Genomic DNA, 141216 nt, shown 5'->3' with positions numbered 1-141216 from the left:
CAGAAAATGTTTGAGACAAGATTAGAATTCAAATCTTCTTTCCTCCAGGTTCAATGCTCAAGCCACCTTTAGTGGAGGGCACTTTGAGGGTGGGAGGGCAGGAATCAGGGAAAACTTTACATAAATCAGACATTCTTAACCTTGGTTATGTCACAGACTCTTTGGAAGTCTAGAGAAGTCTATATTACAGCCCAGGGTTGGGAACCTGTGGCCTCCAGGTCCTCAAGTGTGACCCTTTGACTGACTTTTGACTAGATTCAATCAAAGGGCTGCACTTGAGGACCTAGAGGGCCACATGTGGCCTCAAGGCCACAAGTTCCCCACCCCTGCTATAGACCCTTCTCAAAATAATGCTTTTAAGTGCATGCAATAAATGCATGGGATTACAAAGGAAATCAATTGCACTCAAATACAATTATCCAGTATTTTTTTTTTAAAGTACCAAATTCACAGACCTCAGGATAAGAACCCCTAGTGCAGAGAGGAGAGGATTTTTGTAAGAAAACAAAAAGCAGTCTAAGAAGTGGAGATAGGAAGAGGATGTGTTCTGGGCATGGAGGAGAGCCCATGGAAAGTTAGAGATAGGAAATGGGGTGCTTTGGGAAGAGGAAAAAGAAGCCTGGTTTGAACAGAACTTGGGGCATGAGAAAGGAAGTAATACATACTGAGATTGGAAAGATAGGTTGAAACCAGGCTGTGAAAGGCTTTAAAAGGCAAACAGGTTTCACCTATTTGATCCTGAAGCAATAGGAAACCTCTGGAGTTTACTGAGTTGGGTCAGATGTGCACTGTTAGGTACTAGGAATACGGAATCAGAGGAGACATGGGCTTTGTTCTCAAAGAAGCTTAGAGCCTAGTAGGAGGAAAAGAGAAAATGTATGTGCACAAATAATTAAGATATAAAGAAGATTGAGATAAGTGCTAAGGACAGGTAGGAGACGAGGACAAAGAGAGATTTGAGGAAGAAGAGGTCATTTTCAGGGAAGGCTTCATAAAAAAGAGGACATAGGAGCTAGGGTCTGGAGAAAGGGAGGAGCTTCAAAAGAGGTAATCCATCCCAGACTTGGAGGATGGGGTAATCAAAGGCATAGATGGGATAGGATGAAAAGGTGTGGCAGAAAGTCCTCTGATCCAACTAGAGTGTAAAGTATAGGGCAGCTACATGGTACAGTGAACAGAGAACTAGACTTGGAGTCAGGAAGACAAGTTAAAAAGCTGCCTCAGATTTTCCTAGTTGTGTGACCTTGGGCAAGTTACTCTCTCAGCCTCAGTTTCCACTTTTGTAAAATGAAAATAAAAATCACACCTTTCTCCTAGGATTGTTGTGAAGATATAGTAATAAATGTAAAGTACTTTGCAAACTTTGCAAAGTGCTGTATAAACATTAGAGGTTATTGTTATGTGAAGGAAGAAAAGAAATACTAGGTGCTTACTATGTTCTAGAAACTGTGAAAAGGGCTTTACAAATATTTAAATACAAATAAAAATCTTATTTGATTCTCACAACAACCATGGGAGGTAGTTGTTATTATTATTCCATTTTACAGTTAAGGAAACTGTTGATAAATGACTTGCCCAGGGTCACACAGGTAGTAAGAATGTGAGTTGGGGTTTGAACCAGGTCTTTCTGACTCCAGAGCCAATGGATTCTATATCCGCTGTTCCACCTAGACATCCAGCAGGCAGCCAGAGCTTTCAAAGACAGGATAGGGATGGAAAAAGAGGACAAACTTATAGTTCAGTGTCATGAAAGAAGAAGAAGAAGAGGGTAGAGAGAAGGAGGGGTGGCTAACTGTCAGATGTGATAGAGAGATCAAAGAGTATAAAAATTTTTAAAAAAAAAGACCATTGCATTTGGCAATGAACCAGTTACTCTTAATCTCAGTGAAAGCTGCTTTAGCAATGTGGTATGGACTGAAGCCAGGTCGCAAGGGGGTGAGGAGCGAGTAATCCCAACTTGGTCCATGTTTACGACTGGGTATAAAGGGTTAGGAGGGAAGCTGCCTTAATGTGTTTCATGCAAAATCATGGTGTGTTTCCAGAAGGCACGCCTCAAGTTATCTTGGACATGATACAAAGAACACAGCTAGTAAATGTTTGACTAAGAATATTAGGTATTTCTGGTAACCTGGAATAGATTCTGATTTTGAAAAGATTTTAAGAAAATGTAGCATGTGCCAAGCAACTTGGCACCATCCACCAAAAACAATTGGTTTTTTTTTAAATGGCCAAGAGATCCACATTGATTTTAGCAGGATGCTCCCATGGGAGGAATTCTTTAATTGTAGAAGGCTTACAAATTCCTTGACAAACTTCTATGACAACAAGCATGGCTCAATTTCAGTTCTTGGCAATATTGCAAATTATAAGATGATAGCTTTCCTGATAATGAGTCTGTATTTATAAGTCGAGTTTAAGGCATTTGTGGATATCTTATCAGGAATAGTCACCATCCTACTTCATCATCATAGAGAAGGAAGCTATATATTTTCTCTGGACACTTAATAGCTGAAATAGAATCATCTAGCATTGTATTCCTACTCTCATGAATAAATCACAGAGATCAAAGGCCATAACATGATAGGAAGGGCTTTGAATGCCAAGCTAAGAAGTTTGGATCTGATTCTGCAGAAAATGGTGAGATACTTCCATCATCCTGTTCTTACTGGAAGCAATAAGCTCTAATATCTGTCAGAGGTAATATCTACTGAATCACTCAGGTGGAATTATCTTTGGCCCTGCCATCTTTTTTCTGCCCATTAAAACTATTACCAAGTTCTGAGTACAGTACGCATCAGTCAATAGGCATTTATTAAGCACCTACTATGTGTTAGGTACTGAGATAAACACTGGGGATACTAAGAAAAACAGAAGAAAGTTCCTGCTCTCCAAGAGCTGACAATTTAATGGGGGAGAGAACATGCAAACAACTATGTGCAAACAAGTTACATACAGGATAAACAGGAAATAATCAACAGAGAGAAAGCAAGAGCCCTTTTGTCAGTCTCTCTTGGAAGGATTTCTTACCTCTCAATCTCTTCAGTCACCCAAAGAAATCTGGGCAACCATCTATATGACACTACCCAGTAATGTGTCACCAACTCCCCTCACAAGCACATAATTCACAAAGCTCAAATAAGGCAAATTTTATTTGAAGAAAACAAACAGAAGTTATCAGACACTCAGCTTCTTAAAGCCAGGCACCAGGGAGGGTCCCTAGAAAACACAGGTTCTTAATATTCCTTACATATGACTTCTTCTGTAGATAGCTGTCAGTTTTCTTTGTTAGTCTTCCTTCAGTCCTCTGCAGATACCAGCAGATGATGCTAACGCTGCTCCCCATCATTGCTATCTCTCCTCATATTGCAAAGGGCAAATACTCAAGAATTTTCCTGTGTTTTTTAAAAGATATATAATTCTCCCCGTATTAAAACTGAAATGTAGTGCCAGACTATGGAACCTCCATTTCCTATAAAACCTGAGATCTCTCCCTTGCACCAACTATTGGCCACCAAAATTTGTCCAGGAGTTAGGAATAAGAATAATATTTGAGATTTATACAATGCTTTAATGTTTGCACTTCACATAGATTATTTTATTTAAAGGTCCTGATAACCCTGTGAGGAATACAGTAACACAGTAGCTTATACTCCTTATTATACCCATTTTAAAGACAGAAATTGTGGCCCATAGAGGGGAAATAACTTAACCCTGCCAAAAATGTCAGAGAGCGGCATTCTATCTACTACAATGAAAGGGGCTTTTAAACCCGCCCCTCTGAACTCCAAGTGAGTTTCTCTTACCAACACCATGTTGGTACATGGTTACTCCAATGCCTATTGTCCTTTTCCCCCAAAACAACCAAGAAGTGTGTGTTCTGACCAAATCTCTAAAACTTGATCAGCTACCTGCAAGGAGACCAGAGAGGTTTGTGCTAACTAGTACACATCATAAAAAATAACAATTATGTTGCTGGTAGGTAAAAGTATAATAAAGTATGTGTTCCCATTAGAGATAGATGGTCCTGAGTATTTTATCTAGTCTTTTGTTCTTTCCTCGGTGTTATTCGCATGCCAATCAGGAAAGATGTTGGCAAGGAAAGAAGGTTCATCAACTGTGCATGAGCTAGCCAATGAGTCTTCCTAAAACATTGTCTTCAATGTGTTTAGGCAAGCAAACACATGCTCGTGCAAGGTGAGCCCTCAAGTCCTGGTATTTTCCAAAGAATCAGATAATCAGCTAATGTTATAGCTAAGAAGGACCTAAAAGATGATCTAATCCAATATGGCCATTGATGGAGGGAAAGCTTAGAGTTTAGCAAGAATGGGAAAAATGCAAAGGTTAAAACTGGAAGTGAAGCTATGGCCATACATCTTTAATGAAGTAAAGGATGGAAACAGACTGAGGAAGACTCTAAACTTAGTCTACTCAGTCCCAGAATGAAGGAGGATGAGAAAGGATGCAGTGGGAGAATAGCCTTTCTCTTATTGTTGGCAACATTGCATAAGTGAAGTATATCTTTCTATTGCAAACCTAAGAAGATAAAGTCTTAAAAAGTTGCTTCCTTAGGTGAGGGAGCAAGGGAGACCTTGAATCACTGGCTAAAGAGAACTCAGGGCAGTGGACTGAGCTGGGAAGAAATAGGCTGAAAGGATAGATCATTGTAACTTCTCTGTTCTCTAGACCCAACAAATGAATTAAAAGCCAGAGGTTTCTCTCAGAACAAAAACAGGAATTTAGCAGGAGACTCAATGAATGGGCAGGAGCTTTGAACCTGGAAGTGAAAGAGGGTGCTTTTCTAATGAGGACAGTCTCCAGGAAAAATCACAGAACCAATTTAGATTTGAAAGGATCCTTAGAGACCATCAAGTCCAATGCCCTCATTTTACAAATGAAGAAACTGAGATTGAAAAGGTCTGGTCCAAGATCACACAGTTAGAATTCAAACTGAGGTCTTGCTGAATTCCAAATATGGAATCCATCAATCATGGGGACATTGAGAGTAGCCCCAAGGACTAGCTTAAAGGATATAGGGGAATGAAGGAAAAGATCAATTAAATCCAGAGTCTGAGAAGAAGATGATGTGAAGTAAGACTGGGGAGACAGAGTAGAGCTGGCATGTAAGAAGACCTTTTAGGGTCTAGCTAAGGAGTTTGTAGGATCATAAGGATGATTATTTAGACCAAATGCTTCACTTTACAATTTAAGAAACTGAGGCACAAAGAGATTAAAGGTTAAGTTACTTTGCTAAATGTCACAGATAATAAATGGCAGGGTCAGAATTTAAACCTAGGTCCTATGACTCCAAATCACATATGCAAGCCTTTTATTATATCTGACAGTATTTTATTCTGAAGAAAAGTTGGGTGGTACCATGGATAGAGTGCCAGGCTTGGAGTCAGGAAGACCCAAGTATAAATGTGTCCTCAGACACTTGCCAGCTCTATAAACCCGAGCAAATCACTTAACTCTGCTTGTCTCCATTTCCTCACATGTAAAATGAAATGGAGAAGGAAATGGCAAACCATTTTTTATTTTTAGGTCACCTACGTTTCATGATATAGCCTTCCCTCTCTCCCTCCCAGGGAATTATCTTTAATGATAGAATAACAGAGAGCAAAAAATGAAAAGCAAAACTAACCCAAAATATCCCCCACATCCAACGTTGTATATGGTGTTCCATACCCGTAACCCTGCTCCTTTGCCAAGAAGGCAGAGAGGCACATTCTCTTCTTTGGGGCCAAGCTTGCTCATTACACTCTAAGAACATTTAGTTTTATTCACTGTGTTGCTTTTTCCATTTACATTGTTGTAATCATTATTTATGTTGTTTTCCTGGTTCTGCTTACTTCACTTCCTCTGCTTCTCTGCATTCATCAATCATCATAACTTACAGTACAATACTATTCCATTATATTCATGTATCACAAATTGTCTAGCCATTTATCAGTTGATAGGCATTTGCTTTCTTTCCAGTTGTTTGCTACCATAAAAATGCTGCAATGAATATTCTGATGTATATGGGATGTTTCTTTCTGACTTTCACCTCCTTAGGGCATATGTCTATATACCCTAATATAATATAATATAATATAATACAATATAATATAATATAATATAATAGTGGGACCTGGAGTCAAAAGTTGTGAATATTTTATTTGCAAAATTTCAAATTGTATTCCAGAATGGTTGAGCCAATTTACAACTCTACCAACAGTGCCTTGGCATGCCTCTTTCCCCATTACCTCCTACACTGACTATTCCATATTTTGTCATCTTTGCTGGATATGAGGCAAAACCTGAGACTTGTTTTGACTTGTATTTCTCTTATTAGTAATATTTTTGAGTAATGGTTCATATTATTATTAATCTTCCATTAGTTCTTTAAGAACTATTTGTTTATATCAATTGATCAATTTGTTCATATGTTTTGAAGAATGACATATATTTGTGCTACTTCTTTATATATCTTTACATCAAAGATTTTTCACACAGAGATTTTTTCCCCCAACTGACTGCTTCCCTTCTCTTCCTAGTTGCATTAATTGTGTTTGTGTAGAAGTTTTCCAGTATCTTTATCTTTTGTGACTGCCTTTGTCTCTTTGGTTAAGAATTCTCCTCCTAGCCACAGACCTTGTTCTCTTCTAATGTGTTTATGGTATAACCTTTGATATTCAGGTGATCTATGTATTCTGAACTTACTGTAAGTATGTGGTATAAGATCTAACTTTCGTATTTCTGCTAATGGCGCCACTATCTTCTCAGTTACCAGAACTGAAACCTTAATCATCTTTGACTCTTCCTTTTCCCTTACTCCCTCCCCTAGATCCACTCAGTTGACAAATCCTATTAATTCTCTGCAATAATCTATTTACAATTAGTCTACTCTCACTGTCTTCTTCACTCTCATTGCTACCACTCTAATTCAGGCCCTCCTCATCTCTCCCTTGAACTATCGCAAATAGATTCTTAACTAGTTTCCTTGTTTCCAGTTTCTCCCCTTTCCTAACTCTTCTTCATATACTTTCTAATCTTCCTATATCTGCATATAATATAGAAAATGTCATATGTAGATATAGATAAAATTATATATGTAATTTACACATACTTGAATATCTTCTTAGTTCATAGGTCTGTTTATCCAGGATCTCTTCAATGACTCTCTATTGCTTCCAAGGTTAAAAATAAACTTATCTTCTCATTCAAGTTCCCCAGGGTCAGGATCTAACCACCTGCAGAATGAGGAGATTGAACTAGATAATTTCAAAGGTCATCTTTTAGCACTAAATATATGAATATATATACATATAATATTATATATTAGCTCTAAATCCTATGATCCTACATTTTCAACTGTGGCCCATGTTTCTTCCTTTTATGTATTCTATTGATCTGCAAATTTGTCTTGCCCTCTTTTTCATCCATTCATTTGCATAGGTCTTTACCACCTCCTCCCCCACCCCATCCCACCCCCACCCCTATTCTACTCCTATCTACCTGGAAAGCACTCACTCTACATCTCTATCTGATGAAATTCTCTTTTCTCAAGTCCCAACTCAAGGTTTCCATTCCTCTTAAAATCACCCCATATTTCTCCAGTTGAGAGAGATCTTAGCTCCTTCCAGTTTCTTAAAGCACTTCCCTTTTCCCCGATAATGATGATGATGATGATGATAGCTCTGCAGTTCATAGTCTTGGGAAGTTTGTCTGGTACCCTGAGAGATAAAGTGACAATTAGGACCACACGGCCAGCATTGTGTCAGAAAATAGATAGTACTGTATCAAAGATGGATTGAACCCAGGTCTTCATGAATCCAGCACCAGCTTTCTATCCACTCTGCCATGTTTGCTCAAATTTTGCACTAATTGGTGTCTGATAAAGGTTTATCGAATTGCTGAATGAATCAATAAACATTTATTAAGGCACCAAAAAGACAAAATAGATACAAAGCTGAATCTAAAGTCAGGAAGACCCAAGTTCAAATCTGCCCTCAGGTACTAGGACTAGCTGTGTGATCTTGGGCAAGTCATTTAACTTCAGCTTACTTCGGTTTTCTCAACTATAAAATGGGGATATTATGTGGATCAAATGAGATCATGTTTGTTAAGTGCTGAGGACAGTATCTGGCACATAATAGGTGCTATATAAATCTTTATTTTCTTCCTCCTTCCCCTTAATCACCTACTATGTGCCAGGTATTATGGTGCTAGTGATACACATATGAAAAAGAAAAAAAAAAGTGTGTATCTGTTCAGCTATCCAAAGTCTTCTATCCTTAAATGAAAGTTTTGTTAGTTCATGGCTCCACTCTCCAATCAAAGAAACAAAGGGTACTGATGAAGTATGACTAGAAAGTTGAATGAACTCAAGTCTAGCCACAAACTGGCTAAGGTAACATGGTTTACAGGCCAACCAGTCCCGAAGTTCTTTTTCTCTAGTTGACCTTAAACTAAATAAATGGAATACAGTCTGTGTTGGCATCTAAAACTAGTGGTTTCCATAATCTGTTTCTTGGTTTTGCAATATCTCCTAGAATGGGCCATTTCCTTGGACTCTGGAATGGGTCAAACTTCTCCCTAGGCCCTTTATATCTTACTCTGGTCCCTGTTTCCTGCTCCCTTCACTTCCTATCAAGCCCTAAAAATTTTCCCAGGATTTCAAGCCATCTTTACTTAATCTTAAAATTTCCTTTCTCACATCTTCTGAAGATCTCTATAGCTTTAGCCCCTTGAAATCTTACCTTCTCCCTCGATCTATTTCTTTCTTTCTATTTCTATCCCATTGCCACACTAACTAGTTGGTTCCTAAGACAGATTTAATCCTTGATGAAAACTCAATTTCAATCCTAGTTCATGGGATTTTAGGATTTAGAGCTGGAGGGGACCTTAGAGATCCTCTAGTGCAAACATCTCATTTTACAGATGAGGAAACTGAGGCCAAATGAGTTGAAGTGGATTCAGTGACTGAGTGAATCACACCAGTAATAAACAGCAGTCCTGGAACTTGAATCCAGTTTTTCTGACACTCAGTCCCCTTTTCCTTCCACCACAGTAGAGTGGTATTTCAGAATAAAATTTGTTGATCAGTCATTTCACCTGTTTCTGACTCTTCATGATTCCATTTGGTGTTTTATTGGCAAAGGTACTGGAGTGGTTTGCCATTTCCTTCTCCATTTCATTTTACATGTGAGGAAACTGAGACAAATAGGACTAAATGTCTTGCTCCAGGTGATACAGCTAGTAAGTATCTGAGCTCAGATTTGAACTGAAACTAGCAGACAGCAGAGAAAGCTTCACCAGAGGATCAGTGCAAACCTGGCAGTTTTACCAGCAGAAATGTACCAACAGTGGGACAGTGCAGATTTAAGGTGAAATGTAAAATGCCCAGTTAGAATTTTATATCTTCGCTATCCTCTGATGAGCTTTATGTATCAGCCTACCAATCCATTACAACAGCAGTCATAGATTAAGCTACTGAATCCTGTTTTAAATTAGTTTGAAGTTTTGCTTTGCTTTGTTTTTTAAGTCGAATAGTGCTTGCTCCCATGCTTTTTAGCATGATGTTGTCAGCCATGTTGACAAATGCTTTCAATGAGGATGAACACAGCATCAAGGTCAACTACCATATTGATGGTTAAGTTCTTCAGTTTGGAAAGGCTACAAGTCAAGACCAAAGTGGAGGGAGTGTTGGTGCATGATTTTCTGTTTGCAGATAATTGTACACTCAATGCAGCCTCTGAAGCTGAGATGCAGCAAAGTATGGATCAATTCTCTGCTGCCTGTGCTAATTTTGACCTAATCATTAACATCAAGAAAACACAGGTGCTCCATCGAGTCACTACCACACCATCCATACATGGAACTATGGATTACAACAAATGGAGAAGTTTTGAGTGCTGTGGATAAGTTCACTTACCTTGGTAGTGTATTTTCCAGGGATGTACGCATTGACAATGAGGTTGATGCACACATTGCCAGAGCTAGCTGAGTGTTTGGGAGGCTCCAAAGAAAAGTTTGGGGGAGAAGAGGTATTAGACTGACTACCAAACTGAACGTCTACGGAGCTGTTGTGCTGATCTCATTGTTACATGCTTGTGAAACATGGACAGTCTACCAGTGCCATGCCAGGAAACTGAATCGTTTCCATTTGAACTATCTTAGGAAGATTCTGAGAATCACCTGGCAGGATAAAATACCAGACACTGAAATCTTTGCTCGAGCTGAGCTGCCAAGTATTCAAACTATGCTTCAGAGAGCGCAACTCCAATGGGCTGGCCACATTATTCAAATGCCAAATGTACGCTTGCCAAAAGAACTATTTTATGGAGAACTTGCATGGGGCAGGCGATCACATGGTGGCCAGAAGAAATGATACAAGGACACTCTCAAGGTCTCTCTCAAGAACTTTGTATTTGACTGTGCAACATGGGAGACACTGGCACAGGACTGCTCAGCAGGGCGTGCCCACATAAGAAAAGGTGCTGTGCTTTTTGAGCAAAGCAGAATTGAGACAGCACAAAGTAAATGCACGATATGCAAATTTGGGATATCCACCCAAAATATTCAAAAGGACTATCTGTGCCCAACCTGTGGCAGAGCATTCCGAGCTCGCATTGGTCTGATCAGCCACAGTCGGACACACTGAAATTTCACTTTACAATGGTGATGTCATTTTGGTCCTCTTGGAAGACAAAGGACAATAACCAAGCATTTTCCCCAAGGAGATAAACCACAGAAAGAAAAGTCCCATAGTTAGCAAATATTCACAGCAGCACTGTTTGGGGTAAGAAAAAATTAAAAGTAAAGTAGAGGATATGTATTGGGGAATAGCTGAATAAATTGCAGTATCTGAATGTAATAAAATATGATTGTACCATAAATATTACAGATACAAATAATTCAGAGAAGCAAGTAAATCATCCCTCTACTATATATGGGAAGATTTATCTGAACTGATACAGAGCGGTGTAAACAGAACCAGTAAAATGATGAACACAATGACTGCAACAATGTAAATGGAAAGAACATGAAACAAAACTGAATGCCATGTGATTATAATAATCAAATTATGTTCCTGAGAAGAAATGAACAAAACATACCTCCCTCCTTTTTTGGAAGAAGTAAGGGACTGTGGGTGTAGAACATTGCCTAGTTAGACTGACATAGTTAATATGTTGGCTTTGTTAGACTGATTTTTTTTTTTTAATGTTTGTTACAAGAGATAGTTTACCAGATAGATGAGAGGGAGGGATATCTTTGGGGAAAAGGTGATGTAAAAACAATATATAAATAAAAATGAGATTTTTTTTTAAAGAAATTAAATGGGTGGACCTAGGTTGGATAGAGAAAGAAAGGCAAACCTCTACTTAACAGCATCTAGGTCTCAGCCTGGGATTAGGCCATCTCCCACAGGGTACGAGATAGATGTAAGGAGAAGACTGAGGCCAGAACTGGACAAGTTGGATAGTGCCCATATTTCCTATTGGTGAAGGAGAAATCAGAGGCTCAAGTGGGAGTCTTGACCCAGGAGGGATTTTATCTCATGCTTCTATATCAGTTTTCAGAATATCCAAAACCTATCCTGGCACTGCCTAGCAGATCCTAGTAGAAGGTAAATTCTTTGAAGAAGAACCTGCTTGGTTTTGTTTCTCTAGTGCCTTGTACAGTGCCTGGCACAAGGTATCACTCCCACAATGTCATCATCCTTCAATGTCGCAGCAGTAATTGGCATTCACACCTCAATAGCCTCAGTCTCTGGGACCCCTCTGATTGGAAGGCAGATCAAAGTGCGGTTCCCCAAACCTCCATTTAGGAGGATGCCCAGGCAGACCATCTCTTCATTTTTCACCTAGTTGCTTGCCCTCCTAGGACTTCATCATGCTCTTCCTTTCTCTAACCCCTTCCTGTTGTTTTTTGTGCATTGTGTTCCCGTATCACGTTGTAAGCTCCATGAGGGCAGGCACCGTCTTTCTTGGAGGCAAATTAAATGATTTGCCAAGGATCACATAATCAGCGAGTGCCATAAGCTGGACTTTATCCAAGTCTTTCCGACTCTGAGACCAGCCCTCTAATCTAAATCATCACCTTATTGCAGTACGTATGTACCTAATCACATATGTTTAGCCCTTCTTCCTATTTGGGATCAATCCTGTGGCACCCAGATCACAAGTCCCCTGGTTCTTCCAGAGAATTGGGAACCTTCCCATGCCCCATCCTCTTTCTGGGGATAGTATTCTGAAACCAAAGAGTGATGGAGAGAAAGAGTAGAGGGAGAGAATGAAGGAAGGCAGGTGATCCACACTGGGTTCCCTTCCCAGCCAGAAAGAAAAGGACCTGCGGGGTTAAACCTAAGAGGAAGTGAGAGGGATTAAAGAGAGCTAGAGCCTTCAGGTACTCTCCAACCCAGGAGAGTCCAAAGACCACAAGGTGTGGTCTCATTTATATCTTTCATCCCAGTTCCTGAAGCCAAGTTTTCAATCACTGCCATCTAAGCCTCCACTCTATCATATCCAGCTCATAAGATCTGCCTGACATACAGAGGACGGACTCCAACAAACTAGACTCCAGGTAACACAGCCACTGAGGGTCTGGAGTTGGGAGGGAATGAGGGGAAGGAGTGCAGATGACACCTAGATATTAGAAGAGAAGGAAGTTGATCACAGAACCAGACACTGAGCAAGGCTTTCAGTGTCCATCTTTCTGGTTTCACAGCCTGCCTCTTTTGAGTGACCCCTTGTAATTTTGCTCAGGATAGGGTAAAGTGTTAGATCATGGTCATCAAGGACCTGCATCAGATTTGGGTTATCCCTTATCCCAAGGACTGAGACAGAGTTTCTGGGTGAGGGAGAGGGAAACTCTGTATGCCTCAAAACAAATAACACTCCAAAACAACAAAGATCTAGCACTGTGCCCAGGCACCAGGGATCCACCAACCTTTAGCTGATGGACACAGCTCCACCAGGAAACCTTAAATCTAAGAGATAAACTTGAACTGGCCCCATAGGAGGCACTACCCATTTAGGCACAGGGGACATTTCCAATCTGCTAGGCTTTGGGGTGGTATGTCTGGGTTCAGATTGGCAAGAGATGGCAAGGACTGGCTCTAGGTCCCTCTGACTTTTTCTAGATAAGAGTCAAGGTATCGTCCTGAAGAAGGCCCTTGGTTTGTCAAGACTGAATGAGTTGAGTGGGTAAGGATTTTGGTTGGAAGACTCTTTAATGTTTCTGTGATAGATTGAGGGAGAGGGAAAGAGGACAGGAAGGAGGAGGAAAGGAAGGAGAGGAGGAGGAAAGGAAGAGAGAGAGAGGACAAGGAAGAAGACAGAGAGAGAAAATGGTGGAAAAGAAAAGGAAAGGGGGAAAAAGGAGTCTGACTCCTTCTCCATCTCCATAGACCAATCATTCCCCAGGATTACAAGTTGATTGTTGTCTTTTGTTCTTAAAGGGAACAAAAATGATATCACCACATTCAAGTTGAGATGCAACGTATCAGACTAGGGCTGATCAAAACAACATGAGATCAGAAGACTTAACTCAATTTCCTCATCTGTAAAATTATGGGATCGGACTCATTGGTCCCTAAGGTCCTTTCCAGCTCTAAATCTATAGTCCTATGACCATCATGTCCATACTCAAAGGCATACAACCTTCTACAGGCTCCTGAGAGATTATAACTTCATTTCCCTTTAATCTCCCAGGAGAAGGAATAATCTTGAAATTTAATTGCCTACTGGAGAAAGAATCTTAGGGTTCGGAGTCCAAGGCTTTGATCACTTTTTCTTTCTCTTGCCCAAGTATCAGAAGATCTGCTTAGCTCTCGAGGGTTGTTGGAATTCCTCCAGAATTCCCAGGTTCAAGTCCACTATGGCAATCTCAGCAATCTCTTAGCTAAACTATTCTTCCTCATTCTGTCTACAGAACCAACTTGTTTTCTCAGTCTCTGCTCACCCTGTTCCCAGCCCAATAACATTCCCTTATTAAATCTCTCACCTTTCAGAAGAGTCCCTATCAATTCAAGTCATCAGATCACAGAGCTGAAGCAGGAAGGGACCTCAGAGGACATCTAATTCAACCCCTTCATTTTATAAATCAGGAAACTCAACTGTAGGACTTGCCCAAGGTCATATATAATTAAATATCCGAGGTGGGATTTGAAGCCAGGGCATCTGACTTCTTCATGCCTCACTCTGGAACCCCTCTGGACTCAGACACACAATGCTGCTGGGACATGGGGTCCAGAGGATTTCTTTCCATGAAACAAGACCTCTGTGCCCCAAGAATCACAGGAAATAAAGTCCAAAGATTTCTCATTTTGTTTCTGCTTGCTCTCTCTCAATAATTCTAGGATCTGTCAGTGATCTGGTTGGGATCTATCCAGAATCTGTCACCTAGAACAGAACTTCCATACAACTTTGTAGATTGTTTTCGAGAATTTTTGAAGCCAAAAAGTCTTCCAGGTTTGATTGTCCTGATGATGAGTCTCAACTTAGCTAGACTGGGTCTTGGTCCATCATGGGACCTATCAATATACCAAGCACTTGGTAGGACCCAACCGAGCTTGTGCTCTGCTAGCAAGTCCTTTAAGAACTCAGGGCCACCTGTATGCCATGATGAAGCCACACACATACATACACACACCCATACTCACTCACACACACTCACATCCCCACAGGTTCTTTCCCTACAAGAAGTCCATCATTGAATCTCCATTATTCAGATTAAAAAATAAAGACCTAGAAGAAAGTTCGTGCCTTAGTCCCCAAGCCTGCTGTACTCCTTCCCAACACTTCTGAATTTCATGCTTAGTCACAATCAGTTCATTAGTCACTGATCCTTAGATTGTAAATCTGGGCTTTAGGCAGGGCTGTGCTTGGACCTGTCCAGAAGAACCTATTGTCAGATTTTTAAGGTGAGCATTTAGACCTCAGTAATGAGCAAACATTGCCATTCAGGGATTGATTTGTTATTTTGCTGACTGTCTCTAGACTTAGGAAAGTGAGGGAGAAAATATTCATCCAGATTAAATTTGCCGGTGTGTTGAGTAGGTGTGTGTAAATATGTGTGTATGTGTATATATGTGTGTGGGGTGTATATATATACATATATGCATGTGAATGCATGCATTGTCTTGTGCATCCATATACGTATGTGCATGTGTATATGCATGTGTGTATATATGTACACATGTATATATGTATACATATGTGTGTGTATGAGTGTGTGTATGTATCTATATTTCTTAAACTGTTGTTAAACAGCGTCAGCTGCACATTGTTGACTCTAAGCCACAGTTAGTGACTCAGGGCTTTGATCCTCTAGCGTATCCTTCCTGACTCCCTGTTTCCTGTTCCAAATGAACTCATCAAAGAGAGAGGGAGACTGCTTGAATGAATCTTGAAAACAAAAGGCTAAAAATTCTATCTCTTCATATTTTTGCCCTACCGGTGTTCTTGACCTCCTGGCCCCCAGCCCTTCACCCTTACTCTCCAGGCTAGGCCTTTAGCTCATCACTTTCTGCTCTCTGGTCCATGAGAGGAGAGCAGTCCTGTGGAAAGGACTCAAGGGGCAAGGGGCAGGGAGTTGAAAGGTCACAGGAACCTTAGGGATCACAGGGGCAGAATAGAAAAGCTAAAAGACATGACTTTTCTCTTGGTTCCAGATTCCCACAACCAGTACAGATGATGAATTATAACAATACACATCAGTAAGTCCCAGAGTGTGCCAGAGTCTCCAGGCCTGCCTTCCGCCTCCCCAAAATTCCATCCTCCTGTCCCCAGCCCTACTTCCCTTTTCCTCTTCCTAAGCCATCTTTTCTGATCCCCCTTTCTCCCTTGCACTCCTCTCCTCACAGGGTCCCCTCCACCCTTAGCCAGCACCAGCCTGTTCCTCCGTCCCCTTCTCCTCATGCTCTGGCTCCTCTCTCAGTCCCCCTTGTTTCTGATCATGTCTCCCTTTGTATTCATTTTGGGTGCCAGGTTCAGCAGGTCTAACAGCATGTCATTGAACTATAACAAAGAAGTCAAAGTAAATAATGTGAAGGTAATTATTCCCCCAAATCACAGAATCTTAGACTAGGTCAAGACCACAAAGGTCATCTCGTCCAACCTGTGCATGTCGACTATGGTTTATGCCTTATCCCATTGTCCCTAGCCAGGCTCTCAATTCAATTATTCAATTAATCAACTAGGATTCGGTGAAAACTAGATCGCAACCCTGGCCTAAGAGTACAAGAGAAGTCCATGTCTCCAAGGAGCTTACAATTTACCTGGGAAACCACATTGGCAGAGAAGAAGTGATTCAAGAACAAGACTAAAAAATCAAAGGGAAGTGCAATGGGGGAGAGAGAGAGAGAGAGAGAGAGAGAGAGAGAGAGAGAGAGAGAGAGAGAGAGAGAGAGAGAGAGAGAGAGAGAGAGAGAGAGAGGAAAAAGAAGGAAAGAGAGGGGGAGGAGAAGGGGAAGGAAAGGGGGGGAAGACTGAGAGAAAGAAGGGGGAGGAGAAGGGAGGGGTGAAGGAGAGAAGGGAGAGAGGAAAAGGAAGGGAGGAGAGTAAGAGAGAGAAGGGAGAGGGGAGGGGAGAGGAAAGAGTGAAGGGGGAGGAGAAAGGGAAGGAAAGGAAGAGAGGAAGAGAGAAATAGAGAGAAAAGGGGGGAGAGAGAGAGAGAGAGAGATCAGTGGGAGCTGCTGTGTTTGTCCTTCATTCTCAAAGAAGACCATGACATTAACTCTGTGTGAGCTAGAGTAGGAACAGAAGAGTTTTATGGAGGAGGCAGAATTTGGACTGTGCCTTAACAAATGGATTAGGCTTTAGGTCAGTGTAAGGAAGGAGAAAAAGGAGGAGGAACAGCATGAACAAAGGTGCAGAGGTGGGAAAGAACACTGAGATTTAAGAAACAGGGAGGTAACCTTCCTGGCTCGAATTGAGAGTGCATGTAGTTAAACATCTAGGGACCTAGGTGACCCAGTGGATCAGGTGCTAGGTCTAGAGTCAGGAAGACCTGAGTTCAAATCCAGCTTCAAACAGTTACTAGCTATGTGAACCTGGGGAAGTCACTTAATCTATGTTTGCCTCAGTTTCCTCCACTGTAAAATAGGAGTAATAATTGCACCTACATCCCAGGGTTGTTATGAGTTGTTATGAGAAGAAATTAGGAACAAAGGGGGTGATGAGGAGTCTGTTATGATAGTCTAGAGATGAGATCATGAGAGTCTGCATGCACTAGCATGATGGCAGTGGAAGGGAAAGAAAAGGGAATCAAACAGGCAAATACAGGAAAAAAAAAAAAGGACAGAATTTGGTCACTGATTGTATATAGAAGATGAAGGAGAGGGAATTGTCAAAGATGGCAGCAGAATTTCTACCCTGAAAACCTGGGAGAATGCCAATCACAGTAATAAAAGTAGACTTATTTGGGAGGTCAATTTAGGGGTAAATATCCTGATTATAGCTTGAACATCCAGGAGAATGATGGAATGACAGAATCTTAAGATGCCCAAAGAGATTTTCAAGATTATCTAATATGTCGTAGATGAGGAAATCAAGGGCCCAGGGGCTTAGTGACAAGGTCACACAGATAATTAGTGGCAGAGTTGGAACAAGAATCCAGGTCTTTCCTCATTTCTCAAGTATAGAGAGAACTGAGACAACTTTATAAGAATATAAGTCATTCCCTAGTTGATAAATGATCAAAGAATATGAACAGGAAGTTTTTAGATGAAGAAATCAAAGCTATCTATAGTCATGTGAAAAAAATGTTCTAAATCACTATTGATTAGAGAAATGTAAATTAAAGCAACTATGAGGTACCATCTTACACCTATCAAATTGACTAATATGACAGAAAAGGAAAATGATAAATGCTGGAGGGGATGTGGGGAAACTGGGACACTGATGCACTGTTGGTGGAGTTGTGAACTGAGCCAACCATTCTGGATAGCAATTTGGAATTATGCCCACAAGAATATAAAACCATGCATACTCTTTAAAACACCAGTAGTACTACTAAATCTACACCCCAAAGAGATTTTTTAAAAGGAGAGGTGGAGGTGAAAGGAAAGAAGGGGCTATAAATACAAAAATAGTTATAGCAACTCTTTTTGTGGTGGCATAGAACTGGAAATTGAAGGGATGCCCATCTCTTGAGGAATGGGTGAACAAGTTGTGATATATGATTGTGATGGAATACTACTGTGCTATAAGAAATGATGACCAAGATGGTTTCAGAAAATCCTAGGAAGACTTATGTGAACTCATGCAAAGTGAAATGAGCAGAACCAGGAGAACATTGTACACAATAACAGGAATATTGTACAATGATCAATTGTGAATAACTTAGCTGTTCTTAGCAATACAATATCTAAGAGAATTCCAAAGGACTCATTAAAAATGCCATCCACTTCCTGAGAAAGAACTGATGAAATCTCAAAGAATACTTTTTTAACTTTATTTTTGTTTTTTTGTCTGTGTTTTCTTTCACATCTTGATGAATATGGAAATATGTTTTGCACAACAGCACATGTATAACCTATATCAAATTGCTTGTCTTGTCAATGGGCATGGGGGGAATAGGGTAAGAAGAAGGGAGAGAATTTGAAACTCAAAATTTTTAAAAACAAATGTTAAATGTTTTTACATGTAGTTGTAAAAAAAGCAATTTTTTAAAAAATCCAAGCTTTTTAAACAAAATTACCTCTTCCTAGTTGAAAATGTAGTTGAGAGGTCAAAGATGGAGTTGCAGTTTTGCAAGTCATCATTGTAGAGCTGAGAGCAGCAGTTCTGGTAACGGGTACATTCCCAAAAGAAACATAGAAAACATTTCATCCTGTGACTAGGGACAGAAACTTAAGACATTCCCAGGCAGGGAGTTGAAGGAGAAGAGAGGTTGTTGGAAAGGAGACAGCTGGTAAAACTGAAGGAAAACTAAAAAAGTAAAATTTCAGAACCGATGAAGGAAGCATGCTGCCAAATTATAAATCTAATGCAAACTCCTTGAGAGCAGGCATTGGATTTTTCTTTTCCTTTTTCCCCAGGGCATATCATAGCGCTAGGTAGGAGCTTAATAAATATGTGTTGGATTAGTCTGGAAATGTCCCAGAGAGATTAAAAGGAACCAAAACTGAGAAAAGACTACTAGATTTAGTGTGGAATCTTCTGTTGCCTTTTGAGTGATGAAATCTGAGCCAGAGTGGGTCAGAAATCACAGGAAGAGCTGGGTGACACCACCCAGGCTGAATTGTGGGGAATGAGTGAAAATGAAGCCTTTAAGGGAGGTTTGGATAGGGAAAGAGCAGGGAAATTGGTACTGGCAATCCAGGAAGAACCTGATTTTATTTAGAACCAGATTATAGAGGGAAGAGACAGGCTATAACTTTGGGATAAGTAGGAGGAGGGCAGAAAGGGGATGGGATTCCATAGAGCACAGTACAAAAGGGGGTGTCATGAGAAAACAGAGAAAGGCTGAGATGAGTGGGCAAGAGTGGAGTGAATATGAGGTTCCAAGGGTGAGAGATTCATGCTTAGAATGGATGAAAGATAATGAAAGCATTGCGTGGGAATCCCAGGACTGGAAGAGATGGAAGAGGCCATCTAATCTAAAGAACTGAGGGATTTGGATTAGGTTGTCTTGACCTCTCAATAGCATTTTGTACTAGGAACAATCTTTTAGGATTATTGAAAATTTCACAAATGAGTATCTTGGTTTCCCAACCAACTTCTTCTTCTTCTTCTTCTTCTTCTTCTTCTTCTTCTTCTTCTTCTTCCTCTCTCTCTCTCTCTCTCTCTCTCTCTCTCTCTCTCTCTCTCTCTCTCTCTCTCTCTCTCTCTCTCTCTCTTGGCGAAGCAATCAAGATTAAGTGACTTGCCCAGGGTTCCACAACTAGTAAGTGTCAAGTATCTGAGGCCACATTTGAACTCAGGTCCTCCTCACTCCAGGACCAGTGTTCTATCCACTGTACCACTTAACTGCCTCCCAACCAACTTCTAATAGCTCTTTTCACTTCTCTGCCTCTTAAGTTCTAGGCTAGTCACTCTCCTTTTTCTTCTTTCTGCCCCATCTGTAACACATTCCCCTAATTTTGAAGGCACAAAGGAAATTGTGCAGGAGACCCTGGGTGTAATGCCCAGCCTCGTCACTTAACCAAGCTGTGCAACCTTGGGCAAGTGATTTAAGCTAGTCTCAGCTCAGATCACTCGAATGAAATGCTAAATAACAAGAGAAAACTACATGTGAGTAAGTCTCCTCCAGTTAACACTTCTGTGCCTGAGCCAACTAGGGGCAGCTAGGAAGCATAGTAAATAGTAAGTTAGGCTTGGAGTCAGGAAGACCTGGTATTCAAATCCTGCCTCAGACACTGTGTGACACTGAACAAGTCCTTTAGTCTCTGTTTGCCTCAGTTTCCTCATCTGTAAAATAAGGATAATAATAATATCTATCTCTCAGGGTGCTTGTGAGGATTAAATAAGGTAATATTTGTAAAAACACTCAGCATAGTGTGTGGCACTTAGCAAGTACTTAATAAACACAAGTTTCCTTCCTTATTTCCAACTGGCCAACATCAAGCTATTCCAGGGCCAGGATTGGGAAGAAGAAGCAAGGGTGATAGGAATTAAGGTGACATACCAGGTTTAGGGGAAAAGATCCCCAACTCCAGCTCATTAACCATATCTGCACCATTTCCTCCCCACTCTTCTTCCATGAACTAATCTACAGAAGAGTAGGAAGGAACAAGGCAGAGGTAGGGTTTTAAATCTTTCTGTGTTTCAGCACCCTACTTGGAACCAGGACCGTGCCAGTACTTTGGTGATCAACTCTATGGACTCTAAGCTTTTCAGGCACCAATCTTTGAACTTGAAAAAGTATCCTGAACAGCAGATGATTAAGATTCCTCATCAGAGACAGATCCAGTACCCAAAAAGAGATATGGTAACAACCCAAAAGAGGATTCTCCAAATTGGGGCAAACTAATTGTAAAGGGTGGGGTAAGGGAAGATAACAAAGAAAGGCCTCTAACTCACTAGGGACCTTTTCCTCCTTTCCTGGGAAGAGAACAAGGGTTGAGGCTGGGAAGGGATGGAAAGGCATTCATTGGCTGTAGGTTGAGCTAGGACTGGTTGGGGAACCAAACTAGAAGTTTCCAAAACTGGGAAGATCCTGAAGGCAGAGTGCAGGGCTGGGACTAACTATCTGTTCAAATTCAAGGGCTTACCTAGTGGGCTTGTCCCTGGGTACAGGAGATCCTGATTCATGTCAAGAATGATATCATTATGTTTGTGAAAAAAGTGAAAGAAAAAGTCAACAATGGAAAACAGCCAAAGGGTGAGTACTGAGGTCTTCAATGGTGGGGACCCTCAGGAAGGGTAATTATCACTGGAAATTATAAAACACTTTGCAATATAGAAAGCCCCTTGCATGCATTTTATTTGCTTCTCACAAGCCTTCAAGGGAGGCACAGAAGAATGGACTGGATATAAGGCTTTAGAGGTGAGAAATGTACACTCAGAAATGGGGAAAGGAGATCAGGAAACTTGCCTGGAAACTTGTCTGTGTAATTCATCACTTTCCCCCCTCACAGTATGGCTCCCAGCTCCCCAGTATATAGACTACTTCCAGAAGATCAAGTATGCCTTCAACCTCTTGGTAGGTCAGCCCATGGTGGGAAGAGTCCTAGAGCCTACCTCTTCTTTCAATCTCCTCCCTTCCAAATCCAAATCTAACTCCACCTCAACCTCTACCCCCATGATGAGTTCTAACCCTCCTCCTTCCAAATCCAATTCCACCTCAACCTCAACCTCCATTATGAGTACTAACCCTCTTTCCAAAATCAGCTTCTGTTAACCCTTTCCACTCCAAAGTCAACCAGAATACTCCTATGTTCCCCTCTCTAACCATTCACAAAAAGAGAATGGCACTGAAGCTCCTCCATTCTGTCTCTGGAGTATTTGTCTATAGGGTGGGGGTGGGGAGAAATACGCTTTTGTGTCCCCAGGGGAAGATAAGCAGCTACCTGGACCAATCAACTGTCAGAGAATTAGTCTTGGACTTCTTTGAGTCTCTGAAATACGTAAGTAGGAAGGTTGGGGGCAGGCAGTGGGCAGTGAGTGTGATAGAAGGAGGAGGTGGTGGGAGAAGGACCGAAGTCCAAAAAAGAGGAGGACAGAAGGCTAATTTGAATAAGTCAAAGCAGTTGAGGTTAGAAGATGATGAGCAAGGGCAGAGGGTGGAGGTCAAGGGCAGACAGGATACTATTCCCTCTCCCATGCTCCTTTGCTTCTTGCCTGGAAATCTTCAGCTTTCTAGAACAATGTTGATTTTGAGAAAAGAAATTGTCATTTTAAGGAATCTTTGCAAAGAGAGTATCCTTTGTCACACCAACTCTTGGTTTGGCAAAAAAAATGTGACCACACTGCTGGACAAAGCTACAGAACCAAGTCATTGTCTTTGATCCCAAGAACCCCTAGAAGTGAGAGAGGAATCTGATAAGGCCAACAGGATTCACAGGCAGACCCAGGAAGAAAGTGATCAAAGACTGGTCAAAAATGGGGAGCAAGAACCTCTCGACATGCTTACACCTTGCATTTATATAGTGCCTTACTTACAATGACCTTATGAGTTATGGAGAGAGTGACCCCCTCATCTTACAGAGGAGGAAACAGAATTAAGACTCATGGAAGGCAGACTTTCTCATGCTACTTTTGTACCCACTTGCTCCTCATAGCATGCTATCTCCCCACCTGTATACAGGCCCAGACCCTTAAAACAGGAACAAATTCAAGGAAATCTAATTTGGGGGGCAAAGATAATAATACTAATACTTTCTTCTACACTAATACTAAATACTAATACTAATACTCTCTCCTACACTTTCTACCATTCCCTAGGTTACTTATTATTGTCCTGACTACAAAACCCTACCAAGACTGGTAAACTGTCCCTTACTGACTGACAGGGCCATAAAGTTGCTGAACACAAACCTGAAACCAAACCACATTGACTACTGGAAAGACTTAGGAACTGCTTGGACCATAACACGGTGAGACTCAGACCCAGTCATTCCATTCTGACCACAACACTAGAATTTTCTACCTAGAACTTTAGGCATAATTTAGGCCACCTCCCCTGCCTTATTTTTCAGATTAAGAAGCACAGATCCATAGAAATGAAATTACACTCCTAATTAGTGGCAGCCAGTTCTCCTGACTCTTTTTCCCATAACATTGGGACTCCCAAATTCCTCCCCTGAGGAACTTAGGTAGGGACCTAAAGCTTATTTTGGTAAAAACATAGAATCTCAGAGCTGAAGAGAAAACCACATTGCCTCATCGTTTCCTCCCCCTTCCTCCCCAACCTCAAGGACAGAAATGTATCCAACTTGTTCCTAATGAATTAGGTACAAAGTGAGATAGACTTAGGATAACTTTCTGCCACATTTTTTTCTGCTGAGTATGTGGAGGAGGTGTCCATCTTCATGATGTCTGATTTCAGAAACAAGGACAAAAATGTTGCCATCAATCTCTTGCAGAAACTCTGAAATAATACATGATAGGACACAGTAAGGAGGGCATTTAGAAATGCATAGATTGAATAGAGTAGGACCTGAGTTCAAATCCACCCTCAGACACTTAAAAAGCTGTGTGACCCTGAACAAGTCACTTAATCCCAATTGCCTACAAAAATTAAAAAAGAAAAAGAAATACACAGATTATAGGCAAATATTGCCCCAGAAATGAACATTTTTGTTTATATGGAATCATAGATTTAGAACTGGAAGATTTAATCCTGCAATCTGTGAATTTGGCTTTGATTTTTTCATGTTTTGATCATTTTTCGTTATTACTGGTTTTCTTCATAATCCTATGTATTTTATTTTGTGTGTTTAAAACACTCTTCTGAGAAGAGGTCGATAATTTTACCAGACTGCCAACAGAGGCCAGGACACACAAAAAAGCAGAGAACTCTTGATCTAGACTGAGTCCCTCATTTTATAGAAGAAGAAACCAAAGCCCAGAGATTTTCAGCAACTAGCCTGTTGTCATACAGACAGTAAATGCAAAGGATGGGACTCAGACTTAGATCCCCTTGCTCCAAATCCAGAACTCTTTCAACTGTACCCCATTACCTCTCCCTATTTGTTGATTCTCCCCTGGTGCTTTGACATGCATCTTTAATGCATTTTTCTGTTCTGGGGGACTCTGGGGGGGTACATTCTGGGTCCCCTATTAAACAAGGAACTGACATCTTCCCAAAGACCCTCCAGTAGAAGGCCAGTTTGGTAGCATAAATACTAAGATCAGCCTTTTTCTGCAGGACTTCTTGGCCAAAACACGAACCTGTACCTCCGGCCTATATACCCACATTTTATGATGGCTGGCAACTCCCTGAAATCACCCATCTTGAGCCATTCCAGGTAAGTAAGAGTTCAGCACTGCAGGAGGTTAGGGGGTGGGGCAGGGAGGAAGCCCCTCAAGCCTGGAGAAAGGAATGGGAGCACAAGTACCAGACCTTACCTAAGGTCCCTCTTACCCAAGTCTCAGCCTAGGCTCTCCAGATTTCTATGACATACTAGTCGACCAGATTCCTACTTTCCTGGGTCAAACTCTCTGGCTGCTGCATATTAACCTGTGTGTTTACATGTGCTTATACATGTATACATCTGGATCTCTCTGCCTGTTTCTCTGTCTGCTTATTGGTGCAGAAAAAAGAGGTAGAATGACAGGGATGGAGGATATAGATGGCTGCTTTTTGTGAAGGGGTCTGTGCTTGGGTGACCCAGGATCCGTGGCCTGGCAGCAACCCAGGATTGCTCCCCTGATCCCATTCACATCCATTAAGACCCATGACTCTAACTCCCTCTAGGAAACTATCTCCTCAAGAATCAGGGATGGGGTGAGAGGGGGGAGAGGGGAACAGGTCTTTCACCATCCTGGAGAAAATGGTATTGGGTTAGTCACTTGGAGCCTGAATCCCTAAAGCACTGCGAGTCACTGTGGTTGAAGAGCAAAGCATTGGCTTTGGAGTCAGATAACCTGGGTTCAAAGTTCTTCCATTTCCTACTTACAATTTCTCTGTGCCTCAGTTTCCTTCATTTGTAAAATGATAGTGACCACTCAGGTGCTTTCTAGCTAGAATCTAGAATCCTATGACTTCTCTCTCTCTCCTTCTCCCCTACCTATCTTTCTTTCTCACTTTCTTCTTCTCTGGCCCTGACCCTCCCTTCCTATATCTCTCCTTCCTTGAATGGAGCATCATTGTATTCTAAGGACACTAAGTGCCGTCCTCCTGGGAGACAAGCAGATAGTGTTCTCAGAGCTGAAGCAAGCTGTCTTTTGCCCCATGCATCTTGAACCCTCCTCAGCTGGTTTCCCCTACCACCACAGTGTAGCAGCTGAGACATGAAGAGCCTCATCTATCTGCCTTGCTGAGTTGTTGGCAGGGGGGAAGAAGCCAGGTTTCCAGCTGCAGGACAGGCAGAAAGGTTTCTGAAATTTTAAAATTAGAGGGACTTTGGCAATCAAAAACTCAGGCCGTCCCATCAAGGGCCTCCATCCCTTATGTTTCTGTCTGCCCTTTTCTTGACCCCCATCATTATACATGGTGGGGGGAGAAGAAATGAGGCAGAAGATGCAGTTCCCCCGAGCCTCCCAGGTGCTGAGAAGACTGAATCAGGGGACCAGATCTCTAAGGCCCTATTCTCCTACCTTTACTGACCTTGGAGAGAGATGTTCCCAGCCTAGGGAGCCCCATGGCCATCAGACAGATTTGGAATTACCCATCTATTACCTTGGCCCTTATCCTGGAAGCCCAAGAACTCTGCTTGACTTTCTCCCACCTTCACCCTTCAGCCCCAGGCCCTCTAAATGTTCCCACAAACATGAGTCCTATATAAGTTTCATAGTAGGCATGAATTATACTGAAAATGGCACAAGGTAGGGAACTAGAGGTCAGTTGCTTATCTTGAGTAATTACTAATCCAGACCCCTGTATGAGATCCCAGTCCATCGCAATCCCCACCAACCCAGAAAGACAAGATCCTCAAGAAAAGAGTGACCCAGCCAGCCCTTGGGAGACAGGATCTAGATCTAGGTCTATTACTATAAGAGTGTGTGTACAGGGCGGGAGTGTGATTAGGTGCCCTCCCCACCTCCCAGCACAGTGTAAGATTGTCTGCTGTTGTTGTCAGGGCCCAGTCATAAACCCCTGAGGATCTTTGGGGATGGGGAGGGATTGGTGATACAGGCTCTGAGAGTAACACTGAATACAACTGTATAACATCAGATGCGCGCGCACACACATACACCATACCTATGTTACCACCCATAGAAGTACCACCATGAGGTCTCCTTCATATTCTCTTTCCTTTTCAGAATGATGCTAATGACCAAATACAGCAGCTGATTGGAGGAACTCAGTTATCCCTCTTCCCACGTCTGCACTCCCATTCTTCTCCTCCAGAGTCTACCTCCCCTACTTTTTACTTTGTCTCACAACCCCTAAAATCTCAGAGGCTGAAGAGACCTCAGGGGCTTTGTAATCCAGCCTATGCCTAAACAGGAATACCTTTGATAGTGCTCCTTGCCCAGTGGTCCTCCTGCTGGGAGGGGGATTCACTGCCTCTTGAGGCAGCTCACTGTGCTTTGAGACAGCTCAAATTTTGAGGAAGCCTTTCCTGACATCAGCTTAAATCTGCTTCTTTGCAATTTAGCCCCCTTGTTCCTCATTCTGCCCTCTAGGCCCAGACATAGCCAGAAGACCTCTTCCTACCCTCCTTCCCATCCCCTTTGACTCATCGCCATATGAAATCAAGTCAAGCACCTTCACCATTCTGGTTGAAGCCAGAGATGGCAGTCTTCATTCCTGGCTCTCACTAAAGTCCTGAGCCATCCCTCAATCCTATATTTATCTTCTCTCTTCACCTGTACCCAACTCCTAAATCCTAAGCATTCGTCCTGCTTCTTCCCTGATCTCACTTCTCCCAATAAACCAATATTTCTAATCACAGCCATTGGATCTGGACCTTTCTTCTCAGCAGCCTCAAAGACATCAAAGAAAAGAGACAAATTCCCTGCACCTTTTAGGCCACTGGCATCATACTATTAAGATTTGTATAAGTATTCCCCTTACACTCTGGATCTAAGAATGGTAGGTCAGAACTGGGAATTTGCAGTTCATACAGTTCTCACTCTGGCTTCTAAAATACTACCAGACCAAGAATCTGCCACCCAGAAGCCTGCAGAGATGCTCCTGATCCTGGTCCCATGGAACAGAGAGAGATTTTGGGATAAAGTACTCAACTCTCCTATTTGGTAGATGGGAGAAGTCAGGATTAAGGAGCATAAGTGACCCACTTAGCACCAGTTCTAAGGCAAAAGCAATGACCCGTTCAGTTTCTTAACAGGAGCTGATAAGTCTATTCAATCTGAAGTAGACTTTTTTTTTTTATTTACCCTTCTTTGAAAGTAGGTTGTCAACCTTCAGAGTTCGGTCTAAGACAAATAGAATTAGATTGTGTCAGGGTTTATTTCTCTCAAAGCGGGCAGCTTGCATGAGTCCATGCATGGGAGCCAGTTTGGAACTGAGCTCCTTTGTGGTTAGAGTACACAGTTTATGTACCCCTTCTGGAGGGGCTAGTATCACAGCATCATCATTTCACCTCTGGATGGAGGAAATACCTCTTTTATCAGACCCCTCCCCCAATTTGAGCTCTGTGGACTAAAGAATCTATCTCCACCCAAGCATGAGTTGAAGACAATGGGCTTCCCTACCTTACTCTAAATTACTTGTCAGCTTGGGTGAGGGCTGACCTGGATAAGGAGAGTCAATGCAATCTCATGATCAGTAATGTCCTTCTGAAGAAAAACTGAACTTAAAATGAGGACTTTGGATGAAGGGGCCTGGGGAAAGCTCTGAATCTCCAAGATATTGTTTATTAATAACCATTTTTCACAAGGTCAATGTTTTCCTCCACCTCCCTCAAAAAAATAAAGTAGGAGTATAGCCAGAAATGAATATGATATAAAATCAAAGAACATTTAAAGAGTTTTTAAAAAGCAAATTAACAACCTTGGTCCTAGACAACAGAGATGGGTCAGTCACATCTCCCTCCTGTTGGTAGAGGGGGCAAAAACCCCAGGTGCAGACTATTAGATACCCAGTCACACTCAGTCACTACTTTGCTAACTGATCTTTATTACAAGGGAGGGCTCTACACAGTAGAAATGAGGAACAATAATTAAAAAATGATTGAGATATAAAAACAGAAGGCATCCATAAAGTTTCTTTTTTTCTTTTTAAAGAAAGAAAGCCAACAAGATCATAGATTTAAAGCTGGAAAGGAAGGGGGAAAAGGGGGAGTCATCTAACCCAAGCATCTCTTTTGGGAGGAGGTCCTTGGGGCCCAGAGAGGGTAAACAATTTGCCCATGGTCACATGAGTAGTGAGTGGTAGATCCAGAATTCAAACCCAGCCCTCTGATTCCAAATCCCATGCACCCCACTGCCTCCCAAAAAACCTAAAGTGGGGCCTAACAATGTAGAGAAAATAGTGGAATTTGAGATGCAACATAGTCAAAGCTAAGGAAAGACCTAAGTAAAACCAGTCTTTCAAAAACATGGATCGCAATCAGATCACAGTTTACATAATAATGTGAAACATAAAGAACAACTAGAAACTTGTTGTCTTGTCTTAATCTAGGAAAAAGCCCTAACAGGTTAATGGTTACACATTGGAGATAAAAAGGATGTGGGAAAAGAACAGGGATGGAAAATGATGATACAGGGTTCTAGCTGCTTGATAAGTTTTAAAGGAGACACGAGTCATATGTGCAGCTGGAACTTGGACATTTAGCTCCTCAATATTTTCCCCACACTCTCTCCCCTCTCTGTTTTAAGTAAAATTAAAGTCTTCAGAATAAGACTCACCTGCTCCCAGTCCCCAAATCTCGGTGGGGCAGAAAGAGAGAAAACTACTTCTTGTTCCTCTCTTTTTCTGACTCTGAGGCAACTAAGGGGCCTATCTGATATACTGCCTGAATTGAAGTCAGAAAGCCTGATTTCCAGCCCAGCCTCAGCGACTTGATTAACTGTGTAACCCCTGAGCAAGTCACTTAGCCTCAGATTCGGTTTCCTCATGTATAAAAGGAGTTTAATAATATAGCGCCTATCTCACAGGATCCGCCTGAGCATCAAATGAAGGAAACATATAAAGTATTTTGCAAACCTTAAAATTATAATACATACACATGTGTATGTATATGTATATATAGATACACACACATATATAGGGTGGTATGTTGTGTGTGTGTGTATCTATATATACATACATATATGTTGGTAGGTATGTATTATATATACATATATACTGTTGGTGTTCAGTGGTTTTCAGTTGTGTCCAATTCTTCATGACCCCATTTGGGGTTTTCTTGGCAAAAGATACTGGAGTGGTTTGCCATTTCCTTTGCCAGCTCATTTTACAGATGAGGAAACTGAGGCAAATAGGATTAGTGATTTGTGTGTATATATATATGTGTGTGCATGTATATGTGTATGTATATATATATATATATACATTGATAATCCTTCAAGATCATTTGAGCCCCTATAAGGGCCAAAACCTGAACTAATCTACTAGAAGAAGCACCCTGGCCTTTGCTTTGCTCTCTAAGTGAACTCAAAATGCCCCTCCCTTCGTCAGCAACTAAAAGATCTAATGAAGCTAACTAGGTGCATTCTTCTGTTTGTGATTGTCAAGGACAAGACACATTGAACCGGACACTATCCTGAATAATGGGATTTTTTGTATCTTGCATACATGTTATGTTATGTTATGTTATGCTATGCTATGCTATGCTATGCTATGTTGTACTGTGTTATGTGGCGTGGTATGGCATGGCATGGCATGGTATGGTATGTCATGTTAATAATAGAAAAAACATAGATATACTGGATCTATAATTTCAGTAAACACTTGGACACTTATTATATTTATAATCTACCTTAAGAGATTCCTTTCTCATATTATGGTTAACACACATGGAGACTGTATTTTGGTTGACACAGGAGTAGAGATTGCTCTAAGAGTATAAAGGGGTCTCCTTCAGCTTTTTACCTCTGAGTTCCAAATTATTTTCTGACTGATTCTCTGGCTCAATGAAAATAAATAAGCTTGTACAAGCACATATAAGCCTGACTGTTTGTTCATTGATTAAACCCTTGTTTAACGTCAATTCCATGGTTTGTTTATTGAGCAAGCCTTTGGTAAAGGAGGAAACTTAATCTATCTGTTTATTTGGACAAAACCTTTGGTAAATGGTTGACAACAGATATATGCTAGTATTGTTATTCAGTCTTTCTGAACTATCTTGGGGGTTCTAACCCCACCAATGGTTTCCCGATTGCCATGTATTTTGGTCTGTCATCTTGCCTCTAACCTGAAGTTCTCATCCTTGCCTATGTCTTCTCCCACAACCACATCTCTAGGTAGGAGTCTGCTGGTAAATATTTAATACTCAATAACCAGTTTTCTGAAAAGCAGAAACATTGAAATTTAATATGCACTTATTAACATTTTCTCCATCACTTTATTAAGTCTAGACAATCAATAAAGCAGTAATTCAAGCCCTGCGTTTTAGCGTTTGCCAATTTCTGAAGTGCAAATGCCCACATTGAAAATTTAACAACTAGTCTCAGGAGCTTATACAACCTGATTCCAGTACACTCCTTCCAGGGTTCCAGTGTTTTTTACCTATTTCTAAAACAACTATAGCCAAGATCAGAAAGAAAGAAGTAAATTTTGGGGAAAAAATTTATAGTTTCTCGGATAAAGGTCTCATATCTCAAATATATAAAGAACTTTGTAAAATCTGTAAGAATACAAGTCATATCCCAATTGACAAATAGTCAAAGGATATGAACAGGCAATTTTTAGATAAAAAAATAAAATGAATTTGTAAACATATGAAAAATATTCTAAATCATTATTGATTAGAGAGATGAAAATTAAAACAACCTTGAGATATCATTTTACACCTATCAGATTGGCTAAAATGATTGAAGGAGAGAGCAACAAATTTTGAAAGGAACATGAAAAAATTGGGACACATTCGCTATTGGAGGAACTATGAACTGATCCAGCTATTTTGTAGAACAATCTGGAATTACGTCCCAAGAGTTATTAAGCTGCCTACACCCTATGACTCAGCAATACTTCTTCTAGGTCTGTTTCCCAAGATGATTAGGGGAAAAGGAAAAGAGTCTATATGTTCTAAAATATTTATAGCAGCTCTCTTTGTAGTGGCAAAGAACTGGAAACTGCAGGGATACTGATCAACTGGGGAATGGCTGAATAAGTTGTGGTATATGATTGTGATGGAATATTACTGTGTTATAAGAAATGATAAGTTCAATGATCTTAGAAAAGCGTGAATAGACTCGAATGAAATAATAAGGAGCAAAATGGGCAGAAAGAAGAGAATGTTATATGCAGTAACAGCAGTATTGTTTTAAGAACACCTTTGAGCAAATAAGTAATTTTGACAATTTTTAATACCCAAATTAACTACAAAGGACCTCTACAGGAAGATGCTACCTACATGCTATTTATCAGAAAGAACAAATAAATAGAAGTATGTACAGAATGATTTTTACATATATACATATTTGTGTGTCATGGTGACTATCTCTGGGGTTGGAGGGAACAAAAGGAAAAAATGAAATTTACACGATAGCTTTATTACATATTTAAAAGGAATAGCAAATTGTACATAACAGATCTGAGGTTTCATGTGCAATCCTCTTTTTTTACTTATACTGTGTTAAGGAAATGCTTGTCTTATTCCATCAATTAAAAATAAAAAATAAAACCCATATATTTATACTTCCCACCCTGAATCAACGTCTTCCTGATCAAAAAAATCCTGTTCCCGGGTTCTGGAAATACTTGTTCTCTCGGTCTTCGCCTCCTGGCTGCAAGACCCAGGTGCAGCCCCATCCGTGCAGGTTTCCATAGCTACTGCCCTCCCTGAGACTGCCTCCCATGGACACGGTCTATGCACCTTGGTAAGTCAATGTAGCAGTGGTTTACACGCTGTCTCCTCTACTGGAAGGTGAACTCGCCTTTTGTTTTTTGTACCGCCTGCCCCTCTGCACAGTGCCGGGCACAGACTATGTTCTCGTGCCCCAGCTCGGGACTCCAGGACTGAACTTGTGCCAAGGCGGGTACGATAGCCTAGACCGGGGAGCAGCTTTGTCCCAAGGAGGAGGGGCAGGAGGCTCGAGCTCAGGATGGGACAAACGTGCCCGCAGGCGCACAGGCAGCGCACGCACAGTCTGGGCACGGCCAAGGAAACTCGCGGCACCCGCAGGGTCTCAGCGGTGCCAGGGCTTGGGCAGCTGGGAGCCCGCACACAGGCCCGTTCCGAGCTCCGGGCTCGGCCTAGGCCTGGAGCTTGGGGCAGGAGGCGGGGGTGAAGAAAGGGAGGAGCCTAGATCTGCCCATTTCCTGCCCACTGGGCCTGCCCCCTTGGAGCTGGAGATAAATTCCCCCCGCGCCCAGCCTGAATTCAGAGTTACCTGATCCACCCTGTTGACGACATGGCTATGATCTTTGGCTACTGGGACATCCGCGGGGTGAGCGCTCTCCCGACCCTGGGGGAGGGACGCGGGGAGCGGGGAGGGGGACCCAACGATCCGTGCCCGCCGCTGAGCCCCGTGCCCCTTTGTCTGGGGGGGTGGGAGAGCTGGAGGAGGGTGCGCGGCGGCCTGCGGCTGCTCCCGCGCCACCGACCCCCAAACTGCTGCCCAACCTCCGGCCCTTCGAGGGACCTGCCCCTCTCCTGCAGCACGCAGTTTCGGGGTTCGGTGTAGGGGGCAAAATCAGATTGAGGAGGGTCTAGGGAGACCGGAGCGCAACAGATGGCCTCCTTTAGCGAGTGCATTTCTGCCTTTGATATCCGTGCGCTTTTCTTGGGGGGTCCTTCCTACCAAGGGCCACAATTCATTTCCACTTCTCCCCCTATTCTCTCCTGCTAACCACCAGCCCTTCCTAGCTCAGTTTGCCACCATTCCCCTTACGCAGACTGACCTCACTTTCGGTAGCTTAAAACTGCGCTGAAACTTTGGTGGCTCTCATTTCATACGATGGTCTTTGGCTCAGTTTGTGCCCCAGCAGAGGGAGGAAGAATGCAGATGCTGCAGCCTGGGGGCGTCGGCGCCCTTTGCTCTACCCCCAGAAGTTAGGGCCCCCAAAACTTATGCCTCAGCGCAGTGGTTGGGGGATGTGCCAAGAGAGAAACATGATCACTGAGAGGGCGTCTCCACTCCCTAACCCCACTGTCTTCCCCTTCCTCAGCTGGCCCATGCCATCCGCCTGCTTCTGGAATACACAGATTCAAACTATGAGGAGAAGCTGTACCGTTGTGGGGATGGTAAGTTAAGGGAGAAGGGAGCTCGACTGCCTGCAAAGAGCCCAAGACAGAACACAAGGGGGCCAGGAAAGAAGGCCAGCAGCAACTGCAAACTGGCAAAGGTGCCCAAGTTAAAAATGGCTCTTTGCAAGATGTTGCTGATCTATGATGTCTAGCCAGAGGGCAGGATTAGAAATCTAGGTCTGTGGAGTTAAAGCCTTAGACTTTGTCCTGGCTTCTTGGACCTACCGGAAGCTTCTCAGGCAGTCTTGGTGAGGATGGCTAACGCACAAGGGAGAGTCTATCAGGGGTGGGGAACCTGAGGCCTCCAGGCCACCTGTGGCCTTCTGAACCCTTGGGTGCGGCTTTTTGTCTGAGTCCCAAGTTTTACAGAACAGATCCTTTTATTAAGGAGATTCATTCTGTGGAATTTGAATTCTGTCAAAGGGCTGCACTTGAGGACCTAGAAGGCCACAGGTTCCCCACCCCTGCCCATCTTTCCCAGACTTTAGTCCCAAGATACCTTCTAAGCAGAGCAGACTGGTATCTGGGGCCCTGGGCTTCTCTGTCATTACTCTGCCTCTCTCAGGCCCGGAGAACCTTCCCATGTGGGGTCTTGGTGAGAAGGGGCCAGAATTTCCAGAAGGTCTAGGGTTACTGCTTTTCCTTTTCCACAGCTCCTGACTATGATCGCAGCCAGTGGCTGGACGTGAAGTTCAAACTGGGCCTGGACTTCCCTAATGTAAGTGTCTGCATCAGGGGAGGTGCTCCCAAATTCTTGTCTTTCTGGGCCTTGGCTTGTATGGGGCTTGGTGGGGCCCCATGGAGATTTGGGGCCCTGGAGCAGAAGTGCCAGGGACCATCAATGACTGTTTCACTGACCTTTCTCTACTCTTGCAGCTACCATACCTGATTGATGGGGAACATAAGCTCACCCAGAGCAATGCCATCTTGCGTTACATTGCCCGGAAGCACAACATGTGTAAGTTGTGGTAGAGGGGTAGTAAAGGAAGTCCCAAATTCTCAGAGGCTGGGGTGATAAGGGTAAGTCCTCTTTCCACCCACCTGCAGGTGGTGAGACTGAGGAAGAGAAGATTCGAGTAGACTTGCTGGAGAATCAGGTCATGGACTTCCGTATGCAGCTGGTTCGGGTCAGCTACAGCCCAGATTTCGTGAGTTTCTCCTACATAGGTTGGAATGGGAGAGAAACTAGGGGTAAAGATAGGAAGCAGGGTCTGTGGGTGCCAAAGGCTTCCTTCTTCCTGAATTTGTCTCCCTGATACCTGTGTTTCAGGGGCTTTCAGACCTGAAGGCCAACCTAGGAGTTGCAGCTCTTAGGTGTTCTGAGGTGACTCTGAGATAACTCTGAGATGTCCAGGCCCACACTCAAGCATCAGCTCCCTCATCTTTGTAAAGAGAGAACACCTTCTGGGGAGAAGTAACCCAGTAATGAGCTCACTTTCCCTGTCCCAGCTGTTTGTTCCTACAAGAAAATGCCATGATCCCCCTAGGATTTTTTCCTTAGCTCCACTGAGGAAGGGGCTACAAATTTTCCCCTATCTGGGAAACAAGCACACAATATTGGGGGAATAGATGAGATGAGATTTTTAGTGCTCTAAACTACAGGAAAGGCATGGGTTTAAAAGAAGAAACACGGGAAAGTCTTATAAAGTTGCAGTACTTCTTTAAAGTTTGGATGAAATTCAGGCTTTTTTACAGTAATGTAGCAGCAGATATTTCCTTTGACCTTCCAGCCTCTTGCCCTGGAGGCCCCAGTGGTTTTAGCCATGGGCATCCTTCCCTTTCCTGATCCTTCTTTTCCCTCCCCTATCCACTTTAGTTATTTGACTCATACCCACTAGCCAGGTCTTCCTTAGAGACCCAGCTTCTTGGAATCTCATCATCATCATCATCATTCCTGGAGGCTGTCTGCTTGGCATCAGCTGTCTTTTTTCCTTTAAAGCCAGCACCTTCTAGGTGGCCAGCCATTCTATTATAAGATCTTAGATTTAAAGGTGGAAGAAACCTTAGAGGTTGTTCATTTTATAAAAAAGGAACTGAAGTCCAGAAAGTGCATAATAATAGCTAGTATCATATAGCATTTTAAGGCCCCCTTTCTCCTAATGTGGGGTCCCCAAGTCAGCAAGCATTTATTAAGTGAGTATTATAAGCCAGGCACTGTATGAAGCACTCCCCATCCCACATGATCAGTCTTTGTGGATGGGGTAGATTAGTTACTCTGGAGATGGGGTACATTTTAAAATAGAATGGGTAAGAATGTGGGGTTGTCATTTCTGCACCATCATCATGGATTGGAACCTACATGTTATCTCATTTAATCTTGATAATAACCCTCTGAGGTAGGCACTGTTATTACCCCCATTTTATCTTTGAAGAAACAGTCTGAGAGTGCTTCAGTGATTCGGCCACACAGTGTGGTAAGTGCCTGAGATAGTTTCAAACCCAGATCTTTCTGTCTCCAAGTCCTGGACTCTTTGCTATACCACCTATGATAGCTACCTAAGTGACTTGCCCATGGTATATCTAAGGGATACTTTTTAAAGTTCCCAGCTCCTTTTGTATAATAGTAAGGCTGGGTACCTCATCCCCAACCAAGCTATTTCCTGATGCCAGTAATGAGCACCACCCACATCCCCAGATTCATTTTGCTAAGTCATCCTTCAGGTAACCCCAAGGCAATGTTCTTACTATAACCCTGTCATTGATTTCATAAAGAAAAAAAATGTAGACATGGTGATAGGAAAAGGCAGTTTGCTATCAAAGATAGGAGATTAGACTCTCATTCCTCCTTAGAGCAAAGAGAAGCAGTTTTAGGGGAGGCACAAGGGAAAGCTCATGGTCCTAGTCCCTGAGAGGAGATCCCGAGGAAAAAGCAATGTAGTGAGGATGGTGACTGTTTATTTCCCTCTGATTCAGGAGAATCTGAAACCTGGGTACCTGGAGCAGCTCCCAGGTCAGCTGAAGCTGTTCTCCCAGTATCTGGGAAAGCGGACATGGTTTGCAGGAGACAAGGTAGGAGCCGGGGGAAGGAAGGGAGGGACCTTGCTCCCTAGGAACTTTAGATCTTTTCAATCTATGACATTTTTCCACCTTAGATCACTTTTGTGGACTTCCTCATGTATGATGTCCTAGACCAGAACCGAATGTTTGAACCCAAGTGCCTGGATGAATTCCCAAATCTGAAGGATTTCCTTGCCCGCTTTGAGGTAAAGATCCAGCTTTTCCTGTCTGCTCATGCCAGACTCCCTCCTGTTATTCAGCCTGGGACCCTAGGAAGCCAGCCCCCTCTCCCTGATTGCCAGTACTTATCCTTGTCTCTGGAGGTAACCTGAACAAAAGGTTCCCTTTCTCTAAACCAGGTTTCTGTAGATTACCAGTAGTCTGCATGAGACAGGGGAGGCTAGTTACTCTAGGGGGATTTTGAAATTGAGTAGGTAAGGGCATGTGGTAGTCATTTTTTGGGGGGAGAGAAAGATGAGGTACAGTGAAAGACAAAATCTGACTAGAAGGCTTAACCTCTGAGCCTCTGTCTCATCTGTAAAATAAGAATAATACTCACACTACCTACTCTAGAGTGTTGTATGGCATGAAAAGTGCTGCATCAACAGGAGGTGTTCATTACTGTGTTGAGAGAGCATGCCCTCTGGGTGGAGGTCAGGGCCTTGACTTTATTTTCCCCTCTTGTTCCACCCAAGGCGCTGGAGAAGATCGCAGCCTATATGCGCTCGGACAAATTCTACAAGCTGCCCATCAATAACAAAATGGCCAAATGGGCCAACAAAAGAGCTTAGCTATGCCAAGGCCCAAGCAGGAGAGGGGCTTTCCACAGGCCCTTCTCTGCTCCAAGAGACCTGGTATGCTTGCCAGGCTCCCCAGGCCCTGCCCTTGCTGTTTCTGAAACACACTTGTGTCTCCCTCCAGCCTGCTCCCCATGTTTTGGCGTTGGTTTAGGGGGAGGTATGGTCACTGAGGCAGGGGAACGGCCCGAGGGCAGGGAAGACAGATAGATCGCAGTGGGGCTGGAAGAAGGGCCTCACTCCCTCCCCCCCACCTCCCTCATCTTTTCCTGCAACCTTGCAAACTTGCTCTGGAAATTAAAAATAAACATGAATCTGTGTGAGCTATGTGTCCATCTCAGTGATTGTGGGGAGAAGCACCCCAGGAGGAACAGGTGAAGAGGGAATGGGACTGGAGCAGTTAAACTGGATACTCAAGAGACTTCTTCCTCTGGGACCCTTATCCACCTTTCCTGCTGTCAGTCAGTAAACATTTATTAAACACCTGCTATGTACCAGGTATTGTGCACAGGGGAAAACATTAAAAAGTAAAAGGTGATCTCTGCTCTCAAGGACCTTACAGTCTAGTGGGGAACCCAAGCAAAATCTATACAAACAAGCTATATGCAGGAGAAATAGGAAACAAAAGAGAGAGGACAACTCTGTTCAAGTCTCACTGCCCCTGTCCTCCAGCTCTTCCTGTTCGGACCACTTAGGTACAACCCAGCGAGGAAAGATCTCACAGGAACCCAGCTAGGTCCGATATAATGGAGTGCCTGTCCTCCTGGCTGCCATCTGTAACGTCTGAAATCCCACCATTAATGACATTCCTTTAGGTCTTAAAGTCATACCTCCTATCAACTAACACTCAAAGGGATGAGGGGGATGGGGGAAGAGATTAGCTGGCAACCAGCTGACTTGGTAAGAGGATGTAGGATTTCAGTTAGACCTTAAAGAACAGATAGAATTTCAATAAGCAAAGAAAGGGAGAGGCAGGCACTCTAAGCAGGGGGAAAATGATGCAGCAGGGTGCAGAAAGTGTAAAGTGTATTCAGAGGACAGAGAACAGACCAGTTTGGCTAGAAGAGTGGGTTTATATGCATGATAAAACAGCAGGTGCTAGTATGCAGAACCTTGAGTGGGCTGAGAAATTTGAACTTTATGGTCAACATCATTAATTTCTGAGTTCTGATAGGCTTTCCTATGCTAAGTCACCCTGAAATCCTTCCATTTTTACTGAATTATTCAGGATAGCTCTGACCCTCAGGCCCCATTGTTTTCTCATGGCCTTCCCCTCTCTGTTTCTAGGGGCCTCACAGCCTGGCAACAGCAGCATTCAAAGAAGGGAGGAAAACTACAAAAGAAAGAAGGAACTAGGCTAGGGCTTTTAATTAGTGAGAGCAGGCTGAGGGCAAAGAGGATTCTGATGGAAGGGAGACTTTTTGTTTGAGGGGGGAGGGTTAGAAGAGCTGGCACCAAGGATGGTCTTTTGAGGCCTATGGTCTTCCTATCCCAGAACCTCCTGCCTCTGGCCTCCCTTGCTGGGGGAGAGGAACCATTCTTCCTATTCCCCATAGGAGCATGGGATTCCAAAGCCTGGAAGTTACCTTAAAGATATTCTTGCCTCATTCTCACCACTACTCCCACTCCCATTTTACAGGAGAGGAAACTAAGGTTCATAAGCCACTCAGCTAGGAAGTGACAGTCATTTGCAAACACATGCAACTCTAAATCCAGGGTTCATAACTGGAAATAGGCTAGGGTAGAAATTTTAGGGAGCACTGATAGCACCATCCCTGGGCTTCAAAGCACCCCTCATTTCTCATTCCCTCTTACTCCTTTATCCAATCTACTGCCAAGGCCTCTTGGAAAGATTTCATCTCTCGAATTTGCCCCCTTCTGTCCTCTAACCCTGCCTCCACTCTAGTTATCAAGTCAAATGGATTATTTCAATAGCTGCTGATCAGTCTGCCTGCCTCAAGTCTCTCCCCACTTCAATCCATCCTCCATTCACCACTATAGTGATTTTCCTAAAAGTCAGGTCACCTCCCCTACTCAATAAAATTCAGTGGCTCCCTATGGCCTCCAGGATCAAAGACAAAATCCTCTGTTTAGCATTCAAAACCCTTCATAATCTAGCCTCCTGCACACATCTTTCCACTCTTCTTACACTTTAACCCCCCCATCTCTCCCACCCACCCACACATGTACTCTTCCATCCCGTGACACTTTCCTCCCAGCTGTTCCATGAACTGACCCTCTATCTTTCAGCTCCAGGCATTTTTTCTGGCTGTGTCCATGCCCTCTCCCTCCTCATTTTCACCTCCTGGCTTCCCTGGATTCCTCAAGTCCCAAATTAAAATCCTTTTACAAGAAACCTTTCCCAATCCCTCTGAATTCCAGTGCCTTCCCCCTGTAAATTGTTTCCCATTTACCCTACAGGTAGATTATTTGTACATCACTGTTTGCATATTGTCTACCCCATTAGTTGTGAGTTGTTTGTGGTCTTTTGGCACCTCACTTAGCACAACAACTGGCATAGAGTAGGTACTTAATACTTGATGATTGACTGAACATATCTCCCCAGCAGTGACCATTCTATGGGCCTGGAACTTTTGCAAAGTCCCAGAATGAACTCCCTCCCCACTGATGGTTGCAACCCAGATGAGCCTCCTTCATCCTCCCCACCTCCCACCCACCCCTTCCCCCAGTTGCAAAAATTATTGGGCCTGGCTCTGACAACGTTGGATGAGATGTTCTCGCTGATACTCATCCTTTGATGCAGTTACTGCCTTCACCAATGCAGCTATAACTCATCCCTTCTTATCTTGGGTGCCTCCTACCCTTGTTCTCCTGTAAGACCTCTCCAGGGCCCCCACAATGTACCAGGGCCCTTCCTTCTACCTTCTTGCTCTGCGTGGATATCAATGGAGCCTACAGACTGTTTACAGTTTCCAGTCACACGCCACCCTTCTCATACCTGTGCAGTTCTGGGTTGGTAATGTGTTGAGCCCACTACCCAACACCCACCACGTGTGTCTCCATTGCCCTCTCCCTCCCACACTTGCTCCCTAAACAATATTCCTGGGACAGCTAGATATAGATGTTGAATTCAGAGTCCTGGTCTTCCATGTGTTTCTTTTTCAAGGGAGAGGGAAGGAAGAAAATATGCATTTATAAAACCCCTACTATATGCTAGGCATTGTGCTAAAGTGCTTTACAAATATTATCTCATCTGATCTTCACAACAACCCTGACAGGTAGGTGCTGTTATTCTCCTCATTTAATAGTAGAGGAAACAGATAAGCAGACTTTGAATAACTTGCTCAGGGTTGGAACAGCTACTAAGTGTCTGAGGCTGGATTCCAACTCATCTCCTGACTCCAAACCCAGCACTCCATCCTCTACACCCCTCACACAGGACAGGGGAGTGAAGAAGGACCTGGCAGAGATAAAGGTGAGGTCCCTGGAGAGAAGTAAAGGGGTAGCAGATGCATTAGATGGCTGAAGAGTGGGAATCCAAAATCAAAAGGAAAAGCAGAGGAATAGTTACAGCACTTTATTAGAAACCCTGTGCTCCAAGATGAGGGCCAGGAATCTTCTTAGCAGCCCTCCACTGCAGCTGGATCAGCCTGGCGGTGATGACTGTTCCTCCCAGGCCTTTGGTCCACGTGGGTCACTACTTATTACCCCAGCAGGCTATCTTTGGAAAGATTGGATACGGCTGGCAGCGTTCAGAGGCTAAGTAGGCAGCGATACTACTCAGACTCTGGTGGGAGGGAAGAAGGGAGAGGGGGGAGAGTGTCAGTCTCCCAGTCCTTCACCTCTCTCACCCTTCACCACCCTTGGATAAGAACCCAAGCCGTCACAGCATGGGTTCAGCACTCCCACTACCAGGTCCTGGGTATGTAGCCCAAGGTTTAGAGTGGGCTGAGGAGAAGACACAGGACTTTGATTAAACCAAGCATGAGACACTGGTCGGCTGCTGGAATAGGGAAGGAAGTCATCTACAATGTGGTTCTTGATTCTAACACCAGTCATTGACATTCGTGGTACTGCAGATCTGTATGCACTAGGAACTGATAGGCTTCTAGAAACAGACATTGATTGCCAACAAACCTAGCCTCCCTCTTCTTCCAATTTACGCTCACACAAGCAAGAGCAAGATGTGTAGACAAAAACCCTTCAATGCTTATCACAGAGAATTCTCTTCAGAATGGGAACCCTTCCTTTTCATAGCATGTGGGATTGGGAGCTGTAAGATGGAACCTTAAACAATCATCCAGGCCAACCCCTCCTCATTTTTTCAGATATGGAAAATAAGGCCCAGAAAAATCAAGTGAGTTGCCCAAGGTTACAGTTACTAAGTACCAAAGCTGGATTCAAACCCAGTGTCCATTCTACCTCATGTCATTCAGTATAGCCTATAATTCCAGCTCCTTCCAGCCCTAGTCAAGGTCTCTTTGGAGGTCCAAAAAACAAACTAGATTCTTAAGAGTTTTGCCCTGCGAGCTTCTATCTCCAGTCAAAGTCTGAACTCTTCCTTCTGGGAAGCCCTGAAATAAAATGAGGAAGCAGGATACCTTCTGCCAGGTTTCTTTTAATTCCCCTGCTCACAGAAGGTTTCCCTCAACCAGAAGATCTCATTGGCCAGATGCCCATATTAGCTCAAGTTCCTTGCCAGGTCTTGCCTTAAAGAAAGGATTAACATCTGAACTGTTTGTTCTTGCACCATCATCCTTCCATAGACATTTTATGTCTTTCCAGTCCCCAAGATTACATAGCAAGGACAAATTTCCTGCCATCTTGCAATAATCCAGCTCCAGCCCTTCACATATGAGCATCTACTACAAGCCTTTCCTTTGACTTTTAACAGGCAGAGATGATTTCACTCTGCATCAAAAGGGGTACAGATAGATGGCAGTCAACAAATATTTAAGTGTTTACTGTGTCCCTGAGCACCACAGATCCAAGAAAGGCAACAACAACAACAAAAAAAATCACCATGAGGCATTATGATATAATAGTTAAGGAGCTGGTCTACAAGCCAGGAAGACCTGGGTTCGAATATCACCTCAGACATATATCTGCCTCACGGTGCCACTAAACCTATAAGTTCAGAAGGAAGAAAGAAGTGCTAGTTTCTTCACCTGGGAGGAGTTCCCCATACCAGGGAAATCTCAAGTTCAGTCTCTATCCCTTAGTTAGGGATGATATGCTGTCCTGATGTCCTCATATTTGTAATAAGGTGAATGTGTCTCTTGCCTAAGTCTGCTGAGGATCACTTAAAACCTATCACAACTTAAAACCTATTACTCCATGGAAAACCTGAATTCTAGGCTAACTACTTCCCTAAATAACAATGGGTAAATCACTGACACATATGGACTTCAGGTTCCTTCTAGACCTAAAATAAAGTAAGCTCTAACATAGGAAATACCCAACCAGTTAAAAATTTGTTTGGTGAAAGAGAAAGCGTAAGCCGGCTATTCAGAACCCCATCAAAAATCTGAGGAGTTCAGCACCCTATGCATATGAATACGAGCATACTCAATCACAAACCCTAACTCCAACAAGTGCAATTCCTATAACTAGCAATTCTAGAGAAATAGAAACCAGGACTCAGCTACCCTCTATCCTCAAAGAGACTAGTTCAGTCTAACTCCCTCTTCTCTACTGAGCTCACCCACAAACCACCACCCCCCCTCCAGGAATAAGTAACCCTGACTCTAGGCCCCATACTGCTCCCTAAACCCTGCCTGCTCCCTATGTACATTAACCTCAATGACCCTCCCACCCAGAAAACAGAACTCAAGATCCCTCTGGCCCCAGGCAGTCAGTCACAGGGGAGCCCAAGTCAAGGAAATGAACCTGGACCTGGTGACCTCAAGGAATGAGCATACACTGAGCACTGATGGATTTGCCTAAGAGGCGCCTGGCCAGGAGTCCAGCAGAGCCTGTCCACTCCATCCCTCCAGGCCCCAGGGACACCTCAAAGGGGGAATATAGCCTCAGATGGTGAAAGCATGGAGGGATCACCTCAAATCGATCTAAGAAATCCTTGAGGTTTGTGAAGTCATCCAAGCAACAGGGGTCAAACTTTCGGTTCTGGTCAAGGACGTCGTACACAAGAAAATCCACATAAGTGATCTGGCAGAGGGAAGGGAGGGAAGAAAGAGTCAAATCAGTGAGATTTTTTTGCTGCCAATGAGAAAAAAATACCCAACTTTCCTTTCTTCCAACTTACCTTTTCCCCTGCAAACCATGTCCACTTCCCTAGAAACACGGAGAAGAGCCTCAGTTGCCCTGGAAGTTGCTCCAGATATTCAATTTTCAGAATTTCCTGGGAAAGAAAAAAGAGGTATTAGCCATAAGTAGAGAGAGATATAATAGAGAGCTTCCCTGAGGCCTGGTGCAGACTTTCCTCTAGATCTCTGCTTGGGCCTGGGGCCAAAGCATGCATACACTGGCCCCCAGGTAACTTTCTCCAAACAGGCTATATTCCTCTCCCTCATAGGAGGAAATTAGGGCCCTGATGACAAGTGGGAGAGACTCCGACTCCCTCATTCTAGATCTCACAGATTCAAAGCTAGAAGGGATCTCAGAGTTCATCCAATTCTGCCCCTTCATTTGTCAGAGAAAGAACTGAACCTCAGACAAATAACCTGCCCTAAATCACTCAAGGAATAAATATCAGAGGTGAGATCTGAACCCACAGATTCAATGGTCTTTTTCCTATGCCAATGGTACCAAACTCTAATGTATTGTTTATTTTTGTTAAATATTTCTCAGTTATACTTTATTCTGGTTTGGGCTGCACTGATACCTCTGGATTTATTACACAATGCTAAGTATTGAGTCCTGATATAAATCAAAGCCATGAGTTGAGGAATTGGGCATCTTTCATTAGGATAACAGGACAGCAAACCTGGCACCCTGGGGGATGTCCAGTGAATTTCCCAACCAGAGAGATCCATGCAAAAGTTTTTATAGTTTTAGCAAGAGGGAGATAGGTAAAGTAGCAAAGCTTGGTCATGAGACCCCAGTGGCCCTTGGCAAACTGGGCAAGGAAAGTCATTGTCATTCTGGCTGTTTTGCCCTTCATGCCATGAATCCCATCGGGCAAGGACATTCAGAAGCTGAGATCAAGCTAGAACTGGGCTTGCCTCAGGTCAATATATCCCTGGATTAGGGAACCGAGGGTGTGGCTCAGCTCAATCTAAACTCATTCTTTTAAGGGTAGAAATGTAAGGACAATATGGGGATTTTGACATTGTCAAGGTGACTAAAAGGTTTAGAAGGTCCACATTACAATCAGGATCAACAATTTTCTGTCATTACATTAACAATTTATATGAACAGTTTTGTCACTAGTATGACATAGGAGGAAAAATTGTGGAAGGCAAGGAGGAGGGAAGGAAGGAGGAAGAGAGGGAAGAGAGAGGAAAGAAGGAAGGGAAGGAAGAAGGAAAGCAGGAAGGAAGGAAGAAAAGGAGAGGAAAAAGGAAGGACTTATTAAGTGCCTACTATGTGCCAATTACTGGGTAAGCGCCTTACAAATATGATTCTCATTGGGTCATCCCAAAGATAACCTTAGTGAGAAGGCTGGAGCACCTGGGGAACATCTCCTGCAGGTGGTGTCTGAGCTGAGTCTCAAAGAATTTTAAAAGGTGGCGGTGAGGAGGCAGATCACCAGCAAAGCCAGCCCAAGGGTGGGGAATGAAGAAAGTGTTTTTTGAGAAGCAGCAAGTGGTCTTGTAGCTGGACTGTGGAATGTGTGGAGGGAAGAAGTTTAAGAAGTCTCAAAAGGTAGTTAGGAAGGGGCCAGCTTGTGAAAGAGGGCTTTGGTTGACTCATGACTCTGAAGATGGCAATGGAAGGGCAGACTGGTCAAAAGGCAAGGATTAGTTAAGAGATGGCTAGGTAGCTAATGCCTGGCACCATCCAGACTGGAAGGAATCCCAAAGCTGAGGGTAGAAGCAGAGTGGAGGCTTTCCTGGATCCTGTAGCTGCTAATGCCTTCTCCTCACAAATCACCTTCCAGCAACTCTGAGTCTCTTTGGTCTTCACCCAGTTATTTACATGTAACCTCTTCCACTAAAAAGAGAGCTACTTGAGTGAAAGACTTTTCTTTGCATTTCTAGAACTTAGCGTGCGATGTTTGACATAGAGTAAATATATGTTTCTTTACTGACTGGCTGACTGGAGAGAATGTGGAAGAAAGGAGGGAGAAAAGAAATGACGTAGCAGTTGTGATAGTCTACAAGCTGCCAAGTCAGCTGATATTATTATTATTGATAAGGGCAATGAATTTAATGATCAATTACTAATATAATAACCAGCATGCTTGAGGGAAGGAAACAAGCATTTATTAAGCACCTGACTACATATTGCCTGGAACATGTTACATGCTTTGCACATATCTCATTTGATCCTCACAACAACCCTGGGAGCTTGTAAGAGTACTGTTATTATCTTCATTTTACAGATGAGGTAGTAACTGAGGCAAAGAGAGGTGAAAATGCTTGCCCAGAGTCACAAAGCTTAGTATGTGTCTAAGGCTGCATTTGAGTTTGGGTCTCCCTGTCTCCCAGGTACAGTGCTCTATCCACTCTCCTACCCAGTTGCCTCTGCAGAAAGCACTGGAGCTTGAGGGTGAGAAGACAGAGTCCTACACTCAAATTCTACCTCCAGCCCTTATTAGCTGTGCAACCACAGGCAAATTACTTAACCTGAGCCTCAGTTTTCTTATCTGTAAAACAGGAGTGACATGGTGGTTCTGAGGTGCTAATCAAATAAGATAATTACTATGTTAGGCATTCTGGAAACCCTTAAGTACTGTGAAAATGTCAGTTACCATGGCTGACTTTATGAAGGATTTATGTCCTACAAAGCCCTTTGGCCAGGACATTGATCCTAGTCCAGCTCTCCTGTTATACTGACAAATAGGGTTAGAGGAAGATAGTACAGGAAGGTCCCAGCAGTCCCCCAATCCCCTACACACACACACACACACACACACACACACACACACACACACACACGTGCTCAGATCCTAGGGCTAGATATCTTAGCGCTGGCACATTCTCCTTTCCTGCTCCCCTTTCAGGCAAAGGGACCCCCAATCCTTGCAAAGGAAACTCACAAAGTCTGGGTTGTGGCAGACCCGAGACAGCTGCAAGCGAACATCCATGACATGGTTCTCAAGCATGTCCACTCGAATGCATTCTTCCTCAGTCTCCCCACCTATAGGTGGGGAGGATGAATAGATATATTCATTATCTTAGGAGGATTTAAGGATCCTCTGAACACCCAGAGTAGTCAGAAGATACCTTGGTTCTTCAGATCCTAGCTTCAACATTCCTACCTATGTGAACTTGGTTACATTGTTTAACCTTACTGGACCCTAAGATGTGTCATCTGTAAAATGGCACATGCTACTTGCCCCCTACTTGTACTACCTTCCCAAGGTTTTAGAAAGAAGGGGCTTTTTGTGTAGCCTTAAAACATGGGTGAGGTCAGCAACTCGGTTCCAGGATAGCAGCTCCTAAAAGTCAGGATCCTCCTCACTGTCTCTAAACACCCCCCATTCACTCACACAGGTTGTACTGTCGGGCAATGTAGCGCAAGATGGCATTGCTCTGGGTGATCTTGTGGTCCCCATCAATCAGGTAGGGTAGCTGGAATCACAATAGGGATAGGTCAGACAAACAACTGAGGAAGGTCTCTGGGCCCCCTTCTCCCCACATCCCCTTACTTCCATATGAGGCTGAGATGCTACTTATATACCCTGGGGAAAAGGTGACATTTAAGCCCCATTTAAGCCAGGGAAAAGGAAAAGAAACAGGGACAGAGGCATCTTTCCTGATGCAGACACCTACATTGGGGAAGTCCAGTCCCAGAGAGAACTTCACATCCAGCCATTGGCTTTTGTCAAAGTCAGGAGCTGTGGGTAAGAAGAGGCAGTTATCCCACCCAGACCTTCCCCTCCACCACAGTCCTATCTTTCTCACCAAGACCCCACATAGAGTGGCAACAAAGAAAGGCTCCCTCGCTTGGCAGAGATCTCAGAAAAGACAAAGAAGACCCTGGGGCCCCATATGCTTTCCTTGGGAGATATCTTAGAAATAAAAGGGGAATTATTAAATAATAATAACAGTGATAGCTAGCATTTATTTGGCACATAGTAGGCACCTTGCTCGTGCTTTTCAAATATTTCATTTGATCTTCCTAACAACCTAACCCTATTTTAGAAATTGAGGCCAACTGAGGTCCAATGATTTGTTCCAGTCAGACTGCTGATAAATTGTCCAAGATCAGCCCAGAGCTCTATCCACGCGGTCCCTCAGAAAGAGGTCTTGGGAATCTCCCTCACTCCAGTTCTCCCCAATCTTCTCCCTGTTGCCTTTGGAAGGAGGCAGCCCTGGGCTCCACCTGGATCAGAGGACCCAGATCACAGATTTAGAGCTGGAAGGGGCAGCAGGTCCTGCTGTGTGATGCCAGGGCTGGCCGAGGGCCGGGGGGCGCAGACATGATTTGGCACACCTGGACAGACACGGCCCCCCCTCCCTCAGCTCTCCATTACCATCCCCAAAATGGTACACTTTCTCTTCATAGTTTGCGCCGGTGTACTCCAGGAGCAGGCGGATGGCGTGGGCAAGCTGTAGGGGCAAAACCAGGGCAAAGGAGTGAGTCGAGGCAGGGGCGCTCTTGGGGGCAGCCTAGAAGCCCCTCCCCACAGTCCTCATTGCGCTCTGGGACCCCTGCCCGTGATGGGGGACTGCTGCGGAGGGGAAGGGGAGGAGAACGGAGCTGGGTCTGGGACTGGAGAGAGAGCCTAAGGAATCAACAGAGGAGGGGGTGTCCGCCCCCTCCCCAAGGGGCAACAGGACAGGTAGCCTAAGGGGGATGAGGCCAGGTCTGATCCACCAGGCTACCCAGTCCCAGCTGGGGGCCCGGGGCTGGACAGGGAGGGAAGGTGGGCTCTGCCTGGGAGGCTGTGGGGGGGATGGCTCACCCCGCGGACGTCCCAATAGCCAAGGACGATAGGCATGTTGGGTGTCGCTGTGATGGGCAAGGAGCCGGATCTCCGAGAGTGCCCGGGGGAGAGGCCTTTATGCCCCAGTCAGAGGGGCGTGGCGAGGCGGGGGTGGGGCGGGGCGGGGCGGGGCCCGGACTGAGCGATCTCTGTTCTATTCCGCGCCGAAGGGCGGAGCGCACGGACACACCCCCGGCTCCTCCCCACAGACACTCAAACGCACCCCTGCCCAGCTCCTATCCCCAAACGGACTCGCTCACACCCCCAACTCCTCCCGCTCACACTCACCGCCCAGGCCTACCTTTAGTGATACCTACACTGAAGCACCTCAGCTCTCTTCCCCCACCCCGAGATCACGCACACCCCCAGCCTCTCCCCGTCGTCCTCACACTCAGATCCCCAGCTTCTACCCCCAAAGTCACACCCATACCCTTCTTCTTTTCTCCACTCACCCCCCCACTTCCTCCCCCAGACACACTCGTAAACACACACACACACACACACTCACACGCCAGCCCCTGCTGCAGCTCAGCTCTCTAAGGGCCACTGCACCCTCCTCCTTCCCCCACCCCAAGAGCAGGAACATCTAGAAAGAAAGGGACGTTTGTTGCCTCCCTCAGCCCCGGGAGGGAACAAAAAGCTGGGTCCTTGAAGCATTACAGAGATAAAGGCCTGCTGCTGGGGCTGGTAGTTAGGTGGGGAGTGCCACGGCCAGGTCACGCCAGGCACCTGGGGAGGCTCTTACTGTGGGGTTCAGTGGGAGCTAGGGAGAAGGTACATGTAAAGGGCGATCAATGGACGCTAGCAATCGTCGGCCTTGTTTCCAAAGCTGCCGGTGCTTTTCTTTCTCTTAAGCCAGGCCACCTCGTATAGCCCCAGAATCCAGGCACAAGACCCCTGGAGCGTTCTTCAATGACCAGCAGCCCCGGGGGGTACTTTAAGACATTCTGCGGAGCCCTAGTGAGGTCAGCCCCATATTATATATTTTATCTTGGGAGAGAGACTAGAGAGAAGGAGAGAACGGGTGGAGATGCAGGAAGGTCCTGTGTTAGGGAGGCTCAGATAGACTCTGAATCTGTCTCTTAGCGGAATCTTCCCGGGGGGTGGTGTGGGGGGGGGTAGAACTGAGAACCCGGGGGGAGGGGGAAATATGAAACTATCTCTATGGGAAAGAAGCAATAAGAGAAATCCTAAGAGATAAATGACTAAATTGCTTAGTAGCACGGAAGTCAGAGCATATATGTCCTGTTTATAATAATGAAGCATATGAATGTCCATTGGTCATGTCTGACTCTTCGGGACCCCATTTGGAATTTTCTTGGCAAAGATAACAGAGTGGTTTGCTGTTTCCTTCTCCAGCTCATTTGATAAGGAAACCAAGGCAAACAGAGTTAGGTGACTTGGCCAGGGTCACACACTTAGTGTCTGAGGCCAGATTCGAATTCAGGCAGATGAGTCTTCCTAAATCCAAGCCCAGTGCTCTATCCATTTCACTTAAATTTAGAACTGGAAAGAGTACTAAAGGTTATCTGTTCCAATCTCCTTATTTTCCTGAGGAGGAAACTGATAGCCACAGAAAGGGAAATGAGTTGGTCAGGTCATACAGGTAATAAGTGGCTGAAGGGAGACTTGAATCTAGACCCTCCAGTTCCAAAGCTAGTGTTCTTTCCACTCCACCACTCTGACTCCGTGCTAACACCTATAAGCCTGTATGTGGGTATATCCGTGCATGTATATTTTCATATATTTGAAAGTTCTCTATGTACTCACATGCTTGCGTCCATAACAAACCCTTTGAGGTAATGGAGAGTACTTCAGACTGTAATCCTCACATCAGAGACTTTCAAGAAAGGAAGACTCCAAACGAGTACATTTAGGGGAATTTCCTGCCCTCCTCAGTCAGAAGACCTGGATCCAAATCCTGCCTGTAACTCTTACACTCAATATGACCTTGGTCAACTCACTTTAATCTCAGTTTCCTCATCTGTAAAATGACAGGGTAGGATTAGATGGCATCTGAAATCCCTCCCAGCCCTAAATCTGTGATCGTTTGCTATGATCTCACCAAAAAACCTTGTAACTATATATGTGTGTATGCATGTATATATACATACATGCATGTATATATGTAAATGTGTGTATACTACATGTATGCGTGTGTACATATATACATAATACCCTTTCTCACCACCTCATCTCACCCTACCCCACCCTTTCAGCAGGGCAAAAGTGTTGGTACAGCTAAACTGCACTAGAAGGCTAGTCACTCCTCAGAGGTGAGCACCTTCATGGTGAGTGAGTCACTACTTCCTAGTTCCTCTCCATTGCCAAGACTTCCTCTCCGGCGATTCCCTTAGCTTTGTCCCTCTGGAAGAATGGTTTTCCTTTCAAACAAAGCAATGGAGCAGGATAATGGCTAAGCCACCCAGGAACATTCAAACCAGCTCCAGCTTGTCACAGCCTTCCCTCCACCAAAACTGCTTACTTATTATCAAGAAGGATCTGGGTCTACATTTTTTTTTCTCTCCCTGCTCTGAAAAGTTACCCAAAAATGAATCAAAAACTCTTTTTATTCTGGTATTCCTAGCCAGGAAAATTGCCATGGTGAATATGAATATTGAAGTCATCAAATCTATTTATTTCTTTCTTGTTCCTCCCTCTACTGTTTTTCTCAACTTCATTTACACAAAGACACACTCAGGCCAGTAATACAATGATCAACCATATTTTTCTTAGAAAGCCAATTTTCAAACAAAAATGCAAACAGAAATTAAACAAACTCTTAGAAATGGAGATATAGGGGATAGGCGTTCTCTCCTGGGAACAAAGAGGCAAAGGGTGTGAGGAATCACTAATCTTGAGTTCAGCACTTGGAACAGTCTCCACAGACCCAGTGCCTGCTGTTACACTGCTGCATACCCAAGAATGTGCTGGTAAAAGTTTTAACAACTAGATCTCTGGAGAAAAAAAAACCCCACAACTGCAGGTGCAACACACTTTTAAGTCTAATCTGTTTTATTAGAACTTTCACTACCATTTTCTTAAGTCTAGACAAGTCACAAAACAAATCAAGTCCTGATTTATTGTAGCCTTTGCCAATTTCTAAGGTGAAAATGTCATACTAAAAATTTAACAATCAGCTCTACTTATTTAGACTGGCTTCAGTATACCCCCATTCTGAATATATAGTCCTGGTCCTATAATCTGGCATGTCTGGCAGCTATTGGTCATGGAGAAAGATTCAGAAAGATAATAAAATAGAAGAGATGGGGAGCAACATGGAGGAATCACTGGGTCTCAGTATTTGAGGAGTCCATGGTAGTCCTGTCCATGGTGGTATCTACTGTCATGTTTGACATGCTTGAATGCAATAACCAGTCTCCCACCCACTAGTTCATCAGGGTGTGCCTTTTTCTCTTCCTTTCCCTCTGATAGGAGGGTTACCTTGTCAGTCACAGTGTGGCTGCCTCTGTCTAGGTCACCACTAATTCCCTATGGATTGAGGAAAGGAATGCTCATAGATTCCCCATCCACCAATGGGCACTGACCTTTTGCTTCTTGCTATGGTCATCCTGATCTATATCTTGGCACTAGACTCAGAGGGCTCTAGAGGATAAAGTGAGGCTGGTGATTTTGCACAGCCCTGCCTCACTTAAATCCAATTCGTTTGCGTATCATGGCATCATCTCCCTGATGTCATGGTCCTCTTTGGGAATGAGGCCAAACAACTGAGAACAGCTCTCTATGTCCAAACATGCAATTTATAATGTCATGGAATAAAATAGGAGAGCTTTTCTTTGAAACCGTCCCCCACAACTACTGCATCCACATTCCCTCTTGGCCTCTAGGAGGGGGAAAAATGGTGGGGTGAGGTCCCTTCATTCTGCTCTCCTCTACCTCTGGCTATTCTAATGACTGAAGAGAGCTACCCAATGAGTACCCTAGTTTCTTAGGCCAGGGCAGCTGAGTGTCCCTAGCCCTCTCAGTTTTTGATTCCATCGCCTCACCTAAAACGAGAATAAAACTTCCAGTCCTTTTGTTCTCAGATTGCCATTCCCTCTACTCCCCCCTCAGGTCTTTTCTTTTTCCTAACTTCTTCAGTCTGTTCCAGTTCCCAACCCTAATCGTCCTCATGCATGCCTTTGGCAACATGTACTCTCTCCCCCAGTTATTCAGATGGGGAAGCAAAGGGAAGAGGTAGATATCCCTACATTTGCTACATTTCTCCCTCTAGTCAAAAAAAGTACAGTCCTTGAAAATTAGGTTAAATACTATGTATATTATTAATATGACACATAGTAGATAGAATAAAAGTCAATGTGTTATTGTGGCTAGAGGACTGACCTTGGATTCAGATAAACCTGGGTTCTTGTCCTGCCTTCTCAATTCTGAGACATACCAGCTGTGTGAGCGCTCAGTCCTAGTCAACTCTCCAAGACCATGAGCTGAGTATTGTCTCACATGAGTGATCATTATGTGTCTGGAGGGAGTTTCCTCATAGAGAATTCCAGTTACTCATGAAATCACAGTTTCAGATCTCTCTCTCTCTCTCTCTCTCTCTCTCTCTCTCTCTCTCTCTCTCTCTCTCTCTCTGTCTCACTATCTCTCTCTGTCTCTTTATCACTATTTCTGTTTCTGTCTCTATGTTTCTCTGTCTCTGTCTCTCTCTATCTCTGTTTCTCTATCTCTCTCTGTCTTTATGTCTGTCTCTCTGTTTCTGTCTGTCTGTCTGTCTGTCTCTGTCTCTGTCTCTGTGTGTGTGTGTGTGTCTCTCTCTCTTCCTCTCTCTCTCTCTCTCTTCCTCTCAATTTTCTCTGGACCCTTTTCACTGGTTATCCTCCATGCCGGGAATTCTCTCTTATCTTCTCCATTTCCTGGCCTCTCTCACTTCTTTCAAGTTCCAGCTAAAATCCTGTCTTCTACAAGAAGCCTTTCCCAATTCCCCTTAATGATAGTACTTTCCCTCAGTTGATTACTTCCATTTTATCCCGTATATAACTTGTTTGTACATAGTTGTTTGCATGAGGTCTCCTATGAATCTGTGAGCTTCTTAAGGGTAGGGACTCTTTCACCATTTTTGTATCCTCCAGGAGCTTAGCACAGTACCTGGTATGTAGTAAGTGCTTAATAAATATTTGTTGAAGGGCAAGTTAGATAGTGCAGTGGATAGAGTGGATGGTGCAGTGGATAGAGGAAGGAGGACCTGAATTCAAATCCCACCTCAGACACTAGCTGTGTGACTCTGGACAAGTCACTTAACCCTGATTGCCTCCAAAATAACTAAATGCTTGCTGATTGGTTGACTGACTGATAGATATCTGGCTGCAATCAGGCTTTTACTGGACTCTTCATTGGCTCTTGTTTTCCTGTGATTGTGTTAATAAGATCATAGATTTAGAGTGGGAGGGATGGTAAAAGCCATCACATCCAATTTCTTCATGTTTACAGATGAGTAAACTGAGGTTCAGAGAAGTTAAGTGACTTGCCCAGAGTTACAAAACCAGTAAGTGTCTGAATCAAGAATTGAGTTCCAGCTTTCCCAACTACAAACCCAGTACTCTATTTACCAGCCCACTTTCATTTGGTGGTCCAACCAGTTTCTACTGTCTATAGCTTGTTTGTACATAGTTTGAGGGTTTTTTGCACATTGTTCCCCCATCAGTGAACTCCTTGAGACTCCTTTGTCTTTCTTTGTATCCTCAGCACTTATCACAGTGTGGGGCGCATAGTAGGTGCTTAATAAATAATAGTTGACTGATTGACAATGCATTGAATTTTGGGGACCTAAGGCCACTGTCTGGTGCTATATTGTCATCTGGTAGACTAACTAGTCTCTCAATTACCTGTCATGGGGTTGCTTTCCATCAGTCCATTATCTCAAGTATTCTAGTCACTCTGAGATTCTATAACAGGATTCAGCTGGACTTCCTAACAATGAATTTGACTATCACATAACTTTCTTTCAATTTTTTTTATAAGCTGAAGCTGTAAGTAGGCAACAGGACCTTCTCAAGTACTCTATCAAACATATGGCATACTAGTTATGGGTCTCCAGGTCTCTGACATTGGAGTTAGGTAGTTAAAGGTAGTGGAAGTTCCTTCCCAGACATAAATAAATATGGAGTAAATGCTGCATCATCATTCCTGCTGCCATTATGAACACATACCAGAAATGGAGTGTGCTGGCTTTACTGAGGTTTCTGCTCTGGCCTGACTATTGCCAGGATATTTAACAAGGTGCGATTGAAGCATTCTGCCTGGGACTCTCCTTGGGTATGGCAAACATTTCTAAAGATTTCTCAGTTGTTGCCAGGTCAAGTACTTCTCCAAGTAACCTGCTTTCATCATCCTGACCCTGACTGGAAAAGATACTAGGAGGAAAGTTATAAATAAGTATTTCTACCCTAATACTGTCCATCATGCAAACTCTCTGGTTCTTGGTTCTGGGTTAAGTAATCAGTCACCACTAGGATGTTGAGCACACCCTTCTGGTCCCTTTCAAAGGCAAGAAGTCTATGTACCTCTGTCAAAGACTCAGATAACTGGGTAACTGGCTTCAGTTGGCAGTACTTTCTAAAGAATATACCTGGCAAAGGTCTCACATTATTATCTGTGTCAGTTCTGTAATCCACTAACCAAATAACCAGGAAAGGGGAAGGGCAGACTATATTGTATGTTGCACGTGGAGAGAAATGTGGCTCCTGATTGGTGGAGAGAACGCTATGCTCCAAGCTTGTGTGTATATATGGGACTTCTTGAAGTGGTTCCAGACATTCTTTGATGTGAGACACATGAACAGAGGATAGACAATCCAGGAGGAAAGAGAGAAAGACTTTGGAAGCTGCAGAGATGTAGGAGAAGCTGGTTTTTAGCCTGCCTCCCTGAAGACTCCTGGTTTGAGCTGAGATCTTATCTCATTCACAGCTGAAGAGCTCATTCATTATTGTGTCCTTTGGTATATTCTAATAGGAATAACTTCAATTTCTGTTCATTGTTTTGCTTGAATGGTTGGATTATTCACCATTTGTGATGGTCTTTTGTATAATCAGCATTTGGTGGGAAGTAGCTAAGCTGGTGAGTGTAAGCTCCCCCTTAAGAACAATTAGGGATAGCAAGTTTTTGGTTTTTTCTGTTCTTTTGTTTCCCCAGTTTCCTATCTCTAAACTAAACAGATGTATGAAGTGTGGCAGATAAATATAATTCTTCCCCAATACACCTCTTGGAAATTACAAAAAAATGCTCAGCCTCAGCGATTTGTTGAGGATTGCTTGTCCCTCCCTAGCAGTTACTGGGTGGATAATTATAGGCAATGGCTCTTGGCTCTTCTCTCCACAGAGGCCAGACTTCAGATCATATCTATCCATGCCACCTATGAGCTAGATATATACATTTAGACAACTCACACAGACATACATGTCTTTCAAAATATATCTTTATTTATTTTGTTAAATATTTCCCAATTACATATTAAAAAATTTAACATTCATTTTTTTTTTAATTTTGAGATCTAAATTCTTTCCCTCCCTCTCCCCTCCTTGAGAAGGATACATATGAAGTCATGCAAAACATTCATTTCCATATAGACATACATGTCTCATAGCTGCTTTTCAGGACCAACAGAATCTGTTTAGTGCCACATTTAGAATTTTCTCTTGACCTAGGTAACTAAAATAAGAGTAAATCTCATGTATGTAGTGCTTTATATCCATCACATTTGATCCTCACAGCGACTCTGCACTATCTCCATTCTACAGATGAGCAAACTAAGAATAAGAGAAATTCAATGGCTTGCCCAGTTTCATGCAGCTGATTACTATCTGAGGCAGTATTTGAACAGAGGGCATCCATATTCAGTGAACTATCCAGCTCAGAAAATGTAGTTGGCTATCAGGGGTGGGGAACTTGAGGCCTCAAGGCCACCATGTGACCACCTACCTCCTCAAGTGCAACCCTTTGACTCAATTCAAACTTCACAGAACAAATCCCCTTAATAAAAGGGTTTGTATTGTAAAACTTGGACTCAGTCAAAAGGCTGCACCTGAGGACCAATAAGGCCACATGAAGCCTCAAGGTGGCTGGTTCTCCATCCCTGGTAGCTCACTATTGCAAAGTTAACAAGTGTCAGAGACGAGGTTTGAACTCATCTTCCAGTCTCTACATCTATCAAAGTAACCGTCCCTATACCATGCTTCTTCTCTAAAACATGAAGGCTTTGATAGCGACTGACCAATAGGTTTTGGGTAGCACTCGCAGATTTTGTCTACCTTGCATGAATTTTCTTGATGTGATCAGTGTGCCAAGGATCAAGGATTTCAAAAGAGAAGGAATTCTCAGTAGAGCAGCTCCCTCCGCTGGTACAAACCAAAGTATACCTACAACTTATGGTTTCCTATTATTTGAAAACCATCCATTCATCTGGGCAAAAGCTTAATTAAGGACTCCCTTAAGGACTCCTAGGGCCTCCACACTGCCCACCCCCTTACTGTACATCCTATCCAACTGATCCAGGCCAGGAAGGGAATACATAGAATAGAGGCATGGCCCATCTGATCTGGCACAACCTACATGGGAAGCCAGCCCTTCACAACTTGACCCCAACCTATCTTTCTACTCTTCCCAGTCAAATTGGCCTTCTCTCTATTCCTGCATCTTCCTTCTCCCTGCCTCTATTCTTAACCATCTCCCCTCACCTAGAATGCCCATCCCCTCACTTCTGTCTCCAAAAAGTCCTCCTTACATCTTGCTCTTTTTTTAAATTAAATTTTATTGTATTTTCCAATGAACAATTCCTTCCCTCTCACTTCCCCTCTCCCCAGTACACACATGCACTAAAGAAAAACCCTTATAACAAACATGTATAGTCAAGAAAAGCAAATTCCCATAATGATCCCGGCCAAGCTCCAAATGCCACCTTCTACATGGAGACTTTTCTGATTCTTCCCCCTCTCCCAACTACTTTATATTTGCTTACCTTGTATTTATTCCAAATATAATTATGTTTGTATGTGCTATCTCACCTGTTGGAATGTAAGCTCCTTGAGGGCAGGACCATTTCACTTTTGTCTTTGTATCTCTAAAGTTTAGCACAGTGCCATGCACAGAGTAGGAGCTTATTAGATACTTGTTGATTGATTGATTGGCTAATTGATTGACTACTCCAGGAAATTAGGATACCTAACCAGTAGGCCTCCATATCAGGTCATGTGCCTTCCCTCCATGGTTCTCCACTGAGAGGATTGAGGTATGGGAAGACTAAATTCAAGAATTCCATTCGTCATTGATACTAGAGGTCAGCCAGTGGAGGAGTCATTGGCAGGACTTTGCAAGTGAAGGACCTGGGCAGAGTTAAGTGGAGAGGGGCAAGAAAGGGGAGTCAGAGCTTTAGAGAACCCAAAAACCTGGGAAACTGCTGAGGAGAGAGAGAAAGGAAGAAGGAAAGCGTGGTGGTCAATACACTTTACTGGGGAAGTCTGATTTGGGGAGCTGTCAGGAGAAAGTCCAGGGACCCTCTGATTTCTTGAGAGTCAGCAGAGTCAGGGTCATTCCTCCAGCCTCTGGACGTTACTGAGTCCTACTGAGCGCCCCACTTGGCCATCTTCAAAAATACTGGATTGGGGAGGTACCGAGGAGAGTTCATGTAGGTGGAAATCTTCCTTAGGCCCTGAGGAAAGGAAAGGAGAAAGAAGAGACCTGAGCCCAGGGTCCTGTTTACTCGTCTCTCCCCCCTAAATACAGGACACCAGCAGCCCTACTATGAGCTTGGTGGGCTCAGTGTTGGATCCTAGCTTTAGGGCTTGCCATCTCCTCTTACAGCAAAGTCCTCCATCTTTTTTGGCGTCATAGAGTCCCTTTGACAATCTGGTGAAGGCTGTGGACCCCTTCTCAGAATGCTTTTTTAAAAAAAATTTATAATTTTTAAAAATTATAATTTTAGTTAGTGGCTGGTGAAATACATGCATACAGTGTGTTTGTGTATGTGTGTATATATTATATATATATATACATATACATATATATATATATATATACATATATACACACACACACACTTTTTTTTCATCTAAGTACATATACTTCCTTAAATTTATCCCTGAGTCTGTGGACCTCAGGTTAAAAATTCTTGTCTTAGAGAGTCAATGGGGAAGGGATCCCCATGGGTTCAGACCTTAGCCACTCCCTTAAACATATTGTCTGTGAAGTCTTCTCCATTAGAATATAAACTCTTTTTGATTCCAAAAAATATTTGTATCTCTAGTACTAAGAATAATCCTTAGCACATAGTAAGTACCCAATAAATGCTTTTTCATTCACTTATCTTTTTAATTCTTATTTGTAATAATGTGAATAATAATAACTAATAATGACTTTAAACCTGATAAAGCTGTTCCCTCATAATAGCAGTGCAAAAGAAAGTTAGTGAGAGCGTTGTTATTTCCATTTTACAAATGGGGAAACTTGAGATCCATCTAGACCTTGCCCAGGGTCATCAGGCTAATGATCTGGGTTTGGAGCCAGGCCTGAGGCTGTCAACATCAAAGTACCTGCTTTTGATCTTGGTGGTTGATAGAAAACAGGACCCAGAACCAGCATCAGCTAATAGGTTCATGATGTGATCTGAGGAACACGGAGAAGTCTCACAACTAATCGCTCTCCCACATGGTCACCTGACATGCTACCATTAGCAATTCAACTCCTTTGTATTTACTTGGGGCTCCTTCCTCTTAAAAGGCAAAACAGAGGGAAGATGGATTCCTTTAATATGAATATGAATATTAGAGTGGCGGAAGGGGGTGCTGGAGCCAAAATCAGGAGATTTCCTGGATGCAGCTCCCACCTTTGGCATGTACTAACAGCGTACAAGTCACTTAACTTCTCTGAGACTCAGTCTTCTCATCTCTAAAATGGGGAGAGTAACACCTGTAGTAACCAAGTTTTCTTGAACCTCAAATGAGATAATGTATATAAAGCATTCTGTCACCTTAAAACCTCTAGATAAATTTTATTATGAATTAGTTTATTAGCTGTTTTAGGTTGGTACGAGGTTCTGTTTGGGCACTTAAAAGCAATGAACTGAACTCTTTAGAGCTGTTGACCTGGAATAAGTCACTCAATATAATAACAATTACATATTTATTAATATTATTATTAATACTCTATTATTAGTTAATAATTGCTATTATTACTTTACTGTTTGCAAAGCACTTAACAAATATTAATTTATCCTCACAAGAACCTTGATTATCTGCATTTTACAGATGAGGAAACTGAGGCAGATATCTGTTAAGTGACTTACACAGAGTCACACAGCTAGTAAATGTTTGAGGCCAGATCTGAACACCATGTCTTCCTGACTCCAGGTCCAGTGCTCTATCCATTTCCTTAACTGTCCAATGAGGGAATTGGGGTAGACAGCCTTGGGGGTCCCTTCTATGAAGCTACAACCACCTCTAGGTGTCTTCATCTATACGGTGTTTACTATGTGTCAGGTATTATTTTAAGTGCTTTACAATTATCATCTAATACAATCCTCACAACAACCCTGGGAAGTAAGTACTGTTATTATCCCCATTTTTGGATGAGGAAACTGCTGCAAACGGAAGTTCAGTGACTTACCCAGGGTCAATAAAACTGCTATGTGTCTGAAGTCATTTTTGAATTCAGGTCTTTCTGACAAGATTGAAACAATCCCTGCCCTCCGGAAGCTTTTATTCACTCTGAACCTCAGAGTTACCTTTGACTGTCTCCTCTGTTACCTGACATAACCAAACAGTTGCCAAACCCTGTGCCTCCCCAGTATTTCCGGCACTCACCCCACAACCACTCTAGTTTCACTCTAGTTTCACTCTAGTTTGGAGTGGATGGAAGCTAAAAAGAGACAGATTTCAATGCATTTTTAAAATTCCTTACAATTAGCATTACCCAAAAGTAGAATGGGAAACCTTAGGAATTAGTGAGTTCCCCATCCCTGAAGATCCTTAGGTGAAGATTGGAGAGAAGACCAGTCAATCAATAAATATGCGTGGTTCTGTTTAGTCATTTTTTCAGTTGTGTCTGACTCTTTGTGACCCCATTTGGGGTTTTCTTGGCAAAGATACTGAAGCGGTTTGCCATTTTCTCCTCCAGCTCATTTTACAGATGAGGAAACTGAGGCAAACAGGGTTAAGTGACTTGCCCAGGCTCACACAGCAAGGATTTAAACTTCAAGATGATGAATCTTCCTGGCTCTAGGTCCAGCACTCTATCCATTTCACCACTTAACTGCCCCCAAAACATGCATTAAATGCCTACTGTGTTCCTGGAATTGTGTTAAGTGCTGAAATATTGTAGAAGGGAGACCAGCTCTGCTAGATGACTGCAGAGGTTCCCTTCTAATGGTGAGATGATGGGATTCTGGGAGGCCCCCATTGCCTCTCATCTAGATTATGGTAACAGTCTCCTAGTTTGACTGCTTCTTCCATCCTCTCTCCACACAGCTGCCAAATTGATATCCTGAGGCACAGCTCTGATCTTGTCACTCAAGGCAGCAACTTATTGTTTACCGCTAAGATAAAATATACATTCCTTTCTTTGGCCTTTACAGCCCCCTCCAGCCTGGCTCCAGCCTCCCTTTCCAGGCTTACTGCCCATTCCTTTGCCTCTTGAACTTCACATTCCAGCCAAACCGGCTGCCTTGTTCTCCCTCACACATGACATTCCATCTCCTATCTCCCATCTTCATGGTGTTGCCCTGGCTCTCTCCTAGAACATGTGGAATGCACCCCCTTCCTCACTCTTCTGCTTCTTGGGATGTCTAGCTTCCTTCAAAGCTCAGTTCAAGGGCCACTTCTTACAGGAAATCTAACCTGATGTGCACATCTAGTTGTCATTGTCCTCACCCTAGAAAATTACTTTGATATATTTTGTGTTTAGTTTTTCTGTTTACATGTAGTTCACTCCTCCCCTCTCCCCCTTTCTCCAGAATATAAACTCAAAGTCAGGGACTGCTTAATTTTGGTATGTCTATCCTCAGCACCTAGCATATAGATGTTTGCTTGTTGGATAAAAGAAAGAATGAAAAACAACTTATTAAGCATCTACTATGAGCCAGGCCCTCTTTCTTCTACTTTTTGATCTGAGTTTAGATCTGAGAAATTATAGGGAGGGTAACAAAGGGTAACAAAGAGAGACAGGGTGGTATAAGGGAAAGGGAAGGGAATAAACATTTCTATAGTGCCTACAAGGTATCAAGTTCTGGGCTAAGGGCTTTTTACAAATATTATTTCACTGGATTTCCACAGCCATGCCAGGAGGTAAGTGTTCTTAACATCCCCATTTTATTGTTGAGCAAACTGAGGCAAACAGAGGCTGAGTGACTTGCCCAGGGTCACAGCTAATAAATTTCTGAGGCTGGATTTGAACTCATGTCTTTCTGACTCTAGGTCCAACACTGTATCAAGGGCTGAACTTGGTGTTAGCAAGACCTGAGTTCAAATTTTACCTCCCATACTTGCTGGTTGTGTAATCCTGGACTATAATCACTATGTAAGCTCTCTGAATCTCAGCTTTTTCATCTACAAAATGAGTTTTGGATTTAACGGTCTCCAAGGTCCCTTTCAACTCTAAATCCATGATCATATATCACAGCCTTTCAATTAGCAATGATAGTATTGATCTGATGAATGCTCTCGAGGGGGGAAGGGAAGGAGGGCTGCTGCTGGGCAGGTGGCAAGGTGCCCAGGCAAGCCTCAGTCTCTTTCTGGAAGGCTGGAAGGGACATGAAGGATGGTCTAAGGCCAGCTAGCTAGATCCAAGGAGCTGAGTTTGTCTTCACCCACCAGACCACACAGTGGTAGGCCCAATGGATCAACTCCGAAACTTCCTCTGAAAGCCTAGAGGAAAAGAAAGGATAAAGAGGGGAGGGGAGCAGAGGAGAGAAGAGGGGAGAAGGGAGGGGAGGGGAGGAGGGGCTGTAGGGGTGAGAGACAGACAGACAGACAGACACAGAGAGAGAGAGAGAGAAAGAGAGAGAGAGATGGAGAGACTCCCTATTTGAATACAAGTTCCTTGAGGGCAAGGATATCTTGCTTTCCACCTTTGTATCTGGGGCACTCAGCACAGTGCCTGGCATATAGTAAACAAACACTTCATGCATCTTTCCATCCCTGGGTCATCTCTGACTCATCTCTTTTCCTCAGTACCTTCATCTAACCAGTCAAGTCTACCTTGACATTCCACCTCCATACTTTCCACATCCACCTGGAGTTATAACTAGTGTAAGGCAGCTAGGGCTTTGCCCAAGGATGCCAGCTCCTAGTGGAAGAGGAGGGAGCACATTTCCTCTCCAGGAGCATTCATTTCCTCCATGAAGGAAACAAGCTTCCTTCCAAAAATAGTTACTGTGACCAAGTTTCATTTTCCAGTCCTCCGCAGACATGAGGCTACCACCACTCACATGCCATCACTCTGGTACCCTTCTCCCCTGTCCTGGGCCTCCTTCTCACCCCAACCCTTACAGGGGCAGACTTTTTGTAGGATGGACCAACCCCTCCCCTGGCAGGGTGAAACTACTGGTAAGACCAGAGCTGGGAAACTTACAGCTTTGAGGCCACATGTGGTCCTCTAGGTTGTCAAGGGCAGCCCTTTGACTCATGGCTTCAAGGTTGAAAGTTCCTTACTCTATGTTAGACTATCATTATCTTGGGCACTGCTACCCTTCCCCAAATGAATTTCACCCTGGCACAAGAATTCCTAGTTATAGTTCTGCATACAGACCTTGCCTTCCCCTTCCCCCATCCCCTTCCTGAGGGAAGACCCAATCAGGGGTTGTTTAGGTATTTATTACCTCAAATCGAGTGAGGAATTCCTGCAGGTTTGGGAAAGGGTCGATGCATGTTGGCACAAACTTGCGGTTCAGGTCAAGAATGTCATACATGGAGAAATCCACAAAAGTCATCTGAGGGTAGCAAAGGAAGAAGGTGAAAGGGGGCCAGGAGCTTTTACTTGGGCCAACACCTGTGGGGCTAGTACCACCCTTTCCACCCTTCCCTGCCCTCTTGCCTCTATGTCCTTTCCCTCTGTCCTGCATGATTTAGAAAGCTAGCTAGATGGCCCAATAACCAGACAGTTGGAGACCAGAAAACATGAGTTTCAGTCCTTCGCCCTTGGGAAGTCACATAACCTCACTCGGCTTCAGTTACTTTATCTGTAAAATGGGGATAATAAGAGCACCCACCTCCCAAGTTTGTTGGGGGGAAATTAAGTGGAATAACAAATGTTGAGAGCTTTGCAAATTGTGGAGTGTTGTATAAATGCTCACTAAGGTTGCTATTACTGATCCTGAACCACGAGAATGCTATTTATTGAGTAAACACTGTGTATGTGACATCCTATGCTACTGGCCAAGATCTTCTCCTGGAATGTCCTTCCCTTGCTTCCTTCCCATTCAAGGGACAGGTAAGGGGACCGTATGTGGTATTTCATTATGGAAGCAAGATGGCTCAAGGGGTAGAGTGCTGGACCTGGAGGCAGGAAGACCTGAATTCAAATCCAGCCTTAAACACTTGTGAGCTGTGTGACCTTGGGCACATTACTTGGCATCTGTTCAATGGAGATGATAATGGCACCTGTCTCTTGAGGTTGTTGTGAGGATAAAATGAGTATAAAAAGTTCTTTGCAAACCTATAAAAATGCTGGTTGCTATTTTTGGTATGGGGATTTTCAGAGGAAGAAACTAGCTCTACCAATATAGGCGAATATCCCCTATGCAGTGTATAGTCTTGGAGAGCTGCCTAGAGCACCAGGAAGTTGAATGACTTATCCAAGGTCACCTAGTTAGTATGTGGTAAAGGTGGGTTTAACTGTTTTTACTGGCTTGCAGTCTTTCCTATAATTCATTTTGTACTTGATTGCGTTCTGTTTTTCTTGTTCTTTACCTCTTTAGACTCTTTGCACTAGATTGCCCTCAAGGGCAGAGAAAAGACTTTGTATTTCTACTCCCCATTCCCATTCTTACCTACCCTTCTTATCCCCAACAAATGGTTAACACAGAGCAGACTTAATGCAACCTAGCGGGCATTTCCTGAGTCCTTATTAGCTGTCCAGCCAAACTGTGCTCCATCCTTCCCTCATGCACATCCTCCACACCTCTGCCTATCAGAATCCTTCTCTTCCTTTAAGGCTGAACTCAAGGGTCATTTCTTCCATAGGCCCTTTCCTGAACTCTCCCACTGATAGCGTTCTCTCTCCTCCAATTTCCCAATAGCTTTTTGTCTGCCTCTCTCTTACTGTCCTCTTTCCCAACACTCCCTGCTTATCCAGGAAGGGCAGGAACTATTGATTTCTGTCTTTGCATCCCCAGCACCTAGCATGGTTCCTTCCTTGCACAGAGTAGGTGCTTAATAAACCCTTAAATTGATTGATCTGTGTACAGTACAATGCAAGCTCTTTGAGGGCAGGGACTGTGTTTTTTTTTAAATGTGTTTCCCCAGTGCTTTTCAAGTAATAGATGCTTAATAAATATTTGGTGATTTTAATTGATTGCTTCATGACCCCACACTCTTCCCTTATTTCCCCCAACATACACACCAGAAAAAGGCTCATCACAAACCTTCTTTCCAGCAAACCACCTCCTTGTACCCAGGAAATGGGAGAAGAGCTGTAGAGTTTTAGGGAGGTGCTGTAGGTAGATGAGTCTCATATTTTCCTGTGGAGAAAGAGTGAGAGGCTGGGAGGAAGAAGAGAAGAATCACCAGGGAAAGTAGTGAGATGGAAGTAAGAGGAGAATCAGAAGAAGGTGACATCCCAGGAACCATGGGAAGAGAATTAAAAATGGCGAGTGGGGGTGGGAAAGGTGCTCAACAGCATCAGGTGAGAGATAATAAAGAAGAACGAAGGGCCGTTGGATGTGGCAGTCAGGCAGTCACTGGTGAACATCAAGAGCTCAGATTCAGTGGGCTGGAGGTGGCAGAAACCAAACTGGTAAGAGTTAGGAATGGGACGGAGAGGGCTGTGTGAGGATGTGGAGGTTGTTCAATGAGATGTGTGACAAGAAATAGAGCAATAAGATGACAGCAAAAAGATCCCAGATCTAGAGGAAACCTTAGAAACCATCAGGTATAATCCTTAGGCAGAGCCTGGGCAGGTGAGATGAACTTATCCAAGGTCCCAAAGGTAGTAGGAATGAGCAGTGAACATAGAATCCAGGGCCAGTGCTCCTTCCACCATACTGTGGAACAGTGGGATCATCTGAGGAACGTTTTTAAACATGGGATGGCTGTGCATTCTACAGGCAAGAATGGAGAAAGACAGAGACAGAGACAAAAAGAGAGACAGGTTGAAGATGGTGATGAGGAAGTAAACATAGGCCTTCAGAGATTAGGAATGGATAGAATCTAAGACAGTGGCAGAGCTATTGACTTCACAATAAAAAACAAAAACTATACATACCTTTTCTTTTGAGACTGGAATAAAGGGTGAGAAATTAGATGTAGAAACAGATTATTGAGGGGGAGAAGTGAGGGTGGATTTGAGACCTTGTGCTGGCTGGTCTTGAACTTCTGAGGTCCTTATTCTTCTGTTGCTCTCTCCCTGCCTTCCTCCCTGAGAGCACCTTCACTTTCTCAATGACCACCATCACTTACTTCTGGGATCTTTATCTCCAGTCCTGTGCTCTTATCTCCATCAGTTGACTTGTCATTTCCACTTGAATGGCCCATCGTCACTGTTAACTCAACGTCTAAAACCCAACTCATCATCCTTACCCTCTCCAAATTCAGTCCCTCTACTGGCTTCTCTTCAGGTTCCACATTTTCACAGAATCTCTGGAAGGGACCTCAGAGACAATCTTCTTGGTGCCCCTGTTTCTGCTGAGGCTACCATCATCCCTCTGGTCACCCAGATCAATAACCTTGGAGTCATCCTCGACTCATCCTCCCTCACCCCATGTATGGGAGTTGCCAAGACTTGACAGTTCCATTTTCACATCTTTTTGCATCTATCCTCCTCTCTCTGTTCACAGCCCCACCCTAATGTGGGCCCTCATCATCTCTTAGCTGAACTATGGCCTCCTAACTGATCTCCCTATGTCAAGGCTCTCTCCTCTCCAATCCATTATCCACATAAATTGATTTTCCTAAAGCATGGGTCTGACTGTGTCACTACAGTGCAACAGGCTTCAATGGATCATTATTGCCTCTAGAATTAAATACACAGTCCTCTCTTTGGCCTTAAAGCCCTTTACCACCTAACTCTGACCTGATTGCCAGGCTTATCATCCAGAAAACCAAGGCTGAGGAAAACAATGTTTTAATCCTATTCACAGTAGATATATTTATTGAATTTTCTGGGTGTTTGTTTTAAGCAATGATCAGGTTTCTGGACTATTCTGGTATCTCTGACTGATATCTGAAAGTCTTCCTATTCAACCCTTCTCTCAAACACTTAAAGCTATTTGTTTTATGCTGGCTTGATATGATTTTATACATATTAAAGGGCCATGTCCCATTTACGCAGCCCTATGGGCAGGGATGTGCTGGAAACATCTAATAACTGAGCATTCCAGAAAGAAAAAAACAGGCATGTCTCCTTTTTGAATTTAATCTGCAACATGAACACTCTCTTAAGTCAGAACAATAAATCAAGCCTTGACTTGTGGCAGTTGCTGAATCCTGAGGTATAAATACTCACATGAAAATTTAATAACCAGCCCTCGCCAAGCAGGTTAGAACTGTCTCCAGCACAGACAGACCTGCTACGCTGTCTAGTAGCTGTCCTTACCCGTCTCTCCTAGCTTTTGCGCAGCTGTCTCCCTTCTCATTTCTACCTTAGAACCCCTAGCTTTCTTCAAAGATCAGATCAATTTCTTCATTCCCCTACATGCAGCCTTCCCTCGATGCTAGAGATTCCCACCCACATTAATAATTTTTGTCTCTTTGTCCCTGATTCTTGGAGCAGAGTAAGCACTTAATATTTGTTGATTGATGCATTCATTTATTTCCCACTCTGCTCTTTCACTGCTCAAATCCAGTCAACCCCAAATCCTACTGATCATTCCTCAGAAAGGTTTCTCAAATCTACCACTTCCTTTCTAACCTTCACTACTATAGTCTTAGTTCAAGGCCCTCATCACATCCTGCCTAGGGTCGTGTAACATGCTCCTAAATTGTCTTTATTCCTCTATATTTTCTGCCCTCTTACTCACCCATCATGTCTCAGCCTGACTAATCCTCTCTAAACCTTTAATAGTTCCCGGTTACCTCTCCTCGCATTGAGTCTAAACGCTTCTCTCTGACTTTCTAAATCCTCCAGAATAATCTGTCCTTTGCCTCCCTATGGAGTCTCATTCTCCACTTCTCCGAGCCATTCCTCCTTTGCTAATGGCTAAACTGTTCTCTTACTGTGCAGACAAAGCAACCTCACCAGACTCATTTCAATTCTGTGCCTTTCATATGGTTTTCCACTCCTGGATTTTCTTTCCTTCCTGTCTTCTATCCAAATTCTGCCAGTCCTTGAAGGTTCAGTTAAAAGTCCTATTTCCTTTAATGAAAGCTTCACTACTGACTACAGTCTGCATTCATCTTCTATCTAGACTTCCGTAGTATTTGTACTAGAAGTCAGCAGCCCTAGGATTTTTAGTCCCAGGATTCCTTTACATTCTTTTTTGTTCTTTCTTTTTTTGGGGGAGGCAATCAGGGTTAAGTAAGTTACCCAGGGTCTCACAGGTAGCAAGTAGTGTCTGAGGTCAGATTTGAACTTAGGTCTTCCTGATTTCAGGGCTGGTGCTCTATCCACTGTACCACCTAGCTGCCCCTGATAGTTTTATATTCTTAAATGAAGACCTCCCCCTCCCCAAAGAGCTTTTGTTCATGTGGATTATATCTTTCAACATTTATCACATCAGAAATCAAAACATTTTAGTATTGTTATGAAAATTCTTTCAACTTTGAGGATCCCCTGAAAGGGTCTCTGAGACTCAGACCATGCTTTGAGAACAGCTGGTCTAGACCATAGTACCAAGCAGGCAATATATCATTACATCAAGGACCTGGACTTTCATTGGCTTGGTAAATCCCCACATCCCCATCAGTCTATTACTTATTATCAGTCTATAACTAAATACTCAGGACATTTAAGAGACTCCGCCATTGTCACCCAGCTATTACGTATCAGGAGGAGCATTTGAAGCCCACCTCACTCCCCACTCTATCTTCCCAACTCCACATCCCACATGTGGCTTCTTCTGTTTTTTGGTGTCCTGGACTCCATTGGCAGTTTGAAGAAGCCCCAGATCCTTTGTCAGAAATTCACGGAATGAAGAAAACACTAACTATTTTTTCCCCAATCAAGGTCATAGCTCCTTGAAATCTATCCATGAAACCCCAAATGGGTCCCAGGATAAGAACCCCTGCAAAAGCTTGTATTTCTGTAGTGCTCTACAATTTACAAAGCACAAGAACACTGGGAGGGGAGTAGTGCAGGTATGATGATACCCATTTTACAAATGAGAAGACTGGGGTTCAGAGGGGGTGTGAATTTCCAAGATCACACAACTAGCAAATGTTGGCATCAAAATTCAAACATGCATGGCTCCTCCCTCTAGGACTGTGCTTTGTCTACTACCCCATGGTATCTTCTTAGTCTGTGTCCCTCACAGTGCCTGACACAGTGTTAAAACTCAACACAGGTACTCAGTAACTATTTATGCAATGATTAATTGGGAATCCGGAGGTAAATGTTCCCTGGGAGGCCAGGAAGGGGGCCCTCATCTCTGCCCTGAAAGAAAGAGAGAGGCAATGCTTCTACAGCATTTGTGACAAGTGTATCCTGGTAATGTAACCTGCCCATGAGTGTGGGGACACACATGTACACATTGTCTTACACATCTAGCTTCCCAGTAAGAAGTGTAGGTTGTCCACTTGCCTGAGCGTACCTCCCCCCGCCCGACACATATGCTCCGCACTGATTGATGTAAGAGGAGACTTCTCTCTCCTCTCTCTCTCTCTCTCTCTCTCTCTTTCTCTCTCTCTCTCTCTCTCTCAGACCTTCCATTCCTTCCCTCTGTCCCTCCCTCCATCCTAGAGAACTCACTACTGGTTGCTTCCCCAAGAAGGTAGCATCCTACTCACAAAGTCTGGGTCATGGCAGACCCTCACCAGCTGCATTCGGAAATCCATGGCTTGACTCTCCAAAATGTCCACCCGCACTTTCTCCTCCTCAGTATCTCCACCTGCAGCCAGGCATAGTGCAGGCTCATCCTGCCCCACCCGGCCTCCTCCTTCCTTCCCCCATGAGGTCTTGGACCACTCTTCTACCCATCTCCCCACACCACATACACACACACACACACGCACGCACACACACACACACGCACACACACCACTCACACATCTTGTGCTTGCGTCCAATGTAGCGTAAGATGGCATTGCTCTGGGTGATCTTGGTGTTCCCATCAATCAGGTAGGGTAACTGGAAGATCAACAAGAAAATAACGGTGTTTCTCTCTGTTTACATCCTGGAGCCAGTCCCATGTGCCTTTCTTCTAGGTACACCAGAACTAGGAGACTTTTGGACCCTAGTTTGAGTAATACCCCCTGCTCCTGATCTACCTTGCTCTCTAGGAAATCATATTCGATATAATAAGGAGTGAGGTACAATAGAATGCTCCCATACACATTCTCCCTCCCTCTCTCCCCTTCTCTCTCTCTCTCTCTCTCTCTCTCTCTCTCTCTCTCTCTCTCTCTCTCTCTCTCTCTCACACACACACACACACACACACACACACACACACACACACACACACTAAACATACAAAATCACTGAGATACAGTGAGCAGTAAATGAAGTATAAGATCAACACTGTGCCCATAGAATTGTCTTAAATGTTTGGGTCCTTGGTTGGGTATCACCAAGTGAGGTAGGGGAAAGAGATGGATGTCGGGGTACTTAGCGAGAAAGTCTCTTGCAATGAGGTAAGTTCCTAGGAGAGAAAGAAGGCAAGAAAAGGAGAGAGGTAGCTCTCAATTAGTGGAAGGAGATGGGATTGGCAGATACTGGAGCATGAGGTCTATGCCCTGGGACTATCCATTGTGCTTTTATGTGCCTGATCAGTGTGTGCCAGGGGTTTGGAACATGGTTCCTAATGTAAACAGAAGAGCCAAGAAGACTGAAGAACTTTAGCATCCTGGCAAAGATGCCAAGGGTCCAGAGGGAGGAATCCAATGCTAGCCCCCTGAGGTCCCTACAGTTTGCATTCACAAACTCATAAACACACAAACACAATAATTCCTCACCCCCTTGAACAACATACATTGGGAAAGTCGAGGCCAAGAGTGTATCTTTCTTTAACCCATTCATTTTTCTCATAATCAGTACCTGCAGAGAGAAAAAGAAAATTGAGAAAGTCACTCTACTTTGTCATGGTTCTAACCTCAACAGCCTCCCCCCACCTCCTCTGCCAATAGTGTAAGTCAATGCCACCTACTTATAAGGTCACTCCCAAAATACCCATAGACACACTTGGGCCTTTACACTCACATTTCTCATAGTTATAGAGTAGCTCCTTATAGGGGGTCCCTGTATATTCCAGCAGCAAACGGATTGGATGGGCAAGCTGTGAAAGAGGAAGAGGAAGGTAGTGTCATCTCCTAGGAGGCCTCAGGACCTCCAGTGAGCCTCCAACAGCCCTTATTGGTTTACCACAGGAAAATAGCAAGCCTACTGAACCACCCCACCATGCACACTACTTTTAATCCCATCCTAGTGAGAGAAACTAAGCCTTCTCAAACCCACACAGAAAAAGTTGGCTATATTAGAAACGAAGATTTTGGGTTTGAGAGGCAATGGAAGGCCACCTTATATGTATATATTCCCTAACTATCCTCACATACACATTATTTAGCTTTAAAAGTCAATCATTGGCATTAGGACACTCCTTCGGGTTAATGACATTACATTTGGATAGGCACTATATGAGATCAGATATGATGCCTGGATAGGAGAGACAAGAGAGAAGGATTCTTTCTCTCTTTCCTATAAACACATCATCATCACCCATTAATACCTCACCGTATATTATTTTATCTGACTTGTTGATGGTCATTTGGGAAATGGGGTAGCGAACAGTCTTGTTTTTGTTAGAGGTGAGGATATCAGAAAAAACCTAGTGGGTGCAAATTGAGAAACAGGTAGAATAATGTAGAGAATGAGCCCTGGAAATGGAACAGAGGACAGGAAATGAAGATGGAGTTAAGCTTTCTCCAGGGTTTATCTCTTCATTCCAACCTCTTCCTAGTGTCCATGAATTCTTAACAGGGGTCTTTGCCATGACCTCTTAGGTCCCTTTCTAAATTGCATAATCCATAGGGTGGAGATTGGGTGGGTGAAATGTTAACTATAAAAAAAGACATGCGTCCCCACTTCCCCTTTCCCTTCCCCTCTCCTGGTTCCCACTCCATCTACCCTGGACTCACCCCCCGAATTTCCCAATATGCCAGGATCATCTGGTGATGGGAATACTTCAATGACTTGAACCTGTCCTGAGGAAGCTTCTAAAGGGACTACAGGAAAAGAAAAAGAGGAAAAGACAGAACCAAGTGCATCCCAATGAGGGGAGACACCTGCTGCTCTCATGTACCCACACGTGCTCACCCCCTGTGTCCTCACCCCACCCCACCCTACAGGCTGCTTTCAATCTCCTCTTGGGGCCTCCATATTTATATCAGGCTCTGCCTCAAAGCCCTCCACTGTTCCCCCCAGAACACCCTTTTGTCCATAGCTCCAGGAGATGGGAGGAGGAAGAGGAGACATTGTGTTGTCATGCTCTGAGGGCCAGCCCCACCTCACCAGCTCTTCATTCTCCTCCTGCCCATCCCAGGTGTCTACCCCACCTTACTCCAGAGCCCCAGCCCAGCTAGATAGGATTGGGTGGTCATGCCATCTCTGTCTGATTTCATACCTTCTGGCCTCATCTGCTTTCATTACACCAGGAAAATGTTCTAACATTGATGCAACATGAAGCTGGAGTGGTTAGCTTCAGGAGATAGTAAGTGAGCTTCCCTTCCTTGGAGGTCTTTGGGCAAAGACTGGGACATCATAGAGGGGATTTATATTCAGGTAAGAGTTAGGAAGCAGCTAGGTGGCACAGTGGATATAGTGTTAGGCCTGGAGTCAGAAAGACTTGAGTTCAAATCTGGCCTCTATGTGACTCTAGGCAAGTCACTTAATCTCTGTTTGACTTAATCCACTGGAGAAGAAAATGGTAAACTACTCCAGTACCTTTGCCAAGGAAACCCCATGGACAGTATTGGTCCAGGGAGTCACAAAGAGTCACAATTGAACAGGAAGAATTACACTAGATGGTCTTTCCAGTCCTTGCCAACTCTAAGATTCAAAACTGTTAGGAAAGTCCTTCGCCCAAACTCAGACACCCACATCTAGTAACTTTACAAAGTAGTCACCTGACAGAAGCCACAGAGCCAGACCAGGGAGTTGTCATGGTCTGACCCAGCTCTATTATGTTACCATTCCAAAGGTCTAAGATTCCATGTTCACATGCTATCCTCACATACAGACATTCTATCACATGGCTTTCTGCTCGCAAACACACTCCCACACTCCCATGCAGGGCAAGTCACATATTCACCTGCTCCCTCCTCTGTTTCTGCCTCGTTACTTCATTTGACATTACGGTAGTCACTGCAGGAAGTATTCTCTTGGTTCTGCTGACTTCACTCAGCATCAGTTCATATCCTTCTCTCCCAAGGTTTCTCTGAAACTATCAGATCTGCCATTTCCAATAGTGCAATCGTATTCCATTCCATTTCCTATAGTTTACCAGCATTTACGTTCTCATTCCCCGATCGATGGGTACTTTGCTTTGCTTCCCAGTTCTTTCCAGCTCAGTTTCTTCACATCTCCCTCATCCCTTATTATTACATTCAGGCAACCTCTTACTCCAGCTCTGGAATAATAACAATGATGATAATATGCTAGTCAACATTCATAAAGTGCTTGTTATGTACCAGACATTGTGCTAAATAAACACTTCACAGTTGTTATCTTATTTAATCTTCACAACAAGTCTTTGAGGGGCAGGTGCTATTTTAATCCCCATTTTACACATGAGGAAACTGAGGTGAACAAAGGTTCAGTAACTTGCCCAGGGTCACATAGCAATTCTCCCTAATGACTTACCCACACATACCCTTATTACTGTCCAGGGCACTGCCATCCTCCCAGTCCCCCAGGCTTGAAACAAGAGATCATTATCTACTCCTCATTCTCTATCACATCCACCCCCATATTCAATCTGTTGCCAAGGTCTGTCTATTTAACCTTTTCAACAGCTCTCAAATATTCTCATTCTCCCCTCTGACACTGGCATCTCTCAGTTGCAGGCCGCCATCACTCCTGCCTGGATTATTGCAGTAGTCTGCTGATGGGTCTACCTGCTTCAAGTCTCTACCCTTCCAATCCATCTCTGTGCAACCATCAAAGTAACTTTCCTAAAGCACAAGTCTGACAAGGCCATGTAGTCCAACACACATCGGGATGCCATATGCAACGTTGTCGACAAATGATTACCTCTTGAAGATCTCTAGTCATGAGAAACTCACTTCTTCTCAAAGTAGCCCATTCCCTTATTGGACAATTCCCACAGCTGGGAGACATGTCCTTACAAGAAGCTCATACCTTCTACACTGCAGCCTCCACTTCATGTGGTTCCCTAGCTCTTATCAAGCACATTGGTTGGAACTTCTGATCTGATGCTCCTCTTGGTAACTTTTTCCTGGATTGCTCTTCCCATAATGGTAGCTGAATCTGGAAAAACACCCTGGCTAGAACCTAGTAAGCAATGCTCTGACTCTTAGCCTGCTTAGTAGCTCTCACTAAGTGACACCCTGGAGGGTAAACTTCCCAGTGTCCCTAGGATACCTCACTTTTCCTACCAGCCAAGTGGAACCCTGATGAAATTAATCATAGTTCGATGTTTCAAGGCATGGTGATTCCATTCCTCAGCACGGGCACAAAGAACCCAATTCCTCCAGACTTCAGTGGCCTGTCTTTCAGTTGCCCAAAAATTCATCATCAGATAGTCAAGTTGACAATGAGGCCCTTAGCCGTGCTTGTCCTTTGATGTCAGATACACAATCTATCAGCCAGTGCAACACTGAAACCTTGTAGACTTGGTAGGACCTGACAGACCTGGTACCTGCTGGCATCGTCTTCAAGAATATCTCCTTTCTCTTGTTCTCTCTTACCTTTCCTTAGTTCTCTGATAAAATTCCTTTTGCAAACCTGAAACTTTGAAGTGGTTGAACTAAGGGGAGGAAAGGCTTATGTATATAACTAGACTTACAGATTTGGGGTTATACAAGAAAGCTGGAGGCCAGAGGAGTCCTAGTGGCACCAGGAGGGGGATGCTGTTTGCCTCTGAGTAAGAAGAATCTTCGGTGGCCTCACTGAGTCACATCTGTGAGTGAAGGTCAGACAGACCTGAAGTGTCCCTCTGCCAACCAATAAGCCTTAATTAAGCACCTACCACGTGCCAGACACTTAATATTAAGCATCTACTGTGTGTTAGATGAGCAGCAGGGTGGCACAGTGGATAGAGGGCTGGGCCTGGAGTCAGGAAGACCCATCTTCCCGAGTTCAGACCTGACCTTGGACACTTACTAGATGTGTGACCCTGAGCAAATCATTTAACCCTTTTTGCGTCCATTTCCTCATCTGTAAAAATAAACTGGAGAAGGAAATGGCAAACCACTGCAGGATCTTTGCAAAGAAAACCCCAAGTGGAGTCACAAAGAATTCGATGTGACTGAAACAACTCAACAGCAAACAACAATGTACCAGGCACTATTCTGGAAATAGAAAGGCAGGCAGTCCTTCTGCCCTGGAAGAACTCATGATGTAAAGGGGGAGTTAACATTTAAATAACTTACATACAAGTTATATACTATTTGTGTATAACTTTATAATATATATAAATATAATTAACTTATGTTTATATAAAATATTTACTATATTCATATCTTAAATTATTCTATATAATGCATTATAGAATATATGAAGTACATATAATATAAATTATATCTTATATATCTAATTATTATATTTACATATTAAATTACAATATTTATTGCTATATTTATTATAAATAAATTTATTATGAATAAATTAAACTTGGAGTTATAAATAACTTCAAGACAAGTTATGCGCAAGATAAGTAGGAAATAATCAACAAAGAGAAGGCGCTGGAATTAAGAGGGATTGGGAAAGGCTTCCTATAGAAGGAGGGATCTTAGCTGGGACTTGAAGGAAGCCAGGAAAACCAGCAAGCCGGGATAAGCAAGGAGATAATGCCCAGGAATGGAGGACAGCCTGTGGAAATGCCTAGAGAGGGAGGATCTTGTTCAAGGAACAGCCAGGAGGCCAGTATCGTAGGATTGAAAAGTGTGTGGGATATGGTATGAGGTATAAAAAGACTGGGACGTTTACATGGGGCTAGTTTATGTAGGTCTTTGAAAACCAAACAGATGCTTTTGTATTTGTATTTTGTGTTTTGTATTTTGTATTTGCAATAGGGAGCCACTGGATTTGTTGAGTTACCTGGGTGGTTCAATGGATACAGCACTGGATCTAGAGTCAAGTAAGACCCGAGTTCAAATCCAGCCTCAGATACTTACCAGCTGTGTGTCCCTGGGCAAGTCCTTTCAACTGCTGTCTGTCTCAGTTTCCTCAACTGTAAAATGGGGATAATAATAGAGACCTACTTTTTACGATTTCTATGAGGATCAAATGAGATAATATTTGTAACGTGGTTGGCATATAACAGGTGCTATGTAAACGCTGGATTCCTCCCAAGAGGCAGAGACAGACAGAGAGATTGATCTGGAGTCAGAAGACCAAGGTTTAAATGCTGACTTGCCTAGTTACTAGAGGGTAACCTTGGACAACTCACCTGGGTCTGTTTTCTCATTTGTAAACACCGGGGATTGGACCATCTGGCCTCCAAGGTCCTTCCCCCATCTAAGTCTTTAACCTTATCTTAACAGGGTCCAGTAGTGGGGCTGAGCTCCACATGAACTTTGGAACATGTGCAGATATTCTAGAACTGAGAGAGAGAGAGTTTTACCTGGCTGCTGAGCTAGAAGAGAGGCGCATCCAAAGGACACCAACCGGCCAAAGCAAGCCCCTTTCTCTTTTCTGCCTGGCTGTGTTTGGGTGAAAGAGGCATGTTGCAAGCTTATATGAAGGAGAAGCATTAAGCCCTCCCTCCATCCAACCTGGAAATACTTACCTCTCTGTTCTGTTCATCTTCACAATATCAAAATGGTAAGCCACCATAAGTGTGAGAGCCAGAGTCCAGAGTTTGCTATAATCTAGGCACCAGCTCAGTCCCAAGAAGTGAGAGCCAAGCCCTCACTCACGATGTTGCCCCCTGCTAGAGTCCCACTGGACCCTTTTACAATATCCCAATACTTTGCACATACACATAAGTATATGTGCTTTGCATATAATAAGCCCTTAATAGGTGCTTTTTCATTTATCAGTCAGTCAATAAGCATTTATTAAACGCTTGCTATGTGACTGCCCTGTATTAAATGCTAAGGATACAAAGGAAAGCAAAAAAATAATCCTAAAGGGAAAAGGACCTACATGTACAAAAATATTTATAGCAGCTCTTTTCCTGGGGGCAAAGAATTGGAAGTTGAAATAATGCCTATCAATTCGGGAATGGTTGAATAGGGGGAGTTTGTGAATGTAATGGAATACTACTGTGCTGTAAGAAATAATGAGCAGGAGGATTTCAGAAAAACATGGAAAGACTTACATGAACTGATCCTGAGTGAAGTGAGCAGAACCAGGAGAACACTGGGTACAGTAACAGCCACATTGTGCGATGACTGACTTTGATAGACTTAGCTCTTTTCAGCAGTGCAAGGATCTAAGACAATTCCAAAAGACTCATGATGGAAAATGCCATCCACATCCAGAGAAAGAACTGTGGAATCTGAATGGAAATTGAAGCATACTATTTTCTCTTTTTCTACTGCTTTTTCTTTCCTGTAGTTTTCCCTTTTTGTTCTGATTCTTCTTTTACAACGTGACTAATGTGGAAATTAAAAAATAATAGTAATCTCTCTCTTATTCACAGAATCAGTGAAGTTTGGATTCAGTCAAAGGGCCATACTTGAGGACCTAGAGAGCCACATGTGACCTCAAGGCCGAAGATTCCCCACCCTTGGCAAATAGTATCATTTAGCCAGGATTCTTCCACAGTGAGGCTGGCTACAGATGTAGCCTCAGTGTTCTAGGGGTACACCTGAGGGTTTGAGAGTGTCTCTTCTCTAACGCTATCATTTCAAAACCCTCATTCCAATATGTTCTTCTCACTATTAGCTGCTAATGAGTAGTACCCCAGTTCTACTTAACCAATTAACATCAATTAGCTTCAGTAGAAGGATATCTATTTCAATTAGCATTAATTATCTTCTACAAAAGTTTACCTACTTCAAATGCATAATAAGATCATAAGTTACAAACATTTCCTACCAACCTTTGGGGGTACACTCTCTGCTATCCCTCCTTGGTCCCTGGTGGGAGCGGGCTCAAGTAGTTTCTACATAGCATTTATTCCTTTAACTTTAATTCCAAATGTGACATGGCTAATTGGTGAATGACTCTGCATCTCTGCTACTCTTGAATGTCATTCCTCAGTGTCTGACTTTTGGAAAACTCCAGCATATACTTCTGGTATGTGGTTTCTAGGTTTCTGGTGGTTTTCTCTCTTGACCTTTCAAAAATCACAAGGTAATAGTCATCTCCAATCTTCACCTAAAAGTGGAGCAGGGATCTTGTACTCTTGACTTCATACTGGCCCCTGCCAAGAGAGGGTCCAAATCCCTCTCCTCCCTAATGTTTGAATTATTGAATTATTTGACTTTTTGAATGCATCTTGTTCAGACAATCAACAATCACCTTATCACATGATTAGCAGGCTCAGCAAGCTACAGAACATTTGTGCATGCCCCCAGACTGGGGAACAGAACACTTTCATCATCTGTACTCATGACTTTCAAGAAACAAGCTCCCCAGCCTCTCTCAAGTGAGATAATGCATTATCTATCCTGCCCCATTCCATTATACCATTCTATAAAACTTTTAATATCCATGGTCCTTGCTACTTGCAGCCTCTTTTGCTTATAGAGATTTCTTTCCTCCCAAGGAGCACCTATCTCATGTTGGGAATGAGAATGGAGAAGCCAGTGGGTTGGGACTGAAATAACTACTCAGGGTGCAATCTTAGCGAAAACCACCAGGTAGCACTACAAGCTTGAGCTATATGGGCTCTGGCTGGGCTGGGTTCCAGAGGCTCCCAGTTTCCTGGTGCCTTGCCTAGGAATTATCTCCCCTCATTTAAGAGTGTGAAATATGAAGAATTTCTTCATTTATTTGGTTAATTTTCTCATTCTCATTTAGTTCCTAATCTCCTTCCCACCTTTACCTGACTCCCAAGCATCAGAGGTTAGAGCCCATTTGCAGAATGGAATCAAAATTAAAAAAAATAATAATAATACAACACTGAAACTCCTAAGCAGCTGAACACAGCTGCACCCAGAAAGATCTGAAATCTCAACTTCCTACTGAGAATAGCTAGTCTTGCTATAAACCTAAATGCCCAATTTCATTTTCAGCCAGGGTACAGAGGAAGGACTTTCAAAGCATCCTTCCAAAAATGGTCACAAAGTGGGAAAGGGAACAGTCTTATGACTAGAAGAAGAGGGTAGCCATCCTTCCCCCAACTCCTGCTGGGGCAGCATTTGCTTCCTGATTCATTCTGGTGGTCATCAGAGGGTCTATCTGAAGTCTCCCACAAGACCTTTCTATGGCCCTAAGCCATTGCTCCATGATACAGTTTCAGTGCCCATGTTTCATTCCAGATATTTTTGTTCTGTTTTCTGCTCCTCTAGGTCTCTATAAGCATATTTCCCATAAAGCAAGTGGCTGTCTCTCCTTTAACTGTTCCGTTTCAGCGTATTATATAACTCATGAGCCACTTGGGCAGATATCAGGTCACATGACCAACAAGATGGCAGAGAAGTTGTTATTCCCCAGCCCTGAGCAGTCCCCTAAACCTCAGAACAGGGAATTATGTACCAGACATAGAGTAAATAAAGCTGAATCTACAAGATAAGACAAAAAGGTTAAAAAGCTTGTTATATAATACCAGAAAACCCACATTTCTAGAACCCACTTGGCACTCTGTCCTACACCTCTATATACACCAGACACAGAGAACACAAATAAACTCAAGGGCTTGTGATTCAGGGCCTAGCCATGAGGATCCCTGCTCACTCCCTTCATGACAGCTATTATTCCATAAGAGTCAGTAGACCCTGATTCTGCCCAGTGACAGGGAGGAAAGGGAGAGGGATCAGAGAAGAAGAAATGGAAAGCTAAGGCAATGCAGAAAGCAACATAGAACCATCTAGATGGGAAAAGAGCAACAGTGCCTTAAGGAAAGGGACTGTAAACCCAACCAGGTCAGTTATCTCTTCCCAGAGTTTTACTCTGGGCAAGGAACTAGGTCAATCTCATATCCACCAATATGAGGGGATGCTCAGCCTTAGGAGTCTGTACAGCAAGGAAAGATGGAGGAGTCAAACAATGAGGAGAGAAACCAGACAAGCGTTTGAGAACCTAAGACAAAAGTTGAAAGATCAAAAACAACACTTTGGTCTCTGTCCTACATCTCCACCACAGGGGCAAACAGCTTTGGCAAGTACAAACACACTGTTCTATGCCTCTTCTGATATTTGTGAACAGAGGGTGGTTGAACAGAGTTATTTCCGTTATTATATCTTGCAAGGAGTCTTATATGATTTTGATGTATGAGAAAAGAGATACTGTTGGAAAAGAGATTTTAAAGAAAATGTTTTGCTTTACCACATCAAAATTTCATAATTGACAAACAGTGATCTCAGTGGGATCTCATACAGTCTCCATGTTTTTTTAGTCAATTACAAATATTAAAGATTAAATCTATTTTTAAATGTTGCTTGTGATAGGCAATGCCTTCAATTCAACTACAGATGACTCTCACAAAGATTCTGCATAGATGAGAGAGTAGATGAAAACTACTTGGTTGGTAGTTACTATGTTTTGGGGGGGGGGTATTAATAAGGCATGAATTTTTTTCCTCATCTTTGGTATCTTTCCCTCTATTAATCTCTTAATGTTCCCATAATTGTATAATCTCCAGCACATATCTCTTCTAGATATACTTAATCCAATCCAGCTGATTTTCCATTTTTCTCCTTGTTTTTCTCTTTAGCACCATTTCTACCTCCCCTATTATAGCATATCTGGACATTAGGTTCCAAGTATGGTGGCTCCAGCCTCCTTGATGGTGAAATGTTCTTTATAGCAATATTTGCAGATCTTTTCCATTTTTCTTCTGTTTGCTGTCCTTCCATTTTGGGCCTTAAATGCCCTTGGATCGATTATGCTTAATTGACTCTCTTGCAAAGGTTACTTTAAACTGGTTATATCCTATACCAATTCTTCTTTCGTCTGCCATACTTCAATATAATATTTTACAAATGAATTTATATTCTAAACTGATGCTGCCTTTGGCCACCATCTGTCTTTATATGGCTAGTAAGTCAAATGCTTGTTGGCTAAGCCACTTTTGGGGTTTTTTGGTCAGTCTGTCAATAAATGACTAAATGCCTACTATGTGCCAGGCATAATGCTAAGGTCTGGGGATACAAAAAAAAGGGAAAAAAAACCAGTCCCTGCTCTCAAGCAGTTCACAGTCTAATGAAGGAGATAACATGAAAATAACTATGTACAAACAAAGCATATACAGGATAAATTTTAGGTAATCTAGATGAAAGGCAGTAGAATTAAGGGAGATTAGGACTTCCTGTAGAAGGTGAGATTTTAGCTGGCACTTGTTCAAGGAAGCTAGGGCAGTCAGAAGGTAGAGAAAAGGACAGATAATATTCCAGTCATTGGGGATACTCAGAAAAAATGCTCAGTCAGGAAGATGGAATGTCTTGTTTGAGGAATATGAAAGTATCACTGGATCACAGAGTACAAGGCGTTAGGGATATAAAGTACTAGAAGACTGGAAAGGTGGAAGATAGGTGTGGTAGTATATGAAGGGCTTTAGTTACTAAACGGGATTTTCTATTTAATTCTATAGTTGAAAGGAAGCCACTGGAGTTTATTGAATAAGGAGGTTAACATGGTCAGATAGATTTACATCAATTAAAGTTCTACATAAAAATTATCAAAATTAGCATCTATATACTTCTGTTGTCTATCTATCATTTTTCATTTTCAATTATTTGTTTAAATAGTTCTTGATTGAGTTACTTCAGTTTGTATGCCATATCGTTTTCTCATTGTCACTCTTTCTTCGTGCTTTTTACTAATTCTCATCTCCAATGAGTCAGTGGTCTGATTATATAGATGCTGAGATGGTGCAGTGGATAGAGTGTCAGGTCTGGAGTCAGGTATACTCCTCTTCCTGAATTCAGATCTGGCCTCAGACACTTACTAGATGTATGACTGTGAGCAAATGACTTAACTCAAATGAGCCAGAGAAGGAAATGGCAAACCACTCCAGTATCTTTGCCAAGAAAACCCCAAATGGGGTCACAAACAATCAGACACAACGGAAAATGATCTACCAATCCATAATAACAGCAAATCTTTTCCTGTCTTGAAATATAACCCATTTGATTTTTTGTGATGTTATTTTTTACTCACCACATTGAGTAATTAGTTACCAATTATTTTCTAAAAGAAAGTGTTCTTGATCTAAAGCAATGAGGCTTCTATGTGGCCTAATCATCTTTGACTTCTCACTCTCTACTCCTGCACCATGATTTTCCATATATTTCTCACCAATCTCACTTTTTTTCTCATCTTTGCATACATCACCAAGTATCACAGTATATATAGATTTAATTTAGAGGATTTGATAAGGTTCTTGGTAAAAATTTCTCTACTTCTGTCTTCAGCAACCAATTTTGGAACATAAACTGAAATTATTTTCATAGTGATCTTTTTGCAAATGCTTATCAGTATCATAATATGAAATGACCAAATTTCCCATGAAACAATGTTTGTTACCTTTGGACTGATAAAACCAGCTCCAATAACTTCTCTCTGGCTCTCCAAGGAATAGTCCTGAGGCATTTTTCCTTTTAGCTGCAATTTCCTTCTTGCTTCTGGTTTCATTTATAACCAGAATGTCAGAATTTTTATGATTCAGCTCCCCAGCAGAATGTTCCCTCACTGATTGTTGGACAAGGATTTCAAGCACCGGCAGTCAAATTAAAGTTTATAGATGGCAGTCTAGAAGCTGTGTGATTCTTAGTACTCTCTGCCCCTTTTCCCATCACTTTGCCACAATCACTGACTATTGCAATAGCCTGGAAAGGAGGTATTAAGGATTTGAACTAAAGTGCTGGTCACACAAATGGTTAGAAGTGAACATGTGCGAGGGATGTTGTGCAGACAGAAATTTACAAGATTTGGCATATATGTGTGTGTGTGTGTGTGTGTGTATGTATGTGTGTGTGTGTGTGTGTATAGGATATATAGGGTAAGATATATAGAGTAAGAATGGATATATAGGGTAAGAATAAGAAATTGAGGATGACATCAAGGTATCAGAAAAATGGTGGAAATCTCAACGGTAGTGGAGACATTTCGAAGAGGGGCAGATTTGTCTCTTTTAGACACAGCTGGTTCAAGATGCCTCTGGACATGTAGTTAGAAATGTCCAATGTGATCCACTTGGGAGAGATTTTGGGCTGGATATATAGGTCTGAAATTGATCTACTTAGACATGATAATTGAGCCCATAGGAATTTATGAAGTTGTCAAATCAGGGACTTGGAGAAAGAAAAAAGGGCCTTGTTCAGTCTTAGGGGACAATCCCAGTAAGTGAGCATGGCATGGACATACATACAACAAAAACCGAAAAGGAGTGATCAGACAGGTAGAAGAACCAAGAGAGAGCAGAGTTATGAAAACCCAGAGAAGAGAGAGTGCTCAGAAGGAAAAGATAGTCATCAGCATTGCCAAGTGTTTTATAAGTAAGTCAAAGGATGAGGACTGAGAAAAGGCCATTTGGCAATTAAGAGACAGCTAGTAACTTGACAAGAGTAATTTCACTTGCATAAAAAAGTTGGAATACAGATTGTAGAGAGTTTAGAAGACAGTGAAAGGAGAGGACAAGGATATCTCAAGCACAGATGGCTTTTGCTACAAAAGAAAAGAAGAATTGGCAAAAAGAAGTGGGGAGAATGGAGGTAAGAGCTACCAAGCTGGCAGTTAAGAGTGAGAATATTTCTGGAAAAGATAGCAGTGATGCACAAAAATGCATCGTCCAGGCAGGACCAGTGCCATGGGACAAAGCTGAAAGACAGGAGTGATACACAGGTGGAACAAGGACTGGGATCTGAGATAAAGGTAATTCACAATAGTCCCTAGAAGCAGCAACTTACAAAGCTCCTGGGACCTTATCTACTAGGGTTATGAGTCCATGGATCAGATAGCTAGAGCTGGAAAACTTTCATTTTACAGATAAGGAAACTGAGTCCCAGAGAGGCTGTGACTTGGCCAGGGTCGCATGGGTAGAGTTTCTCTAACTAGAGTCAGCGCTATTCCTGGCTATCTATAACTACTCCTTTTCCCATTTCTTCTATGCCTTATAATAAAGTTGATTTAAGCTTAAAATGTCTTGGCAGCCTGGGCTGTTTAGGGGAAGAAAGTCAGTACTCCTAGAGGACAGATTTTTTTTAAATGAGCCATATTCAGAGTTTCTCAGGGGAAACCAACCTTGAGTGGGGGCACAAACCACAGTATGATTAGTGAGAAGTTTCCAAGCCATGAGATTAGAAGTCTGTGCGATTCCAGACTGGCTTTCAGCTGGGGTTATAAATGCAATGCCACTTTATTATGCCATAAAAATGACAAAAAACAAATACAAAGAAATATGGAAAAATTTATAGGAAGCAATACAGAGGCAGGAAAGCAGAATTACTACGTACACATCAATAACAACATTTTATGAATACACAGAGAAAATAACTTACTGTTCTAAGACATATTCTAGTCTGAGGCTGTCCTAGAAGAAGAAAGTTATTTTGCTAAAGTTTACATCTTTTTTTTAATCGAAATATATTTTATCAAAGTGTAAATGGTTCAGATTTTGTGGTTTGATATTTTGGATCCTCTCTGCCCCTCTGCTTATTCCCCCCGATTTTGTTTATTTGATTGTACTCACTGAGATTGAGAGATAACATTACAGGCTGAATAGTGTCCAGAGGAGGGAGACCCAGATGGTACTGCCAAACTGAATATCAAAGGATCAAAGACTGTCAATCCTGGAGAAGAAAAGACTTTAGGGGATCCAGGGTTCTTGAAGGCTCTGCCAATAGGATTTAATCTCCGACAGGTCCTACTTTTGCCAAGATGGAAAAAGTTCCAAGTATGGGCCTGGTGACAAACTCTGTGTCCCTTGTTCAAGGACAAGCCCCGATAAATTTGGAGAAGTTGGTCACCAAGTTGGCTGTATGATTATGAAATTTTTGGTTCTACTGCCCTTCAAAGGCTACCTACTATGTCACAGAAGGTTATAAGAGACAGTGGGGTATAGTGGAAAGGGCACCAGATTTGGAGTCAGGAGAATTGTTTGGGAATTCCAGCCTTGGGCACTTCTTACCTGTGACCTGGGATGAGTCACTGACTCTTTCTGAGTCTTAGTTTCCTTATCTGTAAAATGAGGGGGTTGGACTGGAAAATAATATAGCATGTAAATACCATCTTAACATTTGTAAAGTAATTTGCAAATGTTATCTCATTTTATGAGAGCTAGATGACTTCTCTTTGTGACCCTATTTGGTGTTTTCTTGACAAAGACACTGGAGCAGTTTTCCCTTTCCTTGTCCAGATGAGGAAACTGAGGCAAACAGAGTTAAATGACTTGCCCAGGGTCACACAATTAGTCAGTGTCTGAGGTTGGATTTGAACTCAGGCCTTCCTAATTCGAGGCCCACTGTTCCATCTGGCTGCCTAGATGATATCTAGCATCTCTTTAAGTTTTATATCTATCATCCTTCTGAGTCTTTGAATATGAGAGCTTAAAATATCTGAAGGATTATCATATGGAAAGGGATTAAATATTTTTTTCTGTTTCCAGAACAGACCTAAAAACCTATAGGTCAAAATTTATAAGGAAGTAAGTTTCTCATTAATACATAGAAGAACTTAATGAAATGACTTTGTGACTGCTTCACTTAAATCCAATTCAGGCTCAACTCAAGACAACATCCCATGAGGTCATAACTCCTCTTCAGAAATGAAGGATGAACCACAGCAGCAAGAAGAGCCTAATAATTAGAGTCATCCAGGAATGGAATACGCTATTTTTTAAGGTAGTAAGCTCCCCATCACTCGAGGTGTGTGAGCAGAAACTAGGTGACTTACTTTCTGCCCAGGGGAGGGGGACGCTCTTACCCCAGGCAAGATTGTTTTCTCTGTGACCTCTAAAACCTCTTCTAGAACTAAAGATTCTCTAATTCTGCACTTCATAATCTTTTTAAATTTAGCATGCATTTTCTGATTTTTCTTATTTGTTTTATCTCCTGTCTGTTTCTCCTATCACTATTAGTGGTTTAAAATATTGTATGTTATATATTATAAATGTATATATGTATCTGTATATATATAATGTAAAAAAAAACCTTTCCCTACTGTCCCTTTTTTAAATTTGAATTTGAAAATTCTAGCACTATATCTGATTTTTCTCATTCAAGAAAGGGAAAGTAGGGAAGGTGGGTTATCAACCCCAGCTGTGTTCTAGATGAGGCACTGGGTCAAGGGAGACCAATTTCTGACTAATCTATCTAGTAGAAGTATATAATTTAGATTTACTTATAGTGAACGTTTAAATTTTACATTTTCATTTGGGAGCTGCTATGTGGCACCATAGTGTATAGAGTGCCAGGCCTGGAGTCAAGAAAGCTCCTTCCTGAGTTCAAATTTGGCCTCAGACACTAACTGGGTGACCCTGGGCAAGTCACTTAACCCAGTTTCACTCAGTTTCCTCGTCTGTACAATGATCTAGAGAAGGAAATGGCAAACTACTTCAGTAAATTTGCTAAAAAACAAAAAATAAAAAACCAAATGGGGTCATAGTTTGACACAACTGAAATGAGTGAACAACAAAACATTACAAAGTACTTTTAAGTTTTGCAAAGCAGTTGATGTGTGATCTTCATAACAACCTGATTCAGTGCTAGGTGTTGTCATTATTTCCACTTTGCAGTTGAGGAAACTGAGGTAAAACAGCAGTTAAGTGACTTGCTCAGGGTCACACAACTAGTACATGCCTGAAGGAGGATTTGAATTCAGGTCTTTCTGACTCCAAGTCTAGTGCGTTATCCACCCAGCTCCCTTAGTTTCCAAACCCTGATTTTACAGAAGAAACCAAAGTCTTGAGAGTCCTTTGTTATATTACCCTTATTGCCCAAGGCCACAAAAGTAATAGCAATTCAAACCCAGGTCACCTCACTCCCAATCCTGTATTCTTGCCACTGAAACCTCCTGGAAATCTGAGAACAAGTCATTATTCAATGCTGAAGTGACCATTTTCACTCTGAAAGCCCAGTGGAAAGTGACCTTGACACCTTGTGGTAAGAGTTTCTTACTCTCACCTTGTTATTTGTTCTTTGTTCTAGAAAAGGACTATGACATCAGGGAGGTAAGGCCATAATATGCAAGTGAATTGGATTTAAGTGAGGCAGGGCTGTGCAGTCACCAGCCTCACTTTATCCTCCAGAGCCATCTGGGTCCAGTGGCCAGATAGTTATTCAGGATGACTGAAGATAGTCCCAGATGCAGTGGGAGCCTTGGCCTTTTCCACCCTCAGGTAGAATGGCCCGATAGTATATTACTATCATAGGGACACAGAATGAACTGACTTCATTAAAATCACCCAGTTCACCCCATTCCCACAAGGAGATGAGACTTGATGGTCTCCAAACACCCTCTCTCCCACCTCATTCTAAATCTATGATCCTCTGATGCATGAGAGGCAGGGTGGCTTTGGGCATCTCACTCTATTAATTACTTTGGAGGCAGTAGACCTGCCTCTAAATGGTACTTCAAGCAACTAACTAGTTGTTTGGCTATGGGCAAGCTACTTAACTAACCTCTCAGAACCTTAGTTTCCTCATCTGTAAATTGGGGCAATGTTTCCCTTACCTGCCTTGAAGAGCTGTCATAAGGAAAGCACCTTGCAAACCTATACAAACGTCAGAACCATCATTACTCTTGGAAAAAAGCATGGTTGAAGCAACTGTGGACCAAAAGAATGTAATAACTTGCCCAAGCTCATACAGTGAGAGAGAGACAAAGTTAGAAGTCTTCTGACTCTTGAGGTAAGCCTGGTATTGCCTCATGTGGATAGATATGAGGGAAAGAAAAGGGTTGTCTTCATTCTATCATGGGCCATTGGGGTGAAATGGATCTTGGGGATGATGAAGATTATGGAGTACTAGAAGCTAGAAGAACCCTCAGAAGTCATTTAGCTTAACCCATGAGTTTTACAGAAAAGGGAGCTCAGGCTCATAGAAGGATTTCCCCAAAGTCAAAGGGCTAGAAGGTGGCACAGATGCCATAGTAATCCACTCCTAACCTGACTTCCAATCTAGTCACTTCCCACTGAAGCATGTTACACATTTCTAGTCCAACTCCTCACTTTATGGCTGAGTAAACTGAGGCCCAGAAAGGTATGGTCCGAAGTGAGGCCCAAACTCAGGAAGGAGCCCAGATTCCTTGGCCATGGAGCATGCAAAGGCACAAACATGGTTATCTTCCTATGTTTTTTGTTCAGTTGTTTTTCAGTTCTGTTTCAACTTTTCATGAGCCCAGCTGGGATTTTCTTGTCAGAGACACCATAGCGGCTTGCCATTTCCTTCTCCAGCTCGTTTGACAGATGAGGAAACTGAGACAAATGGGTTTAGTGACATGTCCAGGGTCACACCGCTAGTAAGTGTCTGAGGCCAGATTTGAACTTGGAAAGCCTTCCTGACTCCAGGCCTGGTACTCTGGTGCCACCTAGCTGCTCACATCTCCCTCTGAGTGCTAAATTCTGATTCCCTGTGCCTGTGGAGCCCAGGAGGAATGAGGAAAGCATGTGAACTCTGTACCTGAACTTCTAAGAACACCTCACATGGGGGATTCCTGGAGGAGGGGGATAGAGAGAAGGAAGGATGGTACGAAGGAACCAAGCTATACTAGAAGCAGAGAACTATGAATGGACATCCTAGGTAGCCATGTTCCTGCAGGGACTGGAAAAAGAGGTCTCTAAGGAACGCAGGTGCCTGCAGAAAGGGTTTGGAAAAGCGTCTTCCACATTCTTCCACACTCCTCTGTCAGAGCCCTCCAGGGTCTTCTAGACACTCTAGTTTGAGACTGGGAATTAGGATTCCTGCATTCTGATTTCTCCTATTTAAATCCAAGTTCTCCATTTCATTATCCTTGTGCATAAAACATACTCTCTAAAGGAGAGAAACCGAGGGCTGATAGAGAAAGGGGGAACAGTTCCTAAGCAGCACCTGTGAGAGGCATTCTGCTTTGGGCACTTTGAGATTAAGGACTACCCCCTCCCTCCCTCGAAAATCTAATGTGGTAGATTGGTATAGAGGAAAGAACTTAAGAGGATTGGGGTTCAAATTCCAGTCTTGGCTCCCATCATCTAGGTGATTTCGGTCACATCATTGAACCCCTTCCTCGTCAGTAAAATGAGAATGACAAACTCTGAGGTCCCTTCCTGCTCTAAAGCTAGGCTAAGTGATTTAACCTGAACATCAGTTTCCACATCTGTAAACTGGAAAAGAAAAAATAATAATACACAACATCTCTGACAGGGCTGAGAGAGTTCTGTAAACCCTAGTGCCAGGATGGAATGCAATTTTTTCCAAGGCAGGGGGCATTTCATTTTTATCTTTCCAGTGCCCAACACTGTTTAGTATCTATTAGATGGTTAGTTAGTACTTGTTAAGTGATTAACAGCATCCTTATCTGGAGATAGCCTTGTGGTAGATGAAGCTCTCCGGAGACACAAGAAACTCCCAGCAGTCCCATCAATGGGAGCCTTTCTCTTGAGGTGATAGGATTGTGCCTGGACCCTTCCCTCAGGCCCCAGATTCCCCTTTGAGGATTTCTCCTGCATATGAAGTCCTTGGTCAGTCTCATGTTGGAGTCCAAGGGTCCGGATGGAAATCCAAAGCTCTTAGAGCTGTTTCAAGGTGGGGCTCTGCATGTCTTCCCTCTAAGATTTTCTTCCTACTGTTCTCTCCCCCAAGGATGTCAAGGAACTAGAAGGAAACTGTCAACCTAAGGGTACAGATGGAGCAGAAAATGTGGGGAGGAGATTGTGATTGGCAGATGAGTTCCAAGGTCTGGGTGGAGCTCGGGAAAAGGGCTAAGGGGGCAGGAAGCATCTTCAGTATCAATTCTGACAGTTAAGAAGCTGTTTATGGACTAAATGGGGGTGGAGAGGCACAATAAGACTTTACTTCTTCCTTTAGAGTGATGGGAAGGAGGACAAGATGGCAGTGGTAGGGAGATGGGGCCACCAGACCCGACAAATCTTCCCCAGTTGTTGGTTTATTGCAGTTGAGTCCAGGGACCAGTAGGCCAGTTGTTTGGAGGCCAGTAGTTACTGAACATCTGGCGGCAACTGAGGGAAGAATACTGTGAAGTCAGCAGACAGAAGCTAGAATGCAGCTGGTGGTGGGATGGAATCTTGGGAGTCAGAAATACTTATTAAGTGGATAACTAGGTAAGTCATCTTTGGAGAGAGGACTCATAGCACAGGTAAGAGTTGAAATAGATGACCTTGGGAGATCCCTCTACAGGCTCCAAGATCGAAGGCTGAAAGGGATCTCAGAGGCCATCTGCTGTCATCCAACCTCTTCATTCAACAGACAGGAAATGGAAGTCTCAAGGGGGTTGTTTTGTTCAAGGTTACATAACCAAGTAGCCGAATCAGAGTCTGAACCCAGGTCCTCTGACTTCAAAGCTAGTGCTCTCTACACGCTGTTTCCAACTTAATGCTCCTGTCCCTGCTTACCGCATAGCTTTGTTGTGAGGCTCAAATATCATAAAATTGCGGCCCTTATTTCTACTCACCTCACAAGCCTATGTGCTAAAATAATTACATACAACTACTGTTATCACCAAAGCAGGAAGGGGAAGGACAATGTTGCAACCAGTTTATCATAGCCCTCCCCACTAAGCAAACCTACCAGCTCCCCCATCTCTATCTTCCCCTTATTGCCTTCTTCATCCTGAAATCTCCCCACCAGCTATAATCCAAAGTGGTCATGTCCCCAACAATCCAACCCCAAGTCCACTCTGACCCCATGGCAGGACAGGAAGCAGGGGAAGGGACAGGCCTTGGTGTAACAGACAGGGGAGACCTGGCATCAGGAAAACATGAGTCCAAATCCTGCCTCAGACACAAACTAATTGTGGGATCCCTAAGCAAGTCATTGAACCTGCTTCCCCATCTGTAAAACAAGGGGGTTGGAGTGAGTGGCATCTAAAGTTTCTTCCAATTCTAAATCTCTGATCCTGGGCCCCTACTCCCCACATACACAGAGCCCATCTCCTCCTCCCCAAAGACCATGTTAACTTAAATAATCTTTATTTTTTTTCATGCTTTGGAGAGGGACTGGTTTGAAATCTCACATTTCACAGCAATGAAAAACACAGTTCCAGCTTGGCCAGTGACAAAGACACCAACGGGAGTAGACAGCAGAGAAGCCAGAATGGGGGCCTACACAGGGATGCTTCCTCTGCTGCCCAGGGCTCAGGATGAGGCAGGGTCCCTCCTCTCCCCTTCCTTACAGAGGCACAAGAAGTTACAGCTTGAGCTTGTCTGAGTAGGCAGTGAGGATGGAAGCAGCTGTAGTACTGACTTGGGGTGCCAACCTGTTCCTAGAACCTGAGTCAGGTCCTCAGCCTTCCCTTCCTCCCACCCCAGTGCACCCCAATCAGGGATGGGGACAGGAAGGAAGGGACAAGAGCAATCTGAGGAGAAAGCAGCCTGCCCAGCTTAATAACTGGGGAGGCTCCAGCCCTCCTCCACAGCAGCCGCCTGGTCTTTTGACAAGACATCATCACACTTGCCAGGATGTTTAAGCAAGACCATGCTGGTATCCAGGTCCTGGCCAACCTAGGCACCCCTCCAGGCAGTGTCTATGGACACAGGACCAGCAGCATCTGTCCCATATGGCCAAGAAGCTCTAGAAAACCTAGCTGCCCAGCCATGAGATAGACACAGTGCCCCAGAGACAGGGTCCTCCAGAAACATCCATTCTCCCAACAGAATGAGGCGTGGCTGACAGGCTTCTGACACCTTGAAGTGATGGGCAGAAGGAAGGAGCCACCACAAAGGCAGTGCCAGGGCCCAGCCCTGTTGCATTATGACACACATAATTTAGAGTCAAAAAGAAGTCAGGGGCAAGGTCTCTGGGCCCAACGATCAGCAGCACATGGGCCAACAATCCCCTCCTACTACTTGAGGCAGCACAGAGAGAGCGACAAGCAGAGACATGCGGGGACAGTCAAACAGAGAGGGTAGAGAGACAGAGCAGAGAGAGAGGGCAGAGAAAGACGACAGGACAGGGAAAGGCATGTGCAGAAGGTACAGTGAGGCCCCAGGTTGTGTGCCCGGGCTCAGTGAGGCCCCGGGCTCATGGTGAGGCCAGCCTCCTCGGGGATGGGCTCCAGCATCTCACTCTGCACCGCCTGTGTGATGAGGGCCAGCTCCTGGCACAGCGTCTCATGGCGGTAGCCCACACGGATGTCTGGCACGTTGGTGCGGCGGATATCATTGCCCTCAGGCCCCTCTTTGGTGTAATTGGGCCCTAGCCAGTGGCTCTTCACCTGAGGAGGAGAGGCAGAGATGAAGCAGGCAGGGAGGGCTACCAGGCCACTGATTACAGATACAGCCCATGGGAAGGGGAAGGGAGACAAAACAGACCCAAACTCCCCAGGTGCAAGGTCTTCTGAGAGCATCTAATCCTTTTCTCTTGGGGTTAGGCTCTCCCCCCCACCATGTTCCTGGGTCCTTGGGGTCACAAGAGTTGAGGCAGGGACTCCCCAGGCTGGCTCTATTACCTTGTGGGAGAAGCCACTCATGAGGACGCTGTTTCGGGCCAGCTCACACATGTCACAAGAGCTCAACTTCCACACCTGAGTGGCGATGCTGTACTCCTCCATCAGAGGCTCCTGGAAATGCGAAGCCGGGTTAAGAGTCACCCCAGACGCCAGCAGCATAGGAAGGGGCCGGCAGAGGAGCGGGCAGAAGCCAGGACTCCTGGTCTGCATCACCTTCAGGAGGAACCCGCAGGTGCAGGAGGGTGAGGGGGAAGTTCTGCTCTCTCCCAGCAGGGGGCAGCACCAGCCCTCACAACCCAGCTGGTCCATGGGACAGGACAGGGCTCTGACCTTGGTGAAATGAAACTGCAGGGGGTCATCCGTGGAGAGCGAGACCATGAGCCCCCGTGACAGGTACTCGGGCAGTGGGTTTCGGTGGTAGCTGAGGAACAGGCTGTTGTTGCTGAGTGGGGACATGGCAATGCCAATCTGAGCCAAGTAATACAGATACTGCAAGACTGGTGCCTGAGAGAAGAGGGGAGAAGACATCAGGAGCCTCTACCTGCCCCACTACTGCTGGAGTAGAGGGGACAGGAAGCTGAGGTCACTGGCTTAGAAGCAGGACTATAGCACAGGTTGTAGCATCGGGGCTATAGCATAGTCTTGGGTTCAGATTCCACTTCTGAACCCTGTGACTGGGGACGTTACTTCACTGGGCCTCAGTTTCCTCATTTATAAAAATGAAGGAGTTAAACTAGTCTGCAGTACCTTCGAGTTCTGTATCAGTCCAGTCTGTGAGGGCTATAGCTCCTTAAGATATAGTTTTAGAGGATGAGCTGGGGGAAGGTCCAACAGTACTTGCTGGGGGTGTTAGTTGAGGGGTGGTCAGATAAAGGGAAAGACTGAGACAACTAGTAGGGGGAGGAAACTGAGGCTGGTAGGGAATGGATTATGGGAGTGGATCACAATGGGGCAGTCTGAGCCAAGTGTTGGTGGAGGATTTGGCGGGGAGAGGATGGGAATGGGGCACTCACTGTAAGGTATTTGTTGAAAGACGGGAAGCAATGCCGAAGAGGGGTACTGGTTGGGAAGAGTTCAAGGTACTGTTACTGGGAGTTTTGTTGGTTGAGAAAGGTAGGCTAGCGTATTACTGGCTTGTCAGGGGGGTGCTGATGAAGTACAGTGTTTCGGTGATAATAAGGGTGTTGGTCAGAGCAGGGCAGTTCATGCCAAGACTGTTCATTGAAGATGGAGCAAGAGATATTGATTTGTGGTTAGGAGTACTGACTGAGAAAAAAGGTGAGTGGGGGTGATATTGGTTATTATTAGGAATAGGGTAATGGAAGTTGTTGGGTATACTGGTCGAAAAGGATGAGAAAGGGTATTAGAGGCTGGTTGTCTTGTCTGCAATCAGTAAGAACATGGGTTGTTGAGGATTCTTAGAAAAGTTGGGGATGGGGTAGGTAGTAGTTGGGGGTCTTAGTTGTTGCATTTATTGATTGAGAAGGGCGGAGGGGTACCGGTTGGACAAAACGGGATGTAGGCTTCAAATCTGACTGACCTTCCGAAGCAACAGCCCATGAGAGATGTTCTCGGCCAGCATGAAGGCAGACACCAGATGGTGGATGGGACCTGCCTCCCCACAGTGGGGCCGGAGCACAAAGGTATGAAAACCCCGTTGTCTGTGTTGGGTGACAGGATAATATCAGTGTTACAGTCACCTCCCTACCTGGGATCCAGAGCTCCTCGCACCTAAAAAGCCCAGGAACATCCCTCCCTCCCCCCGCCACCATGGGAAAACAGCTTCAAGATTAAACCATGGGCCTTTGGAGTATAAGGGGCAGGGGTACCAGGGACAAAGAAGGGGAAGGCCACAGAAGGATTCCATGGGTGAAGCCTATGAGGAAGCAGAGAAGGTGGAGCTTAAGGGGAGAAGAGAACCCAGTTTAGGATAAAAACACACAAGTCCTGGCCATGGAACAAAATATGAGTTGGTGGTCTCCAGTTATGGGATTTGTAAAAAGTATCTTAGAGCAGTAGAAAAAGTACAGTGATTGAAGACCTGAGCTCTTCATCACTAACTGGTCTTGTGACCTGGAAGAAATCAAAGCTTCACCTTCCTAAAAACACCTCAGAATCAAGGAAGACATGCTTGTAAACTATAAAGCATCATCTATCTATCTATACACATGGGAAACAGAATTATGAGGTTGGAGAGGACCCGCACTCCCACCTCACCACCACCACCACTTCCACCTCACCTTCGCAGGTGGTTGAGCACCGCCATGTTGGCATAAGTATAGTACAGGTAGTAGGAGTAGGGAGGGTTGTCCTCCTCCACCCAGGCCTCAGGAAGGGGGCTTTCCAGATTGAACACGTGGTTCTCAGGCTTGGATTCGTCATCCACACTGTCAAAGCCATCCACCTGGGGATAGAGAAGGAGAAGGAGAGTCAGACTTCCCCCCAGGACCCCAATGGCCTCTCCCACAGATGTGCAAACACTCACATGCTCCAAAAAGAGATGCAGCTCTGGATGGCTGGCGGGGTGCACCGTGGCCTCAAACAGCGGCAGGAAAATGTTCTCCAACATCTCCTGGAAGTTGGCCAGCTGGCCTTTGGTGCGGTAGACATCACTGCATGGAATGGAGGGGAGGGGAACATGTCAGAGAGGAGGGCAACTTACTGAAGGGAGATTTAGGACTTTTAAGCCACGAGGTAGTACAGGCCAAAAGCCCAACACAGCTGTGGATGGCAGATCCGTGAACCAGGTGCTTGCAGCTGGCCAGGGAACATCCCTCCCCTGGAAGAAGGACAAGCAGCTCATATCCCAAGCAGTGGCCACAGGGCTGCCCCAGAACAGTCATTCGTGTTCCCTGGAGGAGAAGCTGGGGCCTGGGAATGGACAGAGGCTTCTCGGAGGAATGGAACCCAGCCACCTTGAAGCATCTCCTTCCTCCTCATTCAGGGGGGTCACTCACAAAAGCCGGGGCACCTGCACCAGCCAGCGCACATTGGGTGAATGCACACGATGTCCCACGGCCCAGCGTGCCAGCTTGTCCCATTCGTCCCGAGAGCGCCCGTACACGGAGAGACGCAGCTCTGCATTCTGGTACTTACTCTCCTCCAAGTCTGACATCACCTCCTGGGGGAGACACAGAGACACTGCCCAGTAACATCTGGATAAACTACCGAACTTGGACTCAAGAAGATTCGAGTTCAAATCCTGCCTCAGACACTCACTAGCTGGGTAAACCTGGGCAAATATAGTAACAAAAACAACAATAATAAATGACAATGATAACACAGTTAGCATTATGCGGCCCTTTAAGACTGGCAAAACTTTGTACTTTTAAGTATTATTTGATCCTCACAGCACCTTGGGAGGTAGATGCTATTTCTTATCCCCACTGTACAGATGAGAAAACTAGGTCCAGGGTCACACAGCTCGTATGAGCCGACTCCAGGCCTGGCGTTCTATCCACTGTGCCACCTAGCTGCCTCAGCCTCTCTCAGCCTCAGTTTCCTCATCTGTAAAATAGGCACCATGATAATGAAAGCATCTCCCTCCCAAGGTCGATCGATGCCCGATAAGACTTGTGAAGCACTCTGCGCCCCTCGCCGTCGGCTGTTCTGATCACAAATGACACCCCTACCTTGATGATGTGGGCAAAGTACTTCCCCGACACCCTGTTGTCTGTTTTGATGAAGATCTCACGAAGGACGGACTCCCCAATGGGGTTATACTTGGCGTTGAACTTGTCAAACCGATGGAAGGTGTTCCGGTCCTAGGAGCCAGGCCAGGCCAAGAGAGATCTCAGAGAGCCTCTCTGCCCAGACGCCCCACCCCTTCTCACCCCAGGCCACAGATGCCAGGGCCTCAGCCAGGCCCAGACCCCACTCCCTCTGCCCCGGGACCTACAGCATGCACATCAAGCGTGTCCACACTCAGGTCATAGGCTGTAAGGTTCATGCTCTGGAAGACCTCCCGAAGTGTCTGCTCCCGGCCCTGCTCCACGTGCACAATCTCCTCCAAGTGTCGCTTCATTGCCCTCTTGATAAAGCGAAGGAGATGCTTCTGGTTCATACAGGACGAGGCGTGGATGTGTGTGTCCACCTGGCAGCACCAGAGGGGGCACAGAGGGGTCACTGAGTGATAAGGGGGGGTGGAACTGGGGCTCAAAGGGAAGGATCTGTCCTGGTGGACCCCAGGAGGACAAAATCCTCCTCAGGATGGGACAGGACAGTGTCAGGGAGGAGAAGTGGAGAAGTGGAGAAAGATCTCCCTGTGCTACACATGCACTTTGTGGAGAAGGATCTGTGGGAGGTGCGCCAGACAGGGATGGATTTGGGAAAAAGGGAGAGGAGAGAGCAGAGGAGAGGGGAGAAGAGGAGAGAGACAAGTAAGGGACAGAGAGGAAAAGATAGAAGGAGAGACAGAGAGAGGAAAAAAAGGAGAGGAGAGATAGGAGAGAAAGGGAGGGAGGGAAAGAGAGGAGGGAAAGGTAAAGAGACAAGAAGGGAAGAGGAGAAACAGAAAAGAGGAAGAAAGATGGATAAAAAATGGGAGGGAAGGGAGAGACAAAAAGGAAGAAAGGGAAAGGAGGAAAGAGAGAGAAAGGGAGAGCAGAGAAAGAGTGAGACAGTAAAAGAGGAAGAAAGGAGAGAGAAAGAGAAGGGGCCTTGTCAGGCACGGTCAATGAGTTCATCAGATTGGTTGAGCTACTTTTTGCTCCTTCTTTTAATTCTTTTAACAAGGGAAGGATTGTTGGGAGGTAAGAGGAGAGAGAGATATTTAGAAATCAAGGTGCTATGAAAACGAAAATCAATAAAAATAAGGAAATGTGGTTTTTTTTTTAAGAAAGGAGAGGGCAGGACGGTGGGGGAACTGACCTTCCGAATGTTGTAGAAGTCTCGATGTGGGACCTTCTTCTGGGCGGCCAGCTCCTTCATCTCATTGAGCAGCACGTGCATCTGGAACTTGGAGCTCAGGTACTGCAGTCGACGGTAGCAGAAGGATTTTCTGGGAAATGGTAAGGGAGACAAGGTCGGCCAGGAGGAGGGCATGGGTGATGAGGCGACTGATGCGCCGGCAGGCAGCCTGGGCAGCAGGAGCCAGGGCAGAGTGGCATGCCTCAGGGCTCCAGCCTGGGCCCCAAGGGAGAGTGGCAGGAGTTCTGGGGGCTTACATGGGACCGTTGATGATGAGTGCCATTAGCACGTTGACATCAGCTACAAACTCCTGGAGGTCGGGGTATGGCAGCTCCAGCTCTGTGTTCCTGCAGGGAGCCTGGGCTGAGGAGAGGGAGCCAACTCCAATGGCCTCCCTCTCTCTGTCTCAGCTCAGCCCACCTGCCCCTCATGGGAACCCTTCTCCTTGGAGCCCCCACCCTATGCATTTCTCCTAGGCCCCTCTCCCCTAGCACAATTTGCCACAGATTATCCCCTCCTCTTCCTCCCTCCCTCCTTCCTTCCCACTTACTGTCCCTCAGGACCCCTTTTCAGGTAGACATGGACGACTCCTCGAACCATGCAGAGGCCAAAGCCCAAGTCTCCTGGCATGGCAGCAGGCTCACAGTGATCATAAGGGTGCTGCTCCAGCACCGGGGGATGGACTGGGGCATCTGGTATGTGAATGAGTGGGGAAGGACACAGGGTCAGGACCATGGATATTTTACCAGCTTTGCCTCCTTCTTCTCCCAAAGAAGGGTCCAAAGAAGGAGTCACAGAGTTTTCTCTCAACCCCAGACCTGGAGCAGCTAAAGGAGCCTGGGGCCACCACAACAAGACCACTGAAGAATGGCAGCCTCCACCCCTGCCCACCCCTATCTTTCAAAGGCTAGCTTTGCACATGGTTCTGCCCAACCCTAAGGCATTCCCCATCTGGAGGCCCCAGAAACCCGTGCAGATGTGAACAGGGCTTGAACAGGTAAAAGGAACAGAAGTGAGGGGGGTCTGGAGGCAGAATGGACACAAGGCTTGTGATAATGCAGGTGGGGGGGAGGAGGAAGAGGGGAAGAGGGATGCACAGAATGCATTCCCAGGATTGGGATGGGGAGTCCTGGGGGCCCCTCTTCCGGAAACAGGAACAAAAGGGAAACAAAAGAGGATGTCACACCAGCAGACACAGGGGTCTCTGGGCCCTGATCAAAGGCCCTGGTCTCCAGGGGTTTCTCAGCTAGCTGCTGCAGGAACCGTCTCGTGGTGGGGCAGAAACTCTGAAGGCCCAGGGCCATGTACTTCTCCCGGATGAACAGCGCCCGTACCACACTCTTAGCTGCATCTAGCAGGTCAGTGAATGGTACCTGGGGACAAGGGACAGAGGCAGTGAAGAAGGGCTCATTCTTGCACATCCCATCTACATAACCTCTGTGGATGCTCTGCCCCCTCCCTCCCCTCACTCTAGGACTTGCTCCTGCTTATGCCATGAAGAGGCAGCTTCAGAGTTCCCAGATGACTGAGCTCAGAGTGATCCTGGAACCCTGGAGACATAATCCCCTGGCCCTGAATGCGGCCTCCCCAGGCCCAGGCCCTATGGCTCCTCCACCAGTCCAGGTCACACTCACCCCACACTTCTCCTCCCCAGAGATGGAGACCCTCTGAAACTCCCGTTCCAGATACCCATCTCGCTCCCTGGGTCCACGGTCACCCTGAGCTTCACTCTGCTCCTTGAACAACCTGGAGAGAGAAAGAGCCCTAGGACATGAAGGGAGGAGAAGGGAGGAGGTCCCAGGGGGCAAGAATAGGGGCTTATCCCACTCTCACTCCTTGTCAAACCTTTGTGTTTGCAAAGCAGGAAAGAGGTGGCAGGGGACAGGCTTGTAATGATGCATCCTCCAGGGGAGGTTGAGCCTGGTGTTTTCCTGAGCTGAACTAGGACTAAAGCTGATCAGAAGTCTGTATTAAATCTAGCAATACACTGAGTCCCTGGGAGAAGAGGGGCCACCAGGCAGCCCCAGGATGGGCAAACTAGCCCAGGTCAGAGAATGAATGAGTCCAAGCTCCCAGGTCAATCAGAGATGGCAGCAGACCTAGCCATGGCACTTTTAGTCTATGTGAGATAGGGAAACTCAGTCTCCAAAACAAAAATGGTGACTGGATTGGGGGGATGGTGGGGAGCAGGTTATCTTCTTCCTTCTCCCTCTCCCCCCATCATCACTCACTGTAGATCTGCATCACTGTCTGTCTTCAGAAAGTCTTGCTTGGCCCTAAGCAGAATGTCCGGTTCTAACCTGGAGGGAGAAGAGGTCAGGTGGCTGACAATGGCCTGAAGGCTTGGAGGCAGGAAGAAATAGCATGAATTGGGGAAAGGAAGGCCTAGGAGCACCTACTGGGCCCCACATAATAATACTCTGTTTGGGGAGCAAGAGGCTCACAAGAGTAGCGGGGCCGACAGAGATGAGAGTGGAGGGGAATAGAATAAGCCTCATCCCTCCTCCTGCATTATTAGCCAAACAGGGAAGGGAGGATAAGACAAAAGGAAGAAATCCCATAACTTTGAAGGCACAATTAAGGCTTCACTTAAAAGAAAAAGGTCAGCTAAGGCCTGTAGCACAGGTTTCTCTATACTCGGAGTCTCTCCTCCTGGGTCAGCGAGCTGATCACAGGCTTGGCTCTAGGAGGGTTGTGCCTAGGGGTGTGGCAGAGAGTGGGGAAGGGGCTCACTTGACATCCTGGCTGATCTGCCGCTCCAGCCGCTGGCGCCGCTCCTCCAGCTGCTCGATGGGGCTCTCCTCTGGGAATTCATATGGGGCACTCCGAAGCTCACTCTCTGCCAAGGAGCGGCTAAACAGTTCCTGGTGAGAGACAGAAGATGTGGCAGAAGCATCCTCTGAAGATATGATACCATGGGCACACTCTGCCCATCCCCAGCAGCAGGGAAGCCCCCAGCACACTCCTCCCTGCCCGGGCTATGTTTGGAAGGTATGGGTGAGGACCAAGATGGAAAGGGCTGGGAAGCAATACGCAGGCAGTCATGTGTCAGGACAAGAAGAAGGGGGGCAGCCAAGGGAGGTGGACCAAAGGGCATGGGGAGGGTACCTCAGCAATCTCCTTGCATTTGCCATCCATGGAGGTGCGCAGGTCGAGTGGGAAGTGCTTGAGGCAGGGGGGAGGGCCCGGCAGGGAGCGGGCGGATTGCAGAGGGGGTCCCCCCAGCCCGCCCCGAGCCTCTGCAGAGACAGAGACAGTGACTGGGATCAGCAACAAATAGGAATGGAGTAGGGTGGGAGCCCCCAGGTACTCATTCCTCCCCCACTTCCCAATTTCTGGCTGATTCCCCCTGTTGTGAGCCTGGGACTCACACCTGTGGAGGATCAGTGGGGTGGCTGCAGGTGGGACTGGAAGCTGAAGGAAGGGTGGGAGCCAAGTGCCTGAGATCAAAGGAGAAGGCATGTTCTAGAGTGACCTAGACTTGGAGCAAAGACCCCCAGCCCCTGACCCAATGCAAAGGAAGATGGGCTCTGGCTGCCGAGCAAAGAACTTCAAGAACGATGAAGTCTTCTCTTGACCCCTTACCCTATCCCAGGCTTTCCACCACTGATAACTAAATGGTGAAATCACACAGCAGGGACTCAAACACCACCAGTTTTGATGCGGGAGGCCAAGCTGCTGCAGTTTGGGAGGGCTTTAGCATCCTCCTCTCCCCACAACCCTAGTTTTCAGAAAGCCTCAGGGGGGCCCAAGGCTCCATTCTGGACCCACAGCCCAGATCCCTAACATTTAAGAGATCCTGACTGTGGCGGGGGAGGGGAGCAGAGAAGCCAATATCACTGGCTGGCAGACTAGAAGGGGAAACCACAGTTTGGCTCCCCATGCAGGGCACAGCCCACAAGGGGCAGGGCCAGGGAGGAGCGGGAACTTCACTGTGTCCCCCGAGGCTCGTCCTTTCCCCCAGGACCCTGGAGCTGCCAAGAGACTGCTTGGCCCCACCCCACAGTTGGCTGCCCCTCAAGCAGCAGCCACCAAGATCAGGCTACGCCATGCTGAGGCCCAGGTTGGAGGGCTCGTCAAAAGACCTGGGGAAGGGGCAAGAAGCTGCTCTCAGGTTAAACACTGCCAAGGAGGGACTGGCACCCAGGAGGTTTGGCAATCTGGGGCAGACATCTGGCTCCCCACCCTAAGCTGCCAGGAGCCCCTAACCTACCTCATCTCCAGGGCCCACCATCTCCCTCCCTCCCAACATCCAGATGTCCAAGAACAAGTATAAATCAGGCCCAAACTCTGGCTCAGTGCTTCTCTGCCCCCCCCCCCCAACACACACACACACACACACACACACACACACACACACACACACACACACTAGTCCTGAGAAAGGCTAGGGGGCACTGCCCAGAGGAGTTCTGCAGAGGCCAGCGTCCCAGCCTAGCCCCAGGTGAGACCCAGACCAGGGAGCTCAGGGCCCTCTCCCCAGGGTCCTCAGAGTTCTAATGCCTGGCCCCTCTCTAACCAGGAGAAGCCCCCCAGCCTGCCTCAGTCCCCTCAGGACCAGGACAGAGCAATGCCTGCCCCAAGTCTACTGCCTGGCCAGGGCTCTTCCCCAGGCACACCACCCTCCCAATCCACTCCCCTACCTGCAGAGATCTGGCAGCCCCAAGCCAGGCCTCTGCCAGTAGCTGTGCCCCTCACTGGAGCCGCTGCCCGCCCGCCCGCCCGTGTAAGGCTGCAGTCAGTCCCCGAGGACAGCTCTGGAGCCGGCACGGACCATACCAAGTGCAGCTGCAGACGGGGGTGAGGTGGGGGTGGGGGGGTGGGAGGGAAGAAAGCTGGGGTGTCTGGGCAGGGGCAGCTGTGGGGGGGCCAGGAGTTCATCAAAAGACTTCTGGCTCCACTTACAGGGAGAGTTGGGGCACTGGGAAGAGAGGCGGGGGAGGTGGGCAGGCAAGGGACATCCCAAAGCTGGACCTGGGCCTTAACCCCTGGACTACCAAAGCAGAGGCCAGAACAGGACATCCAAAAGAAGAGTGGGACCATTTGGTTATAAGTGAGAAGGGGCTATGAAAACTGGCTGCCCCTCTGGGGTTGGTGGGTCGGCACACCCTCCTGAATGGGTGAGCAAGGCCCTGGCACGCCAGGGGCCAACCTCCCTCAGGAATCTGGTTGGGGAGATGAGACAGAGGAGACCGTCACCTGCCCGAGCACAACAGCCCACCCCACCACTCCTTCTATTGTTAGAAGCCCAAAGCTTACACAGCTGCTTCTCTGGCTCCCTGCAGGGAAGGCCCCAGCTAGAGTATCCATGAGAGTCACAGACAGAGACAGAGAGACATAGAGAGGAAGAGAAAGAAAAAGAGAAAAAGAAGGAAAATAGAAAGTAGAGAGGGAGAAAAAAAGAGAGAAGAGAAAGGAAAGGAGAGAGGGGATAGAGAAGGGAGAAAAAAGTGAGAGAAAAAGAGCAAGAAAGAAAGGGAAAATAGAAAGAGGGAAAATAAAGAGAAAGGAAGGGGGGAGAAAAGAATAAAAAGTGAGGAGAGGGCAAAGAAGGAAAGGAGAGAGAGAAAAAGAGGAGACAGGAGGGAGAAAGAGAAACAGACAGAGAAAAGAGGAGGGGGAGAGAGAAAGGAGAGAAAGAAAAAGAGAAGAGAAGAGGGAAAGGGAGGGAAGAGGAATGGAAAGGAGAAAGAAGATAGAGAAGGGAGGGAGACAGAAAGAAAGGAGAGAGAGAAGAAAGGAGGGACAGAAAAAAAAGAGGGGAGAGAGACAGACAGACCTACCTAGAATTGAAGACGGAGCAGGTAACGGTGACAAGGAATCTCCAGGACTCCCAACTCTTCTCCTCTAAAGGCAGCTCCCTGCTGCCCATTCTGCCATCCATCCCATACACCCCCTAGACCACCTCCCACCCCCACCCCAGCACTGAGAGCCAAGAGACCTGGCTTCCAGTTCAGGCTCGATGCTTACTTAACAGGCGGGTCAGATCATTTAACCTCTCTGGGCCTCACATTCATTTGCTCTCCCTAACTCACCGAGCTACAGGGAGGAAGCCTTGAAACCTTCTCAAAACACAAGCTATTAGCATTCTCCATCCACAGGAGGAGGTTCACAACAATGGGTGAAAATTGCAAAGCACCAACTCAGGTTCCACTGAGGAGTAAAGTCCCAGCGATTAGCTTTGTGCTGTGGGCCTTTAAGCAAAGTCTACATGGCCACCTGTCGAACATATTATGTTGAAAAAAGGAGCTGGCCCTCGGAAGGAGGTTCCTCTGCCCAGCGTTACATGAGTCTACCTCCCCCCCAGAACCCTGAGATGAAAGGGGGTCATTCTGAGGCCACCTCTCCAGGGACACCAGGACCATAGTCTTGCTGAAGACAGAGGAAGAAGCTGCGGGATTCCTGATGCCTTCTGGCCTGTGCCTCGAGCCCAGAGAGGGACCAGGGCAGACATCAAGGCTGCCTGGAAATTCATGGAGGCACCATTCATGCAGGGAACCTGGTTCCCTGCTTCTACTAAGATGCATCAGAAAAGTACTGCCTTCACTATCCTTTTGAACTAGAAAAGGGAGGTTGGCAGTGAAGAGGATGGAAGAGAGGCCACTTGGTCTAGTGCAAAGAATGCTAGTCTTGGGGATTAAGGGAAAGTGGATTCAAATCCTACCTCACACTACAAACGTGTGACCCAAAGCAAATCAATTTATCTCTCAGACTAGGTTTTCTCATTGTACCTATTGCAGTGTTCTTGTGAGACAAGTGCTTTGGAATTCTCAAAGCATCACAAAAGTTGTTGCTGTCCTCTGAATGATGTGGGGTACCCTTGGACCCCAAGTCTACAGGATCTTCTCTTGCCCAGGGCAGCTCTGGAGCAAGAAAGGTCAGCTCCAGGCTATGGGGTCAGAGGCCCACCTTGACCATCACCTTTATTCGCATCTTGGGATGTCTGTGGGATTCCCAGCACCCCAGGGCAGGCTGGATAACCTCCCCAAAATATGGTGCGCTACCAGGTCACAGGACAGTCCCTAGGGGTCCAAACAGTCCACTGTCCCATACAGAAGCCGGACGAGTCAGGCTGGCTGAATGTGATCGTTAGACAAGGTAACTGCTTCTCTTCTCTCAAAGTAAAATAATTTTGTTTTGGAAGATGCTGGAGGAAAGAATAGCTTGCCTCACCCATCAGCCCAGTAGATGGTAACCAGCTTGGTAGCCCAGAAAGTTACTCGTACCTCAGAGTACCTTCTTCAGAGTTAGTGAGGTGAGTCAGTGGATAGAACACAGGACCCGGAGTCAGAAGAACCGAGTTCAATTCTAGCCTCAGAGACTCACTAGCTAGTGTGACCTTGGGCAAGTCATGAGCCTTTGCCTGCTTCAGTTTTCCTGGACAACAGGAGGATTAAATAACACCATCTCTGTAAAGCACTTAGCCGTGGTTGGTTTCTCTCCTGCTGATCTGGGACGGCGGCAGGGACTTCAAGGGCCTCATCTTACAGACTTACTTGGGCACCCACAGCTAATCTGTCCTGAAGCCAGATTTCCATTCAGGCCCTTCCGTCTCCAAGCCCTACACTCCATCCAGGACTCCATGAAGTCGCTCTATGACTCACAGAATCACGTAATCTCAAGAGTGGGAAGACTAAATGTCATCCAGCCTAACCTGTCTTTGAACAAGAATTACCTCTGAAGCCATCTGAACAAGTGTCTGCCAGAACCTCAAGGCGGTCAGGTGGCACAGTAGGTAGGGAGCTGGGCCTGGAGGCGGGAACGCTCCAGTTCAAATCCGACCTCTGAGACTTACTAGCTATGTGACCCTGGGCAAATCACTTAGCCTGCCTCCATTTCCCCATCCGTAAAGTGGGGGTGATAATAGCAACTGTTGTGGGTATAAAACAGCTTATTTGTAAAGCACTATAAATGGTAACTACTAATGAATGCAAATTGGCAATCTGAGAGTCTACGTGAGCTATTGAAGTTTCTTCCCCAGGGTGAAAAAAAAAAATAAGGAGAAGAGATTGTATAGAATACAAGCTGTACCACAGGCAAACAGCAACCCTGGCCTTCTGGGACACCCAGCTGTCTCCAGAAATCCTGGCCCCTATCCTGAGAGTTTGCTATTAATTAGGCAACCCTGCCTATTTAAACCTCACAGGCAGCCTCTTCTCTCCACTGAGAAATTAAGTCAGATAAAATCTGGTTGGATCTGAAACCAAGCCACTGCAAAAGACTTCCTTGGACACACCTCTTGACCCAGCAAGATGGAGCCCCCAACAGCCGTCTGCCCTTCAGGTCGGTTTCCTGACCAGGCCTCTTCCCAAGGCTTTGTACTTCTTACCAACTCAGCAAGCTGACAGGTCTATACCTGAGTTTCCCAAAGATATCAGGGTGGGGAAAAAGCTGTACCCTACTACCACACAGAGTTGGCACAAACCTAGTGACCTGTGGGGGCTCAAACATAGGCAGCATCCCCTCCTGGCTGAGCAGATGTAAGCCCCCCACCCCAGGGAGCCAGATAACCCCAATGGTGGTGCAGTCCTGAGCATCCCTAGAGGTAGGTCATTCCTGGCAGAGGATCCCTGAGGGTCAGCGCATCCACGGCAAGGACATCAATCTGAGCATTCCTGCTGGGCCTCAACACCTCAAAGCACCCTTTGGGGTGCAGGGCCCTCAGTCAACACCATGATGACCATCAATTATATGGACCAGGACATTCCTGAAGATAGTACATTCAACCATGGGATAAGAGCAAGCAGCTCTTTGTTGGGGACAGGGGGATCCTCAGCAAACTTGTGAATATAAGTAAACGTATCCACTATATGCAGCAATGTGGGCACCAAAGTGGGAGGCCAGCCAGGAACCTCTCGGCAATGCCACAGACACAGGAATCCCTTGGTCACCTTCCCTGAATGGTGCAATGTGCCTGCCGGGGCAGGAACAGGAACAAGAGAAGATAGAAAAAGGCTGTCTGCTGAAAGCCAGCATGCTCACATGTACACACATGTATGTTCACACATGTATGTTCACAGACTCAGGGGAACCCTCAGGGGTGACTGATCCCACCCTCACATACAGGAACATTCTTCCAGGGTCACAGGCAGATGTTCCAAGGGTCATCAAGCCCATGAGCACAGAGACATCGTTACAGGCACGCCCCGAGACAGAACAGTTAAAAACAGATGGACATGCAACCAACACATCCTCCTCCAGTCCCCTTGGAATCCAGAATGGAAGCTGGGGGACACAGGGGTTCACGGAAAGGTAGGCTATGAGGAAGAAAAAGCACAAGGGCCTCACCACCTCCCAGTGTGGCAAGCCCTTGCAGCTCAAATACACGGGCACATCCCATTCATTCACACACTCCACGCTGTTTGGGACACTTCCACAACCAGACAGATGCACGTGTGTACACGCACAAATCCCAGGATGTTCTTCCTACACGTAAATACCGGTGCAAAGAAAGGTTCCTCGGCAGGACAGGGTTCAGAACCAAACACAGCACCAGCAAACAAAAAAGTCCCTCTCCCTTCTCCAGGGATAGCTCTCTAAAGGCCTCCCACTGTCCCGGAACCACCTTGGCCCCCACCCTCATCACCCCCTCGCCACTGGGCACTGGGAATGCCCCCTGTGGGGTGGGCCAGCCGCGTATCTGGCCAGGAGCCGGGGGCTGGCCTGGGGGCCCCAGACTCACCTGGGGCATTGGCTACCTGCAGACTGGCCCGCTTCTTAAAGGGGTATTTGGCCTTGGGCTTCCCTGGTGACGCCGGGGAGGATGCCATGGCTGTGGCCTCGGCTGGCAGACGGGACCCGGCTCCGCCACATCCAAGCCCTTCCTCCGCCCCGCCTCTCCTCTCCTCCGCCCGCCCCCGACGGGGAGTGACTGAGGCAGGAAGCTAAGCCCAGCCCGGCCCGGCGGCGGAAGAGGCCCAGGCCAGGATTTCTACGGTTGCCAAGGCAACCCGAGAGCGCCCTGCCAGCGCGCCCCCCTCCCTCCCAGACCCAAGCCCCTGGGATGGCGCAACTGACGTCTAGCCGGGGGAGGAAAAGGAGAGGAGGGAGGCTGGGGGGGGAGCTGGGGAAGCCAGGGCCATCCGGAGCCCCCCGACCTCGGCCACGTGCTTAGAACTCGGTCCCTTCGCCGCAGTCGGGTCGGATCCGCGGATCTTCCCCGGCGAGGCTGGGCCGGTTCTCACTGCGGGTAACCAGAGGGCCGATGCCTGGCCACGTGGGCACAAGTCCGTCCGGAGCTGGGCCCTTCCTTGGGTGGGTGGGTTTCACTTTCATTTTGTTTTCCTTGGGGGTGGGGGAGGAGGATTCTGGGACATCTGCCCCGTCGGGGAAGGACCGGGGGCGGGGGGCACCTCATGCAGCTCGGTTTCCCGGAGGAGGGGAGGCGGCCTGGGCTGAGTGCCCCTCGGTGCTTCGGGCCCGGAGCCCCCCACCACCGCCTCCTTCACTAGTCCGGCTCCTCCCCGCCCGGACCTGGAGCTCACCACGTGGGGGAAGGGGACGCCCCCTCCCCCGGCCCTGGGAACCGAGCCAGCCCCCTCCTCCCGAGGCTGCGGCTGCACGAACCTCACAACCCGGTGTCGGGGAACTCTGGGTTCTTAAAAAATGTTGGTAACGATATTTCAAAAATTAAATTTAATAAAAATTACCCCCAAAATTATTTCCTTTGAGATGCTTTGTGTTTGTTAGTCCCGTAAGACCGCGAGCTTCCTGGGTCGCCCTTCCACGATGGAGGGGGGCCCGGGGTCCCACCTAAGCGCGGAGGCGGGATGCGAGCGCGGCGGCCCCAAGCTCACCCCCGCCCCCTCCCCCCCGGAGGGCAGAGGCAGGAGGCAGGGGCGGCGGGAGGCAGGGGCAGGACCCAACCGGGCTAACCCCGGGCCCACGCGCCGGCCCCGCCGTTACCACACTCACCTGCTGCCATGCCGGCGGGGAAGGCGGGAGGAGGAGCTGCCCGGGGGTCGGGGCCCACAGCGGGGGATCGCGGGGGCGGGCGGAGCACGTGCTGCCCGCGGAGCTGGGGACCTGGGCCTACCCCGGAACTGGCCGAGAACCGGACTTTTCCCTCCGCCGCCCGCGGACTCCGACCCGGGCTGGGGGCGGGGCAGAAGCGGAGAACCGCCAAAAACAAAAACGAAAAAGCCCCAAAGCTGCCCCGGCTCCGGCCCCCGCCCCAGCCCGCCTCCCTCTGGACTAGGGTCACGTGGGCTGCTCTCGGACCCGGAGCGGGCGGGGCCGGCTCTCGGGGGATACTCTCGGGAGTCCGTCCCCAGCCTCAGTGAAAGGAGGGGGAGGACCGATGATGTGCCGAGCCACGTCCGGCTGCAAGCGCGGGCCGGGCACCCCCCGCCAGAGGCCCGGAGGCCCGGAGGCCCGCGCTCCCGAGCCGGGCCTTCCCTAGACACGCCCAGGTCCGGCCGCCCGCGAGGATGAGCGGAGCCGCCCCCCGGGGAGCAGAAGCCCCCAGCACGCCCCCTTTGCGGCTGGGGAAGGGTCCGGGGCAGAGGCTGGTGCCAGTTTTGCCAGTCCTGCCGCCACCCCAGCCGTCTTGTCAGCGCAGACTTCCGGGCCCTGGGCGGGGTCAGGTAGAAGTCCCACGGTCTTCCAGGGAAAGGACTCGGGTGTGAGTGCGGGTGGGAGCGGACTGTTCTCTTCTTTCTCCTCTTTGTGGAGAATACGGCAGTATGTCTGATAGGGTGGTACACATGTACAGCCTACACCAGGTTGCTTGCCATCTTGGGGAAGGGAGGGGGGGAGAGGGAGAAAAAACTTGCCACTCAAAATCTTGTAAAGTGAATTGTTTTTTGGGAGGGGGAAGTCAAGGCAGTCGGAGTTAAGGGACTTGCCCAAGGTCACACAGCTATGAAAACTATCTTTACATGTAAGGAAAAAATAAAATACTATTGGGGGAAAATAAATAAAGGGTTTTTTTTAAGTAAAAAGGTCATTTGTCCAAGATGCTGCAGGGAGGATTCAGATGAAGTGATTATCAGACTTCTAAATAAACCACACAGATGAGCGCATAGTGGCTGTTTGTCCTTCTGTTTTGGAGAGGTGATACCTTGACCTGTGTGTGAACTGGATAGAGAGCAGGCAGAGTTAAACCAAGTCCTCAGCCTTACTCCAGTGGTAGGACAAAAGTCAAGAAGACTGGTAACGTGGCTGACCCTGGAGTCTTTGAGGGCTGACCACGTTCTAACTGCTCCACAGGAGCTGCTTCAGCCACCTTCCTAGCTGTTGAAACATTGTCCTCATTCTGCAGGGGGATCTTCACCATCCCGCTAACTCCAGTACCTTTGAGGTCTGTCAGTTAGCTTCAACCTTGTTTAGCCCTTCTGCCAAGTCAGTGTACCAGGGTATGACTACTGTGCAAGCTACAGCTTCTTGGAGCAACTGGTGAGAAGTGTATGAACCAGGTAGACCCAAAAGGTAGATAAGCACCCCTGAAAAGGACTCAGCAAATCCTCACCCCAGAGATGCTGTCAGGCCTCCTGGAATACCCCATACATCCCCCAAACATGCATAGTAGGCATTCATTGAATTTTTCACCGAATAACTGAATCCAAGAGTTGGAACGGACCTCAGAATCCACAGTCAGATCCATAATGCAACAAGAATCCTTTCTACAACATTCTAAATGATTACCCACTTCTGTTTGAAGGAGGCAGGCTTCTACTTGAAACTCTCCATGAAAGGAAACCCATTATACCTCCATAAGTACCCATTCCAGTATTTTATATCTGTAATTGTTAGAAGATCTCACTTGGCCCCTCATTCTGTGTATTAGTGCCAAGCCAGCCTTTCAAATACTTGAAGATTGACATCATGTCTATTAGCTGTCTACCTAATACTAAGGTCTTGTCTCCAAGTTAAACATTCCCGGTTCCTTAGATTGATCCTTCATGAACTGAAGGTCCCTCATCATCCTAGTGGGATGTTCAGTTCCTACAGTACTCTGAATATGGCCTGATCAGGAAAGGCATAAGATAGGGTCTAGACTTACTTTATTGGTTATAGGAAACTTCCAGATGAGGAAACACCTTCTACAATGCAAGGTCAGCACTTTCTGGACAACTTACATACAGTCTTAGAGAGTGCACTGAAAGGTTGTTGACTCCTCTAGGGTCACACATTCTGCAAAACAACCATTACCTCTTGTTCTGTTCACAGCCTAGGTGATTGAGAACATCCTTGGAGCTAAAAGCATTAGTTTTTTGGGTTTCCATGTCACACTATTAATTTCCTTTGTGGAATGAACAAATGGACTCAGTGACCCTGTAATTTTAGACGCACTTATCACTGGCAGTAATGATAACTGCTACTAACAAAAACCACTCTTTTTCAGTTTCTGTAGCAACCATAGACCTTTGCAATACCCTCCCCCCACCCCCAAACACAGTTGGGTTACTAATTTGTTTCCAGATCGATTTTAACTCCACCCTCTTCTCACCTGCCCCTACTGACAGTTGTTCAGGTTCTGGCCAACTGTGTGTTGTTACTTTCAACAAACATCCATTCCCTCAAATTCTGTCCCTAATCCTACCCTTAGCTCAATTTCTCTTTAGGACAAATTTTTATAGCCATGGGCTCCAGGGTCCCCACATCTGCCTTAAAGTAAGCAGTGCTTAATTTGGGAACTCATCAGGGCAGGGTGGCACTGGGGCAAGAGCACTGGGTAGTGAATCAGGAGGGTTGGGTTCAAGTCCTCATTATTATATTAACTTGTTTTTTAAATTTAATTTTATTTTATTCTGAACCAAGAAGTAAAACAAGCATAGTAGAATATGAAAAGAAGGTTGTACATGAAACAGCAAACCTATCACATACAACTTACTATTTCTTTTAAATAGTTAATAAAGTTGTCATGTAACTCTTTTTCTTTTTTTTCCATTTTCTTCCCTTCCCCTTAGCTACCATCAGTCATTCTATACATATTCTATTTACCAGTTGTTTCTCTAGAGGTAGACAGCATCCTTTTTAAAAATTTCACATATATATATATTAATCAGCACCTAACCCAACTTAATAACTAAAGAAAAATGAGCCCCATTACAAACACATAGAGTCAATCAAAATAAATGTCCATATTAGCCATATCCAAAAACAAAATTTATCTCATTCTGCACCTTGAGTCCTTCACCTGGTCTATCCAACCTTTTTTGTATAAATGTTTACTTGTGCACCTTAACTATATGAGATAACTTTCCTTTCCCTTCTCCCTCCCAGTGTATTCCTGTTCCCCTTCCATTTCTCATAGTTCTCATGTCTTTTCTAATTTTTTCCTCAAGCACTCTCATTTCATTTATAAAAACATTTTTTCATTTTTCTTTTTAAATTCCTTTCATTCCTTCTAAGAATTCTGGTTTAAGTTTGTGCCCAAGCTGAGTTTTCCCTTGGCCTTGCTTGTAGATGTGGCCACTTTCCTATGGATATACTCCTGTATGTAAATACCCTGAGATTAGATTTTTTTCCCCTCCCTCCCTCTATTTCCCCCCTCCCTCCCCACTCCCTCCCTGAGACTTCTGGAGGGAAGGTCTTGGCTGGTCTTGTTGCTTCTTTTTTGTGGTATTGAGTGTTATTATTCCAGGATCTCAGGAACAGACCGGGGACCTGCAAACTTTCAGAGTTTCCAAAGTGGTCTAGTCCAGGGCAAAGTTCTGGACTGTCCACCTCATCTGGGTTCTACAAGCTCCCAAGCCTGGGTTTCAGGCTGAATAGTAGAATGGAGATGGCCAGCTGGGTAGTTCTGCTGATTCAGAGTGACAGAACTGCAGGATCCCCTTTGGTCCAGATGTCCTGCCCTGGTTATCCTTCTGCAGTGATGGATGGGAGCTCAATGACATTGCTTCCTGTCACTCCACCACCGTGGCCCCATCCCTCCCTTTATTCACTTTTATTAACCTGGACTAAGCCAACGTCACTTCCCTGGGCCTCAGTGTTTCTTTATCTGTAAACTGAAGTGTTTAGACTAGATCATTTCCAGGGCAGTTTCTAGCTTTAATGTTCTAGGAGGATACAAAACTGACCTGAGACATTTAGGGGTTAGATCTTTATGCTTCCCAAAGTCATAGATTCACAGACTCTTACAATGAGAAAGTGATAGAATTTAACCTGTGTCTGGGCAGAAATACCCTCTAGACCAAGGGTTCTTAGCCTTTTTTAGGTCATGGACCCCTTTGTCAGTCTGGTGAAGTTCTACGGACCCCTTCTCAGAATAATGTTTTTAAATGCATAAAATAAAATACATAGAATTACAAAGAAAACCAATTATATTGAAATGAACTTAACAATTTTTTTAAATTCATAGGCCCCAGGTTAAGAATTCCTGCTCTAGAACATACCAGATTAAGTGATTATCTCAGGCGTAGGGCACCTACAGCCTCAAGGTCACATGTGCCCCTCTAGGTCCTCAAGTACAGCCCAGAGCCACATGTAACCTCAAGGTTGCTGGTTCCCCACCTCTGATTCTAGATTCAACTGAAAGACCATCAATAGTGGGAACTTACTTGTTTCTAAGGTAACTGTTCTGTGAGGAAGTTTATCTTAATATGGACCCCAAATCTGCTTCTCTGAAGCATCCAAGGCTCCTGCTTTCCTTTCAGGGGCCTAATAAAACAAATTTTCCCTCCTTTGCATAAAACAGCTATCCTGTCCCTCTCTCCCACCCCACCCCCATCTAATTTTATCTTCTTCAGGCTAAACATCTTAGTCCCTCAACTGATGAGACACCCTCCAGTTCGGTCACCATATTGGCCACTTTCCTATGGATATACTCCTGTAGGTAAATGCCCTGAGATATATAGTTTATCAAAGGTTAATAGTTGGGATTCACTGAGAACAAGTGATACTCTCCTACCATCTTCTCATTTCTCTGGTTTTAGTTTCCTCTTAACCATTTTTTGTTCCATACCTCCCAGTCTGTTGATCATCCTCCTTGGCAGAGAAGTCATGATTTTTCCTTCTATTTGTCATTCATCATCATTTTTCCATCCACTCCAAAGAGGGACCACCTATCCATTTTTTAACCTTCCCTTGCCTTTTTTTGATGTCCTTATTATTTACAATAACTCCTATTTATATAATGCTTTAAGGCTTAAAATAATTTCCTTACAACAATACTGGAAAGTGTGTAGCAAAATAATAATAATAATTATAATGTCATACCTTCATTTTACTTATGAGGAAACAGTGGCCCAAAGAAATCAAGCAATGTACCCCATGGTCATGCAGCTAGCATCAGAATCAGAATTCAGGTCTGTCTCCTGGATCTCATTCCAATGTTCTTGTCATACACTATCCAGCTCATTCCGCATGTTAGTTGTTTCCAACATTCTTGGAACATATGCTGCTCTTTTAGGTCTATGTGGGACATATGTACTGTTTTTCCTCAAAAAGATATAAACCCCTTGAGGGTAGGAACTGGTTTGCTTTTGTACTGATAACCCCAGTGCTCAGCATAGTGCCTGACAGGTAGTGGGCATCTAGATCCTTGTTGAATTGAATTCAGTCCTCCATTATCTATTCTTGCTTCCACCTTCTATAAATCTATTTTAAAAATCTAAGGAAATGAATAAATTGCCTGTACACCTACTTCATATGTGTTTAAATAATCAGCATCTAAGTTGAATCACATGGAATCATGGAGTTCACAGATAACTTAGAAGATGGTCTACCCACTATAATATCCTTAACAAGTAAGTGGTCATCTACCTTGATGAAAGGGTATGGATTTTATCTCCTCAAATGAAGGTCTCCAGTTTACTGTATCATTTATACATTGCACCTTTGCACACAAACAAGTAAGACCATTGTTATCATTACTGTTCCTAGGACTTCCTGGCTCTTGTTTCTTCTGTATTACTGGCAATCTCCACTGATATTTTTCTTTAGTCACACCCACACCTCTCTGTGGTATTCTGTTTAGCAGATGTATGTGGGAAGTGTTATTTTATCTTGGAGGCCATAAAAGGCCATCGAAGGTTTTCCAGCGGGGGTGGGGGGGGGGGGGAGTGACAAATTTGTAAGTCATGGAAGATTACTTTGGTTGAATGCTCTTTTGATCAGAGGCCCCAGGCCTCTTCCCTGACCTTATCAGAAGCACAACATTCCTGCGGAGCGTCCATCATTACTAAAAAGTTACAATTTGATTGAAATAGTACTCAAATGGATCTGTGATCGCATCATTTTGGGAGTTCCTTCCTACGATGCAGATTACAACCTATCCCATGCGACTCTTGTCCATGTTCTCCCAAAAGTTAGCCAGGAAGGTTACACTCAACATGCTGGAGGCCTTCCATACTTCCTCCTAAAAAGCATTCCAAGGAAGCATTTCTGGCTGTCCATTTGTCGTCCCTGCTCTTCTCATGTAACCACCTATCTTTTCTCCTATCATACAGTCCCATGATGGCATCTTTTACTTCTTCTTTGGAGTTATATCTTGCAGCCTACTTGCCCCCCTTTCCATCTCACTCTCCCACTCCCACTCTTTCCATCTTCTGGCTCTCCTCACCGAGATCTGGCTCCCTCCTAATAACATAGCCTCCCTGTCCTCCCTTTCTGGGACTGGCTGCACTTTCCATCATCTTCCCCTTCTCCCTAGTGGAGGTGGGAGAATTGGAATCCTTCTTGTTCCCCATTGCCCTTTCCAGCCTCTCCCTCTACCATTATTGCCCAGCAACCTCTTCTTCTTTGAGGTTCACTCAATCGTCTTGATTTTGTCTTGCCTCTGGATTCTGATGACCCTAGAGGAGAGAGTGGGGTTGATGACTTTGTACAACTCTGCTTCACTTAAATCCAATTCAAGGGCAAGTCAAGACACTACCCTTGTGATGTCATTGGTCCTCTTTGAAAACAAGTTCCCCCCCATTCCAGTCCATTCTTGGCTCAGCTGTCAAAGTGGCCTTCCAAAAGAGCAGGTCTGACTAGGTTATGTCCCTATTCGAGAAACTCCAGTTGCTCTCTGTCATCTCCAAGATCAAATATAAAATCCTTTGTTTGTGGTTTAAAGCCCTTCATAAAATGTCACCCCTACCAGTCTTCTTATATGTGACATTGCACCCCCTCCTTAATCTGGGATCCAGTAACATTGGTCTCCTTGTTGCTCTTCAGATAAGATGCTCTATCTCCTAACTGTGTCTTCACTGACTGCGCCCCCCATCTGGAATTCTCTCCTTCCTCATTTTACGCCTCCTGACTTCCCCAGCTTTCTTCAAGCCCAAACTAAAATCTCACCTTCTACAGGAAGTTTTTCCTTATCCTCTGTAATTCAAGTGCCTTCCCTCTGTTGATTATCTCCAATTTATCCTGAGTATAGCTTGTTCGTACATAGTTATTTTCATATTGTCTCCTGAATTAGACTGTTAGTTCCTTGAAAGTAGGGACTATCTTTGGTCTTTCTTGTATCCCCAAGTTCTCAGCACAGTGTCTAGAATACAGCAGGTGCTTAATAAACGTTTATTGGCTGACTGACCCATCACATACCTCTCTGCTGCTCTTTGTGTGAAATTAGTGTGTTAATTCCTCAGAGGCAGATGGTGTTCCAAGTCTCACTGCCACACAGCAACATGGACAAATTATTAGACTTGGAAAGATGGGCCTTTACTTTTATGGGAAACTTTTCAATTTCCTGAAAGTAAAGCCAGCTCTCTCCTCGCCCTTTTCAACTCTGGGCTTAGCTCATTGTCCATCTATCCTAGGTATACAAAACCAGTGTTTAAATTCTATACGGTATCCTTCCAATTGCCTGTTGAAATTGGGACAAGATGCATTCTTTATCTGCTTGGTCTTTTCTGTGCAGATGGACAACTCAAATTCCTTTGGATGGTTATAGATTTCTTCCAGGGTGTTTAACCTTGCTCAAAAAAGCACAATTTCATCCATGAACAGGAATCTCTGAGGCACTTCACCATCCACCAGGAATCCCTCCTCAATCTGTCCTCTGCATTGGATCTCCTCCATTATCATGCAAGCAAATAACTTGCTTTATGACTGACCTGATATTTATTATCAGTAAAAAAATAAATAAAAATAAAAACAAAATAACCATTTGTGGTTTTTCAGCTCTAGGGAATCCTGTATGATTTTGATGTATGAATGACAAGAGACAACTTGCTGCCAAAGAGTCTGTTAGATGGCATTTTGATCCAATTACAATAATTATGGGAAGCAGGGGTATCATAGTGAGAGAAAGCCTGGGATCAAGTTTTCCCTTTGACACAGACTAGCTAGGTGATTCTGAGTAAGTCACTTCACCTCTCAATGCCTCATGAACTTCTCTGAGACTGCAGTTTTCAGATAACATGCTCATCTTCATCAGCAGAGAGAATTTTGTTATCTGAAAACTCCTGGTACCAGTGAAATGATAGGGTTCAGTTTCTATCCCTAAAATAACCTGCCAATCATATGTAATACTGCCATGAGGGTCTAACATACTTTAAACAAAAAGGATCTTGGTTTAGGTGAGAGAGGGGAAGCAAAGGACATGCTTGATTAGGATCTGAAACCTCTCAGGTAGCCCCTACAATCTCAAACTTCATGGTAGCCTGTTTCCTTGACTCTGCTCAGGGAAACTTGTGCACTATCCCTTCCTTGATCCAGTCCAGTGTAAGGAAATGCTGCACTGGTTAAACTTTTCCTGCTTCTCACCTCCAACGTGCCTATCACCCATACAATTGTCCTCTTTTTTTCTATCCAGCCAAAATGGTATCACATCTAAGAAATATGCCCCTATTACTGAAAGTCTTGCCAGAAGCAGCTCTCCCCTCCTCTATACACACACACACACACACACACACACACACACACACACACACACACACACACACACACACACGCACATACACACTCAGTCATAGCACACATTTTGAGATGAGGCAGCTAGATGGCATAGTGAATAAAGCTCTGGATTTAGCATTATGGTAGACCTAAGACTGAATTCTGCCTCAGACGCTGGGCAAATCATTTGACCTCCCCCAGCCTCACAGTCTCCTTATCTGAAAAAAATGAAAATAATAGCAGTATCCACTTCATAGGGTTGTGGTGAAGATGAAATGAGATAGTATATGTAAAGTACCTTATAAAACTTAAATATATGGAAAGCATTTTACAAAACCTTAAATATGTTAGTTATGACTGTGATCTTGATAGGAATTTCATTCTCTTAATGTGATAAATGGGTTTATCAGTTTTTTTCCTTCCTTGATCTATTGATCCCCCATAGCCATCATCATGTCTGTCTGTCTGTCTCTCTCTTTTCTTTCCTCTCATGAGTAAACTCCTTGGAAAAGCCATTTACAATCGGCGTTTCCACTTCCTTTCCTCCTGTTCTTCTAAACTCTCTGTAGTCTGACTTCTCACCTCATAGTTCAACTACAATTGCTCTCTCCAAAGTTACCAATGATCTCACAATTGCCAAATTTAATGGCCTTTTTTCAGTTCTCATCCTGCTTGACCTCTCCGCACCTTTAACACAGTCCATCATGCTCCTATCCTTGATGCTCTCTAGGTTTCCATGACACTGATCTCACCTGGTTCTCCTATCTATATGACTGCTCCTTCTCAGTCTCCTTTGGTGGATCTTTATCCAGATCATACCCACTAACCATGGATATCCCCCAAGGCTCTATCCAGATCCTTCTCCCCTTATTCTGTCTCACTTGGTGATCTCATCAGCTTCCATGGATTCAATTACCATCTCTTTGCAGACCCATTTATCCAGTTCTAACCTTTCTCTTTTGCATTTCAAACTTAAAAAGATGTCCTGGAGAAGTTTTGTTCAAAACAGAACTCATTATCTCCACTCCCCACCCCATCCCAGTCTCCCCAAAACAATAACAACAACAACAAAACGCCATCCCTTCTTTAAAACTCCCAGTTATTGTCAAGGGTACCACCATCCTCCCCATCCCCCAGGCTTATGACCTTCCTTCTGCAGGAGGATTCTCCTGGTTTTCTTCAGTGCTTCCCCTGAATGCTTCCTCCAATTTATCCTTTTTATATCTTGTGAGTACATAGTTGTTTGCATGTGGTCTCCTCTATTAGAATGTGAGCTCCTACAGAGAAGGGACTGTTTCTGCCTTTCTTTGTATCCTCAGTGCTCAGCAATGCTAACTCTTAATAAATAAATGCTCATACACCCTGCTCCAGTCAACCATGTGTTTTCCATTGTCCTTTGGGTGAATATCAACCACAATTATTCAGAAACAACAGTATTCCATGACTCAGAGTCCTATGACATCACCAGAAGAATTTTGGTGCTTAAAAGAACTATTCCATTTCCTAAAGGTATCACAGTCTGTTCTTTTCTTTTTCAATTCTAGGCCCAACTCAATATCTGCCTAAGATATATTTGCTAATGGATATATGTGTATACAAAATGTATGTACACACACACGCACGCATGCACACACACACATATATATAAAATGATGGGCATATTTCACATATACCTGTGTGTGTATATACGTTTGTATATGTACACACAGTTTGGAGGCCTATATAAGTCATGTTTCCATTCTCTTGTTTTCATCTATGTAGAGCATTATTGTTTAAAGTGAGTATGGATTTCATTTAAGAGGCTCTGAAAGGATATGGGACTTGATAAAACATATATATATATGTATGGAATGCTTGATAAAGCATTCCACAATGTGGAAAAAGCACTGACCTTGGAGTCAGAAAGCCTTGTTTCCTACTACCTGTGTGATCTTGAACAGGTCACAACCTCCTTGGCTCTCAATTTCCTCTTCTGCAAAATGAGAGGAGGTAGGTTGAACTAGATGACCTCTGAGGTTCTTTTAAGCTCTATGTTGTAAACAGAAACATGTAGAGCAGGGGTGGGGAATCGGTGGCCTCGAGGTCACACATGACCTCCAGATCCTCATGTGGCCATTTGACTGAATTGAACTTTTACAGAACAAATTATTTTATTGGGAATTTGTTTTTAGACGACGTTATCATGTACAGGTAATCTCTCTTTTATGTTATTCTATATTATTTATTTTATGTGTATTTTTACGTCTACAGAAATTGTTTTTTCTTTGTCTTCGCAGGCACAGTGTCTTACATAGTGCTTGTTGATTTATCCATTGTTTGACTAAATATCCTCCAAGATAGTGGCAAACACCTTTGGTGAATAAATGTCTCTCTGTTTCATGAAAAAAAAAATGCTCATTGACTTAACTTGGTTGGACTTCATGGGAGGATGTTTACTCTAAGCCTCCAGGATCTTCTATAATCACAATCCTTTAACCTCTGGGCCTACTACTGTCACACTAGTCCCAAGTCTCCTCCCTTGACCTGGAGGATTGGATTTGGTTTTCAATCTAGTGCAGTTATTTACTGAGTGAACTTAACCACTACAAGCCTGTTTCCTCATATACCAAATGGATTAGATGCTCTCGGGGGTCAATTCCAAGGGTTCTAAATATTTGATCGTATGGAAAAGCAATCTCTCCTTTCTCTCCCCTCTCACTATCAATAGGGCCTCCTTTGTCAGCTAGGCTCTCCTCTGCAGATGCTGAATCCAACAGGGAGAGCATCTGTATAACTGTTGAGAAAGATAATTGGCTGGGAGCAATTTCTCAGGCCTTACCCAGTGCCTAGAATATTTCCTTGCCTCAGCTTGCTGAACTCTACCTCTACTCCCTCCCACTTCTAAGTACACAGGTCATTCCTCCCTCCAGAAACCCTCCCACCCATCCACTCGCAGAAGTCCCATTGCCTATACAACATGACCTGCTCCTCCCCAGTCTGATAAGGCTTCTTCAAAGAAATTATAGTGACAAATATCACTCTCTGGTATAGACCAATGTACTTGTTAATAATATACCTCTTTCCTGCATGTTTATTACAATTCCCCCATGAGTCCTAAAACATAGAAACTGTCTCCTTATTTCTTTGTATCTTCTTGACCTGTCTAATACAGGCCCTTGCCCCCAATCCACGGTGTTGACTTGTCAGTCAACATGCATTTATTTAGCATTTAGCCAAGCACTTGTGTAACTGACTAAATTTCATCATTAAAACGTTTAAAAAGCTCATGAGAGACCCCAGCTCCCAAGAAGCCTTCTCTAAGTCACTGGGAAACAGGGGTGTCTGCCCCCAGCATTCAGTTCCAGTGAATCCCTTAGCACTTTAGTTCTTTCCTCACCTGCTAAATATAATCAGTGCAGGACTATAAGACCACTAAGAGTCAGGTCACCTAGGTTCCAGTCATACCAACTCTGCTGCTTACTATGTGATCATATGCCAATCTCTACTTCTCTGTGTCTCAGTTTCCTCATTGTAAAATAGAGGCAACAATGCCTTCCCTTCCCTAATTCATAGTCATGTTATGAGTTGGCACATGTAAAAGAGCTTTGAAAAAAAGTCAGGGGTGGGGGGAGGAGTAAGGAGAGAGAGGACTGCACAAATGTAAACCATCCTTAAAAACCAGGATTCCAAAGTGATATTCCTAAAACCTAAGTTTTACCATGGCACAACCCTGCTCAACAAACCTCAGTGGCTTTAGGATCATTTAAGCCCTCCGCAATCTGCCTGCAGCCTGGCTTTTCAGGCTGGTTTCCTATTATTCCTTATCATGGATACTATAGTCTAACCCAGCTGGTCTACTTTTTATTCCCACCACATTGACGTTCCATCTCTTGCCTCCTATGCCTTAGCAAAGGTTCTTTCCCATCCCTGGAATGCATTCCCTTCCTCACATCTACCTCTTAGAAGACCTAGCACCTGTCAAGGATCAGCTCAAGTGTTGCTTCTTTTAAGGGGCTTTTTTTTTTATTCTGCCAGGAGGGAAGATCTGGGTTCAAGTCCTAATTCTGAAAGATATGCATGGACAAGACACAATGGAGTGCCTCGGGTATCTTTCTAATGCTTTAAGTCACAGAAGAGTTGCTGATCTGCATTGGTAGAGGGAATTTTAATACAAGGAGATTCTCACACTGATATAATTAAAAGTTCAGACCAAGAAAATCCCCCAAATCTTCCCCAATCCACCTTCCCTCCCTATTGGTGCCCCTCCCCAGCCTTCTAGTCTTTGCCATTTGTCATCTCAAGCTCCTTAATTGGCTTTCCCTATCACATGGGTGGACATAAAGCTTCCAATCCCTGGGATAAAAAAAGAGGTTCCTGGGAGGGAAATAGAGAAGAAATTCCCTGTCCAGAGCCTGTAGTCTACTCTCTCGTCTATACCCAACCCTAGCTCCCACTTCCCACAGTGGGGTGAAAACTATCCTTCTATCCCCTTCTTACTTCTCCTCTTTCCCACCCCACTTGAGGAAATCCCAAAGAAGAACACTATTGGAGAGCAAGCCGGTGGCTGCGGAAAGAAGATCAAGATGGGGAGTGGAGCCAGTGCTGAGGACAAAGAATTGGCCAAGAGGTCCAAGGAGCTGGAAAAGAAGCTTCAGGAGGATGCAGACAAAGAGGCAAAGACTGTCAAGCTATTATTGTTGGGTGAGGTACCAGTGGTTTGCAAGGAGGGAATGGGGGAAGGGAATCTTTTCTTTGTCTAGCATCATTCATCACTCCCTCACGCCCCTCTCTGCTACTTAGCTCATGCCCCTCATGCCTCAGTTCTCCTGACTCTACTCCCATGTGCCCCTTCTTCCATTGGTGAGTTCTCCTTGGAACCGCCATTTTTAAGAAGGATCAGAGACCTCATTCTCTGGATGGAGCCATCATACTCCTTTCCCTGACCCAGATTTTCAGCATCCCTCTTATGTTTTGTCTTCCCCGTTATAACATAAGTTCCTTGAGGGCAGAAGCTTTCTTTTTCCTTGAATTCTAATCCCCAGCATTTAGTGCAGTGCCTGATACATAGTAGAGACTTAATACATGCTTGTTGATGGACTGACTGCTACCCAAGATTGTTGGTTGATTCTTGCCTGTTCCTGGAGAGAAAGATTCCCTCATTCTCAGGGTAGAAGGCTCTTGGCAGACTGGGATGAGAGTGGAAGAGTTGGAAAGGGTACCAGGCCACTTGCTCAAATTCCACACTCTCATCTGATAGAGCAAGTATTGAGCATTGAAAACTCTGACCACATGGGTACCCCCCTTCCTTGGAGGAGGGATAGTTCCAGCAAAAGGACTAGACCAAAAGAACCCAAGTATGGGACAGGACATAGAATATGAATTAGAAAGGGATTCAGAATCATGTCTTCCAAATCCAGTGGATGAATAGCATTTCCAACAAGTTGTTTTTCAGCCTTTGCTCAAATCCTTCCAGAGATGGGGGAGCTCACTACCTCATCAGAAAGTTCATCATCACCAGTGTCCAAAGCATGCCATGTTGAAACCAAGAGTTTCAAGGGCCCAAAGCCAGTCTTACCTGGCATTGATCTTGCCAAGTTGCTTGGACTCCCTACAACAGAAGAAAAAATTGGGGAGCAACAAAAATAAGAACTCTTTGGGGGGCCAGAAAATTCGAGGAGGGGTAGCTTTCACCTGAGGGAGATGCTCACCACCTGGTGAATTCCTAAGTAGGTCTGTTGTCTGAGCTATAGAAATTCTATCACTCTGTCTGGAGCTACACCTGGAGTAGCTTAGCTAAGGATGGGGATGGGGACACAGGTGGCTGGGTCAGACTAAATTATGTTGAATCCAAGTGGAAAGCTCAGAGAGCCACAGGAACCACAGGGTTAATTGGCTCCAGAGGCTACAGATATCACCCCTCACCCAGCTGGTGGAAAGGAAATGTTCAGGCCACTAGATGATCTTTTCTTAAGCCCAAGCAGCTTTCAGTCAGTTCAGAATAAAGCTGCTTAGGGAAAAGAGGTATGATGTGGTGGTAAAGGGGAGGAACACTAGGGGAGAAGAAAATGGAGAACTGGAAGCAAGTGGTGGAGGAGGAGGAAGAAGATGCATCCCAGAGACCAGACTAAGGAAAGGAGCTGAAGAGAGCTCAGTAAAGAGTCATGGCTACAGAGATGTGGGAATGAGAAGGGGAACCCTGATCTAGAGCCAATCATCTGAATCAGAAAAAGGAGGGTAGAGAAAGGAAGTGTAGGAAACACTGTCTCCAAACCCTACCAATCGAGGTCTATAGGAAGAGAGGGGAGAAGGAGGTAGGCTCTAGGAGGGAAAGTTCCTTCCTTCTCCTCAGGTCTAAACCCAAGGATAGCAGGGATTTACTTTTTTCAAGGAGGAGACACATTTCATACAGATTCCTCTCTATGGACTGAATAACTCACAGGGTAGGGCTCAAGGTAAACTGTTCTCTCCTTCTAGGTGCTGGGGAATCAGGAAAGAGTACCATCGTCAAACAGATGAAGTGAGTAGGATCTTAAACCTGGGAGAAGTAAGGGGCAGGGGGAGGGAGAAGAGAAGGGTCTAAGACATTGGGGATGCAGCAGAAGAATATTCTGTCCCATTCTTCTAAGACCCATATTAGTCAACCCCATTTGGCCCCATGTGGGTCAGAGAGCTCCCCAGGTGTGGGTTTCTAGTCACTTGCCATTAAGGAGTCCCTCCCCCTCTCTTAACCCATATGGAAAAGCAACAAGTATAGTGCATGAGGAACTCTCTGGCTCCCCAGGACCACCTGAGGATTATGGTTTTGCTCTCTCCTCTAGAATCATACACCAGGATGGCTACACACCAGAGGAGTGCTTGGAGTTCAAAGCCATTATCTATGGCAACGTGCTGCAGTCCATTCTAGCCATCATCCGTGCCATGTCCACCCTGGGCATCGACTATGCAGAGTCGTCTCGCGTGGTATGTGTCCATCCAGGGTGCCAAGCATGATTCCCACTAATGGGAAGAGGGTGAGGTGGGAAAACAGGATCACTCATAAGGAAACCTCAGAATGAAGTTACCCAAGTGTGAGAAAAGTTGGCTTTGGAGTCAGAGAACCTGGGTTCAAATCCTCCCTACTACCTGTATGCCTTTGGGCAAGCCAGGGATCCTCCCTGGATCTCAGTTTCCTCATCTGATTCATCAACAAGTTGAATCAGATGGTCCCTTTTGGCTCAAAATCTATGATCCTATGATCTTAAGAGAAGAAACAAAAAACCAAAAAAAGTGCAACCATTTTCTTTGCATCTTGCTGAAATCTACAGAACCAGAACGTAGGTCCAAATGTCTTATTTTATAGATGAAGGCACAGGGGCCCAGTGAGATGACAGACTTTCCTAAAGTCACACAACGGCAAAGCACAAACTGGAACCTGTATGTCATGACTCACAGGCCACTGCTTTGTTTTTCTTTGTGTTTCCCCACCCACCCATTACATCACACTCTCTTCTCCAGCAACCTAAGCCCAGTATCTCGTTTGGTCACAGAGAAGAACCGGCAGTCAGTCCCCTCCCTAATGACCCTTCACAAACCTAGAGGTGGTTATGAAATGTCTCTTCAGTCTTTTATGCTCTAGATAATACATATCTGTCAATTATAATCATTATGTATTCAAAATCAATGATACTTCTAAAATGTCCTGACCAGGAACCCAATAAGAGCTAAATCCAAGGTTCCAGAACAGAAATTCCTTTGAGTTTAGGAAGCAGCCTGCATCTTCTTCAGCCCCCACCTCTTCCAATTCTCCATTTCCTTCACCCCCTTATCATAACATACCTCTTTCCCCTAAGCAACTCATTCTAAACAGATGGAAAGCTGCTTGGGCGTAAGAAAAGATCGTTTAGTGGCTCGAACATTTATAAACTTTTCAGTTTAGGGCATGAGGTAATGTCTCTTGCACCCTTAACTCTTCTTGAAGGAATAAAGACTTTAGATCATGGCTATTACCAGGATCCTGCTTTTCCCTCTTTTGGCTGCTATCTCTAGACTCACCAAGGAGGGAAGCAGCATCAAAGAGTGGGCAGGAAGATTCTACTAACCACCAGACATATTGCTTGTAGGATCTGTTGCCACCTTCTGGCTTGAGAAAGGTCATTTTAGAAACATTACTTAGAGAGCATCCTGAATACAAACCCCAACTAGAACTTATACAGAAACTAAACTGGCATTACCAACCTAAACCCTTGACTTGGAAAAATTATTTCCATCTCAGGGAAAGTCAGCAGCACCACCCTTCTAAAAGCTCCTCCCCATTAAGCCCTTTCCCTGATTCTTTCACTGGTAGGATGATGGACGACAGCTTAACAACATGGCTGATTCTATGGAGGAAGGAACCATGTCTCTTGAGCTGGCCGCCATCATTAAAAGACTGTGGAAAGATGGAGGTGTGCAGGCCTGCTATGAACGTGCTGCGGAGTACCAACTCAATGACTCTGCCTCTTAGTAAGTCTCTGATGCCAGAAGGTCAGAACTTACCCTGGGAGGTGCTGATCACAGGACTTGCCCCTTGCATCACTAATTCAATACGTATTTAGTCTTGTTTTGGGTTAAAAAAACTTCACAAGTATGGTTAAAAAAAAGATGCAGTCTAATATAATATTGATGTGAGCCCACAGTATAATGTTATAGTCAAAAAAGGCCATATTCAGCTCTTGAGCTGAATTGAAGGACATAGCTTCCAGAATAAGGTGATAGATCTTTTGTATTCTGCCTTGGTTGGGACTCATTTGGACTATTGTGTTTAGTTCTGAGTGCTATGATTTAAGAAGTCCCCAAGTGTCCAGAAGAGAGCAAATAGGACAGCGAAGGGACTTGTACTTATGTCACGTAAGGATTGGTCAAGGAACTGGAGAGATGGCTAAAGCCTGGAAAAAATTTGGGGTAAAATAATCATGGTCTTCAAATATCTGAAGGACTGTCTTGGGGAAGGATTACATATGACTTGTTTGACTAGACCATAGTGGGTGGAAATTGCTAAGAAGTGAAGTTGGGCTGCATATCAGGAAAAAATGGAATGGGAGATTAGAGGGTCACCCTCCTTAGAGGTCTGTAAGCAGAGGCTAGATGTCAACTTCTAGTAAGTTATAGTGGGGACGCAATTCAGGTACGGGTTAGACTATATAGTTCTTAAGGTTCCTTCCAACTTAAATATTGTGAATCAATAATTCTGTAATGGCACATCAGGGTAGGAGTGAGAACAGAAACCCAAAGCTAAAGTTATAAGATCATACATTTAGAGCTGGAAGGAATCTTCAAAGTCAGTGAATCCAACCCTCCTTGCTCTACAAATGAGGAAACTGAGGCCCAGAAAGTTTAGATTCACTTTCCCAAGGTCACAGTAGACAGACGTTGACCCTAAATCTTCTAACTCTAGTGCTGACATTCTGTCCTCTGTACCAACAAATACTTCCATCTGGCTCATGCCACCTTCTTTCTACTCTCCCATGTTCTACATGTTAGGAAAACAGAGTGGGCATGGAAGTCAAGGGGCCTGGGTTCAAATTCTATCTCTGGGCTTCCTGGTCTCAGTGTCTTTATAAAATGGGGGCATTGGACTAGATGGCTTCTGAGGTCCCTTTCAGTTCTAAATCTCGGTTTGTGTTCTTCTGCCAGGCACAACCTTGGGAAGATGTGATGGAGAGTGGCCCCACAATGGCCTGTCCAACAGAGTTTGCCACATAGTACCAACTGGTGCTACATACCAGTCTGGCACTAGTTCCCAAGAGTCAGGAGTTCCTGCTGTTGTTCAGTCATGTCCAACTCTGTGATCCCATTTGGGATTTTCTTGGTAAAATATTGAAATAGTCTGCCATTTCCTTCTCATTTTCCAGATTAGGAAACTGAGGCAAACAGGGTTAAGTGATTTGGTCACACAGCTAGTAAGTATCTGAGGCTGGTTTTGATTTCAGGTCTTCCCAACTGTAGGCTCTGCACTTTAACGACTGAGCCACCGAGCTGCCCTATTCTACTAATTGCTATTGATACTCCACTAATTACTTTTGGTGTGACCATGGACAACTCTCAATCCCCCAGACTCAATTTTCTCTTTTGTAATTATTTGTAAATCAATTAGGGAGAAAGGAGGTATAGAAGAAGACATTCAGCAATGTCAATGAAGCAATATAATTATAATATTGATGTTATTTTATATTATAATATTGATATAATCTTAATAAAATATAATAATAGCAAATGTAGGACAAGATGGAATCAGGCATGTTCTCCTCAACATCCACCTTTTCGCATCATGTACTCTTTTAATATTTTTCTTCCACTCATCTCCTCACTCCTGCTTGCTGAAAACCCTTCTGCCAAGGCCTAACTCAGGGGTCTCTCATTTGAAGTTCTCCCTGATTTCCTCAGTTAGAAGTGATCTCTCTCCTTGAATTTCTCATAACACTTTGTTCGAACTTCCTGAATTCAAATTAGACAGATAAATAAAGTATTTATTAAGTACTTACTATAAGTGCTAACCATATAGCAAAGGCAGCTATATGGGACAGTGGATAACTTGACCTGGAGTCAGGATGACTCATCTTCCTGAGTTCAATTCTGGTCTCTGATATTTATTAGCTATATGACCCTGGGTAAATCACTTAAGCTTGTTTGCCTCAGTTTTCTTATCTGTAAAATGAACTGGAAAAAGAAATAGGAAACCATTCCAGTATCTTTGTCAAGGTAACCCCAAATGGGGTCACAGAGTTGAACACAACTGAACAACACAAACCCAGCACTGTGCTGTGTTGGGATAAAAGTACAAGACAGTTCTTGCCTTGAGAGAGTTTACCTTGTAATGAGCCATAATTCATACACAGCAGCTGGAAGGGAGTGGGGTGCAGAGGTCTGAATCTTAAGTCAAAATCTCACAAATCTGGGGTGGTCCCAGATTTGGAATCCAAGGTTCCATGAAGGAGGTAGAGATGATGAAGTGGAGAAAGCATAGTTTGGAGTCAGCCAGGAAGTAAATGTCCTTTCTTCCCTTTTACAGCATAAACTCCTTGAGGGCAAAGCTTGTGTCTTATTTTGTATCTTCAGTACTTAGTACAGTATCTTATACACAATATTTAATAAATGTTGGCTGAATTGAGCTCTTTTCTCAGTGCTGCCTCTTACTCCTTTGTCCTATCTATTTAAAATGCTTAGAAAATCATGGAAAGAAGAAAAGTTCCAAGCCTACCCAACCCTACGGAAATGAGGTCAGCCTGGACTTTATGAGGTCAATGGCCAACAGCCAACAGCCAATGTGGTTCTGCCTCCCTTAACCCCCTCCTGCTTGGGTGGAGGGAGTAGCATGGAAAAGAATGTCTGAAAAGACTCTTTAACCTGGTATTCAGGGCTCTCCACAATTTGGGCCCAACCTACATGTAAGTAGTGGGTGTGAGGCCAGAGGAACAAAACTGTGGTTGCATAATAAAGATGTCTTTCAGAGGTTTTATAGTACAAGGTTTGTGGAAGAAAGGGTATATTGCAGGAGGTAGAATTGGAAGACACTTAGGGGTGTCTAGGGCTATCTCCTCTTTTTGTAGACAAAACTGAGACTCAGGGAGCTTGAGCAAGGACTTGTCTAGAATCACAGGATTAGAACCCAGGTGTTCCAAATGCTTTTGGTTTTTTTCTACAGTACCATGCTTCTCCTTCTGTTAGTTCTGTGACCTTGGACAAGTCATCAGCTCTCAGGGTCTTGTTAAAATTGAAAATTAGGTCTGTTCTACTGCACAGAGATGGTGGGGCTGAAATGAAAAATGAAAGTATTTTGGAAATAAAAACTCTAGAAATGCAAGAAACTCTTTTGATCATAGGGTAACACTGACACCAATTATGATCTCTTGTCTAGCTATCTCAATCAGCTGGATCGAATAACAGCCCCTGACTACCTTCCCAATGAGCAGGATGTTCTACGATCTCGGGTCAAAACTACAGGCATCATTGAGACCAAGTTTTCAGTCAAAGACTTGAACTTCAGGTGAGTGTGTTTCCCTACCAATGTAGGCACACAAACTAGATCCATATGTGGGCAGGTCCACTGTCCCCTCTGATGCCTCTAATCCTTGATGCAGTGGAGGGCTGCCATGCTCTTCTCTAGGGGTGGCTGTATCTCCATGTAGAGCACATAGGCTTTCAGGTCACAGGTAAGTAGCATCTGTGAGATGTTTGGCTTCTTCCACACAGGATGTTTGATGTGGGAGGGCAGAGGTCAGAGCGCAAGAAATGGATCCACTGTTTTGAAGGTGTCACCTGTATCATTTTCTGCGGAGCCTTGAGTGCCTATGACATGGTACTGGTGGAAGATGATGAAGTGGTGAGTAGAATTTCTGCCAAGAGGCTCTAAAACAGCCAGTTCAGCTAACTAACCCCTTGGTGCCTTTTGCTTTAAGCTTTCATTCTGTAATTTCCCAACTTGTGTGATTTCAACCAGTGTTCATTTTCAAAACTGGATTCTTCTGCACACCAACCAAAAGACAGATACCTTGCTCCTGCTACTTAGACTGTGGCATGGTGGCCCTGGGCTTTAGAATTTGAGAGAGCTAGTCATTCCTCTTTTTTAGCTCACTTTGTAGAATAGGAATATAAAGGCTATGTTCTCAGCCAGAGTATTCAAGGACTGAGAACATCACCAGGTGACTAGCAAAACCTTTCCTTTCTATCTGTGTCTGGGTGCAGGCAAGGGAGTTGGAGAGGATGGAGAAATAGGGTAGAGATGATCAGATAAAAATGACAACCAGAAAAAAAGAAGTTAAGCTTGCCTCTTTGTTCAACCTAACTAGCTGAGGTTGAAGTCCCCACCTGAAGTCCAATAGAACTGTCCAAAGTGAATTTGCCCAGAATCTATAACAAATATCCAAGGCCCCAGCAAGGCACCCACTGACTGGGGCCAAGTCCCGACCCCACCCATATCTGGGTTTAATGTCCATACACTGTCACCTACACACAATGACTGGCACATAGTAAGCTCTAAATAAATACCTGTTGACCCAATAACACTCCAGAACCTTACTTAAGAAAGGGGTTGGGATCTGTAAGCCCACAGCTGTGCCCACAACCCCTGCTCTAAACAATGCACAGAGGAAGGAGGGAAAGCAGAAATAGCAACACAATCATGTTTATCAGCATCTTTTCTCCTCCCCAACCATCAAATTGAGCTGGGTTCCCAGGGAGAGAAATTTCCTAACCACTCAGCAACCTGTAATACCATTGTTGACTGCTGATCTGACCTCCTCCCTACAGCTGAAGCAACAGCATCTGTACTTCCCCCAATAATAATCCCGGTAGGAGATAAGAGATGTAGCTATTGAAAACACAGTAAGGGAGTACCTCCTTCCTCCACCCCCCCATTTATTAGAGACCTTTCTTTGTTGTTCAAAACAGCTGGTTAAAATAGAGTCCAGCTTTTTCTGTAAATCCACAATTACATAGTAACTAAAACTCAGCAACAAGTTTCTATGTGTCTAGATGAGATAAGAAATTTCCTTGTTCCCCTCCCATTTGAAGAATTCATGATCTAGGGATTATAGATTTAGATCTGGGAGGGTCCTCAGAGGCTATTTAATAACTGCTATTTTACAGATGAGGAAATTGAGGATGAGAGAGGATAAGTAATTTTTCCAAAGTCACAAAAGTATTAAGTAGCCAGGATTCCAAACCCAGCTGACTCCAAATCTTTCTATCCTACTTACCATGCTACCTCTTTGAAAGGACATATGATAGATATCCTCAAGTAGCTGAAGGGTTATCATGATCATCATGAGTTATTAGATTTATTCTGCTTGGTCCCAAAGGCCAGAGAAATGAGTGGAAGCTGAAGGGAGGTAGATTTCTGAGGTAGAGCAATCCTCCAGTGGAATGGGCTGCCTAAGGAGACCCACTGGATTCCCTCTCACCCTGAGCTTTTGAAGCAAAGGCAGAGAGATGATCGGGTGTTGGGTCTGCTGCTGGGAGTTCCTGCTCAGTTACAGGTTGGCCCAGACCACTGCTGAGGTTTCTCTGTTTTGAGATTGTGAGCCTTTAAAGATAAGGTGGCCAGTTTCAGCCACTTCTCTGCATGTTTTGTTCTACTTCCAAGAGGAAGGGGGCCAGGGACCAGGTGGAATGGTGCCTTTCCTTGCCTGACTTTCTCTTCCACCAGAATCGCATGCATGAGTCTCTGCACCTGTTCAACAGCATATGTAACCACAAGTTCTTTGCTGCTACTTCCATCGTCCTCTTTCTCAACAAGAAGGACCTCTTTGAGGAGAAGATCAAGAAGGTTCACCTCAGCATTTGCTTTCCCGAGTATGATGGTAAGTGTCAAAGGCAATAGCAGTGGGGTGGTGGCTTCTGGGGGTTTCTTCTGCAAAAGGCTAAGACTCCCAACTTGGGACACAAAGAACTTGGAGGAAAGCAACAAGCACGAAGGTGCTCCTCAGTTGCTTCTGAAAGAAGTACAGATGTTATCACTATTTTTTGAAGATGGGATTATCTGTCCAACTACTATATAACCAAGGAGGGAAGGGAAACCATGTTGTTCAAGCCCCTATTCATCTCCAAGCCCCTATTCATCTTGTTTGTTTTCTTCCCCTGGAAAACCAGGGAACAACTCCTATGAGGACGCAGGAAATTACATAAAGAGCCAGTTCCTCGACCTAAACATGCGAAAAGATGTCAAAGAAATCTACAGTCACATGACTTGTGCAACAGACACACAGAATGTCAAATTTGTGTTTGATGCAGTCACAGATATCATCATCAAAGAAAACCTCAAGGACTGTGGGCTTTTCTAGTTCTCAGCAATCAGCAGGTACACAGTGGAAAAAAACAGGCTGGACTATTGTTTGGGAAATGTGGATAACCTGAAGTGACTGGGTAATCAGAATTCATAGGCCAATGTATAATGGGTACCATATTGCTTGCCTTCTCAGTGGGTGGGGGAGGGCCTGGAGGGAGGGACAGAATTGGAATTCAAAAACATTTTTAAATGCTAAAAATTAATAAATGTTTAAAAAAGATTCAAGGCTAAACTTTAATATTTTTTTTAAAAAGAAATGATATAGGCCATCTTATACTCAGGAACAAGTACAGTACAGCCATTCTCCATCAGAGGTGGAGCGTGCCTAATTGCCTCCCTCAGCAGCATTCTGTAGCAACATCTTGGCATTATCTGCTGAGGGTGACGGTTATTAGGAGCTAACAGACCTTTGGGGCTTCCTCTAAGTTGTCTCTTATACTTTCACAGTGGAAGAGTACAGACAAATGGTGCCATTTAAAAAATTCACCACTCAGTTTTGTGGGATAAGGCATTCCAAAACATCCTCCAATCAAAATAGTTTACAGAATGCCCACTGCTCTGCATGTTTCCATGTACTATATTCTTTGAAGACCAAGGCCCCCAGTTACGTTTGGCAAATCTTTCAGTTTTCAAAGCATATACTAAGAAATTATGAGGTTTTTTTTTTTAAAGTCACACTTGGGAAAGTCAAAAGATGTGAAGCTGTGGTCCCAATTTAAAAAAAAAATAAAACACTAAAGCAGGCGCACCTAGTCCAAAAGTTACATTCATTCTAAATGCTGAGGAAATGGCTTCAGCAGTCAATTTTCTATACTTTTGTGGGGCAAGGTAGAATAGGTTCAAACGTGATTTTTATCAGTCTAAGAGGGAAGTTCTGGGTATGTAAATTCTTTCCAGTACCCACAACAACTTACAATCTGTTACCTGGATTGCATTATCTGAATGTGTTAGAAATAGGACTTGAATCCAGATCCTCTATCCGTTACGTAATGGAGCCTTTTTATGTACATAATGGTTGTTTAATAAATGGCTGTTGAATGTTGTAGTGAAAACAATGAAAGGAGACTCATCCAAAGAGGCACATAGCAAGCAAAAGTTGATAGTCCCCTAGGAGAGGTCTAGGACCACAAAAATCAAAGCTATCCATAGGCTACACTCTCTACGTCTCGCAATGTCTCATACACAGAGCAGCCTTGAATTTTTGACAATTATTTTTCCAACGATGCAAAATACATTGGAGAGCTGATTTTGGTTTCAGCAGAAATGAAATCAGAGAATTATAGTGTGTTAAAACTGAAAAGGACCTTAGAGCTCATCTAAGTTCAACCCTCCTTCTTTTACAAATGAGAAAAACAAGATAAAGAATCTAAGAAACTTGCCCATTGTTAGCAAATAGCAGAGCTGATACTCAAACCTGGATCTTTTTTCCACCCTGTAGAAGAGATACAGTTCTTGGAGTTACCTGCTCTATATTCCCTGCTCTCTTTAGAATTTGGGAAGAAAGCATAGCTTTACAGTCCGATTTTTCAGATACCAGTCATGAAAAATTCTCATTTCAACTGCTCCATGTTCCTAGAGAACAAAAGGCAGCAAGTGTTGATTTAGGCAACAGAAATCTCTGCAAAAGGACCCACGTAATGTTGACTGCAAACAAATAATATCCCCAGTCAGGCCAAGGAAATTGCTCCCTTGAACTCCTTGGGGGTGGGGAGAGAGAAGGAACCTTGGAAATAACTTGACAGGAGGTGTTTAAGTAAAATCCAGATTCAGCGATTGTAAATGCCAGTGAGGAATGTTCTTGGCAGCCAAGATTTAGTATATAAAGGAAAGCGTTGACTAAAATGAAAACCTGCCCCTTGCCAGAAACATACATTCACACTTTTGTCTGCTACTACCAATATTGATAGGATGGAGCCATATGAGCCCAAGATTCACTTTAGTATGTACTGGTAGTTGTTAATTTTTTTGTATATTTAATGGTCTTTTCCTTTTTTCATTTCCCAAAAAAGAAACATGTTTGTGAGCAGAATCACCACAGAATTAAGTGAAAAAAAGACTTTTTTACAACCTGTGAGACAATCCATAATCCATAATTGTACACACCTCTGAACCAAATCCACTCAAAGCAACACACACACACACACACACACACACACACACACACACACTCTCTCTCTCTCTCTCTCTCTCTCTCTCTCTCTCTCTCTCTCTCTCTCTCTCTCTCTCTCTCTCTCTGGAGGTTTAACATGGCTGTTCTGAGATCTGTCCTGAGCAAATCTCAAAAAGGAGTATGCAGTTTGAAGTATAAAAATGTTTAGATTTCTTTAACTGTGTCCTTAACAGTTCATATCACTACTGATGTGGCAGCCGACTGAAGTAATAGAAAATATGCCAAATCTGGAATAAAAAAGACCCAAGTTCAAATTCAAGTTCTGCCATTAACTACCTATGTGACCCTGAACAAGCACTTACCTTTCCCATACCTATTTCCTCATCGGTAAAATGAAATGATTGAACTGGATGACCTCCAAGGTCCCTTCCAGCTCAATCCACACTCTAATCATCATATTATGTGATGACAATCTCCTAAGGGCAAGAATCATAACTAGGCTATCCTTTGAGTACCAAGCACAGAGATGTTTAATGCTTTTCAGAACAATAAACAATGAAAGCAAAGCCAAAGCTTAAATCTTTATAGCAAATAAAACATCTTTATATCAAAGGGTCTCAAGATATCAGAAATAATACTGTTTTTTTGGTTGAGAGCAGGAAATGAAAATCAAGAATCTTAAAGAACGGACAAAAAACTCTTGACCTGTAATAGCCCTTACTCTTGACATGAGATCCACCCAATACCCTGAATCAGTTTTCTGCCAGATACTGAGGATGGAACAGACACAGCTGAGAACACTGAGGGTGTGCTGCATTTCAAAGTGTGCTAACCACGATGGATGAAGTCCTAATGGGGCAAGGAAGAGATCTTGCCTCACCTTCCCTTCTCTATTTTCCTCAACTGCTGGAGCTGATCACAGCATTACTTTGGTGTTAGACCTTGAACCTCCAGTATGCCTAAATCTCATTCTTGTAGTCCAGCCTAGGAGAGGGGGCAAAGAACTTTTTGGGTAGACAAATAAATAGGCTGGGGAGAGAAATTTATTGTCCCCTTAAGTCAATAGTGATACAAATGGAAGATAAGCAAGAATTGGATTTAAATCTAAAACAACCTTCTCTGTCCCACTTTAGTCAAAAAACTGGAATAACTACAAACAAGTAGAATTTCATTTTAGTCTTCCACTTGTGGTATGATAGAGGAGGAAAAAGGCATAATACAACAGTTCATTTGACTTATTTTAGTTATCTGGATTGATCAGAAACAGGTAACTCTTGGGCAAAGGAGAGGTCTCAGGAAGCTTGGTGGACTTGGAGTCAAGAAGCCCTGAGTCAAGAAATCCTGCCTCAGATACTGACTTGCTATATGACTCTGGGGAAGTCACTTAACCTCCATCTGCCTTGGTTTACTCATATGTAAATGAGAGGATTGGATTTGATGGTCTCCAAGGCCTCACCAAGATCTAGTCTATGATCCTGATCCTAAGACTCCATAGCTATGGAAGGCTGAAAAGGTCAGAGGGTGATATTAAGAATGGAAATCTCTCCAGTACTCAAGGTGACCAAGTATTTGGCCCTAATCAAGTCTGAACCAGACAACTTTAAGATCAATGGGATGAGAAACTAAATTGTATCTGTCAAACCAATGTAACAAAAAGGAAAATCTTTTCAGTTTAGGAGCCTTTTAAAGTACAGAAATGATCTGCACCAAGTAGTGTAGTGAGCTGTTATTTAACATGCTATATGAAATGATGAGCTGGTTGACTAAAAAAACCTGGAAAGACTTATATGAACTGATGCTGAGGTGAGCAGAACCAGAACATTAAACACAGTTACAGCCACACTCTGCGATGACTAACTTTGTCAGATTTAATTCTTCTCAGCAATGCAAGGATGTAAGACAACTCCAAAAGTCTCAGGATGGAAAATGCTGTCCATATCCAGAGAAAAAACTATGGAGTCTGAATGCAGATGGAAGCAGACTATTTGCTCTTTTTTGTTTTGTTTCTTCTTTCTCGTGGTTCCTCCCATTGGTTCTAATACTTCTTTACAACATAACTAATGTGAAAATATGCTTAATATAAATGTATATGTAGGGTTTATATCAGATTGCATGCTATCCTGAGGAGGGGGAGGGAGGGAGGCAGAGAAAATTTAAAACTCAAAAGCTTGTGGAACTGAATGTTGAAAAATAAAAATTAAACATATATATATATGTGTGTGTGTGTTTATAAATATGATATAAGATATAGCACTGATAACATGTTAAGTTCAAATCCAGTACTGGCACTGGCTAGCTGTTAAGACCTTGAGCAAGTTACAACTTCTCTAAACCTGTCTTTCTGTAAAATGAGGACAGTAAGAACATCCTATCTATCTAACAGGACTGTTGTGAGCTTCAAGTAAAAGTGTATGGAAAGTATTATATAACTGAATTATTTTTATCCCTTTTGCTATTCCACTAGTTTTCAGGAAGACGAAAAAAAGTAAGCATCAGGATTTGCAAAGTCCCCTTCTTCATCTGTACCATCCCCTTTCCCCCCAAAACAAAAATAAAGGAACAGCAGAGAGAACATGGGACCAGCACTGCCCCGCTTTGTCTTCTCAGTGATTCTGTCCTAGCAGTTTCTTTTCAGCTTTTACTCTCATATAGCTTCTCACTGACTAGCACAATAATCCAAAATAAGAAGTAACAATGAATTTTTCAAGTTTCTTGTTTATTTTTCCTTTTAAGTAATACTATTCTAAAATAAAAATTAATAATGGCTAACATTTGCATAGTGCTTACTTACTATGTGCCAGGCACTGTGCTAAGCGTGTTACAATTATTGTCACAATGACCCTGGGAGGTAAGTGCTATTATTATATCATTTTATAGATGAAGAAATTGAGGTAAATAGGAGTTAAGTGACTTGCCCACCGTGACATAACTAGTAAGTATCTGAGGTCAGATCTGAACTTATGTAGATAGTACAGTGGATAGCGCAGTAGGCCTGAAGTCAGGGAAGCTCTGACTTCATATCTGGTCTCAGACAATTACTAGCTGTGTGACCCTGGGCAAGTCATTTGTCTCACCTGTAAAATGAGGATGCACTGGAGAAGGAAATGGCAAACCACTGTAGTATCTTTGCCAAGAAAACCCCAAATGGGGTCACAAAGAGATGGATACAACTAAAAAACAACTTCCTAACTTCAAGCCCCACACTGTATCTACTCTGCCACCTAGCTGCCCAAAGTATGGAAGAATACTGTTTGTTAGAAAGAAAAAAGCAGGCAGTTTTCACTAACTGGTTCCACATTAATTTTTTAGGTGGGAGAACACTGTCAAGCACATATATCAACAAGCCTGAGGCAGAAGCTTATCTTTTATCTTTCTGATGCCCTCTCAGCTACCCTTTACTTACTGGCAAATTCCATTGCCTTCTAGTGATCTCCTTTAATAACTCTTACACAGCCAGTGTAAGGGCAGAGAGAAGTAATTGCTCTCCAAGAGGAACAGATTGGGAATAAACTTGAAAAGGATAAAAATCTGAGCAAATTTCATTTTTAGAAAAAAAGTAGATGCTTATGAATTTCGTTTTATGTGACTGTATAGGATTCTACTCCACAAGCATCTGTCAAGTGCCTACGTACTGTTATGCACTATGGATACGATGACAAAACTGAGAATGGCTCATCCCTTCAATGAACTTCTAGTCTATGCGCTAAGTCACAAATCTGCCTATCCTAGGATGCCTTACCATACAGTAAATATCCGAAAATAGTTATTGATTTAAGAGTTGATAGACTTGGGCTAGGCAATCATACCTCATTAACAGAAATAAGCAATCCCACTGTGCTCTGTGCTAGTCAAACCACCAGTCAAAGCAGTTCTGGAAGCCACATTTTGAGAGGCATCAACAAGCTCCAAGGACAAATAAGGACAACCAAGATGGTCACCAGACTCCAAACTGTGTGGCCTGAGGAGCTGGGCTTATCTTGTTTAGAGAAGAGACCACAGGGAATGGGATGGGTGTGCTCAGCTTATTGAGTGTGGCTCGAGGGGGCAGAGCTAGGACTAACAGGTGAAAACTACAGAGAAGCATATTTTGACTCCAAACAAGAATGAATAAACTATCTAACACAAGGGGAACTTCCAAAGAACTCCAGTTGTTCAAAAAATAGAAGGAGTTGCCTCAAGAGGTGGTAGGTTCCCCACATATGGAAATAGAAGTTTTTAAATAGATGCTGACCACCCACCGGGAATGTTGTAGAAGAGGATTCTTATTCTGATATGGATTGGACTGGAACTTTGAGATCCCTTTCAAGTCTAAATAGTTTTTAATTATCAGATAACTCTCTGGTGTCCAGGTTCCTAGGAATGCTTGAACCAGGTTGGCCCTACTCCTATAAGAAGTACAATCCCTACTTATTCTGAAGTCAATTAACCTTTGGCTGAAAACAAATTTATCAAGGGAATAAACTGAAGTAAAATAAGAAAACACAAAGTCTCTGCTATTGTATATTGGAATCTAGTACAGATTAAGGTCCAAATGACAGGGCAATTGGGGTGTTGAGGGGAGCGGAGGTACCGTTGGGGGAGGGGGCAGGAAGAGAAAGTCTATCCCTGGAAGGCCATGGTGTTCCCTTCTGTCAAATACACAAACACACTCTCTGTGGACAAATTACTCTGCCATGCATCTGGCTGGGATCAAGTCAGCTAGTAAACTCTTACCCTAACAGATTTTGTGCTTTGTGAAAGGTTCTGCTCCTTTGAAATTATATGCATGAGGCTTGGCTTCACCTTCCATCAGCACGCACAGGGGAGAGGAGTTCCGCTGGGTTGAACCTGCTGGTCAATATGGAAGGTGAAAGGAAAAGGAAGGTGGGAAAGGGACTTCACAATTCGACTGAAACGGCTCCTTCCTAGTTAGATGATAATAACAACTAGCATTTAGATAGTACTTTGAAGTTTAAAAGCACAACCACCCTGGGAGGGAGGGGCTGTTATCAGCCATTTTACAGCTGAGGAAACGAGACAAACAGCAGTTATGTAACTTGCCCAAGATCACACCACTGGTGTCTATCTGCAACGTGGGTCTTCCTGACTCCAGGTCCAACACACTGCGCCACTTAGCTGCCAATGGTCTTTTCAATTGCTCAGATAGGTTTTTTCTCACTTCTAACCTTTTTTGACCTCTTTATAGGGTGTCTGACTCTGTTTACCAACCTCACCTTCCTAAAACTCCACATTTAAACAGAACTCATTATCTCTTCCCCAAAATCTCCCCCCTTTCTCATTGACTCCTCCCACAAACATCAAATCCTGTACGTTTCACCTATCTACACCTTTCTCTCCACTCACACAGCCACCACCCTATTATTTCATGCCCTCACTGACTCTTGCCTGGATTTCCGCAGCCAACAGCTTCCAGGTCTTTCTTTCTTTAAGCTCTCCTCCATACAATCATTCTAAAGCACAAGTCACACCATGTCATGCCTCTACTCAAGAAGCCTTAGGATAAAATAAAAACTCTTTAGGCTGGCATTTAAAGCCCTCCACAATAAGTTTCTGAGAAGGCTTGAACCAGAGCCTCCACCTCCAGTACCATCCACCTACATCCCTGCTTATTCTGAAGCCTACTCACCCTTTATTAAGGAGAAAAGCATGCCGAAATAAAAAAAACATTTCTTATGACCTTCTTTTATACATTTACATTTCAGTCAAACTGGCTTATTTGTCCCTTGAACCTAACCTGACACTCCCTTGTCTCTGCCTTGCCACCTTTGTCTCCTGTATTTACAATGTACCTCTGCCTCATCTTCTCCCCTTAGGACAATTGTCTTCCTTCATGTACCATCTGCCTTGGGCAGCCACTTCTCATTTCCCTTGTAACTACGTTTTCCTCCCATGCATGTATTTTAACTTTTTAGACCAGTAGAACAAAAGTTCATTGTGGGCAGAGGATGGTCTTTTCCTACACAGAAGAGAACAGAGTATGATCACTGGATTGGATTCAAAGCTAAATGATGATCTACAGGGGGGTTTCATGCCTGTGTCCTAAGATGTCTATCCATGACCAGTCCTTCTTCACCAAGGGAGGGTGGCCTCCATTTCTGCCTCTTGTTCCAGGTGCAAAAATGCCTAGCTATACTTCTGCCCAAAGTTTTTGCTTTGGGGGTGTGGGTAGGAGGTAGATGGAATCAAAAATGTGGTGAATGTCTGACAACAAAATTACTGAACTTGTTTCTGATAAGGCATGTAGAAAAAGTACCTGATTTATTAAACACTCATTTTCTTACCTTCTATGATTAACTTATTAAGCAGTTGAACCTAACTGCTCTCCTACCAAGATCATCCTTGCTAAATCTTCAGATTCTCCCTGGAAAACCGAGTAGCCTACTTTATTTTTGATGTCTTTTAGGGTATCACTTCCACCGTTAGTTATTCCTCTGAAGTTCATCCATTCTAGTACATAGAAATTCCTTCCACATATTCAGGCTGGGACCTGAAGGAAAGAATTTTTAATCCTAATTACTTAAAATTATTTCTCTTTACCCTGAAGGAGTATGTACAAAAAGTCTTCCTACAAAAGGCACATCCCAAAACACCAGAGATCTATAATCAAACGAAAAAACAAAAATGGACTCAAAATCCAGCTATTTTTGATTACTGGTCATTTTAGGTATGCATATCACTATTACACCGGCAGTATTCTGTTACTTCCTGTGTTTCACAGTGTGATAAGGGAAGCCCTCTTCTCTCATTTTGGCTAAATTCCTCTAGGCCAGTTACAGATGATGTCTCCACTTCCTCACTTCTTACCTCTCTGCAGTCTGGCTTCCCGCTCACACCACTGAGAATGCCCTCCCCAGAATCAGCAGTGATCTCTCAGTCCTCATCCTTCCTGATTGTTCTGTAGCTTTCAGCACTGTTAACCCCTCTCCTTCCCCTGCTGGTCTTCATCCAGGTCAGGCCCACTAAAGTAGGTGTTCCCTTGAGGCTGTCCAGGGCCTCTTCTCTTCTTCCTATTACTTTACTTGGTGATCTCATTAGCAGTCATGGATTCAATGATCATCTCTATGCAAATGATTCTTGGGTCTATTTAGCCCTCTCTCCTAAAATCCAGCCTCACATCTCAAAATGGACATACCATGGACACTTTAAACTCAACACATTTGATCAAAACTTCCCTCACCATCTTTTCCCTTGAACCCTTTCCTCCCAACTTCCTTATTACTG

The 141216-nt window shown here is 44.4% G+C and overlaps 6 protein-coding genes and 1 long non-coding RNA gene across 17 annotated transcripts; 4 read left to right on the top strand and 3 right to left on the bottom strand.

The window, feature by feature from the left end:
• The first annotated feature begins 12438 nt into the window (after positions 1 to 12438).
• LOC140527373 (epidermal growth factor receptor kinase substrate 8-like protein 3) lies at positions 12439 to 26991 on the top strand. 3 transcript variants are annotated; one of them, XM_072644266.1, is made up of 9 exons: positions 12497 to 12567; positions 13127 to 13190; positions 20761 to 20919; positions 21228 to 21312; positions 21569 to 21633; positions 21983 to 22057; positions 22875 to 23026; positions 24301 to 24400; positions 26358 to 26991. In XM_072644266.1, exons 3-9 carry the CDS (start codon positions 20809 to 20811, stop codon positions 26538 to 26540), a joined length of 771 nt encoding a protein of 256 aa, XP_072500367.1. In that variant the 5' UTR covers positions 12497 to 12567; positions 13127 to 13190; positions 20761 to 20808; the 3' UTR covers positions 26541 to 26991. The 3 variants fall into 3 exon arrangements, with proteins under 3 accessions (XP_072500366.1, XP_072500367.1, XP_072500368.1); XM_072644265.1 differs by lacking the exon at positions 13127 to 13190 and having other exon boundaries at positions 12439 to 12567; positions 26358 to 26664; XM_072644267.1 differs by lacking the exons at positions 12497 to 12567; positions 13127 to 13190 and having other exon boundaries at positions 20831 to 20919; positions 21196 to 21312; positions 26358 to 26664.
• A 5250-nt stretch (positions 26992 to 32241) lies between these two features.
• Positions 32242 to 37532, top strand: GSTM3 (glutathione S-transferase mu 3). The gene is made up of 8 exons (XM_072644268.1): positions 32242 to 32615; positions 33337 to 33412; positions 34069 to 34133; positions 34292 to 34373; positions 34463 to 34563; positions 36329 to 36424; positions 36508 to 36618; positions 37108 to 37532. Exons 1-8 carry the CDS (start codon positions 32580 to 32582, stop codon positions 37201 to 37203), a joined length of 663 nt encoding a protein of 220 aa, XP_072500369.1. The 5' UTR covers positions 32242 to 32579; the 3' UTR covers positions 37204 to 37532.
• A 3200-nt stretch (positions 37533 to 40732) lies between these two features.
• On the bottom strand, positions 40733 to 48881 carry LOC140527369 (glutathione S-transferase Mu 4-like). The gene is made up of 8 exons (XM_072644260.1): positions 48206 to 48881; positions 47774 to 47849; positions 47070 to 47134; positions 46787 to 46868; positions 46334 to 46434; positions 43436 to 43531; positions 43228 to 43338; positions 40733 to 40957 (listed from the first exon to the last, which is right to left on the bottom strand). The coding sequence occupies exons 1-8, from the start codon at positions 48239 to 48241 to the stop codon at positions 40868 to 40870; spliced, it is 657 nt and encodes a 218-aa protein (XP_072500361.1). The 5' UTR covers positions 48242 to 48881; the 3' UTR covers positions 40733 to 40867.
• Positions 48882 to 57667: 8786 nt separating this feature from the next.
• Positions 57668 to 72694, bottom strand: LOC140527370 (glutathione S-transferase Mu 1-like). Of its 4 annotated transcripts, none has more exons than XM_072644261.1 (9): positions 72658 to 72694; positions 71671 to 71757; positions 70736 to 70811; positions 70509 to 70573; positions 69586 to 69667; positions 69328 to 69428; positions 64812 to 64907; positions 63048 to 63158; positions 57668 to 57887 (listed from the first exon to the last, which is right to left on the bottom strand). In XM_072644261.1, exons 2-9 carry the CDS (start codon positions 71698 to 71700, stop codon positions 57798 to 57800), a joined length of 651 nt encoding a protein of 216 aa, XP_072500362.1. In that variant the 5' UTR covers positions 71701 to 71757; positions 72658 to 72694; the 3' UTR covers positions 57668 to 57797. The 4 variants fall into 4 exon arrangements, with proteins under 4 accessions (XP_072500362.1, XP_072500363.1, XP_072500365.1 ...); XM_072644262.1 differs by lacking the exon at positions 72658 to 72694 and adding an exon at positions 72156 to 72245; XM_072644264.1 differs by lacking the exons at positions 63048 to 63158; positions 72658 to 72694 and having other exon boundaries at positions 71671 to 71962.
• LOC140527372 (uncharacterized) lies at positions 72159 to 85873 on the top strand. The gene is made up of 3 exons (XR_011974780.1): positions 72159 to 72242; positions 76258 to 76537; positions 85543 to 85873. It is a non-coding gene; the product is annotated as an uncharacterized lncRNA (long non-coding RNA).
• Positions 85874 to 90930: 5057 nt separating this feature from the next.
• On the bottom strand, positions 90931 to 108748 carry AMPD2 (adenosine monophosphate deaminase 2). Of its 4 annotated transcripts, none has more exons than XR_011974779.1 (18): positions 100442 to 100572; positions 100067 to 100197; positions 99565 to 99633; positions 98968 to 99079; positions 98520 to 98706; positions 97884 to 98025; positions 97591 to 97680; positions 97295 to 97424; positions 96324 to 96518; positions 96058 to 96189; positions 95383 to 95546; positions 94911 to 95037; positions 94666 to 94829; positions 93966 to 94086; positions 93439 to 93484; positions 92756 to 92929; positions 92426 to 92536; positions 90931 to 92191 (listed from the first exon to the last, which is right to left on the bottom strand). XR_011974779.1 is itself a non-coding variant. In XM_072644251.1 (18 exons), exons 1-18 carry the CDS (start codon positions 108255 to 108257, stop codon positions 91982 to 91984), a joined length of 2400 nt encoding a protein of 799 aa, XP_072500352.1. In that variant the 5' UTR covers positions 108258 to 108748; the 3' UTR covers positions 90931 to 91981. The 4 variants fall into 4 exon arrangements, 3 of the variants coding, with proteins under 3 accessions (XP_072500352.1, XP_072500351.1, XP_072500353.1); XM_072644251.1 differs by lacking the exon at positions 93439 to 93484 and adding an exon at positions 108248 to 108748; XM_072644250.1 differs by lacking the exon at positions 93439 to 93484 and adding an exon at positions 107016 to 108204.
• A 12905-nt stretch (positions 108749 to 121653) lies between these two features.
• Positions 121654 to 132647, top strand: GNAT2 (G protein subunit alpha transducin 2). 3 transcript variants are annotated; one of them, XM_072644259.1, is made up of 8 exons: positions 121654 to 121786; positions 123560 to 123602; positions 123904 to 124045; positions 125409 to 125566; positions 128958 to 129086; positions 129293 to 129422; positions 131247 to 131400; positions 131690 to 132647. In XM_072644259.1, the coding sequence occupies exons 1-8, from the start codon at positions 121669 to 121671 to the stop codon at positions 131878 to 131880; spliced, it is 1065 nt and encodes a 354-aa protein (XP_072500360.1). In that variant the 5' UTR covers positions 121654 to 121668; the 3' UTR covers positions 131881 to 132647. The 3 variants fall into 3 exon arrangements, with proteins under 3 accessions (XP_072500360.1, XP_072500358.1, XP_072500359.1); XM_072644257.1 differs by lacking the exon at positions 121654 to 121786 and adding an exon at positions 122967 to 123106; XM_072644258.1 differs by lacking the exon at positions 121654 to 121786 and adding an exon at positions 123301 to 123396.
• The last annotated feature ends 8569 nt before the right edge of the window (positions 132648 to 141216 follow it).

The sequence above is a fragment of the Notamacropus eugenii genome, chromosome 2 (assembly GCF_028372415.1).
Source record: "Notamacropus eugenii isolate mMacEug1 chromosome 2, mMacEug1.pri_v2, whole genome shotgun sequence".
NCBI classification, from domain to species: Eukaryota; Metazoa; Chordata; class Mammalia; order Diprotodontia; family Macropodidae; genus Notamacropus; species Notamacropus eugenii.
Note: the sequence above shows the minus strand (reverse complement) of the source record. Positions and strands in the feature narration are given on the sequence as shown.

What these genes read in the sequence shown, in the direction of transcription:
- LOC140527373 (XM_072644266.1), top strand. Translation starts at nt 20,809, where the DNA reads ATGGACTCTAAGCTTTTCAGGCACCAATCTTTGAACTTGAAAAAGTAT. An exon ending in AGTACCCAAAAAGAGATATG is followed by an intron (nt 20,920 to 21,227) that starts GTAACAACCCAA and finishes CCCTGGGTACAG; the next exon opens with GAGATCCTGATTCATGTCAA. An exon ending in ACTGCTTGGACCATAACACG is followed by an intron (nt 23,027 to 24,300) that starts GTGAGACTCAGA and finishes CTTTTTCTGCAG; the next exon opens with GACTTCTTGGCCAAAACACG.
- LOC140527370 (XM_072644261.1), bottom strand. Translation starts at nt 71,700, where the DNA reads ATGATCCTGGCATATTGGGAAATTCGGGGG. An exon ending in TTGGCCTCGACTTTCCCAAT is followed by an intron (nt 69,668 to 70,508) that starts GTATGTTGTTCA and finishes TTGATCTTCCAG; the next exon opens with TTACCCTACCTGATTGATGG. An exon ending in GGTGGTTTGCTGGAAAGAAG is followed by an intron (nt 63,159 to 64,811) that starts GTTTGTGATGAG and finishes TGCTACCCTCAG; the next exon opens with ATGACTTTTGTGGATTTCTC.
- LOC140527369 (XM_072644260.1), bottom strand. Translation starts at nt 48,241, where the DNA reads ATGCCTATCGTCCTTGGCTATTGGGACGTCCGCGGG. An exon ending in TGGGACTGGACTTCCCCAAT is followed by an intron (nt 46,869 to 47,069) that starts GTAGGTGTCTGC and finishes TTGTGATTCCAG; the next exon opens with CTACCCTACCTGATTGATGG. An exon ending in TCTGCCACAACCCAGACTTT is followed by an intron (nt 43,532 to 46,333) that starts GTGAGTTTCCTT and finishes TTTCTTTCCCAG; the next exon opens with GAAATTCTGAAAATTGAATA.
- GSTM3 (XM_072644268.1), top strand. Translation starts at nt 32,580, where the DNA reads ATGGCTATGATCTTTGGCTACTGGGACATCCGCGGG. An exon ending in GCTACTGGGACATCCGCGGG is followed by an intron (nt 32,616 to 33,336) that starts GTGAGCGCTCTC and finishes CCCCTTCCTCAG; the next exon opens with CTGGCCCATGCCATCCGCCT. An exon ending in GCTGTACCGTTGTGGGGATG is followed by an intron (nt 33,413 to 34,068) that starts GTAAGTTAAGGG and finishes CCTTTTCCACAG; the next exon opens with CTCCTGACTATGATCGCAGC.
- AMPD2 (XM_072644250.1), bottom strand. Translation starts at nt 107,103, where the DNA reads ATGGCATCCTCCCCGGCGTCACCAGGGAAGCCCAAGGCCAAATACCCC. An exon ending in CAGATCAGCCAGGATGTCAA is followed by an intron (nt 99,634 to 100,066) that starts GTGAGCCCCTTC and finishes TTCTCCCTCCAG; the next exon opens with GTTAGAACCGGACATTCTGC. An exon ending in AAAAGGGGTCCTGAGGGACA is followed by an intron (nt 97,681 to 97,883) that starts GTAAGTGGGAAG and finishes GGCTCCCTGCAG; the next exon opens with GAACACAGAGCTGGAGCTGC.
- GNAT2 (XM_072644259.1), top strand. Translation starts at nt 121,669, where the DNA reads ATGGGGAGTGGAGCCAGTGCTGAGGACAAAGAATTGGCCAAGAGGTCC. An exon ending in ATGCAGAGTCGTCTCGCGTG is followed by an intron (nt 124,046 to 125,408) that starts GTATGTGTCCAT and finishes TTTCACTGGTAG; the next exon opens with GATGATGGACGACAGCTTAA. An exon ending in TTGCTTTCCCGAGTATGATG is followed by an intron (nt 131,401 to 131,689) that starts GTAAGTGTCAAA and finishes CTGGAAAACCAG; the next exon opens with GGAACAACTCCTATGAGGAC.